The 138,201-nt window shown below is 47.6% G+C and overlaps 10 protein-coding genes and 1 pseudogene across 12 annotated transcripts; 10 read left to right on the top strand and 1 right to left on the bottom strand.

Annotated features, from left to right (window-relative positions):
- The first annotated feature begins 5,502 nt into the window (after nucleotides 1-5,502).
- LOC149353094 (polyadenylate-binding protein-interacting protein 1-like) lies at nucleotides 5,503-6,492 on the top strand. Its single transcript, XM_089575760.1, has one exon. The coding sequence runs from the start codon at nucleotides 5,503-5,505 to the stop codon at nucleotides 6,490-6,492; it is 990 nt and encodes a 329-aa protein (XP_089431886.1).
- A 6,454-nt stretch (nucleotides 6,493-12,946) lies between these two features.
- LOC149353093 (polyadenylate-binding protein-interacting protein 1-like) lies at nucleotides 12,947-14,213 on the top strand. Its single transcript, XM_089577283.1, has one exon. The coding sequence runs from the start codon at nucleotides 12,947-12,949 to the stop codon at nucleotides 14,138-14,140; it is 1,194 nt and encodes a 397-aa protein (XP_089433409.1). The 3' UTR covers nucleotides 14,141-14,213.
- Nucleotides 14,214-22,979: 8,766 nt separating this feature from the next.
- Nucleotides 22,980-24,185, top strand: LOC149353092 (polyadenylate-binding protein-interacting protein 1-like). Its single transcript, XM_089577282.1, has one exon. It carries the CDS (start codon nucleotides 22,980-22,982, stop codon nucleotides 24,171-24,173), a length of 1,194 nt encoding a protein of 397 aa, XP_089433408.1. The 3' UTR covers nucleotides 24,174-24,185.
- Nucleotides 24,186-32,610: 8,425 nt separating this feature from the next.
- On the top strand, nucleotides 32,611-33,937 carry LOC149353091 (polyadenylate-binding protein-interacting protein 1-like). The gene has a single exon (XM_089577281.1). It carries the CDS (start codon nucleotides 32,611-32,613, stop codon nucleotides 33,802-33,804), a length of 1,194 nt encoding a protein of 397 aa, XP_089433407.1. The 3' UTR covers nucleotides 33,805-33,937.
- An 8,320-nt stretch (nucleotides 33,938-42,257) lies between these two features.
- LOC149353090 (polyadenylate-binding protein-interacting protein 1-like) lies at nucleotides 42,258-43,607 on the top strand. The gene has a single exon (XM_089577280.1). The coding sequence runs from the start codon at nucleotides 42,258-42,260 to the stop codon at nucleotides 43,449-43,451; it is 1,194 nt and encodes a 397-aa protein (XP_089433406.1). The 3' UTR covers nucleotides 43,452-43,607.
- Nucleotides 43,608-51,891: 8,284 nt separating this feature from the next.
- On the top strand, nucleotides 51,892-53,107 carry LOC149353089 (polyadenylate-binding protein-interacting protein 1-like). Its single transcript, XM_089577279.1, has one exon. The coding sequence runs from the start codon at nucleotides 51,892-51,894 to the stop codon at nucleotides 53,083-53,085; it is 1,194 nt and encodes a 397-aa protein (XP_089433405.1). The 3' UTR covers nucleotides 53,086-53,107.
- An 8,417-nt stretch (nucleotides 53,108-61,524) lies between these two features.
- LOC149353088 (polyadenylate-binding protein-interacting protein 1-like) lies at nucleotides 61,525-62,718 on the top strand. The gene has a single exon (XM_089577278.1). The coding sequence runs from the start codon at nucleotides 61,525-61,527 to the stop codon at nucleotides 62,716-62,718; it is 1,194 nt and encodes a 397-aa protein (XP_089433404.1).
- An 8,392-nt stretch (nucleotides 62,719-71,110) lies between these two features.
- On the top strand, nucleotides 71,111-72,309 carry LOC149353087 (polyadenylate-binding protein-interacting protein 1-like). Its single transcript, XM_089577277.1, has one exon. The coding sequence runs from the start codon at nucleotides 71,131-71,133 to the stop codon at nucleotides 72,307-72,309; it is 1,179 nt and encodes a 392-aa protein (XP_089433403.1). The 5' UTR covers nucleotides 71,111-71,130.
- Nucleotides 72,310-81,687: 9,378 nt separating this feature from the next.
- Nucleotides 81,688-82,901, top strand: LOC149353086 (polyadenylate-binding protein-interacting protein 1-like; annotated as a pseudogene).
- A 15,746-nt stretch (nucleotides 82,902-98,647) lies between these two features.
- LOC149353085 (sterol carrier protein 2-like) lies at nucleotides 98,648-101,790 on the bottom strand. 3 transcript variants are annotated; one of them, XM_089582300.1, is made up of 2 exons: nucleotides 101,547-101,790; nucleotides 98,648-100,059 (listed from the first exon to the last, which is right to left on the bottom strand). In XM_089582300.1, exon 2 carries the CDS (start codon nucleotides 99,937-99,939, stop codon nucleotides 98,716-98,718), a length of 1,224 nt encoding a protein of 407 aa, XP_089438426.1. In that variant the 5' UTR covers nucleotides 99,940-100,059; nucleotides 101,547-101,790; the 3' UTR covers nucleotides 98,648-98,715. The 3 variants fall into 3 exon arrangements, with proteins under 3 accessions (XP_089438426.1, XP_089438425.1, XP_089438424.1); XM_089582299.1 differs by having other exon boundaries at nucleotides 98,648-100,010; nucleotides 101,547-101,789; XM_089582298.1 differs by having other exon boundaries at nucleotides 98,648-99,943; nucleotides 101,547-101,786.
- A 577-nt stretch (nucleotides 101,791-102,367) lies between these two features.
- Nucleotides 102,368-132,528, top strand: LOC149353084 (pseudouridylate synthase TRUB2, mitochondrial). The gene is made up of 7 exons (XM_089582301.1): nucleotides 102,368-102,635; nucleotides 103,060-103,176; nucleotides 103,274-103,354; nucleotides 121,504-121,647; nucleotides 123,616-123,688; nucleotides 128,493-128,629; nucleotides 132,212-132,528. The coding sequence occupies exons 1-7, from the start codon at nucleotides 102,497-102,499 to the stop codon at nucleotides 132,496-132,498; spliced, it is 978 nt and encodes a 325-aa protein (XP_089438427.1). The 5' UTR covers nucleotides 102,368-102,496; the 3' UTR covers nucleotides 132,499-132,528.
- The last annotated feature ends 5,673 nt before the right edge of the window (nucleotides 132,529-138,201 follow it).

The raw sequence follows: 138,201 nt of genomic DNA, 5'->3' as shown, positions 1-138,201 counted from the left end.
GTTGAGCGTCATGACTGGCACTATTATTCAAATTTAAATATTTGAGATAAATACATATGTTTTGTTAGTGTGTTTTATGGGAGTTTGACGTCACAAAGGGACTCGGGTTATGACGGACGTCGAAATAAAGGGCTCCGGAAATTTCAACCACCGGTGGTTATTTAACGAGCTCTGACATCGCAGAGTATACGGGCCGCTAGAATTTTTCTTAGATCAAAATTCGACCGCCGCGTAAATATATATGAATTATATAGGTTAATGGTTACGTGAGCAACATTCATATATAAATCATAAATAGATATGCATTACATATGAATATTGTTCACGTAACCGTTAGCATTAGAAGCGTGAGTAATGGTGTAACATCTTATCGTTCGCCATCAATTTTTCATCAACAAAGTGCAGGAAAATTGTTGTACAAGTACAGTGTAAATAAAAAATCGTTGTTTTTATTTATTTTTTTTGGTACACGGAGGTCCGCCCCACCCCCCCTTCCCCCCCTAAAGCCAATCGCTGGGACCGCCACTGACCATCCACAGACAAATGGCTTAGTGGAACGCCTTAACAGAACCCTGGCCGACATGCCCTCCATATATGTGGATGTGGAGAAAAAAAGGCCGGACCGTAACATTTCTGCTCGTAGTCCCGACACACCTGCGACCCGATATCGTGAGCGCTTGCCACACAAACCATCTGCCGGCCACCTGGGAACCAGTCGTACATTAGCAAGTATTCGACAGAGGTACTACTGGCCCAGATTACTTCTATCAGTGCGGACATACGTCAAAACCTGTCGCGACTGCCAACAAGACTCCATCCTTCAAACCCGCCGGATTTCTTCACCCCATAGCGCCTCCGAAGACACCTTTCCAACAAATAGGAATGGACCTACTCGGCCCTTTCCCGAAGTCATCCACTGGAAATTTGGATTGCTGTCGTGATCGGTTATTTGACGCGGTACGCTGAGACAACGGCACTTGCAAACGGAACTGCTGTCGAAGTAGCCACTTTTTTCTACACAACATCGTGCTGTGTCATGGCGCCGCTGCGGTTATCATTGCTGACCGTGGAGCTGCTTTCACGGCACGCTTGACTCAGGCAGTCCTAGATCTGACCTACAGCAGCCATAGGCGTACTACGGCGTACCACCCACAAAGGCGGTCCTAAGGGGCGACCGCCCCCCCCCCCCCTCCCCCGCCCCTTCTTAAAGCCTTTGCACATTTTCCCGATTTCCCGAACGTCCGTTTTCGGGCTTTCACAGGGCGAGATGTCATTTTTGACGTAGAAATGGAAAGCTTTTTCGTCTGTGATGCGTCAAGTAGTCCCCTAATTTGTACGTTCGCCGTGTTAGCCGCTGCCTTATTTCACTGAGTTCTACGTTCTACAGGTTTATTTATTTATTTATTTATTTATTTATTTATTTATTTATTTATTTATTTATTTTAGTACCTCAGAGACCCCAAACAACGGGCATTACATGAGGGGTGGAGTGTGCAGAAATATCAACAAAAAACGAACATATTCTGTGCCATGGCAACATCAAGGTTCAAAATACAAATAAAACTGGTAAACAGCTCAGAAAATCAAAATGCAGAACGCTCAAATGCTTTCGAAAAGAAAGGAAAAACAAGACATTAATAAAAGACAGGAAGAAGCGCTTCAATAACGGATTAGAGAACAGTAAAAACCGCATAGTAAAACAAAGTGCAATAGGTCAACGTTAGAGAGGAAAGGTACACGAAAACCTAAAATGTGTTTAATGATTTAAGCTTATCTTTGAATGCAAGCTTATCTATTATTAGAGCGGCATTGGGAAGGCCGCTCCAATCTTTTGCTGTTCGGATGAAGAACGACTGGGCAAATGGTTGTGTTTTTGGGCAAGGGTATGACACCTGTTGACTTTTTGTGAAGAGTTGAAAACAGGGAGTAGACGCTTAAGGGAAATGAATAGTAGAAACGATGAAAAAGGGCTAAACTGGCTAGTTTTTGATGGTGCTTTAAAGGTGCACTGAAGAGGAATATGAACTCGTCTTCTTGCCGCTGAAAATCGACCTACACGTTCCCAGCATTCTTAGAAACTTCGATTTATTTCCCTCTGTTGCCTATTTCCCTAATTAAATCGAATTAACGGCCGGCTCCCGCTTTTTTTTTAATACCCCGCATACGATGGAAGGAGTCGACCAACGCATGGAATGCCTTTCTGGCAGTCGCGTGGCGACCTTGATTTCGCTGTTATTTTGTTTCTTTTAGGTTTCCGTGAACAAATAGGTCTAGTCAGAGACTACATAGCTGCAAATTAGGCCCACGGAAATAAAAATATGCGTGGACTCTTCGCTTTCGCCGATCACTACGTATCAATCCGCCGATAGCAGAGCGGTGATATGTTTTGCCGGGCTAGTAGCGTGTCCCACCAGGCATCGGGTCCAGGAGCACCGCCGCAGTGCCGAAGGAGGAAGGAACGTGGGCCGGGTGCTCCAAGGTCGTTCACCGCTTCGTCGTCTTCCTCGGCTGAGGCTCCTGGGTACTCGGAAGTGGCCCGTCAGGCCAGGTGGATTCCATATCTTGTTTCGAGGAAATGCCAAGGGCGAACACCTGCAGCGTCGTCACCTCGCTTCGGCCGCTGAGGCCCTTGAATACTCGGAAGTGTCCAGAAGGGCATGTTGTCGGTCTAGTCGTTTCCGGCCAGGTGGATTCCATATCTTGTTCGAAGGATATGCCCCAAAGGCGGACACCTGCTGCGGCGTCACCCCGCGGTTGACAAAAGAGCGAGGCGCGGTTGAACGGCAGACGCTTGGCAGACGCTCGTCTCCGCAGGTGGCAGCAGGCGATGAGACATGTCACCCTGACAGATGCACACACACAAAGTCGCAGGGTCAATACTGCTGCCTTGGGTGCAGTTTAAGGGGAACTCCTGAAAACACGTTGTGGCAGTTAGGCAGAAGTGGTGGTACGTGGAATCCAAGAGTCGAATGCGTCCCTCGTGTTCGGTTCCACCGTCAGGAGGTTGCATGGGAGCGCGTGCATGAAGAAAGACCACTTTCGCAGAAACACGCACTGCATCTGGGCATGGCCTAAGTGGAGACAGGTGTGACGGGAACACACAAAGAGAGATGGGGTGGGGGGGGGGTAGAAACATAACAGCGGCAAGCCGCCACGGGACTGGCTGAAAGGTTGGTCGGCTCCTCCCACCGTTTGGTGGGAATTAAAAAAAAATTGGCAGAGGCTTAGCTTGATTAAGCCCGGAAGGTTGCGAAAGCAAATTACGAGCAAGTTTAGCGACTACAGTAGTGAAAGGCGAAAGCCTGAGTGCTGCACGGAACGCCGGAATTAGCTTAAAGTGCTATTGAGGTGTCCACTAAACCACAGAGTTGGTAAGGCGCCTTTCCTTTCCTCCAAATCAACGCAGTGTACAACTCTGTCTATGTCTGAGCGCATCAATGAACGCCACAACAGAGGTCAAGTTAAAGGTCAAACGTGGAACCGCCGGGACGACGCTGAAGGCTCAAAATCTAGCGCAGTATTGCTTTCGCAGTAAAAAGAAATGTAATGTCAAGCACCAGAGCATGTTCACCAAATGCACAACCGATGTTTTTTACTCGCTTCCACTGTCCTGTCGCAAGGCCTACATGGGTCAAACAGGTCAATGCGTCAACGACCGTATGAGGCAGCACCGCACTTCGCTACAGCCAGGCAACACAGCAAATCTGCCAAGACATTGCAGCCACTGCAAAGACTGCACCCTTCTGTTCCAAAATGTCAGAATCATCGGCCGCGGCAAAACGCAGACAGAACGAGAAATCTTGGAAGCCTTGAAAATGAAGCCGTTAGGTTCTGGATGCGTCAGCGACAGCTCTGTCAGGTTCACGGCAAAAGAGTACAGTTTCATGAATGGGACATAGGTTGCCACATGCTATCTTTCAACGCTTGATCAATTTTGTTCTTGTTGTTTTGATCTCGCGCATGTGCACCCTGTTCTGTTGTTGGCGATAAATGTAGAATATTTCAGTTGTGTTTTCAGCGTTGTCCTGTGTACTTCTCCTGCTTGTGAACGCGTCCTTTCCGCTGGTTTCCCACTTACAATGCACCAACTGGCCCAACAAGCTACGCTTCTTGAATACTTGGCTGATTGTTTGTCAGTTTTAGTCTCCCTTGAAACTTCACAAAAGATTTTTTGAGCCGTTTCCTGCGATTTTTTGTCTCATCTGCTTTAAAAGAGGTCCGTTTTGTTTGTTTTCCTGGCCTTGCAGGTATTCATTAAACGAGGTTGCTGATTACTTAGCAAGGTCAGCTCTTGGCGGGTCAGTGACACATCCCGTCCCGAATTTCAGTCTGCTGGTGATTTCCAGGTTTCAGTGCTTGTAAGGCTGTGTAAGGTATCAATGACGCGGTTGCGATGCACTATTCCCAGTTGAAATTTGTATCTGTGCAGTTGTGTGTGGTCACCAACAAACTTATGTGGCTGATGAGGGGACGTTGAATCTTAAGACCATTTCCTCCTATATTGTCAAATGTTCGCACTTCAGAGAAAGATTTACCTGGAGGTCCCTCTCTCTAGGTTTGGGCTCCTGTTATCGCTGCCAGTGTTATTATCGTTCGTTGTGAGCTCAAAAGGATTTGCTTGGGTGCAATTTGTGGGGTTCTCCATGATTACATAATTGCAACTGGTAGGTCTATTTGCTAACTCTTTCAAAATTCTTGAAGCTTTTCTTTTTTTTTCTTCAAAATATTTTTTGTTATTTAACTTTAAATAATCTTCTGTCGTTTTTCATCGATAATTTTTCAAAATTCCCGCTTGGCTCTGATATTTTTGTCGTAATCGCCTACGCAAATTTCCTTGTTTATTACACTACACCGTGGCCAATCTCCCCATGTGGGTATGTGCCACGTCTTGAAAGGAAGAAGAAGAAGAAGAGGATGTGCCATGGTTTAAGAGGAAGAAGAAAACTGCCTTTCGAGGTTAGGACTCCCTTTGTCTCTACCAGTTCTGCTCTAGTTTGGTGCGAGCGCCACGGGATTCTCGTTAAGCACTATTTGCGGCTACCTTCATGATTACATTATTGCAAGTGGTCGCTTACCGTGTTAACTCCATATAAAATTCCACCGCATGTCCCAAAAGCGTAATTTATTTTATTCTTCGCATATCTAATTTGTTTATTTTATTTTAAAATTTCACCAATTAATATATTTTCTAATTTCAGTCATTCTACCATTCTACTTAGTTTTTTTTTCCGCACATATACTACGTTGGCATTCACCACCGTACGTTGGCCAATCCCCCCGCGTGGGTATGTATCATGATTACTGTGGAGAAGAAGAAGAAGAAGAATGTGATTGTTTGCGTGTTCTTCCCTTTGCAGGGCTTTTGCCGTTGGTCTTGGGGCGGCTGTCGACGTCTTCTCCTGGTCAGGGGAACTCCCTGTGGTAGGCCAGCCTTCCCCTGGGCGCCTTTTTCCGAGGTGACATCGCAAGGCCCCCCCGCCAAGCTCCGAATCGCGGGTGAACATGGATTCAAGGAGGAACTCCGGTACCCCGAAGACAGCAAGCGGCGTCGTTCCCGGGCCAGCGGTCACACTGCTACGACAATCACCGAAAGGCGGGTCAGCGTCGGCAGACTGCTCTGACGATAAAAGCATGCCATCATTCGTGCTGAAAAGCACGCTTTCACCAGAGGCCCCGGTGTTCGTACCAAGGCATTTCAGAGTCCCTCTGCCACAGGAAGTTGCAGAGCCCTGCCCACCCTATCCACCTTCACCACAGTCACAGGACGCGAACCAGTATGCAATGCTGGAGCTCATGAGCTTCATTGACGACGTCACGCTGTGTCCTGCTGAGTTCGACTCCAAAATAGAAGACGTCACAAGCATATTGAGTGGCATTACCGACGCTGGCGGTCTCTGTCAGGTGGTCGACACTATCTTCCAACAGGGACTGAAAGAGGCTAACTTCAGGTATAGCGCGGCACGCCTGTGCAACCATCTTGGGAGCAACCTTCACATTCGAGGCGTGGAGGAGGACTTTACAAACATGCTTCTAGACCGGTGTCACAAAGAGTGCGTCAAGCGAAACGACTTGGGGTCCGGTGATTTTGACGACGCCTACCTGCGCGGGTTGCTGCTGTTCATTGCTGAACTGTTCTCTCAGATGGTGTTTCTGCGGAAGGCCCACTCCTACAAGGTGAAGCACCTGGCCGCCTCCATTCCCAACATGATGCACGCGCTTCTGCAGTCGCTCACCAAGGAGAACATCAAATGCACCATCCAGGTGCTGAAACTTACTGGCGCCTGCCTGGAGGACTATGAGAAGGTGGGCTCACCCGAAACCGACTGTTGTGCCCTCGACAGTGTGTTTGAGAAGCTCTGCGAGATCTCTCACAAGAAGGACATTGACCCGACCGCGGCGCTGATGGTCAAGAATGTCCTCGAACTTCGTGAGAGGAACTGGGGCCGCTCTTCGTCGTCTTCGAGCACCGCATCGGCTGGCCAGACCGAATGACATTCGATGCATCGAATGCCATTAGGTTCGAATGACATTAAATTTGCTAGTGTGACAGGGGTATTAGGGACGCTAAACCCCATAAACCAACCAACCAACCAGCACCTTATACCCCCTCTCCCTCGTTCTACAGCCTCCTCTCCACACTCCGCAGCTGGCGAGAGCGCGGCGAGGGCAGCGCCTCGCGCCGCCCTTCAAGATCAAACGTGCCTCGCGGCCGCCCCGACGCGAAGAGCTGAAACCGGTCGTAATATTGCTTTCGCAATAAAAATGTGGTAGTCCGACGTCAATCAAATTTAAATTAGGGAAATTGGTCGCACAGGGCAATAATTATAAGTTTCCAAGAACGCTCGATACGTGTAGATCGAGTAATAATGGCAAGCTGGATCGGTTCTTCCGATCGGTTACACTTCTGTAGGATGAATAATCGGAGTGAACATATCTAATGGCGGGATTTTGAATAGTTTCTATGCTTTCAGAGAGGTATTCCTCATGTGAGTCCCAAATGGCGGCTGCATATTCTAATTTGGGGCGCATTATGTGCTGTAGGCTAGTAATTTTACATGTGCTGGGGCAAACTTCATTGAGCGTTGAAGAGTGCCAAGGGATCGGCTGGATGCTGCAGTGGTGTGGTTGATGTGTGTTGACCACGTAAGAGCGTCAGACAGGTGTAATCTGAGATATTTCTAAGCTTTAGTAGCATGTAAACGAGAACCACAGATACAGTAGCTATCTGGTATTAAGTTGGAGCGTCTATGGAAGTGCATGAACTTACACTTAGCAATATTTTAAACACATTTACCATTTTACACACCATATTTCTACACCTAGTAAGTCACGTTGTAAGCTAATACTGTCTTACAACATTACCAGTTATACAACAGGTCGGTAGTTATTGGAGTGCAATTCGTACGTGATCATCGAGGTATCGTGGTCCTGCCGTGCCCCTACAGTTACTGTTGAGCGTCATGACTGGCACTATTATTCAAATTTAAATATTTGAGATAAATACATATGTTTTGTTAGTGTGTTTTATGGGAGTTTGACGTCACAAAGGGACTCGGGTTATGACGGACGTCGAAATAAAGGGCTCCGGAAATTTCAACCACCGGTGGTTATTTAACGAGCTCTGACATCGCAGAGTATACGGGCCGCTAGAATTTTTCTTAGATCAAAATTCGACCGCCGCGTAAATATATATGAATTATATAGGTTAATGGTTACGTGAGCAACATTCATATATAAATCATAAATAGATATGCATTACATATGAATATTGTTCACGTAACCGTTAGCATTAGAAGCGTGAGTAATGGTGTAACATCTTATCGTTCGCCATCAATTTTTCATCAACAAAGTGCAGGAAAATTGTTGTACAAGTACAGTGTAAATAAAAAATCGTTGTTTTTATTTATTTTTTTTGGTACACGGAGGTCCGCCCCACCCCCCCTTCCCCCCCTAAAGCCAATCGCTGGGACCGCCACTGACCATCCACAGACAAATGGCTTAGTGGAACGCCTTAACAGAACCCTGGCCGACATGCCCTCCATATATGTGGATGTGGAGAAAAAAAGGCCGGACCGTAACATTTCTGCTCGTAGTCCCGACACACCTGCGACCCGATATCGTGAGCGCTTGCCACACAAACCATCTGCCGGCCACCTGGGAACCAGTCGTACATTAGCAAGTATTCGACAGAGGTACTACTGGCCCAGATTACTTCTATCAGTGCGGACATACGTCAAAACCTGTCGCGACTGCCAACAAGACTCCATCCTTCAAACCCGCCGGATTTCTTCACCCCATAGCGCCTCCGAAGACACCTTTCCAACAAATAGGAATGGACCTACTCGGCCCTTTCCCGAAGTCATCCACTGGAAATTTGGATTGCTGTCGTGATCGGTTATTTGACGCGGTACGCTGAGACAACGGCACTTGCAAACGGAACTGCTGTCGAAGTAGCCACTTTTTTCTACACAACATCGTGCTGTGTCATGGCGCCGCTGCGGTTATCATTGCTGACCGTGGAGCTGCTTTCACGGCACGCTTGACTCAGGCAGTCCTAGATCTGACCTACAGCAGCCATAGGCGTACTACGGCGTACCACCCACAAAGGCGGTCCTAAGGGGCGACCGCCCCCCCCCCCCTCCCCCGCCCCTTCTTAAAGCCTTTGCACATTTTCCCGATTTCCCGAACGTCCGTTTTCGGGCTTTCACAGGGCGAGATGTCATTTTTGACGTAGAAATGGAAAGCTTTTTCGTCTGTGATCCGTCAAGTAGTCCCCTAATTTGAACGTTCGCCGTGTTAGCCGCTGCCTTATTTCACTGAGTTCTACGTTCTACAGGTTTGTTTATTTATTTATTTATTTATTTATTTATTTATTTATTTTAGTACCTCAGAGACCCCAAACAACGGGCATTACATGAGGGGTGGAGTGTGCAGAAATATCAACAAAAAACGAACATATTCTGTGCCATGGCAACATCAAGGTTCAAAATACAAATAAAACTGGTAAACAGCTCAGAAAATCAAAATGCAGAACGCTCAAATGCTTTCGAAAAGAAAGGAAAAACAAGACATTAATAAAAGACAGGAAGAAGCGCTTCAATAACGGATTAGAGAACAGTAAAAACCGCATAGTAAAACAAAGTGCAATAGGTCAACGTTAGAGAGGAAAGGTACACGAAAACCTAAAATGTGTTTAATGATTTAAGCTTATCTTTGAATGCAAGCTTATCTATTATTAGAGCGGCATTGGGAAGGCCGCTCCAATCTTTTGCTGTTCGGATGAAGAACGACTGGGCAAATGGTTGTGTTTTTGGGCAAGGGTATGACACCTGTTGACTTTTTGTGAAGAGTTGAAAACAGGGAGTAGACGCTTAACGGAAATGAATAGTAGAAACGATGAAAAAGGGCTAAACTGGCTAGTTTTTGATGGTGCTTTAAAGGTGCACTGAAGAGGAATATGAACTCGTCTTCTTGCCGCTGAAAATCGACCTACACGTTCCCAGCATTCTTAGAAACTTCGATTTATTTCCCTCTGTTGCCTATTTCCCTAATTAAATCGAATTAACGGCCGGCTCCCGCTTTTTTTTTAATACCCCGCATACGATGGAAGGAGTCGACCAACGCATGGAATGCCTTTCTGGCAGTCGCGTGGCGACCTTGATTTCGCTGTTATTTTGTTTCTTTTAGGTTTCCGTGAACAAATAGGTCTAGTCAGAGACTACATAGCTGCAAATTAGGCCCACGGAAATAAAAATATGCGTGGACTCTTCGCTTTCGCCGATCACTACGTATCACTCCGCCGATAGCAGAGCGGTGATATGTTTTGCCGGGCTAGTAGCGTGTCCCACCAGGCATCGGGTCCAGGAGCACCGCCGCAGTGCCGAAGGAGGAAGGAACGTGGGCCGGGTGCTCCAAGGTCGTTCACCGCTTCGTCGTCTTCCTCGGCTGAGGCCCCTGGGTACTCGGAAGTGGCCCGTCAGGCCAGGTGGATTCCATATCTTGTTTCGAGGAAACGCCAAGGGCGAACACCTGCAGCGTCGTCACCTCGCTTCAGCCGCTGAGGCCCTTGAATACTCGGAAGTGTCCAGAAGGGCATGTTGTCGGTCTAGTCGTTTCCGGCCAGGTGGATTCCATATCTTGTTCCAAGGAAATGCCCCAAAGGCGGACACCTGCTGCGGCATCACCCCGCGGTTGACAAAAGAGCGAGGCGCGGTTGAACGGCAGACGCTTGGCAGACGCTCGTCTCCGCAGGTGGCAGCAGGCGATGAGACATGTCACCCTGACAGATGCACACACACAAAGTCGCAGGGTCAATACTGCTGCCTTGGGTGCCGTTTAAGGGGAACTCCGGAAAACACGTCGTGGCAGTTAGGCAGAAGTGGTGGTACGTGGAATCCAAGAGTCGAATGCGTCCCTCGTGTTCGGTTCCACCTGTCAGGAGGTTGCATGGGAGCGCGTGCATGAAGAAAGACCACTTTCGCAGAAACACGCACTGCATCTGGGCATGGCCTAAGTGGAGACAGGTGTGACGGGAACACACAAAGAGAGTTGGGGTGGGGGGGGGGTAGAAACACAACAGCGGCAAGCCGCCACGGGACTGGCTGAAAGGTTGGTCGGCTCCTCCCACCGTTTGGTGGGAATTAAAAAAAAATTGGCAGAGGCTTAGCTTGGTTAAGCCCGGAAGGTTGCGAAAGCAAATTACGAGCAAGTTTAGCGACTACAGTAGTGAAAGGCGAAAGCCTGAGTGCTGCACGGAACGCCGGAATTAGCTTAAAGTGCTATTGAGGTGTCCACTAAACCACAGAGTTGGTAAGGCGCCTTTCCTTTCCTCCAAATCAACGCAGTGTACAACTCTGTCTATGTCTGAGCGCATCAATGAACGCCACAACAGAGGTCAAGTTAAAGGTCAAACGTGGAACCGCCGGGACGACGCTGAAGGCTCAAAATCTAGCGCAGTATTGCTTTCGCAGTAAAAATAAATGTAATGTCAAGCACCAGAGCATGTTCACCAAATGCACAACCGATGTTTTTTACTCGCTTCCACTGTCCTGTCGCAAGGCCTACATAGGTCAAACAGGTCAATGCGTCAACGACCGTATGAGGCAGCACCGCACTTCGCTACAGCCAGGCAACACAGCAAATCTGCCAAGACATTGCAGCCACTGCAAAGACTGCACCCTTCTGTTCCAAAATGTCAGAATCATCGGCCGCGGCAAAACGCAGACAGAACGAGAAATCTTGGAAGCCTTCAAAATGAAGCAGTTAGGTTCTGGATGCGTCAGCGACAGCTCTGTCAGGTTCACGGCAAAAGAGTACAGTTTCATGAATGGGACATAGGTTGCCACATGCTATCTTTCAACGCTTGATCAATTTTGTTCTTGTTGTTTTGATCTCGCGCATGTGCACCCTGTTCTGTTGTTGGCGATAAATGTAGAATATTTCAGTTGTGTTTTCAGCGTTGTCCTGTGTACTTCTCCTGCTTGTGAACGCGTCCTTTCCGCTGGTTTCCCACTTACAATGCACCAACTGGCCCAACAAGCTACGCTTCTTGAATACTTGGCTGATTGTTTGTCAGTTTTAGTCTCCCTTGAAACTTCACAAAAGATTTTTTGAGCCGTTTCCTGCGATTTTTTGTCTCATCTGCTTTAAAAGAGGTCCGTTTTGTTTGTTTTCCTGGCTTTGCAGGTATTCATTAAACGAGGTTGCTGATTACTTAGCAAGGTCAGCTCTTGGCGGGTCAGTGACACATCCCGTCCCGAATTTCAGTCTGCTGGTGATTTCCAGGTTTCAGTGCTTGTAAGGCTGTGTAAGGTATCAATGACGCGGTTGTGATGCACTATTCCCAGTTGAAATTTGTATCTGTGCAGTTGTGTGTGGTCACCAACAAACTTATGTGGCTGATGAGGGGACGTTGAATCTTAAGACCATTTCCTCCTATATTCTCAAATGTTCGCACTTCAGAGAAAGATTTACCTGGAGGTCCCTCTCTCTAGGTTTGGGCTCCTGTTATCGCTGCCAGTGTTATTATCGTTCGTTGCGAGCTCAAAAGGATTTGCTTGGGTGCAGTTTGTGGGGTTCTCCATGATTACATAATTGCTACTGGTAGGTCTATTTGCTAACTCTTTCAAAATTCTTGAAGCTTTTCTTTTTTTTCTTCAAAATATTTTTTGTTATTTAACTTTAAATAATCTTCTGTCGTTTTTCATCGATACATTTTTCAAAATTCCCGCTTGGCTCTGATATTTTTGTCGTAATCGCCTACGCAAATTTCCTTGTTTATTACACTACACCGTGGCCAATCTCCCCATGTGGGTATGTGCCACGTCTTGAAAGGAAGAAGAAGAAGAAGAGGATGTGCCATGGTTTAAGAGGAAGAAGAAGAAAACTGCCTTTCGAGGTTAGGACTCCCTTTGTCTCTACCAGTTCTGCTCTAGTTTGGTGCGAGCGCCACGGGATTCTCGTTAAGCACTATTTGCGGCTACCTTCATGATTACATTATTGCAAGTGGTCGCTTACCGTGTTAACTCCATATAAAATTCCACCGCATGTCCCAAAAGCGTAATTTATTTTATTCTTCGCATATCTAATTTGTTTATTTTATTTTAAAATTTCACCAATTAATATATTTTCTAATTTCAGTCATTCTACCATTCTACTTAGTTTCTTTTTCCGCACATATACTACGTTGGCATTCACCACCGTACGTTGGCCAATCCCCCCGCGTGGGTATGTATCATGATTACTGTGGAGAAGAAGAAGAAGAAGAAGAATGTGATTGTTTGCGTGTTCTTCCCTTTGCAGGGCTTTTGCCGTTGGTCTTGGGGCGGCTGTCGACGTCTTCTCCTGGTCAGGGGAACTCCCTGTGGTAGGCCAGCCTTCCCCTGGGCGCCTTTTTCCGAGGTGACATCGCAAGGCCCCCCCGCCAAGCTCCGAATCGCGGGTGAACATGGATTCAAGGAGGAACTCCGGTACCCCGAAGACAGCAAGCGGCGTCGTTCCCGGGCCAGCGGTCACACTGCTACGACAATCACCGAAAGGCGGGTCAGCGTCGGCAGACTGCTCTGACGATAAAAGCATGCCATCATTCGTGCTGAAAAGCACGCTTTCACCAGAGGCCCCGGTGTTCGTACCAAGGCATTTCAGAGTCCCTCTGCCACAGGAAGTTGCAGAGCCCTGCCCACCCTATCCACCTTCACCACAGTCACAGGACGCGAACCAGTATGCAATGCTGGAGCTCATGAGCTTCATTGACGACGTCACGCTGTGTCCTGCTGAGTTCGACTCCAAAATAGAAGACGTCACAAGCATATTGAGTGGCATTACCGACGCTGGCGGTCTCTGTCAGGTGGTCGACACTATCTTCCAACAGGGACTGAAAGAGGCTAACTTCAGGTATAGCGCGGCACGCCTGTGCAACCATCTTGGGAGCAACCTTCACATTCGAGGCGTGGAGGAGGACTTTACAAACATGCTTCTAGACCGGTGTCACAAAGAGTGCGTCCAGCGAAACGACTTGGGGTCCGGTGATTTTGACGACGCCTACCTGCGCGGGTTGCTGCTGTTCATTGCTGAACTGTTCTCTCAGATGGTGTTTCTGCGGAAGGCCCACTCCTACAAGGTGAAGCACCTGGCCGCCTCCATTCCCAACATGATGCACGCGCTTCTGCAGTCGCTCACCAAGGAGAACATCAAATGCACCATCCAGGTGCTGAAACTTACTGGCGCCTGCCTGGAGGACTATGAGAAGGTGGGCTCACCCGAAACCGACTGTTGTGCCCTCGACAGTGTGTTTGAGAAGCTCTGCGAGATCTCTCACAAGAAGGACATTGACCCGACCGCGGCGCCGATGGTCAAGAATGTCCTCGAACTTCGTGAGAGGAACTGGGGCCGCTCTTCGTCGTCCTCGAGCTCCGCATCGGCTGGCCAGGCGGATGACAGCCTTCCCATTACTTGTGGTCCCGACGGCGTGCCGGTCTCCAGTGAAGAGGAGACGTTTATCCAAGAGGTCCTCCTCACAGAACGGATGGGGAACATCGAAATGTCTGATGGAAGCGGTTACGCCAACAACTGCTGCAATGACGACATGGACGATGAGATTGCGGCAGCCTACGAAGAATTCCTCAAGGAATCGGGACAGTGAAGCTCTCTCCATCTCGGCAAGAGAGGGGACCAGAGTGGGTTGGCCGAGAGGTGCGAAGATGGGGAAGTGCAGGACAGTACCCAGTGTTTTCTTAACTGTATTTTTTTCCTCCCTATGTTTGTGTGAATTGGGGTTGGGGGGGAAAGTGTGGTGCCACTTTGTGCTTTTCCTTTTTTCTAAACAAGCTTTCTGCATCTATTTCGCTTTGTCCACGTGACTCTTTGCCCACAGCGCCGGGATTTGAAGGCGCAGGCTCCTTTCCCAAGCAATGCAACCCTGGGAAGCCGAGCACCAGGCCGGGGCATAGCTTGTACCCATTATGAGAAAACCGGTGGGTACCCGGCCGGCGGCGGGAGTCGAACCCACCACCTCCCGAAGCCGAGGCGGGTGCTCTGCCACGAGACCACGGCTGCGGTTCGTCCCTTCGGGTAGGGTCGTCACCAGGTTGAACAACCCGGATGCTGCCCAGACTGCGGTGCAGGCCATCTCACCTCTCTTCAAAATGATTTCTGACGTCCGGCAGTTCGGCTGAGGAGGCTTTGTGTGCAGATCGTCTGATCAAGCCTGTATTATAGATTTGCTGAGGTGTTCCTCCTTTGGAAATCACTCGGTGAGCGCTCCTATTTCCCCGCACTTGGCACGCTCTGAGTGTCTAGTGAGGGGTGTCGATTCCCGAGTTAGTCCTTCGGAGGCGTGCTTGAGAAAAGTTGCTAAGGTTTAGCTTTGGTTAAACATGGTAGGTTGCGTAAGCATCCATAGCGTTCCATTCGGGATCATCACCGGTTGTAGACGATTCGGTTTCGATAGAGGCGCGGTGCGCCCGTCTAGCAGCGTCTTGAGCGCGCCGCTTAGCAAGGCGCTGTTCGCGTTCTTCATCTGTGTCCGAAGCCCGTTGTCATTTCCTGGCTTCGGCAAGCCGACGTAGCCTCCCTTTCTGTTTTTCAGGCGGCATAACGATGGAGCCGGCAAGCGAGCGAACGCATCTTATACCCGCCGCCGCGGTGGCTCAGTGGCTATGGTGCTCGGCTGCTGGCCTGAAAGACGCGGGTTCGATCCCGGCCGCGGCGGCTGAATTTCTTTGGAGGAGAAATTCGAGGCCCGTGTACTGTGCGATGTCAGTGCACGTTAAAGAACCCCAGGTGGTCGAAATTTCCGGAGCCCTCCACTACGGCGTCTCTCATAGCCTTATAACCCTGTCACACTAGCAAATTTAATGTCATTCCAATCGATTGACATTAGCACCTAATGTCATTAATCGACTGCTACACGGAAACATGCAATGTCATTAGGTTCGAATGACATTCGCCATCGAATGAGTTAGGGGAACTCATTCGCATTCGATCTCGAACCGAATGCGAACTCTGGACACCAGATACGCAGCAGGAACAAGCGACGCGAAAAAATAATGTGCACACTGCCAAACCTAGAAAGTGCATTTATTTAGTTCTGCTAAAAAAAAGTTAATGTTGGTGTGAATCTGTTCACACCAGGCTGTCGTGGATAGCTATTACTCTCGATCTCAGCAGCCTACAGCAGCGGCCGAGCGCGAAGCAGCGTCTTTCCCGCGACCGTCGGTCATTTTGGGATGCGTGATTCTTGCTGGCTGGCGTGCCATGTTTGTTAAGCTCGAAGGTACTTAAAGACGTAACTGAGCAGTTCACCTTTTGGAAGTCATTTCCAAGCTCCGCGCGTGTCCGCGCGCCGCCATGTCAGCCATTTTGTTTGTTTACATTTATCGGATTTGTGGTTGACTTTGTACTTGGCTTGGCTTTTGATGGCTAAAGCGGTGCAGAATGGCCGCAAATAATAATAAATACGGCACACAAATGTTCTCACCCGCTTTTGAAACACTGCACAACAATTTCAAACATCTTTTATGCGCGCTGATGACGTTCGGTCGGACTATTGTTTTTTCTCTGATCGTCGATGCCATCATTTTCGAATGACATTACTTTTCTCCGTGTAGCACGGAAAGAGACCGAATGACATTCGATGCATCGAATGCCATTAGGTTCGAATGACATTAAATTTGCTAGTGTGACAGGGGTATTAGGGACGTTAAACCCCATAAACCAACCAACCAACCAGCACCTTATACCCCCTCTCCCTCGTTCTACAGCCTCCTCTCCACACTCCGCAGCTGGCGAGAGCGCGGCGAGGGCAGCGCCTCGCGCCGCCCTTCAACAGTGTCCTGCTGACAGCCCCGGCTGCCATGCAGTCCTTCCTGGCCCCTGGCTAGCCTTCCAGCTGGTCGGAGGCCATGCTGCTTGCCTCCAGCAAGCCCCCAACGTGCGCGCGCCACTCCCAGCGTGCTGCCGTTTATCTTCCCTTTCCTGGTGCGATCCTGTCGCTGCGGCGGGCCTGCCTACCTCTTGGATACGTGTGCCCTGGATTTCGGCAAGCTTGGAGACAGCGGCGACTACAAATCCCCCTCCCCTTACCCTTCCCAACTCCCACTTCCCTTCCCCCTGGTCCCCAAGAGTGATGCCGTGAACAAGGCCAACATACGTCGGGACCAGTATCCCCCCCCAAGAATATCCCATAATGATTCAAGTCAAGTCAAGTCAAACGTGCCTCGCGGCCGCCCCGACGCGAAGAGCTGAAACCGGTCGTAATATTGCTTTCGCAATAAAAATGTGGTAGTCCGACGTCAATCAAATTTAAATTAGGGAAATTGGTCGCACAGGGCAATAATTATAAGTTTCCAAGAACGCTCGATACGTGTAGATCGAGTAATAATGGCAAGCTGGATCGGTTCTTCCGATCGGTTACACTTCTGTAGGATGAATAATCGGAGTGAACATATCTAATGGCGGGATTTTGAATAGTTTCTATGCTTTCAGAGAGGTATTCCTCATGTGAGTCCCAAATGGCGGCTGCATATTCTAATTTGGGGCGCATTATGTGCTGTAGGCTAGTAATTTTACATGTGCTGGGGCAAACTTCATTGAGCGTTGAAGAGTGCCAAGGGATCGGCTGGATGCTGCAGTGGTGTGGTTGATGTGTGTTGACCACGTAAGAGCGTCAGACAGGTGTAATCTGAGATATTTCTAAGCTTTAGTAGCATGTAAACGAGAACCACAGATACAGTAGCTATCTGGTATTAAGTTGGAGCGTCTATGGAAGTGCATGAACTTACACTTAGCAATATTTTAAACACATTTACCATTTTACACACCATATTTCTACACCTAGTAAGTCACGTTGTAACCTAATACTGTCTTACAACATTACCAGTTATACAACAGGTTGGTAGCTATAGGAGTGCAATTCGTACGTGATCATCGAGGTATCGTGGTCCTGCCGTGCCCCTACAGTTACTTTTGAGCGTCATGACTGGCACTATTATTCAAATTTAAATATTTGAGATAAATACATATGTTTTGTTAGTGTGTTTTATGGGAGTTTCACGTCACAAAGGGACTCGGGTTATGACGGACGTCGAAATAAAGGGCTCCGGAAATTTCAACCACCGGTGGTTATTTAACGAGCTCTGACATCGCAGAATATACGGGCCGCTAGAATTTTTCTTAGATCAAAATTCGACCGCCGCGCAAATATATATGAAATATAGGTTAATGGTTACGTGAGCAACATTCATATATAAATCATAAATAGATATGCATTACATATGAATATTGTTCACGTAACCGTTAGCATTAGAAGCGGGAGTAATGGTGTAACATCTTATCGTTCGCCATCAATTTTTCATCAACAAAGTGCAGGAACATTGTTGTACAAGTACAGTGTAAATAAAAAATCGTGTTTTTTATTTATTTTTTTTGGTACACGGAGGTCCGCCCCCCCCCCCCCTTCCCCCCCTAAAGCCAATCGCTGGGACCGCCACTGACCACCCACAGACAAATGGCTTGGTGGAACGCCTTAACAGAACCCTGGCCGACATGCCCTCCATATATGTGGATGTGGAGAAAAAAAGGCCGGACCGTAACATTTCTGCTCGTAGTCCCGACACACCTGCGACCCGATATCGTGAGCGCTTGCCACACAAACCATCTGCCGGCCACCTGGGAACCAGTCGTACATTAGCAAGTATTCGACAGAGGTACTACTGGCCCAGATTACTTCTATCAGTGCGGACATACGTCAAAACCTGTCGCGACTGCCAACAAGACTCCATCCTTCATACCCGCCGGATTTCTTCACCCCATAGCGCCTCCGAAGACACCTTTCCAGCAAATAGGAATGGACCTACTCGGCCCTTTCCCGAAGTCATCCACTGGAAATTTGCATTGCTGTCGTGATCGGTTATTTGACGCGGTACGCTGAGACAACGGCACTTGCAAACCGAACTGCTGTCGAAGTAGCCACTTTTTTCTACACAACATCGTGCTGTGTCATGGCGCCGCTGCGGTTATCATTGCTGACCGTGGAGCTGCTTTCACGGCACGCTTGACTCAGGCAGTCCTAGATCTGACCTACAGCAGCCATAGGCGTACTACGGCGTACCACCCACAAAGGCGGTCCTAAGGGGCGACCGCCCCCCCCCCCCCCCTCCCCCGCCCCTTCTTAAAGCCTTTGCACATTTTCCCGATTTCCCGAACGTCCGTTTTCGGGCTTTCACAGGGCGAGATGTCATTTTTGACGTAGAAATGGAAAGCTTTTTCGTCTGTGATGCGTCAAGTAGTCCCCTAATTTGTACGTTCGCCGTGTTAGCCGCTGCCTTATTTCACTGAGTTCTACGTTCTACAGGTTTATTTATTTATTTATTTATTTATTTATTTATTTATTTATTTATTTATTTATTTATTTATTTATTTTAGTACCTCAGAGACCCCAAACAACGGGCATTACATGAGGGGTGGAGTGTGCAGAAATATCAACAAAAAACGAACATATTCTGTGCCATGGCAACATCAAGGTTCAAAATACAAATAAAACTGGTAAACAGCTCAGAAAATCAAAATGCAGAACGCTCAAATGCTTTCGAAAAGAAAGGAAAAACAAGACATTAATAAAAGACAGGAAGAAGCGCTTCAATAACGGATTAGAGAACAGTAAAAACCGCATAGTAAAACAAAGTGCAATAGGTCAACGTTAGAGAGGAAAGGTACACGAAAACCTAAAATGTGTTTAATGATTTAAGCTTATCTTTGAATGCAAGCTTATCTATTATTACAGCGGCATTGGGAAGGCCGCTCCAATCTTTTGCTGTTCGGATGAAGAACGACTGGGCAAATGGTTGTGTTTTTGGGCAAGGGTATGACACCTGTTGACTTTTTGTGAAGAGTTGAAAACAGGGAGTAGACGCTTAAGGGAAATGAATAGTAGAAACGATGAAAAAGGGCTAAACTGGCTAGTTTTTGATGGTGCTTTAAAGGTGCACTGAAGAGGAATATGAACTCGTCTTCTTGCCGCTGAAAATCTACCTACACGTTCCCAGCATTCTTAGAAACTTCGATTTATTTCCCTCTGTTGCCTATTTCCCTAATTAAATCGAATTAACGGCCGGCTCCCGCTTTTTTTTTAATACCCCGCATACGATGGAAGGAGTCGACCAACGCATGGAATGCCTTTCTGGCAGTCGCGTGGCGACCTTGATTTCGCTGTTATTTTGTTTCTTTTAGGTTTCCGTGAACAAATAGGTCTAGTACGAGACTACATAGCTGCAAATTAGGCCCACGGAAATAAAAATATGCGTGGACTCTTCGCTTTCGCCGATCACTACGTATCACTCCGCCGATAGCAGAGCGGTGATATGTTTTGCCGGGCTAGTAGCGTGTCCCACCAGGCATCGGGTCCAGGAGCACCGCCGCAGTGCCGAAGGAGGAAGGAACGTGGGCCGGGTGCTCCAAGGTCGTTCACCGCTTCGTCGTCTTCCTCGGCTGAGGCCCCTGGGTACTCGGAAGTGGCCCGTCAGGCCAGGTGGATTCCATATCTTGTTTCGAGGAAACGCCAAGAGCGAACACCTGCAGCGTCGTCACCTCGCTTCAGCCGCTGAGGCCCTTGAATACTCGGAAGTGTCCAGAAGGGCATGTTGTCGGTCTAGTCGTTTCCGGCCAGGTGGATTCCATATCTTGTTCCAAGGAAATGCCCCAAAGGCGGACACCTGCTGCGGCGTCACCCCGCGGTTGACAAAAGAGCGAGGCGCGGTTGAACGGCAGACGCTTGGCAGACGCTCGTCTCCGCAGGTGGCAGCAGGCGATGAGACATGTCACCCTGACAGATGCACACACACAAAGTCGCAGGGTCAATACTGCTGCCTTGGGTGCCGTTTAAGGGGAACTCCGGAAAACACGTCGTGGCAGTTAGGCAGAAGTGGTGGTACGTGGAATCCAAGAGTCGAATGCGTCCCTCGTGTTCGGTTCCACCTGTCAGGAGGTTGCATGGGAGCGCGTGCATGAAGAAAGACCAGTTTCGCAGAAACACGCACTGCATCTGGGCATGGCCTAAGTGGAGACAGGTGTGACGGGAACACAGAGAGAGAGTTGGGGTGGGGGGGGTAGAAACACAACAGCGGCAAGCCGCCACGGGACTGGCTGAAAGGTTGGTCGGCTCCTCCCACCGTTTGGTGGGAATTAAAAAAAATTGGCAGAGGCTTAGCTTGGTTAAGCCCGGAAGGTTGCGAAAGCAAATTACGAGCAAGTTTAGCGACTACAGTAGTGAAAGGCGAAAGCCTGAGTGCTGCACGGAACGCCGGAATTAGCTTAAAGTGCTATTGAGGTGTCCACTAAACCACAGAGTTGGTAAGGCGCCTTTCCTTTCCTCCAAATCAACGCAGTGTACAACTCTGTCTATGTCTGAGCGCATCAATGAACGCCACAACAGAGGTCAAGTTAAAGGTCAAACGTGGAACCGCCGGGACGACGCTGAAGGCTCAAAATCTAGCGCAGTATTGCTTTCGCAGTAAAAATAAATGTAATGTCAAGCACCAGAGCATGTTCACCAAATGCACAACCGATGTTTTTTACTCGCTTCCACTGTCCTGTCGCAAGGCCTACATAGGTCAAACAGGTCAATGCGTCAACGACCGTATGAGGCAGCACCGCACTTCGCTACAGCCAGGCAACACAGCAAATCTGCCAAGACATTGCAGCCACTGCAAAGACTGCACCCTTCTGTTCCAAAATGTCAGAATCATCGGCCGCGGCAAAACGCAGACAGAACGAGAAATCTTGGAAGCCTTCAAAATGAAGCAGTTAGGTTCTGGATGCGTCAGCGACAGCTCTGTCAGGTTCACGGAAAAAGAGTTTCATGATGGGACATAGGTTGCCACATGCTATCTTTCAACGCTTGATCAATTTTGTTCTTGTTGTTTTGATCTCGCGCATGTGCACCCTGTTCTGTTGTTGGCGATAAATTTAGAATATTTCAGTTGTGTTTTCAGCGTTGTCCTGTGTACTTCTCCTGCTTGTGAACGCGTCCTTTCCGCTGGTTTCCCACTTACAATGCACCAACTGGCCCAACAAGCTACGCTTCTTGAATACTTGGCTGATTGTTTGTCAGTTTTAGTCTCCCTTGAAACTTCACAAAAGATTTTTTGAGCCGTTTCCTGCGATTTTTTGTCTCATCTGCTTTAAAAGAGGTCCGTTTTGTTTGTTTTCCTGGCCTTGCAGGTATTCATTCAAACGAGGTTGCTGATTACTTAGCAAGGTCAGCTCTTGGCGGGTCAGTGACACATCCCTTCCCGAATTTCAGTCTGCTGGTGATTTCCAGGTTTCAGTGCTTGTAAGGCTGTGTAAGGTATCAATGACGCGGTTGCGATGCACTATTCCCAGTTGAAATTTGTATCTGTGCAGTTGTGTGTGGTCACCAACAAACTTATGTGGCTGATGAGGGGACGTTGAATCTTAAGACCATTTCCTCCTATATTGTGAAATGTTCGCACTTCAGAGAAAGATTTACCTGGAGGTCCCTCTCTCTAGGTTTGGGCTCCTGTTATCGCTGCCAGTGTTATTATCGTTCGTTGCGAGCTCAAAAGGATTTGCTTGGGTGCAATTTGTGGGGTTCTCCATGATTACATAATTGCAACTGGTAGGTCTATTTGCTAACTCTTTCAAAATTCTTGAAGCTTTTCTTTTTTTTTCTTCAAAATATTTTTTGTTATTTAACTTTAAATAATCTTCTGTCATTTTTCAGCGATACATTTTTCAAAATTCCCGCTTGGCTCTGATATTTTTGTCGTAATCGCCTACGCAAATTTCCTTGTTTATTACACTACACCGTGGCCAATCTCCCCATGTGGGTATGTGCCACGTCTTGAAAGGAAGAAGAAGAAGAAGAGGATGTGCCATGGTTTAAGAGGAAGAAGAAGAAAACTGCCTTTCGAGGTTAGGACTCCCTTTGTCTCTACCAGTTCTGCTCTAGTTTGGTGCGAGCGCCACGGGATTCTCGTTAAGCACTATTTGCGGCTACCTTCATGATTACATTATTGCAAGTGGTCGCTTACCGTGTTAACTCCATATAAAATTCCACCGCTTGTCCCAAAAGCGTAATTTATTTTATTCTTCGCATATCTAATTTGTTTATTTTATTTTAAAATTTCACCAATTAATATATTTTCTAATTTCAGTCATTCTACCATTCTACTTAGTTTTTTTTTTTCCGCACATATACTACGTTGGCATTCACCACCGTACGTAGGCCAATCCCCCCGCGTGGGTATGTATCATGATTACTGTGGAGAAGAAGAAGAAGAAGAAGAATGTGATTGTTTGCGTGTTCTTCCCTTTGCAGGGCTTTTGCCGTTGGTCTTGGGGCGGCTGTCGACGTCTTCTCCTGGTCAGGGGAACTGCCTGTGGTAGGCCAGCCTTCCCCTGGGCGCCTTTTTCCGAGGTGACATCGCAAGGCCCCCCCGCCAAGCTCCGAATCGCGGGTGAACATGGATTCAAGGAGGAACTCCGGTACCCCGAAGACAGCAAGCGGCGTCGTTCCCGGGCCAGCGGTCACACTGCTACGACAATCACCGAAAGGCGGGTCAGCGTCGGCAGACTGCTCTGACGATAAAAGCATGCCATCATTCGTGCTGAAAAGCACGCTTTCACCAGAGGCCCCGGTGTTCGTACCAAGGCATTTCAGAGTCCCTCTGCCACAGGAAGTTGCAGAGCCCTGCCCACCCTATCCACCTTCACCACAGTCACAGGACGCGAACCAGTATGCAATGCTGGAGCTCATGAGCTTCATTGACGACGTCACGCTGTGTCCTGCTGAGTTCGACTCCAAAATAGAAGACGTCACAAGCATATTGAGTGGCATTACCGACGCTGGCGGTCTCTGTCAGGTGGTCGACACTATCTTCCAACAGGGACTGAAAGAGGCTAACTTCAGGTATAGCGCGGCACGCCTGTGCAACCATCTTGGGAGCAACCTTCACATTCGAGGCGTGGAGGAGGACTTTACAAACATGCTTCTAGACCGGTGTCACAAAGAGTGCGTCAAGCGAAACGACTTGGGGTCCGGTGATTTTGACGACGCCTACCTGCGCGGGTTGCTGCTGTTCATTGCTGAACTGTTCTCTCAGATGGTGTTTCTGCGGAAGGCCCACTCCTACAAGGTGAAGCACCTGGCCGCCTCCATTCCCAACATGATGCACGCGCTTCTGCAGTCGCTCACCAAGGAGAACATCAAATGCACCATCCAGGTGCTGAAACTTACTGGCGCCTGCCTGGAGGACTATGAGAAGGTGGGCTCACCCGAAACCGACTGTTGTGCCCTCGACAGTGTGTTTGAGAAGCTCTGCGAGATCTCTCACAAGAAGGACATTGACCCGACCGCGGCGCCGATGGTCAAGAATGTCCTCGAACTTCGTGAGAGGAACTGGGGCCGCTCTTCGTCGTCCTCGAGCTCCGCATCGGCTGGCCAGGCGGATGACAGCCTTCCCATTACTTGTGGTCCCGACGGCGTGCCGGTCTCCAGTGAAGAGGAGACGTTTATCCAAGAGGTCCTCCTCACAGAACGGATGGGGAACATCGAAATGTCTGATGGAAGCGGTTACGCCAACAACTGCTGCAATGACGACATGGACGATGAGATTGCGGCAGCCTACGAAGAATTCCTCAAGGAATCGGGACAGTGAAGCTCTCTCCATCTCGGCAAGAGAGGGGACCAGAGTGGGTTGGCCGAGAGGTGCGAAGATGGGGAAGTGCAGGACAGTACTCAGTGTTTTCTTAACTGTATTTTTTTCCTCCCTATGTTTGTGTGAATTGGGGTTGGGGGGGAAAGTGTGGTGCCACTTTGTGCTTTTCCTTTTTTCTAAACAAGCTTTTTGCATCTCTTTCGCTTTGTCCACGTGACTCTTTGCCCACAGCGCCGGGATTTGAAGGCGCAGGCTCCTTTCCCAAGCAATGCAACCCTGCGAAGCCGAGCACCAGGCCGGGGCATAGCTTGTACCCATTATGAGAAAACCGGTGGGTACCCGGCCGGCGGCGGGAGTCGAACCCACCACCTCCCGAAGCCGAGGCGGGTGCTCTGCCACGAGACCACGGCTGCGGTTCGTCCCTTCGGGTAGGGTCGTCACCAGGTTGAACAACCCGGATGCTGCCCAGACTGCGGTGCAGGCCATCTCACCTCTCTTCAAAATGATTTCTGACGTCCGGCAGTTCGGCTGAGGAGGCTTTGTGTGCAGATCGTCTGATCAAGCCTGTATTATAGATTTGCTGAGGTGTTCCTCCTTTGGAAATCACTCGGTGAGCGCTCCTATTTCCCCGCACTTGGCACGCTCTGAGTGTCTAGTGAGGGGTGTCGATTCCCGAGTTAGTCCTTCGGAGGCGTGCTTGAGAAAAGTTGCTAACGTTTAGCTTTGGTTAAACATGGTAGGTTGCGTAAGCATCCATAGCGTTCCATTCGGGATCATCACCGGTTGTAGACGATTCGGTTTCGATAGAGGCGCGGTGCGCCCGTCTAGCAGCGTCTTGAGCGCGCCGCTTAGCAAGGCGCTGTTCGCGTTCTTCATCTGTGTCCGAAGCCCGTTGTCATTTCCTGGCTTCGGCAAGCCGACGTAGCCTCCCTTTCTGTTTTTCAGGCGGCATAACGATGGAGCCGGCAAGCGAGCGAACGCATCTTATACCCGCCGCCGCGGTGGCTCAGTGGCTATGGTGCTCGGCTGCTGGCCTGAAAGACGCGGGTTCGATCCCGGCCGCGGCGGCTGAATTTCTTTGGAGGAGAAATTCGAGGCCCGTGTACTGTGCGATGTCAGTGCACGTTAAAGAACCCCAGGTGGTCGAAATTTCCGGAGCCCTCCACTACGGCGTCTCTCATAGCCTTATAACCCTGTCACACTAGCAAATTTAATGTCATTCCAATCGATTGACATTAGCACCTAATGTCATTAATCGACTGCTACACGGAAACATGCAATGTCATTAGGTTCGAATGACATTCGCCATCGAATGAGTTAGGGGAACTCATTCGCATTCGATCTCGAACCGAATGCGAACTCTGGACACCAGATACGCAGCAGGAACAAGCGACGCGAAAAAATAATGTGCACACTGCCAAACCTAGAAAGTGCATTTATTTAGTTCTGCTAAAAAAAAGTTAATGTTGGTGTGAATCTGTTCACACCAGGCTGTCGTGGATAGCTATTACTCTCGATCTCAGCAGCCTGCAGCAGCGGCCGAGCGCGAAGCAGCGTCTTTCCCGCGACCGTCGGTCATTTTGGGATGCGTGATTCTTGCTGGCTGGCGTGCCATGTTTGTTAAGCTCGAATGTACTTAAAGACGTAACTGAGCAGTTCACCTTTTGGAAGTCATTTCCAAGCTCCGCGCGTGTCCGCGCGCCGCCATGTCAGCCATTTTGTTTGTTTACAATTATCGGATTTGTGGTTGACTTTGTACTTGGCTTGGCTTTTGATGGCTAAAGCGGTGCAGAATGGCCGCAAATAATAATAAATACGGCACACAAATGTTCTCACCCGCTTTTGAAACACTGCACAACAATTTCAAACATCTTTTATGCGCGCTGATGACGTTCGGTCGGACTATTGTTTTTTCTCTGATCGTCGATGCCATCATTTTCGAATGACATTACTTTTCTCCGTGTAGCACGGAAAGAGACCGAATGACATTCGATGCATCGAATGCCATTAGGTTCGAATGACATTAAATTTGCTAGTGTGACAGGGGTATTAGGGACGTTAAACCCCATAAACCAACCAACCAACCAGCACCTTATACCCCCTCTCCCTCGTTCTACAGCCTCCTCTCCACACTCCGCAGCTGGCGAGAGCGCGGCGAGGGCAGCGCCTCGCGCCGCCCTTCAAGATCAAACGTGCCTCGCGGCCGCCCCGACGCGAAGAGCTGAAACCGGTCGTAATATTGCTTTCGCAATAAAAATGTGGTAGTCCGACGTCAATCAAATTTAAATTAGGGAAATTGGTCGCACAGGGCAATAATTATAAGTTTCCAAGAACGCTCGATACGTGTAGATCGAGTAATAATGGCAAGCTGGATCGGTTCTTCCGATCGGTTACACTTCTGTAGGATGAATAATCGGAGTGAACATATCTAATGGCGGGATTTTGAATAGTTTCTATGCTTTCAGAGAGGTATTCCTCATGTGAGTCCCAAATGGCGGCTGCATATTCTAATTTGGGGCGCATTATGTGCTGTAGGCTAGTAATTTTACATGTGCTGGGGCAAACTTCATTGAGCGTTGAAGAGTGCCAAGGGATCGGCTGGATGCTGCAGTGGTGTGGTTGATGTGTGTTGACCACGTAAGAGCGTCAGACAGGTGTAATCTGAGATATTTCTAAGCTTTAGTAGCATGTAAACGAGAACCACAGATACAGTAGCTATCTGGTATTAAGTTGGAGCGTCTATGGAAGTGCATGAACTTACACTTAGCAATATTTTAAACACATTTACCATTTTACACACCATATTTCTACACCTAGTAAGTCACGTTGTAAGCTAATACTGTCTTACAACATTACCAGTTATACAACAGGTCGGTAGTTATTGGAGTGCAATTCGTACGTGATCATCGAGGTATCGTGGTCCTGCCGTGCCCCTACAGTTACTGTTGAGCGTCATGACTGGCACTATTATTCAAATTTAAATATTTGAGATAAATACATATGTTTTGTTAATGTGTTTTATGGGAGTTTGACGTCACAAAGGGACTCGGGTTATGACGGACGTCGAAATAAAGGGCTCCGGAAATTTCAACCACCGGTGGTTATTTAACGAGCTCTGACATCGCAGAGTATACGGGCCGCTAGAATTTTTCTTAGATCAAAATTCGACCGCCGCGTAAATATATATGAATTATATAGGTTAATGGTTACGTGAGCAACATTCATATATAAATCATAAATAGATATGCATTACATATGAATATTGTTCACGTAACCGTTAGCATTAGAAGCGTGAGTAATGGTGTAACATCTTATCGTTCGCCATCAATTTTTCATCAACAAAGTGCAGGAAAATTGTTGTACAAGTACAGTGTAAATAAAAAATCGTTGTTTTTATTTATTTTTTTTGGTACACGGAGGTCCGCCCCACCCCCCCTTCCCCCCCTAAAGCCAATCGCTGGGACCGCCACTGACCATCCACAGACAAATGGCTTAGTGGAACGCCTTAACAGAACCCTGGCCGACATGCCCTCCATATATGTGGATGTGGAGAAAAAAAGGCCGGACCGTAACATTTCTGCTCGTAGTCCCGACACACCTGCGACCCGATATCGTGAGCGCTTGCCACACAAACCATCTGCCGGCCACCTGGGAACCAGTCGTACATTAGCAAGTATTCGACAGAGGTACTACTGGCCCAGATTACTTCTATCAGTGCGGACATACGTCAAAACCTGTCGCGACTGCCAACAAGACTCCATCCTTCAAACCCGCCGGATTTCTTCACCCCATAGCGCCTCCGAAGACACCTTTCCAACAAATAGGAATGGACCTACTCGGCCCTTTCCCGAAGTCATCCACTGGAAATTTGGATTGCTGTCGTGATCGGTTATTTGACGCGGTACGCTGAGACAACGGCACTTGCAAACGGAACTGCTGTCGAAGTAGCCACTTTTTTCTACACAACATCGTGCTGTGTCATGGCGCCGCTGCGGTTATCATTGCTGACCGTGGAGCAGCTTTCACGGCACGCTTGACTCAGGCAGTCCTAGATCTGACCTACAGCAGCCATAGGCGTACTACGGCGTACCACCCACAAAGGCGGTCCTAAGGGGCGACCGCCCACCCCCCCCCCTCCCCCGCCCCTTCTTAAAGCCTTTGCACATTTTCCCGATTTCCCGAACGTCCGTTTTCGGGCTTTCACAGGGCGAGATGTCATTTTTGACGTAGAAATGGAAAGCTTTTTCGTCTGTGATGCGTCAAGTAGTCCCCTAATTTGTACGTTCGCCGTGTTAGCCGCTGCCTTATTTCACTGAGTTCTACGTTCTACAGGTTTATTTATTTATTTATTTATTTATTTATATATTTATTTTAGTACCTCAGAGACCCCAAACAACGGGCATTACATGAGGGGTGGAGTGTGCAGAAATATCAACAAAAAACGAACATATTCTGTGCCATGGCAACATCAAGGTTCAAAATACAAATAAAACTGGTAAACAGCTCAGAAAATCAAAATGCAGAACGCTCAAATGCTTTCGAAAAGAAAGGAAAAACAAGACATTAATAAAAGACAGGAAGAAGCGCTTCAATAACGGATTAGAGAACAGTAAAAACCGCATAGTAAAACAAAGTGCAATAGGTCAACGTTAGAGAGGAAAGGTACACGAAAACCTAAAATGTGTTTAATGATTTAAGCTTATCTTTGAATGCAAGCTTATCTATTATTAGAGCGGCATTGGGAAGGCCGCTCCAATCTTTTGCTGTTCGGATGAAGAACGACTGGGCAAATGGTTGTGTTTTTGGGCAAGGGTATGACACCTGTTGACTTTTTGTGAAGAGTTGAAAACAGGGAGTAGACGCTTAAGGGAAATGAATAGTAGAAACGATGAAAAAGGGCTAAACTGGCTAGTTTTTGATGGTGCTTTAAAGGTGCACTGAAGAGGAATATGAACTCGTCTTCTTGCCGCTGAAAATCGACCTACACGTTCCCAGCATTCTTAGAAACTTCGATTTATTTCCCTCTGTTGCCTATTTCCCTAATTAAATCGAATTAACGGCCGGCTCCCGCTTTTTTTTTAATACCCCGCATACGATGGAAGGAGTCGACCAACGCATGGAATGCCTTTCTGGCAGTCGCGTGGCGACCTTGATTTCGCTGTTATTTTGTTTCTTTTAGGTTTCCGTGAACAAATAGGTCTAGTCAGAGACTACATAGCTGCAAATTAGGCCCACGGAAATAAAAATATGCGTGGACTCTTCGCTTTCGCCGATCACTACGTATCAATCCGCCGATAGCAGAGCGGTGATATGTTTTGCCGGGCTAGTAGCGTGTCCCACCAGGCATCGGGTCCAGGAGCACCGCCGCAGTGCCGAAGGAGGAAGGAACGTGGGCCGGGTGCTCCAAGGTCGTTCACCGCTTCGTCGTCTTCCTCGGCTGAGGCTCCTGGGTACTCGGAAGTGGCCCGTCAGGCCAGGTGGATTCCATATCTTGTTTCGAGGAAATGCCAAGGGCGAACACCTGCAGCGTCGTCACCTCGCTTCGGCCGCTGAGGCCCTTGAATACTCGGAAGTGTCCAGAAGGGCATGTTGTCGGTCTAGTCGTTTCCGGCCAGGTGGATTCCATATCTTGTTCGAAGGATATGCCCCAAAGGCGGACACCTGCTGCGGCGTCACCCCGCGGTTGACAAAAGAGCGAGGCGCGGTTGAACGGCAGACGCTTGGCAGACGCTCGTCTCCGCAGGTGGCAGCAGGCGATGAGACATGTCACCCTGACAGATGCACACACACAAAGTCGCAGGGTCAATACTGCTGCCTTGGGTGCAGTTTAAGGGGAACTCCTGAAAACACGTTGTGGCAGTTAGGCAGAAGTGGTGGTACGTGGAATCCAAGAGTCGAATGCGTCCCTCGTGTTCGGTTCCACCGTCAGGAGGTTGCATGGGAGCGCGTGCATGAAGAAAGACCACTTTCGCAGAAACACGCACTGCATCTGGGCATGGCCTAAGTGGAGACAGGTGTGACGGGAACACACAAAGAGAGATGGGGTGGGGGGGGGGGGGGTAGAAACATAACAGCGGCAAGCCGCCACGGGACTGGCTGAAAGGTTGGTCGGCTCCTCCCACCGTTTGGTGGGAATTAAAAAAAAATTGGCAGAGGCTTAGCTTGATTAAGCCCGGAAGGTTGCGAAAGCAAATTACGAGCAAGTTTAGCGACTACAGTAGTGAAAGGCGAAAGCCTGAGTGCTGCACGGAACGCCGGAATTAGCTTAAAGTGCTATTGAGGTGTCCACTAAACCACAGAGTTGGTAAGGCGCCTTTCCTTTCCTCCAAATCAACGCAGTGTACAACTCTGTCTATGTCGGAGCGCATCAATGAACGCCACAACAGAGGTCAAGTTAAAGGTCAAACGTGGAACCGCCGGGACGACGCTGAAGGCTCAAAATCTAGCGCAGTATTGCTTTCGCAGTAAAAATAAATGTAATGTCAAGCACCAGAGCATGTTCACCAAATGCACAACCGATGTTTTTTACTCGCTTCCACTGTCCTGTCGCAAGGCCTACATGGGTCAAACAGGTCAATGCGTCAACGACCGTATGAGGCAGCACCGCACTTCGCTACAGCCAGGCAACACAGCAAATCTGCCAAGACATTGCAGCCACTGCAAAGACTGCACCCTTCTGTTCCAAAATGTCAGAATCATCGGCCGCGGCAAAACGCAGACAGAACGAGAAATCTTGGAAGCCTTCAAAATGAAGCCGTTAGGTTCTGGATGCGTCAGCGACAGCTCTGTCAGGTTCACGGCAAAAGAGTACAGTTTCATGAATGGGACATAGGTTGCCACATGCTATCTTTCAACGCTTGATCAATTTTGTTCTTGTTGTTTTGATCTCGCGCATGTGCACCCTGTTCTGTTGTTGGCGATAAATGTAGAATATTTCAGTTGTGTTTTCAGCGTTGTCCTGTGTACTTCTCCTGCTTGTGAACGCGTCCTTTCCGCTGGTTTCCCACTTACAATGCACCAACTGGCCCAACAAGCTACGCTTCTTGAATACTTGGCTGATTGTTTGTCAGTTTTAGTCTCCCTTGAAACTTCACAAAAGATTTTTTGAGCCGTTTCCTGCGATTTTTTGTCTCATCTGCTTTAAAAGAGGTCCGTTTTGTTTGTTTTCCTGGCCTTGCAGGTATTCATTAAACGAGGTTGCTGATTACTTAGCAAGGTCAGCTCTTGGCGGGTCAGTGACACATCCCGTCCCGAATTTCAGTCTGCTGGTGATTTCCAGGTTTCAGTGCTTGTAAGGCTGTGTAAGGTATCAATGACGCGGTTGCGATGCACTATTCCCAGTTGAAATTTGTATCTGTGCAGTTGTGTGTGGTCACCAACAAACTTATGTGGCTGATGAGGGGACGTTGAATCTTAAGACCATTTCCTCCTATATTGTCAAATGTTCGCACTTCAGAGAAAGATTTACCTGGAGGTCCCTCTCTCTAGGTTTGGGCTCCTGTTATCGCTGCCAGTGTTATTATCGTTCGTTGCGAGCTCAAAAGGATTTGCTTGGGTGCAATTTGTGGGGTTCTCCATGATTACATAATTGCAACTGGTAGGTCTATTTGCTAACTCTTTCAAAATTCTTGAAGCTTTTCTTTTTTTTCTTCAAAATATTTTTTGTTATTTAACTTTAAATAATCTTCTGTCGTTTTTCATCGATAATTTTTCAAAATTCCCGCTTGGCTCTGATATTTTTGTCGTAATCGCCTACGCAAATTTCCTTGTTTATTACACTACACCGTGGCCAATCTCCCCATGTGGGTATGTGCCACGTCTTGAAAGGAAGAAGAAGAAGAAGAGGATGTGCCATGGTTTAAGAGGAAGAAGAAAACTGCCTTTCGAGGTTAGGACTCCCTTTGTCTCTACCAGTTCTGCTCTAGTTTGGTGCGAGCGCCACGGGATTCTCGTTAAGCACTATTTGCGGCTACCTTCATGATTACATTATTGCAAGTGGTCGCTTACCGTGTTAACTCCATATAAAATTCCACCGCATGTCCCAAAAGCGTAATTTATTTTATTCTTCGCATATCTAATTTGTTTATTTTATTTTAAAATTTCACCAATTAATATATTTTCTAATTTCAGTCATTCTACCATTCTACTTAGTTTTTTTTTCCGCACATATACTACGTTGGCATTCACCACCGTACGTTGGCCAATCCCCCCGCGTGGGTATGTATCATGATTACTGTGGAGAAGAAGAAGAAGAAGAAGAATGTGATTGTTTGCGTGTTCTTCCCTTTGCAGGGCTTTTGCCGTTGGTCTTGGGGCGGCTGTCGACGTCTTCTCCTGGTCAGGGGAACTCCCTGTGGTAGGCCAGCCTTCCCCTGGGCGCCTTTTTCCGAGGTGACATCGCAAGGCCCCCCCGCCAAGCTCCGAATCGCGGGTGAACATGGATTCAAGGAGGAACTCCGGTACCCCGAAGACAGCAAGCGGCGTCGTTCCCGGGCCAGCGGTCACACTGCTACGACAATCACCGAAAGGCGGGTCAGCGTCGGCAGACTGCTCTGACGATAAAAGCATGCCATCATTCGTGCTGAAAAGCACGCTTTCACCAGAGGCCCCGGTGTTCGTACCAAGGCATTTCAGAGTCCCTCTGCCACAGGAAGTTGCAGAGCCCTGCCCACCCTATCCACCTTCACCACAGTCACAGGACGCGAACCAGTATGCAATGCTGGAGCTCATGAGCTTCATTGACGACGTCACGCTGTGTCCTGCTGAGTTCGACTCCAAAATAGAAGACGTCACAAGCATATTGAGTGGCATTACCGACGCTGGCGGTCTCTGTCAGGTGGTCGACACTATCTTCCAACAGGGACTGAAAGAGGCTAACTTCAGGTATAGCGCGGCACGCCTGTGCAACCATCTTGGGAGCAACCTTCACATTCGAGGCGTGGAGGAGGACTTTACAAACATGCTTCTAGACCGGTGTCACAAAGAGTGCGTCAAGCGAAACGACTTGGGGTCCGGTGATTTTGACGACGCCTACCTGCGCGGGTTGCTGCTGTTCATTGCTGAACTGTTCTCTCAGATGGTGTTTCTGCGGAAGGCCCACTCCTACAAGGTGAAGCACCTGGCCGCCTCCATTCCCAACATGATGCACGCGCTTCTGCAGTCGCTCACCAAGGAGAACATCAAATGCACCATCCAGGTGCTGAAACTTACTGGCGCCTGCCTGGAGGACTATGAGAAGGTGGGCTCACCCGAAACCGACTGTTGTGCCCTCGACAGTGTGTTTGAGAAGCTCTGCGAGATCTCTCACAAGAAGGACATTGACCCGACCGCGGCGCTGATGGTCAAGAATGTCCTCGAACTTCGTGAGAGGAACTGGGGCCGCTCTTCGTCGTCTTCGAGCACCGCATCGGCTGGCCAGGCGGATGACAGCCTTCCCATTACTTGTGGTCCCGACGGCGTGCCGGTCTCCAGTGAAGAGGAGAGGTTTATCCAAGAGGTCCTCCTCACAGAACGGATGGGGAACATCGAAATGTCTGATGGAAGCGGTTACGCCAACAACTGCTGCAATGACGACATGGACGATGAGATTGCGGCAGCCTACGAAGAATTCCTCAAGGAATCGGGACAGTGAAGCTCTCTCCATCTCGGCAAGAGAGGGGACCAGAGTGGGTTGGCCGAGAGGTGCGAAGATGGGGAAGTGCAGGACAGTACCCAGTGTTTTCTTAACTGTATTTTTTTCCTCCCTATGTTTGTGTGAATTGGGGTTGGGGGGGAAAGTGTGGTGCCACTTTGTGCTTTTCCTTTTTTCTAAACAAGCTTTCTGCATCTCTTTCGCTTTGTCCACGTGACTCTTTGCCCACAGCGCCGGGATTTGAAGGCGCAGGCTCCTTTCCCAAGCAATGCAACCCTGCGAAGCCGAGCACCAGGCCGGGGCATAGCTTGTACCCATTATGAGAAAACCGGTGGGTACCCGGCCGGCGGCGGGAGTCGAACCCACCACCTCCCGAAGCCGAGGCGGGTGCTCTGCCACGAGACCACGGCTGCGGTTCGTCCCTTCGGGTAGGGTCGTCACCAGGTTGAACAACCCGGATGCTGCCCAGACTGCGGTGCAGGCCATCTCACCTCTCTTCAAAATGATTTCTGACGTCCGGCAGTTCGGCTGAGGAGGCTTTGTGTGCAGATCGTCTGATCAAGCCTGTATTATAGATTTGCTGAGGTGTTCCTCCTTTGGAAATCACTCGGTGAGCGCTCCTATTTCCCCGCACTTGGCACGCTCTGAGTGTCTAGTGAGGGGTGTCGATTCCCGAGTTAGTCCTTCGGAGGCGTGCTTGAGAAAAGTTGCTAAGGTTTAGCTTTGGTTAAACATGGTAGGTTGCGTAAGCATCCATAGCGTTCCATTCGGGATCATCACCGGTTGTAGACGATTCGGTTTCGATAGAGGCGCGGTGCGCCCGTCTAGCAGCGTCTTGAGCGCGCCGCTTAGCAAGGCGCTGTTCGCGTTCTTCATCTGTGTCCGAAGCCCGTTGTCATTTCCTGGCTTCGGCAAGCCGACGTAGCCTCCCTTTCTGTTTTTCAGGCGGCATAACGATGGAGCCGGCAAGCGAGCGAACGCATCTTATACCCGCCGCCGCGGTGGCTCAGTGGCTATGGTGCTCGGCTGCTGGCCTGAAAGACGCGGGTTCGATCCCGGCCGCGGCGGCTGAATTTCTTTGCAGGAGAAATTCGAGGCCCGTGTACTGTGCGATGTCAGTGCACGTTAAAGAACCCCAGGTGGTCGAAATTTCCGGAGCCCTCCACTACGGCGTCTCTCATAGCCTTATAACCCTGTCACACTAGCAAATTTAATGTCATTCCAATCGATTGACATTAGCACCTAATGTCATTAATCGACTGCTACACGGGAACATGCAATGTCATTAGGTTCGAATGACATTCGCCATCGAATGAGTTAGGGGAACTCATTCGCATTCGATCTCGAACCGAATGCGAACTCTGGACACCAGATACGCAGCAGGAACAAGCGACGCGAAAAAATAATGTGCACACTGCCAAACCTAGAAAGTGCATTTATTTAGTTCTGCTAAAAAAAAGTTAATGTTGGTGTGAATCTGTTCACACCAGGCTGTCGTGGATAGCTATTACTCTCGATCTCAGCAGCCTACAGCAGCGGCCGAGCGCGAAGCAGCGTCTTTCCCGCGACCGTCGGTCATTTTGGGATGCGTGATTCTTGCTGGCTGGCGTGCCATGTTTGTTAAGCTCGAAGGTACTTAAAGACGTAACTGAGCAGTTCACCTTTTGGAAGTCATTTCCAAGCTCCGCGCGTGTCCGCGCGCCGCCATGTCAGCCATTTTGTTTGTTTACATTTATCGGATTTGTGGTTGACTTTGTACTTGGCTTGGCTTTTGATGGCTAAAGCGGTGCAGAATGGCCGCAAATAATAATAAATACGGCCCACAAATGTTCTCACCCGCTTTTGAAACACTGCACAACAATTTCAAACATCTTTTATGCGCGCTGATGACGTTCGGTCGGACTATTGTTTTTTCTCTGATCGTCGATGCCATCATTTTCGAATGACATTACTTTTCTCCGTGTAGCACGGAAAGAGACCGAATGACATTCGATGCATCGAATGCCATTAGGTTCGAATGACATTAAATTTGCTAGTGTGACAGGGGTATTAGGGACGCTAAACCCCATAAACCAACCAACCAACCAGCACCTTATACCCCCTCTCCCTCGTTCTACAGCCTCCTCTCCACACTCCGCAGCTGGCGAGAGCGCGGCGAGGGCAGCGCCTCGCGCCGCCCTTCAAGATCAAACGTGCCTCGCGGCCGCCCCGACGCGAAGAGCTGAAACCGGTCGTAATATTGCTTTCGCAATAAAAATGTGGTAGTCCGACGTCAATCAAATTTAAATTAGGGAAATTGGTCGCACAGGGCAATAATTATAAGTTTCCAAGAACGCTCGATACGTGTAGATCGAGTAATAATGGCAAGCTGGATCGGTTCTTCCGATCGGTTACACTTCTGTAGGATGAATAATCGGAGTGAACATATCTAATGGCGGGATTTTGAATAGTTTCTATGCTTTCAGAGAGGTATTCCTCATGTGAGTCCCAAATGGCGGCTGCATATTCTAATTTGGGGCGCATTATGTGCTGTAGGCTAGTAATTTTACATGTGCTGGGGCAAACTTCATTGAGCGTTGAAGAGTGCCAAGGGATCGGCTGGATGCTGCAGTGGTGTGGTTGATGTGTGTTGACCACGTAAGAGCGTCAGACAGGTGTAATCTGAGATATTTCTAAGCTTTAGTAGCATGTAAACGAGAACCACAGATACAGTAGCTATCTGGTATTAAGTTGGAGCGTCTATGGAAGTGCATGAACTTACACTTAGCAATATTTTAAACACATTTACCATTTTACACACCATATTTCTACACCTAGTAAGTCACGTTGTAAGCTAATACTGTCTTACAACATTACCAGTTATACAACAGGTCGGTAGTTATTGGAGTGCAATTCGTACGTGATCATCGAGGTATCGTGGTCCTGCCGTGCCCCTACAGTTACTGTTGAGCGTCATGACTGGCACTATTATTCAAATTTAAATATTTGAGATAAATACATATGTTTTGTTAGTGTGTTTTATGGGAGTTTGACGTCACAAAGGGACTCGGGTTATGACGGACGTCGAAATAAAGGGCTCCGGAAATTTCAACCACCGGTGGTTATTTAACGAGCTCTGACATCGCAGAGTATACGGGCCGCTAGAATTTTTCTTAGATCAAAATTCGACCGCCGCGTAAATATATATGAATTATATAGGTTAATGGTTACGTGAGCAACATTCATATATAAATCATAAATAGATATGCATTACATATGAATATTGTTCACGTAACCGTTAGCATTAGAAGCGTGAGTAATGGTGTAACATCTTATCGTTCGCCATCAATTTTTCATCAACAAAGTGCAGGAAAATTGTTGTACAAGTACAGTGTAAATAAAAAATCGTTGTTTTTATTTATTTTTTTGGTACACGGAGGTCCGCCCCACCCCCCCTTCCCCCCCTAAAGCCAATCGCTGGGACCGCCACTGACCATCCACAGACAAATGGCTTAGTGGAACGCCTTAACAGAACCCTGGCCGACATGCCCTCCATATATGTGGATGTGGAGAAAAAAAGGCCGGACCGTAACATTTCTGCTCGTAGTCCCGACACACCTGCGACCCGATATCGTGAGCGCTTGCCACACAAACCATCTGCCGGCCACCTGGGAACCAGTCGTACATTAGCAAGTATTCGACAGAGGTACTACTGGCCCAGATTACTTCTATCAGTGCGGACATACGTCAAAACCTGTCGCGACTGCCAACAAGACTCCATCCTTCAAACCCGCCGGATTTCTTCACCCCATAGCGCCTCCGAAGACACCTTTCCAACAAATAGGAATGGACCTACTCGGCCCTTTCCCGAAGTCATCCACTGGAAATTTGGATTGCTGTCGTGATCGGTTATTTGACGCGGTACGCTGAGACAACGGCACTTGCAAACGGAACTGCTGTCGAAGTAGCCACTTTTTTCTACACAACATCGTGCTGTGTCATGGCGCCGCTGCGGTTATCATTGCTGACCGTGGAGCTGCTTTCACGGCACGCTTGACTCAGGCAGTCCTAGATCTGACCTACAGCAGCCATAGGCGTACTACGGCGTACCACCCACAAAGGCGGTCCTAAGGGGCGACCGCCCCCCCCCCCCCCCTCCCCCGCCCCTTCTTAAAGCCTTTGCACATTTTCCCGATTTCCCGAACGTCCGTTTTCGGGCTTTCACAGGGCGAGATGTCATTTTTGACGTAGAAATGGAAAGCTTTTTCGTCTGTGATCCGTCAAGTAGTCCCCTAATTTGAACGTTCGCCGTGTTAGCCGCTGCCTTATTTCACTGAGTTCTACGTTCTACAGGTTTGTTTATTTATTTATTTATTTATTTATTTATTTATTTATTTATTTATTTATTTTAGTACCTCAGAGACCCCAAACAACGGGCATTACATGAGGGGTGGAGTGTGCAGAAATATCAACAAAAAACGAACATATTCTGTGCCATGGCAACATCAAGGTTCAAAATACAAATAAAACTGGTAAACAGCTCAGAAAATCAAAATGCAGAACGCTCAAATGCTTTCGAAAAGAAAGGAAAAACAAGACATTAATAAAAGACAGGAAGAAGCGCTTCAATAACGGATTAGAGAACAGTAAAAACCGCATAGTAAAACAAAGTGCAATAGGTCAACGTTAGAGAGGAAAGGTACACGAAAACCTAAAATGTGTTTAATGATTTAAGCTTATCTTTGAATGCAAGCTTATCTATTATTAGAGCGGCATTGGGAAGGCCGCTCCAATCTTTTGCTGTTCGGATGAAGAACGACTGGGCAAATGGTTGTGTTTTTGGGCAAGGGTATGACACCTGTTGACTTTTTGTGAAGAGTTGAAAACAGGGAGTAGACGCTTAAGGGAAATGAATAGTAGAAACGATGAAAAAGGGCTAAACTGGCTAGTTTTTGATGGTGCTTTAAAGGTGCACTGAAGAGGAATATGAACTCGTCTTCTTGCCGCTGAAAATCGACCTACACGTTCCCAGCATTCTTAGAAACTTCGATTTATTTCCCTCTGTTGCCTATTTCCCTAATTAAATCGAATTAACGGCCGGCTCCCGCTTTTTTTTTAATACCCCGCATACGATGGAAGGAGTCGACCAACGCATGGAATGCCTTTCTGGCAGTCGCGTGGCGACCTTGATTTCGCTGTTATTTTGTTTCTTTTAGGTTTCCGTGAACAAATAGGTCTAGTCAGAGACTACATAGCTGCAAATTAGGCCCACGGAAATAAAAATATGCGTGGACTCTTCGCTTTCGCCGATCACTACGTATCACTCCGCCGATAGCAGAGCGGTGATATGTTTTGCCGGGCTAGTAGCGTGTCCCACCAGGCATCGGGTCCAGGAGCACCGCCGCAGTGCCGAAGGAGGAAGGAACGTGGGCCGGGTGCTCCAAGGTCGTTCACCGCTTCGTCGTCTTCCTCGGCTGAGGCCCCTGGGTACTCGGAAGTGGCCCGTCAGGCCAGGTGGATTCCATATCTTGTTTCGAGGAAACGCCAAGGGCGAACACCTGCAGCGTCGTCACCTCGCTTCAGCCGCTGAGGCCCTTGAATACTCGGAAGTGTCCAGAAGGGCATGTTGTCGGTCTAGTCGTTTCCGGCCAGGTGGATTCCATATCTTGTTCCAAGGAAATGCCCCAAAGGCGGACACCTGCTGCGGCATCACCCCGCGGTTGACAAAAGAGCGAGGCGCGGTTGAACGGCAGACGCTTGGCAGACGCTCGTCTCCGCAGGTGGCAGCAGGCGATGAGACATGTCACCCTGACAGATGCACACACACAAAGTCGCAGGGTCAATACTGCTGCCTTGGGTGCCGTTTAAGGGGAACTCCGGAAAACACGTCGTGGCAGTTAGGCAGAAGTGGTGGTACGTGGAATCCAAGAGTCGAATGCGTCCCTCGTGTTCGGTTCCACCTGTCAGGAGGTTGCATGGGAGCGCGTGCATGAAGAAAGACCACTTTCGCAGAAACACGCACTGCATCTGGGCATGGCCTAAGTGGAGACAGGTGTGACGGGAACACACAAAGAGAGTTGGGGTGGGGGGGGGTAGAAACACAACAGCGGCAAGCCGCCACGGGACTGGCTGAAAGGTTGGTCGGCTCCTCCCACCGTTTGGTGGGAATTAAAAAAAAATTGGCAGAGGCTTAGCTTGGTTAAGCCCGGAAGGTTGCGAAAGCAAATTACGAGCAAGTTTAGCGACTACAGTAGTGAAAGGCGAAAGCCTGAGTGCTGCACGGAACGCCGGAATTAGCTTAAAGTGCTATTGAGGTGTCCACTAAACCACAGAGTTGGTAAGGCGCCTTTCCTTTCCTCCAAATCAACGCAGTGTACAACTCTGTCTATGTCTGAGCGCATCAATGAACGCCACAACAGAGGTCAAGTTAAAGGTCAAACGTGGAACCGCCGGGACGACGCTGAAGGCTCAAAATCTAGCGCAGTATTGCTTTCGCAGTAAAAATAAATGTAATGTCAAGCACCAGAGCATGTTCACCAAATGCACAACCGATGTTTTTTACTCGCTTCCACTGTCCTGTCGCAAGGCCTACATAGGTCAAACAGGTCAATGCGTCAACGACCGTATGAGGCAGCACCGCACTTCGCTACAGCCAGGCAACACAGCAAATCTGCCAAGACATTGCAGCCACTGCAAAGACTGCACCCTTCTGTTCCAAAATGTCAGAATCATCGGCCGCGGCAAAACGCAGACAGAACGAGAAATCTTGGAAGCCTTCAAAATGAAGCAGTTAGGTTCTGGATGCGTCAGCGACAGCTCTGTCAGGTTCACGGCAAAAGAGTACAGTTTCATGAATGGGACATAGGTTGCCACATGCTATCTTTCAACGCTTGATCAATTTTGTTCTTGTTGTTTTGATCTCGCGCATGTGCACCCTGTTCTGTTGTTGGCGATAAATGTAGAATATTTCAGTTGTGTTTTCAGCGTTGTCCTGTGTACTTCTCCTGCTTGTGAACGCGTCCTTTCCGCTGGTTTCCCACTTACAATGCACCAACTGGCCCAACAAGCTACGCTTCTTGAATACTTGGCTGATTGTTTGTCAGTTTTAGTCTCCCTTGAAACTTCACAAAAGATTTTTTGAGCCGTTTCCTGCGATTTTTTGTCTCATCTGCTTTAAAAGAGGTCCGTTTTGTTTGTTTTCCTGGCTTTGCAGGTATTCATTAAACGAGGTTGCTGATTACTTAGCAAGGTCAGCTCTTGGCGGGTCAGTGACACATCCCGTCCCGAATTTCAGTCTGCTGGTGATTTCCAGGTTTCAGTGCTTGTAAGGCTGTGTAAGGTATCAATGACGCGGTTGTGATGCACTATTCCCAGTTGAAATTTGTATCTGTGCAGTTGTGTGTGGTCACCAACAAACTTATGTGGCTGATGAGGGGACGTTGAATCTTAAGACCATTTCCTCCTATATTCTCAAATGTTCGCACTTCAGAGAAAGATTTACCTGGAGGTCCCTCTCTCTAGGTTTGGGCTCCTGTTATCGCTGCCAGTGTTATTATCGTTCGTTGCGAGCTCAAAAGGATTTGCTTGGGTGCAGTTTGTGGGGTTCTCCATGATTACATAATTGCTACTGGTAGGTCTATTTGCTAACTCTTTCAAAATTCTTGAAGCTTTTCTTTTTTTTCTTCAAAATATTTTTTGTTATTTAACTTTAAATAATCTTCTGTCGTTTTTCATCGATACATTTTTCAAAATTCCCGCTTGGCTCTGATATTTTTGTCGTAATCGCCTACGCAAATTTCCTTGTTTATTACACTACACCGTGGCCAATCTCCCCATGTGGGTATGTGCCACGTCTTGAAAGGAAGAAGAAGAAGAAGAGGATGTGCCATGGTTTAAGAGGAAGAAGAAGAAAACTGCCTTTCGAGGTTAGGACTCCCTTTGTCTCTACCAGTTCTGCTCTAGTTTGGTGCGAGCGCCACGGGATTCTCGTTAAGCACTATTTGCGGCTACCTTCATGATTACATTATTGCAAGTGGTCGCTTACCGTGTTAACTCCATATAAAATTCCACCGCATGTCCCAAAAGCGTAATTTATTTTATTCTTCGCATATCTAATTTGTTTATTTTATTTTAAAATTTCACCAATTAATATATTTTCTAATTTCAGTCATTCTACCATTCTACTTAGTTTTTTTTTCCGCACATATACTACGTTGGCATTCACCACCGTACGTTGGCCAATCCCCCCGCGTGGGTATGTATCATGATTACTGTGGAGAAGAAGAAGAAGAAGAAGAATGTGATTGTTTGCGTGTTCTTCCCTTTGCAGGGCTTTTGCCGTTGGTCTTGGGGCGGCTGTCGACGTCTTCTCCTGGTCAGGGGAACTCCCTGTGGTAGGCCAGCCTTCCCCTGGGCGCCTTTTTCCGAGGTGACATCGCAAGGCCCCCCCGCCAAGCTCCGAATCGCGGGTGAACATGGATTCAAGGAGGAACTCCGGTACCCCGAAGACAGCAAGCGGCGTCGTTCCCGGGCCAGCGGTCACACTGCTACGACAATCACCGAAAGGCGGGTCAGCGTCGGCAGACTGCTCTGACGATAAAAGCATGCCATCATTCGTGCTGAAAAGCACGCTTTCACCAGAGGCCCCGGTGTTCGTACCAAGGCATTTCAGAGTCCCTCTGCCACAGGAAGTTGCAGAGCCCTGCCCACCCTATCCACCTTCACCACAGTCACAGGACGCGAACCAGTATGCAATGCTGGAGCTCATGAGCTTCATTGACGACGTCACGCTGTGTCCTGCTGAGTTCGACTCCAAAATAGAAGACGTCACAAGCATATTGAGTGGCATTACCGACGCTGGCGGTCTCTGTCAGGTGGTCGACACTATCTTCCAACAGGGACTGAAAGAGGCTAACTTCAGGTATAGCGCGGCACGCCTGTGCAACCATCTTGGGAGCAACCTTCACATTCGAGGCGTGGAGGAGGACTTTACAAACATGCTTCTAGACCGGTGTCACAAAGAGTGCGTCAAGCGAAACGACTTGGGGTCCGGTGATTTTGACGACGCCTACCTGCGCGGGTTGCTGCTGTTCATTGCTGAACTGTTCTCTCAGATGGTGTTTCTGCGGAAGGCCCACTCCTACAAGGTGAAGCACCTGGCCGCCTCCATTCCCAACATGATGCACGCGCTTCTGCAGTCGCTCACCAAGGAGAACATCAAATGCACCATCCAGGTGCTGAAACTTACTGGCGCCTGCCTGGAGGACTATGAGAAGGTGGGCTCACCCGAAACCGACTGTTGTGCCCTCGACAGTGTGTTTGAGAAGCTCTGCGAGATCTCTCACAAGAAGGACATTGACCCGACCGCGGCGCTGATGGTCAAGAATGTCCTCGAACTTCGTGAGAGGAACTGGGGCCGCTCTTCGTCGTCTTCGAGCACCGCATCGGCTGGCCAGGCGGATGACAGCCTTCCCATTACTTGTGGTCCCGACGGCGTGCCGGTCTCCAGTGAAGAGGAGAGGTTTATCCAAGAGGTCCTCCTCACAGAACGGATGGGGAACATCGAAATGTCTGATGGAAGCGGTTACGCCAACAACTGCTGCAATGACGACATGGACGATGAGATTGCGGCAGCCTACGAAGAATTCCTCAAGGAATCGGGACAGTGAAGCTCTCTCCATCTCGGCAAGAGAGGGGACCAGAGTGGGTTGGCCGAGAGGTGCGAAGATGGGGAAGTGCAGGACAGTACCCAGTGTTTTCTTAACTGTATTTTTTTCCTCCCTATGTTTGTGTGAATTGGGGTTGGGGGGGAAAGTGTGGTGCCACTTTGTGCTTTTCCTTTTTTCTAAACAAGCTTTCTGCATCTCTTTCGCTTTGTCCACGTCACTCTTTGCCCTCAGCGCCGGGATTTGAAGGCGCAGGCTCCTTTCCCAAGCAATGCAACCCTGCGAAGCCGAGCACCAGGCCGGGGCATAGCTTGTACCCATTATGAGAAAACCGGTGGGTACCCGGCCGGCGGCGGGAGTCGAACCCACCACCTCCCGAAGCCGAGGCGGGTGCTCTGCCACGAGACCACGGCTGCGGTTCGTCCCTTCGGGTAGGGTCGTCACCAGGTTGAACAACCCGGATGCTGCCCAGACTGCGGTGCAGGCCATCTCACCTCTCTTCAAAATGATTTCTGACGTCCGGCAGTTCGGCTGAGGAGGCTTTGTGTGCAGATCGTCTGATCAAGCCTGTATTATAGATTTGCTGAGGTGTTCCTCCTTTGGAAATCACTCGGTGAGCGCTCCTATTTCCCCGCACTTGGCACGCTCTGAGTGTCTAGTGAGGGGTGTCGATTCCCGAGTTAGTCCTTCGGAGGCGTGCTTGAGAAAAGTTGCTAACGTTTAGCTTTGGTTAAACATGGTAGGTTGCGTAAGCATCCATAGCGTTCCATTCGGGATCATCACCGGTTGTAGACGATTCGGTTTCGATAGAGGCGCGGTGCGCCCGTCTAGCAGCGTCTTGAGCGCGCCGCTTAGCAAGGCGCTGTTCGCGTTCTTCATCTGTGTCCGAAGCCCGTTGTCATTTCCTGGCTTCGGCAAGCCGACGTAGCCTCCCTTTCTGTTTTTCAGGCGGCATAACGATGGAGCCGGCAAGCGAGCGAACGCATCTTATACCCGCCGCCGCGGTGGCTCAGTGGCTATGGTGCTCGGCTGCTGGCCTGAAAGACGCGGGTTCGATCCCGGCCGCGGCGGCTGAATTTCTTTGCAGGAGAAATTCGAGGCCCGTGTACTGTGCGATGTCAGTGCACGTTAAAGAACCCCAGGTGGTCGAAATTTCCGGAGCCCTCCACTACGGCGTCTCTCATAGCCTTATAACCCTGTCACACTAGCAAATTTAATGTCATTCCAATCGATTGACATTAGCACCTAATGTCATTAATCGACTGCTACACGGGAACATGCAATGTCATTAGGTTCGAATGACATTCGCCATCGAATGAGTTAGGGGAACTCATTCGCATTCGATCTCGAACCGAATGCGAACTCTGGACACCAGATACGCAGCAGGAACAAGCGACGCGAAAAAATAATGTGCACACTGCCAAACCTAGTAAGTGCATTTATTTAGTTCTGCTAAAAAAAAGTTAATGTTGGTGTGAATCTGTTCACACCAGGCTGTCGTGGATAGCTATTACTCTCGATCTCAGCAGCCTACAGCAGCGGCCGAGCGCGAAGCAGCGTCTTTCCCGCGACCGTCGGTCATTTTGGGATGCGTGATTCTTGCTGGCTGGCGTGCCATGTTTGTTAAGCTCGAAGGTACTTAAAGACGTAACTGAGCAGTTCACCTTTTGGAAGTCATTTCCAAGCTCCGCGCGTGTCCGCGCGCCGCCATGTCAGCCATTTTGTTTGTTTACAATTATCGGATTTGTGGTTGACTTTGTACTTGGCTTGGCTTTTGATGGCTAAAGCGGTGCAGAATGGCCGCAAATAATAATAAATACGGCACACAAATGTTCTCACCCGCTTTTGAAACACTGCACAACAATTTCAAACATCTTTTATGCGCGCTGATGACGTTCGGTCGGACTATTGTTTTTTCTCTGATCGTCGATGCCATCATTTTCGAATGACATTACTTTTCTCCGTGTAGCACGGAAAGAGACCGAATGACATTCGATGCATCGAATGCCATTAGGTTCGAATGACATTAAATTTGCTAGTGTGACAGGGGTATTAGGGACGCTAAACCCCATAAACCAACCAACCAACCAGCACCTTATACCCCCTCTCCCTCGTTCTACAGCCTCCTCTCCACACTCCGCAGCTGGCGAGAGCGCGGCGAGGGCAGCGCCTCGCGCCGCCCTTCAAGATCAAACGTGCCTCGCGGCCGCCCCGACGCGAAGAGCTGAAACCGGTCGTAATATTGCTTTCGCAATAAAAATGTGGTAGTCCGACGTCAATCAAATTTAAATTAGGGAAATTGGTCGCACAGGGCAATAATTATAAGTTTCCAAGAACGCTCGATACGTGTAGATCGAGTAATAATGGCAAGCTGGATCGGTTCTTCCGATCGGTTACACTTCTGTAGGTTGAATAATCGGAGTGAACATATCTAATGGCGGGATTTTGAATAGTTTCTATGCTTTCAGAGAGGTATTCCTCATGTGAGTCCCAAATGGCGGCTGCATATTCTAATTTGGGGCGCATTATGTGCTGTAGGCTAGTAATTTTACATGTGCTGGGGCAAACTTCATTGAGCGTTGAAGAGTGCCAAGGGATCGGCTGGATGCTGCAGTGGTGTGGTTGATGTGTGTTGACCACGTAAGAGCGTCAGACAGGTGTAATCTGAGATATTTCTAAGCTTTAGTAGCATGTAAACGAGAACCACAGATACAGTAGCTATCTGGTATTAAGTTGGAGCGTCTATGGAAGTGCATGAACTTACACTTAGCAATATTTTAAACACATTTACCATTTTACACACCATATTTCTACACCTAGTAAGTCACGTTGTAAGCTAATACTGTCTTACAACATTACCAGTTATACAACAGGTCGGTAGTTATTGGAGTGTAATTCGTACGTGATCATCGAGGTATCGTGGTCCTGCCGTGCCCCTACAGTTACTGTTGAGCGTCATGACTGGCACTATTATTCAAATTTAAATATTTGAGATAAATACATATGTTTTGTTAGTGTGTTTTATGGGAGTTTGACGTCACAAAGGGACTCGGGTTATGACGGACGTCGAAATAAAGGGCTCCGGAAATTTCAACCACCGGTGGTTATTTAACGAGCTCTGACATCGCAGAATATACGGGCCGCTAGAATTTTTCTTAGATCAAAATTCGACCGCCGCGTAAATATATATGAATTATATAGGTTAATGGTTACGTGAGCAACATTCATATATAAATCATAAATAGATATGCATTACATATGAATATGGTTCACGTAACCGTTAGCATTAGAAGCGTGAGTAATGGTGTAACATCTTATCGTTCGCCATCAATTTTTCATCAACAAAGTGCAGGAAAATTGTTGTACAAGTACAGTGTAAATAAAAAATCGTTGTTTTTATTTATTTTTTTTGGTACACGGAGGTCCGCCCCACCCCCCCTTCCCCCCCTAAAGCCAATCGCTGGGACCGCCACTGACCATCCACAGACAAATGGCTTAGTGGAACGCCTTAACAGAACCCTGGCCGACATGCCCTCCATATATGTGGATGTGGAGAAAAAAAGGCCGGACCGTAACATTTCTGCTCGTAGTCCCGACACACCTGCGACCCGATATCGTGAGCGCTTGCCACACAAACCATCTGCCGGCCACCTGGGAACCAGTCGTACATTAGCAAGTATTCGACAGAGGTACTACTGGCCCAGATTACTTCTATCAGTGCGGACATACGTCAAAACCTGTCGCGACTGCCAACAAGACTCCATCCTTCAAACCCGCCGGATTTCTTCACCCCATAGCGCCTCCGAAGACACCTTTCCAACAAATAGGAATGGACCTACTCGGCCCTTTCCCGAAGTCATCCACTGGAAATTTGGATTGCTGTCGTGATCGGTTATTTGACGCGGTACGCTGAGACAACGGCACTTGCAAACGGAACTGCTGTCGAAGTAGCCACTTTTTTCTACACAACATCGTGCTGTGTCATGGCGCCGCTGCGGTTATCATTGCTGACCGTGGAGCAGCTTTCACGGCACGCTTGACTCAGGCAGTCCTAGATCTGACCTACAGCAGCCATAGGCGTACTACGGCGTACCACCCACAAAGGCGGTCCTAAGGGGCGACCGCCCACCCCCCCCCTCCCCCGCCCCTTCTTAAAGCCTTTGCACATTTTCCCGATTTCCCGAACGTCCGTTTTCGGGCTTTCACAGGGCGAGATGTCATTTTTGACGTAGAAATGGAAAGCTTTTTCGTCTGTGATGCGTCAAGTAGTCCCCTAATTTGTACGTTCGCCGTGTTAGCCGCTGCCTTATTTCACTGAGTTCTACGTTCTACAGGTTTATTTATTTATTTATTTATTTATTTATTTATTTATTTATTTATTTTAGTACCTCAGAGACCCCAAACAACGGGCATTACATGAGGGGTGGAGTGTGCAGAAATATCAACAAAAAACGAACATATTCTGTGCCATGGCAACATCAAGGTTCAAAATACAAATAAAACTGGTAAACAGCTCAGAAAATCAAAATGCAGAACGCTCAAATGCTTTCGAAAAGAAAGGAAAAACAAGACATTAATAAAAGACAGGAAGAAGCGCTTCAATAACGGATTAGAGAACAGTAAAAACCGCATAGTAAAACAAAGTGCAATAGGTCAACGTTAGAGAGGAAAGGTACACGAAAACCTAAAATGTGTTTAATGATTTAAGCTTATCTTTGAATGCAAGCTTATCTATTATTAGAGCGGCATTGGGAAGGCCGCTCCAATCTTTTGCTGTTCGGATGAAGAACGACTGGGCAAATGGTTGTGTTTCTGGGCAAGGGTATGACACCTGTTGACTTTTTGTGAAGAGTTGAAAACAGGGAGTAGACGCTTAAGGGAAATGAATAGTAGAAACGATGAAAAAGGGCTAAACTGGCTAGTTTTTGATGGTGCTTTAAAGGTGCACTGAAGAGGAATATGAACTCGTCTTCTTGCCGCTGAAAATCGACCTACACGTTCCCAGCATTCTTAGAAACTTCGATTTATTTCCCTCTGTTGCCTATTTCCCTAATTAAATCGAATTAACGGCCGGCTCCCGCTTTTTTTTTAATACCCCGCATACGATGGAAGGAGTCGACCAACGCATGGAATGCCTTTCTGGCAGTCGCGTGGCGACCTTGATTTCGCTGTTATTTTGTTTCTTTTAGGTTTCCGTGAACAAATAGGTCTAGTCAGAGACTACATAGCTGCAAATTAGGCCCACGGAAATAAAAATATGCGTGGACTCTTCGCTTTCGCCGATCACTACGTATCAATCCGCCGATAGCAGAGCGGTGATATGTTTTGCCGGGCTAGTAGCGTGTCCCACCAGGCATCGGGTCCAGGAGCACCGCCGCAGTGCCGAAGGAGGAAGGAACGTGGGCCGGGTGCTCCAAGGTCGTTCACCGCTTCGTCGTCTTCCTCGGCTGAGGCTCCTGGGTACTCGGAAGTGGCCCGTCAGGCCAGGTGGATTCCATATCTTGTTTCGAGGAAATGCCAAGGGCGAACACCTGCAGCGTCGTCACCTCGCTTCGGCCGCTGAGGCCCTTGAATACTCGGAAGTGTCCAGAAGGGCATGTTGTCGGTCTAGTCGTTTCCGGCCAGGTGGATTCCATATCTTGTTCGAAGGATATGCCCCAAAGGCGGACACCTGCTGCGGCGTCACCCCGCGGTTGACAAAAGAGCGAGGCGCGGTTGAACGGCAGACGCTTGGCAGACGCTCGTCTCCGCAGGTGGCAGCAGGCGATGAGACATGTCACCCTGACAGATGCACACACACAAAGTCGCAGGGTCAATACTGCTGCCTTGGGTGCAGTTTAAGGGGAACTCCTGAAAACACGTTGTGGCAGTTAGGCAGAAGTGGTGGTACGTGGAATCCAAGAGTCGAATGCGTCCCTCGTGTTCGGTTCCACCGTCAGGAGGTTGCATGGGAGCGCGTGCATGAAGAAAGACCACTTTCGCAGAAACACGCACTGCATCTGGGCATGGCCTAAGTGGAGACAGGTGTGACGGGAACACACAAAGAGAGATGGGGTGGGGGGGGGGGGGTAGAAACATAACAGCGGCAAGCCGCCACGGGACTGGCTGAAAGGTTGGTCGGCTCCTCCCACCGTTTGGTGGGAATTAAAAAAAAATTGGCAGAGGCTTAGCTTGATTAAGCCCGGAAGGTTGCGAAAGCAAATTACGAGCAAGTTTAGCGACTACAGTAGTGAAAGGCGAAAGCCTGAGTGCTGCACGGAACGCCGGAATTAGCTTAAAGTGCTATTGAGGTGTCCACTAAACCACAGAGTTGGTAAGGCGCCTTTCCTTTCCTCCAAATCAACGCAGTGTACAACTCTGTCTATGTCTGAGCGCATCAATGAACGCCACAACAGAGGTCAAGTTAAAGGTCAAACGTGGAACCGCCGGGACGACGCTGAAGGCTCAAAATCTAGCGCAGTATTGCTTTCGCAGTAAAAATAAATGTAATGTCAAGCACCAGAGCATGTTCACCAAATGCACAACCGATGTTTTTTACTCGCTTCCACTGTCCTGTCGCAAGGCCTACATGGGTCAAACAGGTCAATGCGTCAACGACCGTATGAGGCAGCACCGCACTTCGCTACAGCCAGGCAACACAGCAAATCTGCCAAGACATTGCAGCCACTGCAAAGACTGCACCCTTCTGTTCCAAAATGTCAGAATCATCGGCCGCGGCAAAACGCAGACAGAACGAGAAATCTTGGAAGCCTTCAAAATGAAGCCGTTAGGTTCTGGATGCGTCAGCGACAGCTCTGTCAGGTTCACGGCAAAAGAGTACAGTTTCATGAATGGGACATAGGTTGCCACATGCTATCTTTCAACGCTTGATCAATTTTGTTCTTGTTGTTTTGATCTCGCGCATGTGCACCCTGTTCTGTTGTTGGCGATAAATGTAGAATATTTCAGTTGTGTTTTCAGCGTTGTCCTGTGTACTTCTCCTGCTTGTGAACGCGTCCTTTCCGCTGGTTTCCCACTTACAATGCACCAACTGGCCCAACAAGCTACGCTTCTTGAATACTTGGCTGATTGTTTGTCAGTTTTAGTCTCCCTTGAAACTTCACAAAAGATTTTTTGAGCCGTTTCCTGCGATTTTTTGTCTCATCTGCTTTAAAAGAGGTCCGTTTTGTTTGTTTTCCTGGCCTTGCAGGTATTCATTAAACGAGGTTGCTGATTACTTAGCAAGGTCAGCTCTTGGCGGGTCAGTGACACATCCCGTCCCGAATTTCAGTCTGCTGGTGATTTCCAGGTTTCAGTGCTTGTAAGGCTGTGTAAGGTATCAATGACGCGGTTGCGATGCACTATTCCCAGTTGAAATTTGTATCTGTGCAGTTGTGTGTGGTCACCAACAAACTTATGTGGCTGATGAGGGGACGTTGAATCTTAAGACCATTTCCTCCTATATTGTCAAATGTTCGCACTTCAGAGAAAGATTTACCTGGAGGTCCCTCTCTCTAGGTTTGGGCTCCTGTTATCGCTGCCAGTGTTATTATCGTTCGTTGCGAGCTCAAAAGGATTTGCTTGGGTGCAATTTGTGGGGTTCTCCATGATTACATAATTGCAACTGGTAGGTCTATTTGCTAACTCTTTCAAAATTCTTGAAGCTTTTCTTTTTTTTCTTCAAAATATTTTTTGTTATTTAACTTTAAATAATCTTCTGTCGTTTTTCATCGATAATTTTTCAAAATTCCCGCTTGGCTCTGATATTTTTGTCGTAATCGCCTACGCAAATTTCCTTGTTTATTACACTACACCGTGGCCAATCTCCCCATGTGGGTATGTGCCACGTCTTGAAAGGAAGAAGAAGAAGAAGAGGATGTGCCATGGTTTAAGAGGAAGAAGAAAACTGCCTTTCGAGGTTAGGACTCCCTTTGTCTCTACCAGTTCTGCTCTAGTTTGGTGCGAGCGCCACGGGATTCTCGTTAAGCACTATTTGCGGCTACCTTCATGATTACATTATTGCAAGTGGTCGCTTACCGTGTTAACTCCATATAAAATTCCACCGCATGTCCCAAAAGCGTAATTTATTTTATTCTTCGCATATCTAATTTGTTTATTTTATTTTAAAATTTCACCAATTAATATATTTTCTAATTTCAGTCATTCTACCATTCTACTTAGTTTTTTTTTCCGCACATATACTACGTTGGCATTCACCACCGTACGTTGGCCAATCCCCCCGCGTGGGTATGTATCATGATTACTGTGGAGAAGAAGAAGAAGAAGAATGTGATTGTTTGCGTGTTCTTCCCTTTGCAGGGCTTTTGCCGTTGGTCTTGGGGCGGCTGTCGACGTCTTCTCCTGGTCAGGGGAACTCCCTGTGGTAGGCCAGCCTTCCCCTGGGCGCCTTTTTCCGAGGTGACATCGCAAGGCCCCCCCGCCAAGCTCCGAATCGCGGGTGAACATGGATTCAAGGAGGAACTCCGGTACCCCGAAGACAGCAAGCGGCGTCGTTCCCGGGCCAGCGGTCACACTGCTACGACAATCACCGAAAGGCGGGTCAGCGTCGGCAGACTGCTCTGACGATAAAAGCATGCCATCATTCGTGCTGAAAAGCACGCTTTCACCAGAGGCCCCGGTGTTCGTACCAAGGCATTTCAGAGTCCCTCTGCCACAGGAAGTTGCAGAGCCCTGCCCACCCTATCCACCTTCACCACAGTCACAGGACGCGAACCAGTATGCAATGCTGGAGCTCATGAGCTTCATTGACGACGTCACGCTGTGTCCTGCTGAGTTCGACTCCAAAATAGAAGACGTCACAAGCATATTGAGTGGCATTACCGACGCTGGCGGTCTCTGTCAGGTGGTCGACACTATCTTCCAACAGGGACTGAAAGAGGCTAACTTCAGGTATAGCGCGGCACGCCTGTGCAACCATCTTGGGAGCAACCTTCACATTCGAGGCGTGGAGGAGGACTTTACAAACATGCTTCTAGACCGGTGTCACAAAGAGTGCGTCAAGCGAAACGACTTGGGGTCCGGTGATTTTGACGACGCCTACCTGCGCGGGTTGCTGCTGTTCATTGCTGAACTGTTCTCTCAGATGGTGTTTCTGCGGAAGGCCCACTCCTACAAGGTGAAGCACCTGGCCGCCTCCATTCCCAACATGATGCACGCGCTTCTGCAGTCGCTCACCAAGGAGAACATCAAATGCACCATCCAGGTGCTGAAACTTACTGGCGCCTGCCTGGAGGACTATGAGAAGGTGGGCTCACCCGAAACCGACTGTTGTGCCCTCGACAGTGTGTTTGAGAAGCTCTGCGAGATCTCTCACAAGAAGGACATTGACCCGACCGCGGCGCTGATGGTCAAGAATGTCCTCGAACTTCGTGAGAGGAACTGGGGCCGCTCTTCGTCGTCTTCGAGCACCGCATCGGCTGGCCAGGCGGATGACAGCCTTCCCATTACTTGTGGTCCCGACGGCGTGCCGGTCTCCAGTGAAGAGGAGAGGTTTATCCAAGAGGTCCTCCTCACAGAACGGATGGGGAACATCGAAATGTCTGATGGAAGCGGTTACGCCAACAACTGCTGCAATGACGACATGGACGATGAGATTGCGGCAGCCTACGAAGAATTCCTCAAGGAATCGGGACAGTGAAGCTCTCTCCATCTCGGCAAGAGAGGGGACCAGAGTGGGTTGGCCGAGAGGTGCGAAGAGGGGAAAGTGCAGGACAGTACCCAGTGTTTTCTTAACTGTATTTTTTTCCTCCCTATGTTTGTGTGAATTGGGGTTGGGGGGGAAAGTGTGGTGCCACTTTGTGCTTTTCCTTTTTTCTAAACAAGCTTTCTGCATCTCTTTCGCTTTGTCCACGTGACTCTTTGCCCACAGCGCCGGGATTTGAAGGCGCAGGCTCCTTTCCCAAGCAATGCAACCCTGCGAAGCCGAGCACCAGGCCGGGGCATAGCTTGTACCCATTATGAGAAAACCGGTGGGTACCCGGCCGGCGGCGGGAGTCGAACCCACCACCTCCCGAAGCCGAGGCGGGTGCTCTGCCACGAGACCACGGCTGCGGTTCGTCCCTTCGGGTAGGGTCGTCACCAGGTTGAACAACCCGGATGCTGCCCAGACTGCGGTGCAGGCCATCTCACCTCTCTTCAAAATGATTTCTGACGTCCGGCAGTTCGGCTGAGGAGGCTTTGTGTGCAGATCGTCTGATCAAGCCTGTATTATAGATTTGCTGAGGTGTTCCTCCTTTGGAAATCACTCGGTGAGCGCTCCTATTTCCCCGCACTTGGCACGCTCTGAGTGTCTAGTGAGGGGTGTCGATTCCCGAGTTAGTCCTTCGGAGGCGTGCTTGAGAAAAGTTGCTAAGGTTTAGCTTTGGTTAAACATGGTAGGTTGCGTAAGCATCCATAGCGTTCCATTCGGGATCATCACCGGTTGTAGACGATTCGGTTTCGATAGAGGCGCGGTGCGCCCGTCTAGCAGCGTCTTGAGCGCGCCGCTTAGCAAGGCGCTGTTCGCGTTCTTCATCTGTGTCCGAAGCCCGTTGTCATTTCCTGGCTTCGGCAAGCCGACGTAGCCTCCCTTTCTGTTTTTCAGGCGGCATAACGATGGAGCCGGCAAGCGAGCGAACGCATCTTATACCCGCCGCCGCGGTGGCTCAGTGGCTATGGTGCTCGGCTGCTGGCCTGAAAGACGCGGGTTCGATCCCGGCCGCGGCGGCTGAATTTCTTTGCAGGAGAAATTCGAGGCCCGTGTACTGTGCGATGTCAGTGCACGTTAAAGAACCCCAGGTGGTCGAAATTTCCGGAGCCCTCCACTACGGCGTCTCTCATAGCCTTATAACCCTGTCACACTAGCAAATTTAATGTCATTCCAATCGATTGACATTAGCACCTAATGTCATTAATCGACTGCTACACGGGAACATGCAATGTCATTAGGTTCGAATGACATTCGCCATCGAATGAGTTAGGGGAACTCATTCGCATTCGATCTCGAACCGAATGCGAACTCTGGACACCAGATACGCAGCAGGAACAAGCGACGCGAAAAAATAATGTGCACACTGCCAAACCTAGAAAGTGCATTTATTTAGTTCTGCTAAAAAAAAGTTAATGTTGGTGTGAATCTGTTCACACCAGGCTGTCGTGGATAGCTATTACTCTCGATCTCAGCAGCCTACAGCAGCGGCCGAGCGCGAAGCAGCGTCTTTCCCGCGACCGTCGGTCATTTTGGGATGCGTGATTCTTGCTGGCTGGCGTGCCATGTTTGTTAAGCTCGAAGGTACTTAAAGACGTAACTGAGCAGTTCACCTTTTGGAAGTCATTTCCAAGCTCCGCGCGTGTCCGCGCGCCGCCATGTCAGCCATTTTGTTTGTTTACATTTATCGGATTTGTGGTTGACTTTGTACTTGGCTTGGCTTTTGATGGCTAAAGCGGTGCAGAATGGCCGCAAATAATAATAAATACGGCCCACAAATGTTCTCACCCGCTTTTGAAACACTGCACAACAATTTCAAACATCTTTTATGCGCGCTGATGACGTTCGGTCGGACTATTGTTTTTTCTCTGATCGTCGATGCCATCATTTTCGAATGACATTACTTTTCTCCGTGTAGCACCGAAAGAGACCGAATGACATTCGATGCATCGAATGCCATTAGGTTCGAATGACATTAAATTTGCTAGTGTGACAGGGGTATTAGGGACGCTAAACCCCATAAACCAACCAACCAACCAGCACCTTATACCCCCTCTCCCTCGTTCTACAGCCTCCTCTCCACACTCCGCAGCTGGCGAGAGCGCGGCGAGGGCAGCGCCTCGCGCCGCCCTTCAAGATCAAACGTGCCTCGCGGCCGCCCCGACGCGAAGAGCTGAAACCGGTCGTAATATTGCTTTCGCAATAAAAATGTGGTAGTCCGACGTCAATCAAATTTAAATTAGGGAAATTGGTCGCACAGGGCAATAATTATAAGTTTCCAAGAACGCTCGATACGTGTAGATCGAGTAATAATGGCAAGCTGGATCGGTTCTTCCGATCGGTTACACTTCTGTAGGATGAATAATCGGAGTGAACATATCTAATGGCGGGATTTTGAATAGTTTCTATGCTTTCAGAGAGGTATTCCTCATGTGAGTCCCAAATGGCGGCTGCATATTCTAATTTGGGGCGCATTATGTGCTGTAGGCTAGTAATTTTACATGTGCTGGGGCAAACTTCATTGAGCGTTGAAGAGTGCCAAGGGATCGGCTGGATGCTGCAGTGGTGTGGTTGATGTGTGTTGACCACGTAAGAGCGTCAGACAGGTGTAATCTGAGATATTTCTAAGCTTTAGTAGCATGTAAACGAGAACCACAGATACAGTAGCTATCTGGTATTAAGTTGGAGCGTCTATGGAAGTGCATGAACTTACACTTAGCAATATTTTAAACACATTTACCATTTTACACACCATATTTCTACACCTAGTAAGTCACGTTGTAAGCTAATACTGTCTTACAACATTACCAGTTATACAACAGGTCGGTAGTTATTGGAGTGCAATTCGTACGTGATCATCGAGGTATCGTGGTCCTGCCGTGCCCCTACAGTTACTGTTGAGCGTCATGACTGGCACTATTATTCAAATTTAAATATTTGAGATAAATACATATGTTTTGTTAGTGTGTTTTATGGGAGTTTGACGTCACAAAGGGACTCGGGTTATGACGGACGTCGAAATAAAGGGCTCCGGAAATTTCAACCACCGGTGGTTATTTAACGAGCTCTGACATCGCAGAGTATACGGGCCGCTAGAATTTTTCTTAGATCAAAATTCGACCGCCGCGTAAATATATATGAATTATATAGGTTAATGGTTACGTGAGCAACATTCATATATAAATCATAAATAGATATGCATTACATATGAATATTGTTCACGTAACCGTTAGCATTAGAAGCGTGAGTAATGGTGTAACATCTTATCGTTCGCCATCAATTTTTCATCAACAAAGTGCAGGAAAATTGTTGTACAAGTACAGTGTAAATAAAAAATCGTTGTTTTTATTTATTTTTTTTGGTACACGGAGGTCCGCCCCACCCCCCCTTCCCCCCCTAAAGCCAATCGCTGGGACCGCCACTGACCATCCACAGACAAATGGCTTAGTGGAACGCCTTAACAGAACCCTGGCCGACATGCCCTCCATATATGTGGATGTGGAGAAAAAAAGGCCGGACCGTAACATTTCTGCTCGTAGTCCCGACACACCTGCGACCCGATATCGTGAGCGCTTGCCACACAAACCATCTGCCGGCCACCTGGGAACCAGTCGTACATTAGCAAGTATTCGACAGAGGTACTACTGGCCCAGATTACTTCTATCAGTGCGGACATACGTCAAAACCTGTCGCGACTGCCAACAAGACTCCATCCTTCAAACCCGCCGGATTTCTTCACCCCATAGCGCCTCCGAAGACACCTTTCCAACAAATAGGAATGGACCTACTCGGCCCTTTCCCGAAGTCATCCACTGGAAATTTGGATTGCTGTCGTGATCGGTTATTTGACGCGGTACGCTGAGACAACGGCACTTGCAAACGGAACTGCTGTCGAAGTAGCCACTTTTTTCTACACAACATCGTGCTGTGTCATGGCGCCGCTGCGGTTATCATTGCTGACCGTGGAGCTGCTTTCACGGCACGCTTGACTCAGGCAGTCCTAGATCTGACCTACAGCAGCCATAGGCGTACTACGGCGTACCACCCACAAAGGCGGTCCTAAGGGGCGACCGCCCCCCCCCCCCTCCCCCGCCCCTTCTTAAAGCCTTTGCACATTTTCCCGATTTCCCGAACGTCCGTTTTCGGGCTTTCACAGGGCGAGATGTCATTTTTGACGTAGAAATGGAAAGCTTTTTCGTCTGTGATCCGTCAAGTAGTCCCCTAATTTGAACGTTCGCCGTGTTAGCCGCTGCCTTATTTCACTGAGTTCTACGTTCTACAGGTTTGTTTATTTATTTATTTATTTATTTATTTATTTATTTATTTTAGTACCTCAGAGACCCCAAACAACGGGCATTACATGAGGGGTGGAGTGTGCAGAAATATCAACAAAAAACGAACATATTCTGTGCCATGGCAACATCAAGGTTCAAAATACAAATAAAACTGGTAAACAGCTCAGAAAATCAAAATGCAGAACGCTCAAATGCTTTCGAAAAGAAAGGAAAAACAAGACATTAATAAAAGACAGGAAGAAGCGCTTCAATAACGGATTAGAGAACAGTAAAAACCGCATAGTAAAACAAAGTGCAATAGGTCAACGTTAGAGAGGAAAGGTACACGAAAACCTAAAATGTGTTTAATGATTTAAGCTTATCTTTGAATGCAAGCTTATCTATTATTAGAGCGGCATTGGGAAGGCCGCTCCAATCTTTTGCTGTTCGGATGAAGAACGACTGGGCAAATGGTTGTGTTTTTGGGCAAGGGTATGACACCTGTTGACTTTTTGTGAAGAGTTGAAAACAGGGAGTAGACGCTTAAGGGAAATGAATAGTAGAAACGATGAAAAAGGGCTAAACTGGCTAGTTTTTGATGGTGCTTTAAAGGTGCACTGAAGAGGAATATGAACTCGTCTTCTTGCCGCTGAAAATCGACCTACACGTTCCCAGCATTCTTAGAAACTTCGATTTATTTCCCTCTGTTGCCTATTTCCCTAATTAAATCGAATTAACGGCCGGCTCCCGCTTTTTTTTTAATACCCCGCATACGATGGAAGGAGTCGACCAACGCATGGAATGCCTTTCTGGCAGTCGCGTGGCGACCTTGATTTCGCTGTTATTTTGTTTCTTTTAGGTTTCCGTGAACAAATAGGTCTAGTCAGAGACTACATAGCTGCAAATTAGGCCCACGGAAATAAAAATATGCGTGGACTCTTCGCTTTCGCCGATCACTACGTATCACTCCGCCGATAGCAGAGCGGTGATATGTTTTGCCGGGCTAGTAGCGTGTCCCACCAGGCATCGGGTCCAGGAGCACCGCCGCAGTGCCGAAGGAGGAAGGAACGTGGGCCGGGTGCTCCAAGGTCGTTCACCGCTTCGTCGTCTTCCTCGGCTGAGGCCCCTGGGTACTCGGAAGTGGCCCGTCAGGCCAGGTGGATTCCATATCTTGTTTCGAGGAAACGCCAAGGGCGAACACCTGCAGCGTCGTCACCTCGCTTCAGCCGCTGAGGCCCTTGAATACTCGGAAGTGTCCAGAAGGGCATGTTGTCGGTCTAGTCGTTTCCGGCCAGGTGGATTCCATATCTTGTTCCAAGGAAATGCCCCAAAGGCGGACACCTGCTGCGGCATCACCCCGCGGTTGACAAAAGAGCGAGGCGCGGTTGAACGGCAGACGCTTGGCAGACGCTCGTCTCCGCAGGTGGCAGCAGGCGATGAGACATGTCACCCTGACAGATGCACACACACAAAGTCGCAGGGTCAATACTGCTGCCTTGGGTGCCGTTTAAGGGGAACTCCGGAAAACACGTCGTGGCAGTTAGGCAGAAGTGGTGGTACGTGGAATCCAAGAGTCGAATGCGTCCCTCGTGTTCGGTTCCACCTGTCAGGAGGTTGCATGGGAGCGCGTGCATGAAGAAAGACCACTTTCGCAGAAACACGCACTGCATCTGGGCATGGCCTAAGTGGAGACAGGTGTGACGGGAACACACAAAGAGAGTTGGGGTGGGGGGGGGTAGAAACACAACAGCGGCAAGCCGCCACGGGACTGGCTGAAAGGTTGGTCGGCTCCTCCCACCGTTTGGTGGGAATTAAAAAAAAATTGGCAGAGGCTTAGCTTGGTTAAGCCCGGAAGGTTGCGAAAGCAAATTACGAGCAAGTTTAGCGACTACAGTAGTGAAAGGCGAAAGCCTGAGTGCTGCACGGAACGCCGGAATTAGCTTAAAGTGCTATTGAGGTGTCCACTAAACCACAGAGTTGGTAAGGCGCCTTTCCTTTCCTCCAAATCAACGCAGTGTACAACTCTGTCTATGTCTGAGCGCATCAATGAACGCCACAACAGAGGTCAAGTTAAAGGTCAAACGTGGAACCGCCGGGACGACGCTGAAGGCTCAAAATCTAGCGCAGTATTGCTTTCGCAGTAAAAATAAATGTAATGTCAAGCACCAGAGCATGTTCACCAAATGCACAACCGATGTTTTTTACTCGCTTCCACTGTCCTGTCGCAAGGCCTACATAGGTCAAACAGGTCAATGCGTCAACGACCGTATGAGGCAGCACCGCACTTCGCTACAGCCAGGCAACACAGCAAATCTGCCAAGACATTGCAGCCACTGCAAAGACTGCACCCTTCTGTTCCAAAATGTCAGAATCATCGGCCGCGGCAAAACGCAGACAGAACGAGAAATCTTGGAAGCCTTCAAAATGAAGCAGTTAGGTTCTGGATGCGTCAGCGACAGCTCTGTCAGGTTCACGGCAAAAGAGTACAGTTTCATGAATGGGACATAGGTTGCCACATGCTATCTTTCAACGCTTGATCAATTTTGTTCTTGTTGTTTTGATCTCGCGCATGTGCACCCTGTTCTGTTGTTGGCGATAAATGTAGAATATTTCAGTTGTGTTTTCAGCGTTGTCCTGTGTACTTCTCCTGCTTGTGAACGCGTCCTTTCCGCTGGTTTCCCACTTACAATGCACCAACTGGCCCAACAAGCTACGCTTCTTGAATACTTGGCTGATTGTTTGTCAGTTTTAGTCTCCCTTGAAACTTCACAAAAGATTTTTTGAGCCGTTTCCTGCGATTTTTTGTCTCATCTGCTTTAAAAGAGGTCCGTTTTGTTTGTTTTCCTGGCTTTGCAGGTATTCATTAAACGAGGTTGCTGATTACTTAGCAAGGTCAGCTCTTGGCGGGTCAGTGACACATCCCGTCCCGAATTTCAGTCTGCTGGTGATTTCCAGGTTTCAGTGCTTGTAAGGCTGTGTAAGGTATCAATGACGCGGTTGTGATGCACTATTCCCAGTTGAAATTTGTATCTGTGCAGTTGTGTGTGGTCACCAACAAACTTATGTGGCTGATGAGGGGACGTTGAATCTTAAGACCATTTCCTCCTATATTCTCAAATGTTCGCACTTCAGAGAAAGATTTACCTGGAGGTCCCTCTCTCTAGGTTTGGGCTCCTGTTATCGCTGCCAGTGTTATTATCGTTCGTTGCGAGCTCAAAAGGATTTGCTTGGGTGCAGTTTGTGGGGTTCTCCATGATTACATAATTGCTACTGGTAGGTCTATTTGCTAACTCTTTCAAAATTCTTGAAGCTTTTCTTTTTTTTCTTCAAAATATTTTTTGTTATTTAACTTTAAATAATCTTCTGTCGTTTTTCATCGATACATTTTTCAAAATTCCCGCTTGGCTCTGATATTTTTGTCGTAATCGCCTACGCAAATTTCCTTGTTTATTACACTACACCGTGGCCAATCTCCCCATGTGGGTATGTGCCACGTCTTGAAAGGAAGAAGAAGAAGAAGAGGATGTGCCATGGTTTAAGAGGAAGAAGAAGAAAACTGCCTTTCGAGGTTAGGACTCCCTTTGTCTCTACCAGTTCTGCTCTAGTTTGGTGCGAGCGCCACGGGATTCTCGTTAAGCACTATTTGCGGCTACCTTCATGATTACATTATTGCAAGTGGTCGCTTACCGTGTTAACTCCATATAAAATTCCACCGCATGTCCCAAAAGCGTAATTTATTTTATTCTTCGCATATCTAATTTGTTTATTTTATTTTAAAATTTCACCAATTAATATATTTTCTAATTTCAGTCATTCTACCATTCTACTTAGTTTTTTTTTCCGCACATATACTACGTTGGCATTCACCACCGTACGTTGGCCAATCCCCCCGCGTGGGTATGTATCATGATTACTGTGGAGAAGAAGAAGAAGAAGAAGAATGTGATTGTTTGCGTGTTCTTCCCTTTGCAGGGCTTTTGCCGTTGGTCTTCGGGCGGCTGTCGACGTCTTCTCCTGGTCAGGGGAACTCCCTGTGGTAGGCCAGCCTTCCCCTGGGCGCCTTTTTCCGAGGTGACATCGCAAGGCCCCCCCGCCAAGCTCCGAATCGCGGGTGAACATGGATTCAAGGAGGAACTCCGGTACCCCGAAGACAGCAAGCGGCGTCGTTCCCGGGCCAGCGGTCACACTGCTACGACAATCACCGAAAGGCGGGTCAGCGTCGGCAGACTGCTCTGACGATAAAAGCATGCCATCATTCGTGCTGAAAAGCACGCTTTCACCAGAGGCCCCGGTGTTCGTACCAAGGCATTTCAGAGTCCCTCTGCCACAGGAAGTTGCAGAGCCCTGCCCACCCTATCCACCTTCACCACAGTCACAGGACGCGAACCAGTATGCAATGCTGGAGCTCATGAGCTTCATTGACGACGTCACGCTGTGTCCTGCTGAGTTCGACTCCAAAATAGAAGACGTCACAAGCATATTGAGTGGCATTACCGACGCTGGCGGTCTCTGTCAGGTGGTCGACACTATCTTCCAACAGGGACTGAAAGAGGCTAACTTCAGGTATAGCGCGGCACGCCTGTGCAACCATCTTGGGAGCAACCTTCACATTCGAGGCGTGGAGGAGGACTTTACAAACATGCTTCTAGACCGGTGTCACAAAGAGTGCGTCAAGCGAAACGACTTGGGGTCCGGTGATTTTGACGACGCCTACCTGCGCGGGTTGCTGCTGTTCATTGCTGAACTGTTCTCTCAGATGGTGTTTCTGCGGAAGGCCCACTCCTACAAGGTGAAGCACCTGGCCGCCTCCATTCCCAACATGATGCACGCGCTTCTGCAGTCGCTCACCAAGGAGAACATCAAATGCACCATCCAGGTGCTGAAACTTACTGGCGCCTGCCTGGAGGACTATGAGAAGGTGGGCTCACCCGAAACCGACTGTTGTGCCCTCGACAGTGTGTTTGAGAAGCTCTGCGAGATCTCTCACAAGAAGGACATTGACCCGACCGCGGCGCTGATGGTCAAGAATGTCCTCGAACTTCGTGAGAGGAACTGGGGCCGCTCTTCGTCGTCTTCGAGCACCGCATCGGCTGGCCAGGCGGATGACAGCCTTCCCATTACTTGTGGTCCCGACGGCGTGCCGGTCTCCAGTGAAGAGGAGAGGTTTATCCAAGAGGTCCTCCTCACAGAACGGATGGGGAACATCGAAATGTCTGATGGAAGCGGTTACGCCAACAACTGCTGCAATGACGACATGGACGATGAGATTGCGGCAGCCTACGAAGAATTCCTCAAGAAATCGGGACAGTGAAGCTCTCTCCATCTCGGCAAGAGAGGGGACCAGAGTGGGTTGGCCGAGAGGTGCGAAGATGGGGAAGTGCAGGACAGTACCCAGTGTTTTCTTAACTGTATTTTTTTCCTCCCTATGTTTGTGTGAATTGGGGTTGGGGGGGAAAGTGTGGTGCCACTTTGTGCTTTTCCTTTTTTCTAAACAAGCTTTCTGCATCTCTTTCGCTTTGTCCACGTGACTCTTTGCCCTCAGCGCCGGGATTTGAAGGCGCAGGCTCCTTTCCCAAGCAATGCAACCCTGCGAAGCCGAGCACCAGGCCGGGGCATAGCTTGTACCCATTATGAGAAAACCGGTGGGTACCCGGCCGGCGGCGGGAGTCGAACCCACCACCTCCCGAAGCCGAGGCGGGTGCTCTGCCACGAGACCACGGCTGCGGTTCGTCCCTTCGGGTAGGGTCGTCACCAGGTTGAACAACCCGGATGCTGCCCAGACTGCGGTGCAGGCCATCTCACCTCTCTTCAAAATGATTTCTGACGTCCGGCAGTTCGGCTGAGGAGGCTTTGTGTGCAGATCGTCTGATCAAGCCTGTATTATAGATTTGCTGAGGTGTTCCTCCTTTGGAAATCACTCGGTGAGCGCTCCTATTTCCCCGCACTTGGCACGCTCTGAGTGTCTAGTGAGGGGTGTCGATTCCCGAGTTAGTCCTTCGGAGGCGTGCTTGAGAAAAGTTGCTAACGTTTAGCTTTGGTTAAACATGGTAGGTTGCGTAAGCATCCATAGCGTTCCATTCGGGATCATCACCGGTTGTAGACGATTCGGTTTCGATAGAGGCGCGGTGCGCCCGTCTAGCAGCGTCTTGAGCGCGCCGCTTAGCAAGGCGCTGTTCGCGTTCTTCATCTGTGTCCGAAGCCCGTTGTCATTTCCTGGCTTCGGCAAGCCGACGTAGCCTCCCTTTCTGTTTTTCAGGCGGCATAACGATGGAGCCGGCAAGCGAGCGAACGCATCTTATACCCGCCGCCGCGGTGGCTCAGTGGCTATGGTGCTCGGCTGCTGGCCTGAAAGACGCGGGTTCGATCCCGGCCGCGGCGGCTGAATTTCTTTGCAGGAGAAATTCGAGGCCCGTGTACTGTGCGATGTCAGTGCACGTTAAAGAACCCCAGGTGGTCGAAATTTCCGGAGCCCTCCACTACGGCGTCTCTCATAGCCTTATAACCCTGTCACACTAGCAAATTTAATGTCATTCCAATCGATTGACATTAGCACCTAATGTCATTAATCGACTGCTACACGGGAACATGCAATGTCATTAGGTTCGAATGACATTCGCCATCGAATGAGTTAGGGGAACTCATTCGCATTCGATCTCGAACCGAATGCGAACTCTGGACACCAGATACGCAGCAGGAACAAGCGACGCGAAAAAATAATGTGCACACTGCCAAACCTAGTAAGTGCATTTATTTAGTTCTGCTAAAAAAAAGTTAATGTTGGTGTGAATCTGTTCACACCAGGCTGTCGTGGATAGCTATTACTCTCGATCTCAGCAGCCTACAGCAGCGGCCGAGCGCGAAGCAGCGTCTTTCCCGCGACCGTCGGTCATTTTGGGATGCGTGATTCTTGCTGGCTGGCGTGCCATGTTTGTTAAGCTCGAAGGTACTTAAAGACGTAACTGAGCAGTTCACCTTTTGGAAGTCATTTCCAAGCTCCGCGCGTGTCCGCGCGCCGCCATGTCAGCCATTTTGTTTGTTTACAATTATCGGATTTGTGGTTGACTTTGTACTTGGCTTGGCTTTTGATGGCTAAAGCGGTGCAGAATGGCCGCAAATAATAATAAATACGGCACACAAATGTTCTCACCCGCTTTTGAAACACTGCACAACAATTTCAAACATCTTTTATGCGCGCTGATGACGTTCGGTCGGACTATTGTTTTTTCTCTGATCGTCGATGCCATCATTTTCGAATGACATTACTTTTCTCCGTGTAGCACGGAAAGAGACCGAATGACATTCGATGCATCGAATGCCATTAGGTTCGAATGACATTAAATTTGCTAGTGTGACAGGGGTATTAGGGACGCTAAACCCCATAAACCAACCAACCAACCAGCACCTTATACCCCCTCTCCCTCGTTCTACAGCCTCCTCTCCACACTCCGCAGCTGGCGAGAGCGCGGCGAGGGCAGCGCCTCGCGCCGCCCTTCAAGATCAAACGTGCCTCGCGGCCGCCCCGACGCGAAGAGCTGAAACCGGTCGTAATATTGCTTTCGCAATAAAAATGTGGTAGTCCGACGTCAATCAAATTTAAATTAGGGAAATTGGTCGCACAGGGCAATAATTATAAGTTTCCAAGAACGCTCGATACGTGTAGATCGAGTAATAATGGCAAGCTGGATCGGTTCTTCCGATCGGTTACACTTCTGTAGGTTGAATAATCGGAGTGAACATATCTAATGGCGGGATTTTGAATAGTTTCTATGCTTTCAGAGAGGTATTCCTCATGTGAGTCCCAAATGGCGGCTGCATATTCTAATTTGGGGCGCATTATGTGCTGTAGGCTAGTAATTTTACATGTGCTGGGGCAAACTTCATTGAGCGTTGAAGAGTGCCAAGGGATCGGCTGGATGCTGCAGTGGTGTGGTTGATGTGTGTTGACCACGTAAGAGCGTCAGACAGGTGTAATCTGAGATATTTCTAAGCTTTAGTAGCATGTAAACGAGAACCACAGATACAGTAGCTATCTGGTATTAAGTTGGAGCGTCTATGGAAGTGCATGAACTTACACTTAGCAATATTTTAAACACATTTACCATTTTACACACCATATTTCTACACCTAGTAAGTCACGTTGTAAGCTAATACTGTCTTACAACATTACCAGTTATACAACAGGTCGGTAGTTATTGGAGTGTAATTCGTACGTGATCATCGAGGTATCGTGGTCCTGCCGTGCCCCTACAGTTACTGTTGAGCGTCATGACTGGCACTATTATTCAAATTTAAATATTTGAGATAAATACATATGTTTTGTTAGTGTGTTTTATGGGAGTTTGACGTCACAAAGGGACTCGGGTTATGACGGACGTCGAAATAAAGGGCTCCGGAAATTTCAACCACCGGTGGTTATTTAACGAGCTCTGACATCGCAGAATATACGGGCCGCTAGAATTTTTCTTAGATCAAAATTCGACCGCCGCGTAAATATATATGAATTATATAGGTTAATGGTTACGTGAGCAACATTCATATATAAATCATAAATAGATATGCATTACATATGAATATGGTTCACGTAACCGTTAGCATTAGAAGCGTGAGTAATGGTGTAACATCTTATCGTTCGCCATCAATTTTTCATCAACAAAGTGCAGGAAAATTGTTGTACAGTGTAAATAAAAAATCGTTGTTTTTATTTATTTTTTTTGGTACACGGAGGTCCGCCCCACCCCCCCTTCCCCCCCTAAAGCCAATCGCTGGGACCGCCACTGACCACCCACAGACAAATGGCTTAGTGGAACGCCTTAACAGAACCCTGGCCGACATGCCCTCCATATATGTGGATGTGGAGAAAAAAAGGCCGGACCGTAACATTTCTGCTCGTAGTCCCGACACACCTGCGACCCGATATCGTGAGCGCTTGCCACACAAACCATCTGCCGGCCACCTGGGAACCAGTCGTACATTAGCAAGTATTCGACAGAGGTACTACTGGCCCAGATTACTTCTATCAGTGCGGACATACGTCAAAACCTGTCGCGACTGCCAACAAGACTCCATCCTTCAAACCCGCCGGATTTCTTCACCCCATAGCGCCTCCGAAGACACCTTTCTAACAAATAGGAATGGACCTACTCGGCCCATTCCCGAAGTCATCCACTGGAAATTTGGATTGCTGTCGTGATCGGTTATTTGACGCGGTACGCTGAGACAACGGCACTTGCAAACGGAACTGCTGTCGAAGTAGCCACTTTTTTCTACAAAACATCGTGCTGTGTCATGGCGCCGCTGCGGTTATCATTGCTGACCGTGGAGCTGCTTTCACGGCACGCTTGACTCAGGCAGTCCTAGATCTGACCTACAGCAGCCATAGGCGTACTACGGCGTACCACCCACAAAGGCGGTCCTAAGGGGCGACCGCCCACCCCCCCCTCCCCCGCCCCTTCTTAAAGCCTTTGCACATTTTCCCGATTTCCCGAACGTCCGTTTTCGGGCTTTCACAGGGCGAGATGTCATTTTTGACGTAGAAATGGAAAGCTTTTTCGTCTGTGATGCGTCAAGTAGTCCCCTAATTTGTACGTTCGCCGTGTTAGCCGCTGCCTTATTTCACTGAGTTCTACGTTCTACAGGTTTATTTATTTATTTATTTATTTTAGTACCTCAGAGACCCCAAGCAACGGGCATTACATGAGGGGTGGAGTGTGCAGAAATATCAACAAAAAACGAACATATTCTGTGCCATGGCAACATCAAGGTTCAAAATACAAATAAAACTGGTAAACAGCTCAGAAAATCAAAATGCAGAACGCTCAAATGCTTTCGAAAAGAAAGGAAAAACAAGACATTAATAAAAGACAGGAAGAAGCGCTTCAATAACGGATTAGAGAACAGTAAAAACCGCATAGTAAAACAAAGTGCAATAGGTCAACGTTAGAGAGGAAAGGTACACGAAAACCTAAAATGTGTTTAATGATTTAAGCTTATCTTTGAATGCAAGCTTATCTATTATTACAGCGGCATTGGGAAGGCCGCTCCAATCTTTTGCTGTTCGGATGAAGAACGACTGGGCAAATGGTTGTGTTTTTGGGCAAGGGTATGACACCTGTTGACTTTTTGTGAAGAGTTGAAAACAGGGAGTAGACGCTTAAGGGAAATGAATAGTAGAAACGATGAAAAAGGGCTAAACTGGCTAGTTTTTGATGGTGCTTTAAAGGTGCACTGAAGAGGAATATGAACTCGTCTTCTTGCCGCTGAAAATCGACCTACACGTTCCCAGCATTCTTAGAAACTTCGATTTATTTCCCTCTGTTGCCTATTTCCCTAATTAAATCGAATTAACGGCCGGCTCCCGCTTTTTTTTTAATACCCCGCATACGATGGAAGGAGTCGACCAACGCATGGAATGCCTTTCTGGCAGTCGCGTGGCGACCATGATTTCGCTGTTATTTTGTTTCTTTTAGGTTTCCGTGAACAAATAGGTCTAGTACGAGACTACATAGCTGCAAATTAGGCCCACGGAAATAAAAATATGCGTGGACTCTTCGCTTTCGCCGATCACTACGTATCACTCCGCCGATAGCAGAGCGGTGATATGTTTTGCCGGGCTAGTAGCGTGTCCCACCAGGCATCGGGTCCAGGAGCACCGCCGCAGTGCCGAAGGAGGAAGGAACGTGGGCCGGGTGCTCCAAGGTCGTTCACCGCTTCGTCGTCTTCCTCGGCTGAGGCCCATGGGTACTCGGAAGTGGCCCGTCAGGCCAGGTGGATTCCATATCTTGTTTCGAGGAAACGCCAAGGGCGAACACCTGCAGCGTCGTCACCTCGCTTCAGCCGCTGAGGCCCTTGAATACTCGGAAGTGTCCAGAAGGGCATGTTGTCGGTCTAGTTGTTTCCGGCCAGGTGGATTCCATATCTTGTTCCAAGGAAATGCCCCAAAGGCGGACACCTGCTGCGGCGTCACCCCGCGGTTGACAAAAGAGCGAGGCGCGGTTGAACGGCAGACGCTTGGCAGACGCTCGTCTCCGCAGGTGGCAGCAGGCGATGAGACATGTCACCCTGACAGATGCACACACACAAAGTCGCAGGGTCAATACTGCTGCCTTGGGTGCCGTTTAAGGGGAACTCCGGAAAACACGTCGTGGCAGTTAGGCAGAAGTGGTGGTACGTGGAATCCAAGAGTCGAATGCGTCCCTCGTGTTCGGTTCCACCTGTCAGGAGGTTGCATGGGAGCGCGTGCATGAAGAAAGACCACTTTCGCAGAAACACGCACTGCATCTGGGCATGGCCTAAGTGGAGACAGGTGTGACGGGAACACACAAAGAGAGTTGGGGTGGGGGGGGGGGTAGAAACACAACAGCGGCAAGCCGCCACGGGACTGGCTGAAAGGTTGGTCGGCTCCTCCCACCGTTTGATGGGAATTAAAAAAAAATTGGCAGAGGCTTAGCTTGGTTAAGCCCGGAAGGTTGCGAAAGCAAATTACGAGCAAGTTTAGCGACTACAGTAGTGAAAGGCGAAAGCCTGAGTGCTGCACGGAACGCCGGAATTAGCTTAAAGTGCTATTGAGGTGTCCACTAAACCACAGAGTTGGTAAGGCGCCTTTCCTTTCCTCCAAATCAACGCAGTGTACAACTCTGTCTATGTCAGAGCGCATCAATGAACGCCACAACAGAGGTCAAGTTAAAGGTCAAACGTGGAACCGCCGGGACGACGCTGAAGGCTCAAAACCTAGTGCAGTATTGCTTTCGCAGTAAAAAGAAATGTAATGTCAAGCACCAGAGCATGTTCACCAAATGCACAACCGATGTTTTTTACTCGCTTCCACTGTCCTGTCGCAAGGCCTACATAGGTCAAACAGGTCAATGCGTCAACGACCGTATGAGGCAGCACCGCACTTCGCTACAGCCAGGCAACACAGCAAATCTGCCAAGACATTGCAGCCACTGCAAAGACTGCACCCTTCTGTTCCAAAATGTCAGAATCATCGGCCGCGGCAAAACGCAGACAGAACGAGAAATCTTGGAAGCCTTCAAAATGAAGCAGTTAGGTTCTGGATGCGTCAGCGACAGCTCTGTCAGGTTCACGGCAAAAGAGTACAGTTTCATGAATGGGACATAGGTTGCCACATGCTATCTTTCAACGCTTGATCAATTTTGTTCTTGTTTTGATCTCGCGCATGTGCACCCTGTTCTGTTGTTGGCGATAAATGTAGAATATTTCAGTTGTGTTTCCAGCGTTGTCCTGTGTACTTCTCCTGCTTGTGAACGCGTCCTTTCCGCTGGTTTCGCACTTACAATGCACCAACTGGCCCAACAAGCTACGCTTCTTGAATACTTGGCTGATTGTTTGTCAGTTTTAGTCTCCCTTGAAACTTCACAAACGATTTTTTGAGCATTTTCCTGCGATTTTTTGTCTCATCTGCTTTAAAAGAGGTTCGTTTTGTTTGTTTTCCTGGCCATGCAGGTATTCATTCAAACGAGGTTGCTGATTACTTAGCAAGGTCAGCTCTTGGCGGGTCAGTGACACATCCCGTCCCGGATTTCAGTCTGCTGGTGATTTCCAGGTTTCAGTGCTTGTAAGGCTGTGTAAGGTATCAATGACGCGGTTGCGATGCAGTATTCCCAGTTGAAATTTGTATCTGTGCAGTTGTGTGTGGTCACCAACAAACCTATGTGGCTGATGAGGGGACGTTGAATCTTCAGACCATTTCCTCCTATATTGTCAAATGTTCGCACTTCAGAGAAAGATTTACCTGGAGGTCCCTCTCTCTAGGTTTGGGCTCCTGTTATCGCTGCCAGTGTTATTATCGTTCGTTGCGAGCTCAAAAGGATTTGCTTGGGTGCAATTTGTGGGGTTCTCCTTGATTACATAATTGCAACTGGTAGGTCTATTTGCTAACTCTTTCAAAATTCTTGAAGCTTTTCTTTTTTTTCTTCAAAATATTTTTTGTTATTTAACTTTAAATAATCTTCTGTCGTTTTTCATCGATACATTTTTCAAAATTCCCGCTTGGCTCTGATATTTTTGTCGTAATCGCCTACGCAAATTTCCTTGTTTATTACACTACACCGTGGCCAATCTCCCCATGTGGGTATGTGCCACGTCTTGAAAGGAAGAAGAAGAAGAGGATGTGCCATGGTTTAAGAGGAAGAAGAAGAAAACTGCCTTTCGAGGTTAGGACTCCCTTTGTCTCTACCAGTTCTGCTCTAGTTTGGTGCGAGCGCCACGGGATTCTCGTTAAGCACTATTTGCGGCTACCTTCATGATTACATTATTGTAAATGGTCGCTTACCGTGTTAACTCGATATAAAATTCCACCGCATGTCCCAAAAGCGTAATTTATTTTATTCTTCGCATATCTAGTTTGTTTACTTTATTTAAAAATTTCACCAATTAATATATTTTCTAATTTCAGTCATTCTACCATTCTACTTAGTTTTTTTTTTGCCGCAAATATACTACGTTGGCATTCACCACCGTACCTTGGCCAATCCCCCCGCGTGGGTATGTATCATGATTACTGTGGAGAAGAAGAAGAAGAAGAAGAATGTGATTGTTTGCGTGTTCTTCCCTTTGCAGGGCTTTTGCCGTTGGTCTTGGGGCGGCTGTCGACGTCTTCTCCTGGTCAGGGGAACTCCCTGTGGTAGGCCAGCCTTCCCCTGGGCGCCTTTTTCCGAGGTGACATCGCAAGGCCCCCCCGCCAAGCTCCGAAGCGCGGGTGAACATGGATTCAAGGAGGAACTCCGGTACCCCGAAGACAGCAAGCGGCGTCGTTCCCGGGCCAGCGGTCACGCTGCTACGACAATCACCGAAAGGCGGGCCAGCGTCGGCAGACTGCTCTGAAGATAAAAGCATGCCATCATTCGTGCTGAAAAGCACGCTTTCACCAGAGGCCCCGGTGTTCGTACCAAGGCATTTCAGAGTCCCTCTGCCACAAGAAGTTGCAGAGCCCTGCCCACCCTATCCACCTTCACCACAGTCACAGGACGCGAACCAGTATGCAATGCTGGAACTCATCAGCTTCATTGACGACGTCACGCTGTGTCCTGCTGAGTTCGACTCCAAAATAGAAGACGTCACAAGCATATTGAGTGGCATTACCGACGCTGGCGGTCTCTGTCAGGTGGTCGACACTATCTTCCAACAGGGACTGAAAGAGGCTAACTTCAGGTATAGCGCGGCACGCCTGTGCAAACATCTTGGGAGCAACCTTCACATTCGAGGCGTGGAGGAGGACTTTGACCGGTGTCACAAAGAGTGCGTCAAGCGAAACGACTTGGGGTCCGGTGATTTTGACGACGCCTACCTGCGCGGGTTGCTGCTGTTCATTGCTGAACTGTTCTCTCAGATGGTGTTTCTGCGGAAGGCCCACTCCTACAAGGTGAAGCACCTGGCCGCCTGCATTCCCAACATGATGCCCGCGCTTCTGCAGTCGCTCACCAAGGAGAACATCAAATGCACCATCCAGGTGCTGAAACTTACTGGCGCCTGCCTGGAGGACTATGAGAAGGTGGGCTCACCCGAAACCGACTGTTGTGCCCTCTACAGTGTGTTTGAGAAGCTCTGCGAGATCTTTCACAAGAAGGACATTGACCCGACCGCGGCGCTGATGGTCAAGAATGTCCTCGAACTTCGTGAGAGGAACTGGGGCCGCTCTTCGTCGTCTTCGAGCTCCGCATCGGCTGGCCAGGCGGATGACAGCCTTCCGATTACTTGTGGTCCCGACGGCGTGCCGGTCTCCAGTGAAGAGGAGAGGTTTATCCAAGAGGTCCTCCTCACAGAACGGATGGGGAACATCGAAATGTCTGATGGAAGCGGTTACGCCACCAACTGCTGCAATGACGACATGGACGATGAGATTGCGGCAGCCTACGAAGAATTCCTCAAGGAATCGGAACAGTGAAGCTCTCTCCATCTCGGCAAGAGAGGGGACCAGAGTGGGTTGGCCGAGAGGTGCGAAGATGGGGAAGTGCAGGACAGTACCCAGTGTTTTCTTAACTGTATTTTTTCCTCCCTGTTTGTGTGAATTGGGGTTGGGGGGGAAAGTGTGGTGCCACTTTGTGCTTTTCCTTTTTTCTAAACAAGCTTTCTGCATCTCTTTCGCTTTGTCCACGTGACTCTTTGCCCTCAGCGCCGGGATTTGAAGGCGCAGGCTCCTTTCCCAAGCAATGCAACCCTGGGAAGCCGAGCACCAGGCCGGGGCATAGCTTGTACCCATTATGAGAAAACCGGTGGGTACCCGGCCGGCGGCGGGAGTCGAACCCACCACCTCCCGAAGCCGAGGCGGGTGCTCTGCCACGAGACCACGGCTGCGGTTCGTCCCTTCGGGTAGGGTCGTCACCAGGTTGAACAACCCGGATGCTGCCCAGACTGCGTTGCAGGCCATCTCACCTCTCTTCAAAATGATTTCTGACGTCCGGCAGTTCGGCTGAGGAGGCTTTGTGTGCAGATCGTCTGATCAAGCCTGTATTATAGATTTGCTGAGGTGTTCCTCCTCTGGAAATCACTCCGTGAGCGCTCCTATTTTCCCGCACTTGGCACGCTCTGAGGGTCTAGTGAGGGGTGTCGATTCCCGAGTTAGTCCTTCGGAGGCGTGCTTGAAAAAAGTTGCTAAGGTTTAGCTTTGGTTAAACATGGTAGGTTGCGTAAGCATCCATAGCGTTCCATTCGGGGTCATCACCGGTTGTAGACGATTCGGTTTCGATAGAGGCGCGGTGCGCCCGTCTAGCAGCGTCTTGAGCGCGCCGCTTAGCAAGGCGCTGTTCGCGTTCTTCATCTGTCTCCGAAGCCCGTTGTCATTTCCTGGTTTCGGCAAGCCGACGTAGCCTCCCTTTCTCTTTTCAGGCGGCATAACGATGGAGCCGGCAAGCGAGCGAACGCATCTTATACCCGCGACCGCGGTGGCTCAGTGGCTATGGTGCTCGGCTGGTGGCCTGAAAGACGCGGGTTCGATCCCGGCCGCGGCGGCTGAATTTCTTTGGAGGAGAAATTCGAGGCCCGTGTACTGTGCGATGTCAGTGCACGTTAAAGAACCCCAGGTGGTCGAAATTTCCGGAGCCCTCCACTACGGCGTCTCTCATAGCTTTATAACCCTGTCACACTAGCAAATTTAATGTCATTCGAATCGATTGACATTAGCACCTAATGTCATTAATCGACTGCTACACGGGAACATGCAATGTCATTAGGTTCGAATGACATTCGCCATCGAATGAGTTAGGGGAACTCATTCGCATTCGATCTCGAACCGAATGCGAACTCTGGACACCAGATACGCAGCAGGAACAGCGACGCGAAAAAATAATGTGCACACTGCCAAACCTAGAAAGTGCATTTATTTAGTTCTGCTAAAAAAAAAGTTAATGTTGGTGTGAATCTGTTCACACCAGGCTGTCGTGGATAGCTATTACTCTCGATCTCAGCAGCCTACAGCAGCGGCCGAGCGCGAAGCAGCGTCTTTCCCGCGACCGTCGGTCATTTTGGGATGCGTGATTCTTGCTGGCTGGCGTGCCATGTTTGTTAAGCTCGAAGGTACTTAAAGACGTAACTGAGCAGTTCACCTTTTGGAAGTCATTTCCAAGCTCCGCGCGTGTCTGCGCGCCGCCATGTCAGCCATTTTGTTTGTTTACATTTATCCGATTTGTGGTTGACTTTGTACTTGGCTTGGCTTTTGATGGCTAAAAGTGGTGCAGAATGGCCGCAAATAATAATAAATACGGCACACAAATGTTCTCACCCGCTTTTGAAACACTGCACAACAATTTCAAACATCTTTTATGCGCGCTGATGACGTTCGGTCGGACTATTGTTTTTTCTCTGATCGTCGATGCCATCATTTTCGAATGACATTACTTTTCTCCGTGTAGCACGGAAAGAGACCGAATGACATTCGATGCATCGAAAGCCATTAGGTTCGAATGACATTAAATTTGCTAGTGTGACAGGGGTATTAGTCGGTTTGGGACGTTAATCCCCATAAACCAACCAACCAGCACCTTATACCCCGTCTCCCTCGTTCTACAGCCTCCTCTCCACACTCCGCAGCTGGCGAGAGCGCGGCGAGGGCAGCGCCTCGCGCCGCCCTTCAAGATTGTGGGTTTCTAAGTGGACACAGGCCACCACCCACCGCGGGTTCGAGCTTCGCGCGAGCCAAGGGCCCCGATCAGCCGTCACCACCCACACACTGGGACACCGATGCAGTGAACTCAACCTCCGTTGGGAGGAGAGCGATTCGCCGCAAAGAAATAGGCCTCCAAGTTCACAAAGGAGACGTTTATTCACGTCGTCCTTCAGCAGTACACACACACTCAATCGTCACCCCGTCCCGGGGGCGCGCGAGGAGCAAGGCTCCGCTGCGCGCACGAAGCGACTCGAGCAATGCGCGCCGCTAGCACGCCGCTGCGGGAGAATGTCCCCGCGGCAGTGCTGTGATCTCTCTCTCGTGTCGACCGTTGGGCCGGTTGCGAGAGAGAGTGGGCAATAAACGCAAGGTACGCCTGTCGGAGGTCGCTGGACCCCGCTGGACAGGCTCGAGCCGCTGCAGGTCAAAGGACACGTGCGGGCGAGCTCGAGTAAGCACTGGTCCGAACGGCAAAGGCCGGCACGGACAAACAGTAACGTACGCACCTTACGCTGTCTCGGAGGGATCTCTCTCTAGGCCCCCGCTCGGACGGTCGCGCGGTGCGCGGCCGCCCAGAGCGGGTCCCGGATTCCCGCCAAAAGGCGCCAATGGCAAAGGCCCTTGGGGAGCCGGGGCGGAGCTGTTGCTAAATGACAGTGATTAGTCACCCAGCCGCCTCTCCACCGCCTGAGGCGGGAGCAAGGGAAAGAGGAGAAACAACGCGGGAAGCCGGAACAGCCGAGCAACGGACGGCGGAAAGCCAGGATTCCCACAAGATCAAACGTGCCTCGCGGCCGCCCCGACGCGAAGAGCTGAAACCGGTCGTAATATTGCTTTCGCAATAAAAATGTGGTAGTCCGACGTCAATCAAATTTAAATTAGGGAAATTGGTCGCACAGGGCAATAATTCGAAGTTTCCAAGAACGCTCGAAACGTGTAGATCGAGTAATAATGGCAAGCTGGATCGGTTTTTCCGATCGGTTACCCTTCTGTAGGATGAATAATCGGAGTGAACATATCTAATGGCGGGATTTTGAATAGTTTCTATGCTTTCAGAGAGGTATTCCTCATGTGAGTCCCAAATGGCGGCTGCATATTCTAATTTGGGGCGCATTATGTGCTGTAGGCTAGTAATTTTACATGTGCTGGGGCAAATTTCATTGAGCGTTGAAGAGTGCCAAGGGATCGGCTGGATGCTGCAGTGGTGTGGTTGATGTGTGTTGACCACGTAAGAGCGTCAGACAGGTGTAATCTGAGATATTTCTAAGCTTTAGTAGCATGTAAACGAGAACCACAGATACAGTAGCTATGTGGTATTAAGTTGGAGCGTCTATGGAAGTGCATGAACTTACACTGAGCAATATTTTAAACACAATTACCATTTTACATACCATATTTCTACCCCTAGTAAGTCACGTTGTAAGCTAATACTGTCTTACAACATTACCAGTTATACAACAGGTCGGTAGTTATAGGAGTGCAATTCGTACGTGATCATCGAGGTATCGTGGTCCTGCCGTGCCCCTACAGTTACTTTTGAGCGTCATGACTGGCACTATTATTCAAATTTAAATATTTGAGATAAATACATATGTTTTGTTAGTGTGTTTTATGGGAGTTTGACGTCACAAAGGGACTCGGGTTATGACGGACGTCGAAATAAAGGGCTCCGGAAATTTCAACCACCGGTGGTTCTTTAACGTGCACTGACATCGCAGAGTATACGGGCCGCTAGAATTTTTCTTAGATCAAAATTCGACCGCCGCGTAAATATATATGAATTATATAGGTTAATGTTTACGTGAGCAACATTCATATATAAATCATAAATAGATATGCATTACATATGAATATTGTTCACGTAACCGTTAGCATTAGAAGCGTGAGTAATGGTGTAACATCTTATCGTTCGCCAACGATTGTTCATCAACAAAGTGCAGGAAAATTTTTGTACAAGTAGAGTGTAAATAAAAAATCGTTGTTTTTATTTTATTTATTTTTTGGTACACGGAGGTCCGCCCCCCCCCCCCACCTTCCCCCCCTAAAGCCAATCGCTGGGACCGCCACTGACCACCCACAGACAAATGGCTTGGTGGAACGCCTTAACAGAACCCTGGCCGACATGCCCTCCATATATGTGGATGTGGAGAAAAAAAGGCCGGACCGTAACATTTCTGCTCGTAGTCCCGACACACCTGCGACCCGATATCGTGAGCGCTTGCCACACAAACCATCTGCCGGCCACCTGGGAACCAGTCGTACATTAGCAAGTATTCGACAGAGGTACTACTGGCCCAGATTACTTCTATCAGTGCGGACATACGTGAAAACCTGTCGCGACTGCCAACAAGACTCCATCCTTCAAACCCGCCGGATTTCTTCACCCCATAGCGCCTCCGAAGACGCCTTTGCAACAAATAGGAATGGACCTACTCGGCCCTTTCCCGAAGTCATCCACTGGAAATTTGGATTGCTGTCGTGATCGGTTATTTGACGCGGTACGCTGAGACAACGGCACTTGCAAACCGAACTGCTGTCGAAGTAGCCACTTTTTTCTACACAACATCGTGCTGTGTCATGGCGCCGCTGCGGTTATCATTGCTGACCGTGGAGCTGCTTTCACGGCACGCTTGACTCAGGCAGTCCTAGATCTGACCTACAGCAGCCATAGGCGTACTACGGCGTACCACCCACAAAGGCGGTCCTAAGGGGCGACCGCCCACCACCCCCTCTCCCCCGCCCCTTCTTAAAGCCTTTGCACATTTTCCCGATTTCCCGAACGTCCGTTTTCGGGCTTTCACAGGGCGAGATGTCATTTTTGACGTAGAAATGGAAAGCTTTTTCGTCTGTGATGCGTCAAGTAGTCCCCTAATTTGTACGTTCGCCGTGTTAGCCGCTGCCTTATTTCACTGAGTTCTACGTTCTACATGTTTAATTATTTATTTATTTATTTATTTATTTATTTATTTATTTATTTATTTATTTTAGTACCTCAGAGACCCCAAACAACGGGCATTACATGAGGGGTGGAGTGTGCAGAAATATCAACAAAAAACGAACATATTCTGTGCCATGGCAACATCAAGGTTCAAAATACAAATAAAACTGGTAAACAGCTCAGAAAATCAAAATGCAGAACGCTCAAATGCTTTCGAAAAGAAAGGAAAAACAAGACATTAATAAAAGACAGGAAGAAGCGCTTCAATAACGGATTAGAGAACAGTAAAAACCGCATAGTAAAACAAAGTGCAATAGGTCAACGTTAGAGAGGAAAGGTACACGAAAACCTAAAATGTGTTTAATGATTTAAGCTTATCTTTGAATGCAAGCTTATCTATTATTAGAGCGGCATTGGGAAGGCCGCTACAATCTTTTGCTGTTCGGATGAAGAACGACTGGGCAAATGGTTGTGTTTTTGGGCAAGGGTATGACACCTGTTGACTTTTTGTGAAGAGTTGAAAACAGGGAGTAGACGCTTAAGGGAAATGAATAGTAGAAACGATGAAAAAGGGCTAACTGGCTAGTTTTTGATGGTGCTTTAAAGGTGCACTGAAGAGGAATATGAACTCGTCTTCTTGCCGCTGAAAATCGACCTACACGTTCCCAGTATTCTTAGAAACTTCGATTTATTGCCCTCTGTGGGCTTTTCCCCTAATTAAATCGAATTAACGGCCGGCTCCCGCTTTTTTTTTAATACCCCGCATACGATGGAAGGAGTCGACCAACGCATGGAATGCCTTTCTGGCAGTCGCGTGGCGACCTTGATTTCGCTATTATTTTGTTTCTTTTAGGTTCCCGTGAACAATAGGTCTAGTCAGAGACTACATAGCTGCATATTAGGCCCACGGAAATAAAAATATGCGTGGACTCTTCGTTTTCGCCGATCACTACGTATCACTCCGCCGATAGCAGAGCGGTGATATGTTTTGCCGGGCTAGTAGCGTGTCCCACCAGGCATCGGGTCCAGGAGCACCGCCGCAGTGCCGAAGGAGGAAGGAACGTGGGCCGGGTGCTCCAAGGTCGTTCACCGCTTCGTCGTCTTCCTCGGCTGAGGCCCCTGGGTACTCGGAAGTGGCCCGTCAGGCCAGGTGGATTCCATATCTTGTTTCGAGGAAACGCCAAGGGCGAACACCTGCAGCGTCGTCACCTCGCTTCAACCGCTGAGGCCCTTGAATACTCGGAAGTGTCCAGAAGCGCATGTTGTCGGTCTAGTCGTTTCCGGCCAGGTGGATTCCATATCTTGTTCCAAGGAAATACCCCAAAGGCGGACACCTGCTGCGGCGTCACCCCGCGGTTGACAAAAGAGCGAGGCGCGGTTGAATGGCAGACGCTTGGCAGACGCTCGTCTCCGCAGGTGGCAGCAGGCGATGAGACATGTCACCCTGACAGATGCACACACACAAAGTCGCAGGGTCAATACTGCTGCCTTGGGTGCCGTTTAAGGGGAACTCCGGAAAACACGTCGTGGCAGTTAGGCAGAAGTGGTGGTACGTGGAATCCAAGAGTCGAATGCGTCCCTCGTGTTCGGTTCCACCTGTCAGGAGGTTGCATGGGAGCGCGTGCATGAAGAAAGACCACTTTCGCAGAAACACGCACTGCATCTGGGCATGGCCTAAGTGGAGACAGGTGTGACGGGAACACACAAAGAGAGTTGGGGGGGGGGGGGGGGGGTTAGAAACACAACAGCGGCAAGCCGCCACGGGACTGGCTGAAAGGTTGGTCGGCTCCTCCCACCGTTTGGTGGGAATTAAAAAAAAATTGGCAGAGGCTTAGCTTGGTTAAGCCCGGAAGGTTGCGAAAGCAAATTACGAGCAAGTTTAGCGACTACAGTAGTGAAAGGCGAAAGCCTGAGTGCTGCACGGAACGCCGGAATTAGCTTAAAGTGCTATTGAGGTGTCCACTAAACCACAGAGTTGGTAAGGCGCCTTTCCTTTCCTCCAAATCAACGCGGTCTACAACGCTGTCTATGTCAGAGCGCATCAATGAACGCCGGAATTAGCTTAAAGCGCTATTGAGGTGTCCAGTAAACCACAGAGTTGGTAAGGCGCCTTTCTTTCCTCCAAATCAACGCAGTGTACAACTCTGTCTATGTCAGAGCGCATCAATGAACGCCACAACAGAGGTCAAGCTAAAGGTCAAACGTGGAACCGCCGGGACGACGCTGAAGGCTCAAAACCTAGCGCAGTATTGCTTTCGCAGTAAAAAGAAATGTAATGTCAAGCACCAGAGCATGTTCACCAAATGCACAACCGATGTTTTTTACTCGCTTCCACTGTCCTGTCGCAAGGCCTACATAGGTCAAACAGGTCAATGCGTCAACGACCGTATGAGGCAGCACCGCACTTCGCTACAGCCAGGCAACACAGCAAATCTGTCAAGACATTGCTGCCACTGCAAAGACTGCACCCTTCTGTTCCAAAATGTCAGAATCATCGGCCGCGGCAAAACGCAGACAGAACGAGAAATCTTGGAAGCCTTCAAAATGAAGCAGTTAGGTTCTGGATGCGTCAGCGACAGCTCTGTCAGGTTCACGGCAAAAGAGTACAGTTTCATGAATGGGACATAGGTGCCACATGCTATCTTTCAACGCTTGATCAATTTTGTTCTTGTTGTTTTGATCTCGCGCATGTGCACCCTGTGCTGTTGTTGGCGATAAATGTAGAATATTTCAGTTGTGTTTCCAGCGTTGTCCTGTGTACTTCTCCTGCCTGTGAACGCGTCCTTTCCGCTGGTTTCCCACTTACAATGCACCAACTGGCCCAACAAGCTACGCTTCTTGAATACTTGGCTGATTGTTTGTCAGTTTTAGTCTCCCTTGAAACTTCACAAAAGATTTTTTGAGCCGTTTCCTGCGATTTTTTGTCTCATCTGCTTTAAAAGAGGTCCGTTTTGTTTGTTTTCCTGGCCATGCAGGTATTCATTCAAACGAGGTTGCTGATTACTTAGCAAGGTCAGCTCTTGGCGGGTCAGTGACACATCCCGTCCTGAATTTCAGTCTGCTGGTGATTTCCAGGTTTCAGTGCTTGTAAGGCTGTGTAAGGTATCAATGACGCGGTTGTGATGCAGTATTCCCAGTTGAAATTTGTATCTGTGCAGTTGTGTGTGGTCACCAACAAACCTATGTGGCTGATGAGGGGACGTTGAATCTTCAGACCATTTCCTCCTATATTGTCAAATGTTCGCACTTCAGAGAAAGATTTACCTGGAGGTCCCTCTCTCTAGGTTTGGGCTCCTGTTATCGCTGCCAGTGTTATTATCGTTCGTTGCGAGCTCAAAAGGATTTGCTTGGGTGCAATTTGTGGGGTTCTCCATGATTACATAATTGCAACTGGTAGGTCTATTTGCTAACTCTTTCAAAATTCTTGAAGCTTTTCTTTTTTTTTCTTCAAAATATTTTTTGTTATTTAACTTTAAATAATCTTCTGTCGTTTTTCATCGATACATTTTTCAAAATTCCCGCTTGGCTCTGATATTTTTGTCGTAATCGCCTACGCAAATTTCCTTGTTTATTACACTACACCGTGGCCAATCTCCCCATGTGGGTAAGTGCCACGTCTTGAAAGGAAGAAGAAGAAGAAGAGGATGTGCCATGGTTTAAGAGGAAGAAGAAGAAAACTGCCTTTCGAGGTTAGGACTCCCTTTGTCTCTACCAGTTCTGCTCTAGTTTGGTGCGAGCGCCACGGGATTCTCGTTAAGCACTATTTGCGGCTACCTTCATGATTACATTATTGCAAGTGGTCGCTTACCGTGTTAACTTCATATAAAATTCCACCGCATGTACCAAAAGCGTAATTTATTTTATTCTTCGCATATCTAATTTGTTTATTTTATTTAAAATTTCACCAATTAATATATTTTCTAATTTCAGTCATTCTACCATTCTACTTAGTTTTTTTTTCCGCACATATACTACGTTGGCATTCACCACCGTACCTTGGCCAATCCCCCCGCGTGGGTATGTATCATGATTACTGTGGAGAAGAAGAAGAAGAAGAAGAAGAATGTGATTGTTTGCGTGTTCTTCCCTTTGCAGGGCTTTTGCCGTTGGTCTTGGGGCGGCTGTCGACGTCTTCTCCTGGTCAGGGGAACTCCCTGTGGTAGGCCAGCCTTCCCCTGGGCGCCTTTTTCCGAGGTGACATATCGCAAGGCCCCCCCCGCCAAGCTCCGAAGCGCGGGTGAACATGGATTCAAGGAGGAACTCCGGTACCCCGAAGACAGCAAGCGGCGTCGTTCCCGGGCCAGCGGTCACGCTGCTACGACAATCACCGAAAGGCGGGCCAGCGTCGGCAGACTGATCTGACGATAAAAGCATGCCATCATTCGTGCTGAAAAGCACGCTTTCACCAGAGGCCCCGGTGTTCGTACCAAGGCATTTCAGAGTCCCTCTGCCACAGGAAGCTGCAGAGCCCTGCCCACCCTATCCACCTTCACCACAGTCACAGGACGCGAACCAGTATGCAATGCTGGAACTCATCAGCTTCATTGACGACGTCACGCTGTGTCCTGCTGAGTTCGACTCCAAAATAGAAGACGTCACAAGCATATTGAGCGGCATTACCGACGCTGGCGGTCTCTGTCAGGCGGTCGACACTATCTTCCAACAGGGACTGAAAGAGGCTAACTTCAGGTATAGCGCGGCACGCCTGTGCAACCATCTTGGGAGCAACCTTCACATTCGAGGCGTGGAGGAGGACTTTACAAACATGCTTCTAGACCGGTGTCACAAAGAGTGCGTCAAGCGAAACGACTTGGGGTCCGGTGATTTTGACGACGCCTACCTGCGCGGGTTGCTGCTGTTCATTGCTGAACTGTTCTCTCAGATGGTGTTTCTGCGGAAGGCCCACTCCTACAAGGTGAAGCACCTGGCCGCCTCCATTCCCAACATGATGCACGCGCTTCTGCAGTCGCTCACCAAGGAGAACATCAAATGCACCATCCAGGTGCTGAAACTTACTGGCGCCTGCCTGGAGGACTATGAGAAGGTGGGCTCACCCGAAACCGACTGTTGTGCCCTCGACAGTGTGTTTGAGAAGCTCTGCGAGATCTCTCACAAGAAGGACATTGACCCGACCGCGGCGCTGATGGTCAAGAATGTCGTCGAACTTCGTGAGAGGAACTGGGGCCGCTCTTCGTCGTCTTCGAGCTCTGCATCGGCTGGCGAGGCGGATGACAGCCTTCCCATTACTTGTGGTCCCGACGGCGTGCCGGTCTCCAGTGAAGAGGAGAGGTTTATCCAAGAGGTCCTCCTCACAGAATGGATGGGGAACATCGAAATGTCTGATGGAAGCGGTTACGCCACCAACTGCTGCAATGACGACATGGACGATGAGATTGCGGCAGCCTGCGAAGAATTCCTCAAGGAGTCGGGACAGTGAAGCTCTCTCCATCTCGGCAAGCGAGGGGACCAGAGTGGAGTGGGTTGGCCGAGAGGTGCGAAGATGGGGAAGTGCAGGACAGTACCCAGTGTTTTCTTAACTGTATTTTTTTCCTCCCTATGTTTGTGTGAATTGGGGTTGGGGGGGAAAGTGTGGTGCCACTTTGTGCTTTTCCTTTTTTCTAAACAAGCTTTCTGCATCTCTTTCGCTTTGTCCACGTGACTCTTTGCCCACAGTGCCGGGATTTGAAGGCGCAGGCTCCTTTCCCAAGCAATGCAACCCTGGGAAGCCGAGCACCAGGCCGGGGCATAGCTTGTACCCATTATGAGAAAACCGGTGGGTACCCGGCCGGCGGCGGGAGTCGAACCCACCACCTCCCGAAGCCGAGGCGGGTGCTCTGCCACGAGACCACGGCTGCGGTTCGTCCCTTCGGGTAGGGTCGTCACCAGGTTGAACAACCCGGATGCTGCCCAGACTGCGTTGCAGGCCATCTCACCTCTCTTCAAAATGATTTCTGACGTCCGGCAGTTCGGCTGAGGAGGCTTTGTGTGCAGATCGTCTGATCAAGCCTGTATTATAGATTTGCTGAGGTGTTCCTCCTCTGGAAATCACTCGGTGAGCGCTCCTATTTCCCCGCACTTGGCACGCTCTGAGTGTCTAGTGAGGGGTGTCGATTCCCGAGTTAGTCCTTCGGAGGCGTGCTTGAAAAAAGTTGCTAAGGTTTAGCTTTGGTTAAACATGGTAGGTTGCGTAAGCATCCATAGCGTTCCATTCGGGATCATCACCGGTTGTAGACGATTCGGTTTCGATAGAGGCGCGGTGCGCCCGTCTAGCAGCGTCTTGAGCGCGCCGCTTAGCAAGGCGCTGTTCGCGTTCTTCATCTGTCTCCGAAGCCCGTTGTCATTTCCTCGCTTCGGCAAGCCGACGTAGCCTCCCTTTCTGTTTTTCAGGCGGCATAACGATGGAGCCGGCAAGCGAGCGAACGCATCTTATACCCGCCGCCGCGGTGGCTCAGTGGCTATGGTGCTCGGCTGCTGGCCTGAAAGACGCGGGTGCGATCCCGGCCGCGGCGGCTGAATTTCTTTGGAGGAGAAATTCGAGGCCCGTGTACTGTGCGATGTCAGTGCACGTTAAAGAACCCCAGGTGGTCGAAATTTCCGGAGCCCTCCACTACGGCGTCTCTCATAGCCTTATAACCCTGTCACACTAGCAAATTTAATGTCATTCGAATCGATTGACATTAGCACCTAATGTCATTAATCGACTGCTACACGGGAACATGCAATGTCATTAGGTTCGAATGACATTCGCCATCGAATGAGTTAGGGGAACTCATTCGCATTCGATCTCGAACCGAATGCGAACTCTGGACACCAGATACGCAGCAGGAACAAGCGACGCGAAAAAATAATGTGCACACTGCCAAACCTAGAAAGTGCATTTATTTAGTTCTGCTAAAAAAAAAGTTAATGTTGGTGTGAATCTGTTCACACTAGAGGCTGTCGTGGATAGCTATTACTCTCGATCTCAGCAGCCTACAGCAGCGGCCGAGCGCGAAGCAGCGTCTTTCCCGCGACCGTCGGTCATTTTGGGATGCGTGATTCTTGCTGGCTGGCGTGCCATGTTTGTTAAGCTCGAAGGTATTTAAAGACGTAACTGAGCAGTTCACCTTTCGGAAGTCATTTCCAAGCTCGGCGCGTGTCCGCGCGCCGCCATGTCAGCCATTTTGTTTGTTTACATTTATCGAATTTGTGGTTGACTTTGTACTTGGCTTGGCTTTTGATGGCTAAAGTGGTGCAGAATGGCCGCAAATAATAATAAATACGGCACACAAATGTTCTCACCCGCTTTTGAAACACTGCACAACAATTTCAAACATCTTTTATGCGCGCTGATGACGTTCGGATGGACTATTTTTTTTCTCTGATCGTCGATGCCATCATTTTCGAATGACATTACTTTTCTCCGTGTAGCACGGAAAGAGACCGAATGACATTCGATGCATCGAATGCCATTAGGTTCGAATGGCATTAAATTTGCTTGTGTGACAGGGGTATTAGTCGGTTTGGGACGTTAAACCCCATAAACCAACCAACCAACCAGCACCTTATACCCCCTCTCCCTCGTTCTACAGCCTCCTCTCTACACTCCGCAGCTGGCGAGAGCGCGGCGAGGGCAGCGCCTCGCGCCGCCCTTCAAGATCAAACGTGCCTCGCGGCCGCCCCGACGCGAAGAGCTGAAACCGGTCGTAATATTGCTTTCGCAATAAAAATGTGGTAGTCCGACGTCAATCAAATTTAAATTAGGGAAATTGGTCGCACAGGGCAATAATTCGAAGTTTCCAAGAACGCTCGAAACGTGTAGATCGAGTAATAATGGCAAGCTGGATCGGTTTTTCCGATCGGTTACACTTCTGTAGGATGCATAATCGGAGTGAACATATCTAATGGCGGGATTTTGAATAGTTTCTATGCTTTCAGAAAGGTATTCCTCATGTGAGTCCCAAATGGCGGCTGCATATTCTAATTTGGGGCGCATTATGTGCTGTAGGCTAGTAATTTTACATGTGCTGGGGCAAACTTCATTGAGCGTTGAAGATTGCCAAGGGATCGGCTGGATGCTGCAGTGGTGTGGTTGATGTGTGTTGACCACGTAAGAGCGTCAGACAGGTGTAATCTGAGATATTTCTAAGCTTTAGTAGCATGTAAACGAGAACCACAGATACAGTAGCTATGTGGTATTAAGTTGGAGCGTCTATGGAAGTGCATGAACTTACACTTAGCAATATTTTAAACACAATTACCATTTTACACACCATATTTCCACACCTAGTAAGTCACGTTGTAAGCTAATACTGTCTTACAACATTACCAGTTATACAACAGGTCGGTAGTTATAGGAGTGCAATTCGTACGTGATCATCGAGGTATCGTGGTCCTGCTGTGCCCCTACAGTTACTTGTGAGCGTCATGACTGGCACTATTATTCAAATTTAAATATTTGAGATAAATACATATGTTTTGTTAGTGTGTTTTATGGGAGTTTGACGTCACAAAGGGACTCGGGTTATGACGGACGTCGAAATAAAGGGCTCCGGAAATTTCAACCACCGGTGGTTCTTTAACGTGCACTGACATCGCAGAGTATACGGGCCGCTAGAATTTTTCTTAGATCAAAATTCGACCGCCGCGTAAATATATATGAATTATATAGGTTAATGGTTACGTGAGCAACATTCATATATAAATCATAAATAGATATGCATTACATATGAATATTGTTCACGTAACCGTTAGCATTAGAAGCGTGAGTAATGGTGTAACATCTTATCGTTCGCCATCGATTTTTCATCAACAAAGTGCAGGAAAATTGTTGTACAAGTAGAGTGTAAATAAAAAATCGTTGTTTTCATTTTATTTATTTTTTTGGTAGACGGAGGTCCGCCCCCCCCCCCCTTCCCCCCCTAAAGCCAATCGCTGGGACCGCCACTGACCACCCACAGACAAATGGCTTGATGGAACGCCTTAACAGAACCCTGGCCGACATGCCCTCCATATATGTGGATGTGGAGCAAAAAACGTGGGACCAAATTCTGCCATACGTAACATTCGCTTACAATACGGCCCTGCAGGAGACAACGCGGCTCACGCCCTTCCAGATTGTCTTTGGTCGTCCAGTTATTACTTATTCGGATGCCATGTTGCCCGTCGACCCTCAGTGTGACCGAGAGCCTGATCTTGACGTCGCCACTTTCGTTCACCGCGCTCAAGAAGCACGTCAACTGGTCAGGCAGCGAATACACCGTCAACAGCACGTCGACGCTTACCGCTACAATCTCGGACGGCGATTTGTTACGTACGAGCCAGGCGACCATGTGTGGGTTGTCTGAAAAATTACTGCGCCGATACTTCGGCCCTTACCGTGTTCTCCGCCGCATTAGCGACGTGACGTACGAAGTTTCACCGGCAAGCCCAGCCCGCTCATCGCGCAGACCACCGCGTCCGGATGTTGTGCACGTCGTTCGTATGAAGCCGTACCACGACCGTCCTGCTGATTGTATACTTGAGGCTGAGTGCCGCCGGTTCTGTGTCGTGATAACTGTGTTTAACCTTGCGCGTCTAACCCCTTCTTTTCCCACTGTGAAAGCAGGCTGCATCGAGGCGATGCAGCAGAGGAGGGAGCAATGATACAGCTCAGAAGTGGAGAAAGTAAAAGTGCTTCGCCATCTTGCTTGCGGCCGCTCGGCAGCCGGAGCAGTTCTCTCCCCGATTGTGTGGCGCGTAATATTCGTGACAATTAGATGATTATCATTGGTTGCTACTGTGTAAAAAGTCTGACACTGTCGTCCCATCCAGCTTTTTGTTTACTACTGTATATCGCAGAAAAGTCACTCGCCGCTTCCTCTTCCATAAATTCCTGTTGCCCAAAGCTAATACGAAGTATTCGAGTAGCAAGTGAATGTGCGCTTTTATTGGCTGGAGAAATTGTAAACAGAACTTCTCTTACTTCGCCACGCAAAATTTTACGTGATAACGTGTGTACTGTAGCCATTTACCATAGGAGATAATAAAGTTTATAACTCTTACGAACAAATTTATGGAGCTCCAACTTTGCATTTATTTTTTCTTCTGTATATAAGAGCCTTTGCGACTAGGACTAGACAGTCATCTTATATCAGTAAACACTATGATCATGCAGCCTGTGATCTTAGAGGTCAGATTCATGTATTTGCCATAATGCCTTACAGGCCCATTGTTCAACAAACTCTGACGCTCTAGAATGCGAAATTAAAATGTGCATTATAATGAAATGCATGTGCTCTGCGTTATTCGATATTAAACTATTCCCATTCGATTCGTTTTCGAAAAATCTTACATCAGCGCACCTGTAGAGACAATGCATACTCGCCGTAACAAAACGCGGATAACAGGTGAGACTAGCAGAATATGTCTCCATCACATCTCGCCAGCGTTTTGCCTGGCTAAACTTGCCGGGAAGATGACACTAGTCTAGAAGAGCACTCAAAGCAATGAGTATACGTATACTGCGTTTACGCACCACGTACGAGGGCTGTTACAATGAAATATGGCCGACTCTTTCACTCGCGAGAAACACGGAAGTGGCACCCTTTCTTGTTCTTCCGAGCTGATTTCAGCCTGCACAGCTTATCACAGCCCAGGACCAGGCTTGTTGTCTACGTGCACTTGGCACTCATTCGCTGTCTGCAATGGAACTGGAAAGAGGGCGCGCTGTCGCGCGACGATTATATACGATTTTAAATTACTTTAAACGGGTATAAGAGGCTCACGCATTTGAAGCAGGATTTCTGGGGCCTTGCTCTTTCCCGTCGACAATTTTTTGAGAGCTCTAGAGTCCGATTTCTTGGATGAGGATTAAGTTCAATTACCCGAGGGCGTCTAGGGAAACTACCCCTCGCAGGAAAGCTGACTGGCGACTCGCAAGCGTTAACATAAGCCAGACAGCGGGTTCCGAACCTGACCGACGGATTCAACCTGAAAAACGTCAGTCGACAGAATGAATTTTTTCACGACGGATCCCTACCAATGAAAGCCAAGCGCCCCGGAAGCGGATTTCCGTCGACAAAAGAGGTCATGGCGGAACTGTTTATGCGGAGAAAGAAACGTTACTGAAACGTTATAGAGAGGGAAAGCTCTGCCTGGCTTGCCGTCGGAAAAAGTGAGACGAATAAAATGCTTGGCACTTCAGCCCATTTTCTTAGAGGCGCAATACTGAGAGGATAAAATCCTACCTTTCTTTTGTTCCTTTTTTTTTTACCATTGGCGCGCGCCGGGGAGCCCATACGCTTATTGCGCTTTTTTTAAATGCGAGAGCATTACGTGGCTCATTGTGCGACAACCCCGCCGCCGCCAGAGACCCATGGCAGAAACGCGGCACGCAAATGACGTCATCACCCCTCCTGGAACAACAGGCTTCCGGCATCCCCACCGCCACGTGTACCCCAAAACGCAACTGAGGCGTCCACTGACCCAGGGAGCCAGTTACACTTTCTCTCGTCAGCAGCGAGAAAGGGCAGCAGCTTACGCCAACAGAGTCCCGGACTAAGGACACCACCCTCTACCTGTACTACAATAAATAGTTTCATAATTGCATTTACGCATCATAAAAATTGTTTAGGTGCCCCGTAATTTTTTTTCTCCCTCATTACCTTACGCTTTGGCGGTAACGTCCCCCTTTATTGCTAATCTTCCTACAAGCGGCCACACGGCTCCGTAACTTCCCCTGTCTTGTACAGTTCACGAGCCGCAGACCGCGTAGCACACCCGCACTTGTTGTTTGTATACCCGCCTGCGTTTAGAGCCCGCCAAGGATGGCAGAGGTTGCACTTGCGCGCAACTTCTGCCATCCTCGCGCAACCCGCTTGCACGCGACTCGTCGGCAGCCAGCGCTGCAGACGGACCAATTTTTTTTTGGTCCCGTCCGCAGACAGGATCGTACAAGGAAACGATGGCGCCCCTTGCTGTTATTGCCCACTGAAGGACTTCGCCTTGCTTCAGCTGCGGCGGCGTCAGTGCGCGCGTTGCCACTTGTATTTTCTGGAAGGGAAAAAAATATAAACAAACAGCTGAGCGTGGAGAAACGCACGCATGTTGGCGCGCGCCGGTCCATTGTTTTCCTCGAACGTCGCCCAGGATGGAACATGGACCAGAACGCAACGCACCGGGCTCTCCGTGCCTTCTTGCTGCCAGTGCATGCTTTTTTTTATTAGCGCTCAGCATGAGAAACAAGTACCGTGCAAGTAGTTTATCAGTCCCCAACTCGGCCGCCGACGGAATGTTTCCCTCGCTGGCGAGTCGCTGCTGCCAAGACGGCAAAAAGACGAGGATATATTCGCTGCTGCGCAGCGCAGCAGACCACACGATGCGTCACTCCGCCGGCGACTAATTCTGGGGGCAATAGAGCCCCCCCCCCCCCCCCCCCCCCCCCCTTACCGATGCGTGATCACGTGCGACCGCTTATTGCTCTCAGACGCGACCGGCTTGCACCATTACATTTTTCCTCGTCGGGCTCGCTTAGGACTCCGTCCCGCAGGGAAAACAGGCGTGACGCCAAGATTTCTTCTTTCCTCGTGATTTTCTTTCCATCACGTCACCAGTGTATACCGCAAATTTCGCTATTCAAGTGTCACCCATGTTCCTCACTTTATCCCATTCTTCTGCGTCGCGGCCGTCATGGCTCATCACAGACCCGACGCTATATAGCTATCTGCAAATAAACTTCCAAAATCCGAAGGCAAGGAGACGTTGACGCGAGAAAATTAGCACAAAGAAAAAACGGGACTAGAGAAGAGGAGACCAAATACGAGCGCTCGTGTTGTCTCATCTTTAAATCCCGTTCTTTGCTCTAATTCCGTAGCCATGGAAAGCCCACTAGCCCAACTCCATGCGCCGACGAAGTAAGCATTCGTTACCAGGTTTCATTTCCACTTCTTTTTTCTTCATTTCAAAGGGGGGGGGGGGGGGGGGGGGATAAAAGCATAACGCTGCTATTCATTTGATAGTCTAGAACAACGGATTTTGCCTTAAGAACAAACAGCAGGTACGTCACATAAAAACGTGCCCCTAAGAATCCTTTACTTTTCAGAGCCTCGTCCGGTTTTCTCATGAAAACGCTCACACTGCTCAGGTACCGCTCTCAAGAACTGACACCGCGAGATGCATGAGTATTCTTGCATGCAACCGTACTTTGGTCGATAAAGTGCCCATGTGTGAGGTATTGTCCTCTCCGCAACCCCATTTTTCTCCTTTGTCAGTGATGAAAGAGCCCTAGCGGTCTTCTCAGGCAAAGTGTGCGCGCTGCGGTACTTGTGAATGATTATGAGGGATATGAGCTAACGAACACCGATCCGTGCGCCGCGGAAAAAGAGAGTGCTTTATTACCCCTTAATCGCCCAGTGTCGCGAATTCGCGACGTCACGTTTCCACGCCCTGCACTCATTACTACATGGAGTCTGCACACAATGTTTTATTTTAACGTGTTCTCGATAGTCAGCGCTTTCTGACCAAATTTTTTGCAGTCACAGTGAGGTGTGAAGGATTTGCGACTTCAAGCCAGTGTCTAATGATTCCTCGTCTGACGACTATTGCGGGAAAAATAGGACAACAGCTGCTGCATAAAAAAAAAAAAAGTTTACCGTCTCTGGTTGGCCTTTCACACAACTCGGACTAGCAGCACAAAAGGGGCCGCAAAGTCAGGAGCACACACTGAACCAATTGTAGTTAGTAATTAATTACTTCAAAGTAAATCAGCTCACAATGCGTGACACTAAGCAAAACTAGTTTTCCGAACTACATTGGAGCGCATAAGTACTAAATTCTTTAGCCTTGTAGGGTGTAACGTCAAGCCCATTGTCCATGCTACGGCGTATGTGCGCCCGGTTACGTGACTAGCGCTTGAAAACGGAAAGAGGCCACGAGCGGTGTTTTTGAAGGCCGCGATCAAGGCTATATAGAGAAAGGTAATTTGCCGCTTACAAACAGACGCGAGCACTCAGCGGTGCCTGCACTCATTATGCCCGCACCTGTACTACGAAGGAGCCAGGAAAAGAATCCGCATTTTAAGGTGAAATGGACGAGAAATAAGCACTGTTTAATAAAGCGCATGTCCACATTGTTAACAGGTGGGCACACCTGAGTCAGTAGAAGAAACCCGCGTGTTTTGGCTGCCACTGATTAGAATTAGAACTAATGCTTCACTGCATTAGCATTATACCCCTGAACCATCAGGTTTCCTAACAGTCAACTTATTGTCTATGGTGATTTTGATACGCTTCATATCAGGTGGAATTCCTTGGTCGCAACTTGCCGCTACAAGACTCCGTAATACACCGATTAATCTGGCTGTCCCATTTGATTTAATTCAAGTTGTTAAGGTGAGGTGACACTTTGTTTGTCAAAAAAATTGCGGACGATTACGTTACTTCCTAATGCGAAATTTGAGCGCAGCACATCAGCTGTTTCAGCTTTTCGATACACTGAGGCAAAGAATTCGAGCAAAACATGTGTGTACAATTAAAGACAACTTGTTATTTTTCGCACATATTCCTTCCTCAAGAAACACTCCGCTAACAGTTCTTGATTGTCATGAAGGAAGCTTTGTGGTCCGAGAAATAGATGGATATATGCTCGACTTGCTGCACCAATGACTGGTTCTCAAAGACGAGGTCTATGCAAGTATTTCGCGAGGTTGTCACAGCGCGTGGGAGGCGTTACGAGCGAGAGGAACGGGATGTTCTCACGCATAAGTGGTAAGAAATTCTTGTTTGTTTGTCTTTATATCTACATTGAAGTCCCCACCCACCCTGCCACCCTGGCAGGTGGCAGTTAAAAAGTTCGCTCACCGTTGTCAGCGCTCGCATACAGCCCACATCTCTCTCTCATCACCCTACGTACCTATAAGCGCGATTCAGGCGTCCACTGCTGGTTACAACGGACAACGGCGCCGGCGACGCCGCGAAACGCAGAAACGGGAGCCAAAGAGCTGCGCTCTAAGAAAACTAGATTTGCTGATAGAGCATTTCTTTAACTGGGTATGCGCGACTTCAGAGGCGCTTTTTTAATCCTTTTTCGCGGTCGCGCCGAGCGGGAAATTGCGAGTTGTCGGATGCTTTAGCTGCATTTTTCTCAAAACAGCATTTCTGGAAGTTTATGCTACTTTTTCTCGGCAACTATTAGGAGTAAGCAAAGAAAATTTTCCACAGATTCCAACCAATGCCTTATATATGACTGGTACCATAATTAGAAGCCCAAGTTTATTTTTATTTTATGAGTAAAAGAAAACATTCCTGGGTGGAAATGTTATTGCACCTAGAAAAAAAAAAGACATAATAAATCTATTTTTTCGCACCAGTCACGTAGAACAACAGATTCTACTCTCTTGGAAAATTTCAGCACTCCGTATTCAGCACATTTTACTAAAAAGGTACATTATAGAAAAAATAAAATTGGAGGGGCCGGACACTTAAGCTTCGCCTTAAGGGTATGACGCGATAGCTCAATGAGTTAATTCCCATAGATATATGCAGAAGGTCATTCTCTGCTCTACATTCATAGATCCCTGGGAGTCATCATACCCTTCCTGGCGTAGTGGCCACTGCGATTCCTGATGCTCCCAGCGGTGAGCCTTGTGCGGCCCAGGTTACTCTTCCCCAGCGACCAATCATTAATTTAACTGCCACCTGCCACGGTGATCAGTTTGCTCACAATCCGGTGGGCAGGTTGTGAAGACGCCGCAAGGCCACGTGACTAAGGTGGTGCACCTGTCTCCTAGGTTGCTTTTTTGGAAGCACCTGCCAGAGCCATGTCCGTGGTTTCTATAGCTCACAACGAAGACGTCGACAACGTCGACACCGATTTTTCTGGAGAACGGAACCTTTAACGCTATCGCGTAAAAAAAAAAAAAATATTAGACAAAATGTTAATCCAGTTTTTAGCGTTAATGCAAGCTGCATTATTTAGAAGATTGCGAGCAAATTGCATAGCCATACCTTTCATTAGTATTGTTCTACAGTCAACTTTCGAAAACCATTTTCGAAGTCTCGCCCCACCTTAATAGCGCTACCAGAGTGTTCCATCGTGGATCATGCCTTGGTCACAGCCGATTTGATGCGCGCAAGCTTTGGACGTGAAGTTGTAGAAGGCTTGTCCAATTATAATGCTGTCTGTTAATCTTTATGTTGCCCGAGATTCTGCACCTGTGACCCACTAAGACTGATTTTTTTTTAATTGGAGGTTTTCTTGATTGCCATAATTTATTTTTTCCGCGCACAGTTGAGATGTAGAATGAACTTGGTGGTTCTTTGCGACAGCTACCTGCCCAGTTTGTAAAGCAAGTATGTATTCTTTGCTCGTTCTACGTAGCTACTCCAGCAATGTATCAGACCTGAGACAGCAGTATTTGTAAATAAATAATAAATAGTTAAATGCGCGTCCCCCATTCTCATCATTGCAAGCATGTTTTAGTAAACCTGGTTCGGTTCTTCGGTTCTTGCCCGCAGCTTTTACGGTCTTTCTAAAATGTTTTTGTGAGATAGTTGTTTCCTTCTGCGCTCCATTGGGATTGCGACTGCTTTCGTGATGAGGGCAATTTTATCTTTGAAAGGGACAGAACCGACTTGGACGTACCACTGTGCTTGTAGGCTTTGCACTGTCCGCTTGTTTCCCAGGGCTATAACAGTAACCGAGCAGAAAGCTACACTCTTTCCTTCTTACTTATATTTTTGAAGTTCTGAGTACAGCTGAATCATGGCGACCTCCCTAAGTGACCCCGCTCCACTGCTCTCGGCTACAGAGGCTAACTATGTAAAAAAACTAGCAGTAGCTATATACACTCAACTCAAACAGAATGCATCATCGTTCACAGAGAAATATCTTCATAAAGAACACATGTACAATCTCCGGCATACCATTTATAACAGAGACAGGATTCGTACAAACTACGGAACACAAAAGTTAACATATCAGATTCCTGACTTCTTGAATAAGCACGCCATGGTTATGAATATCATTACTGACAGTTCTTCAGCTCTAGCCTTTAAAAAAAAACATTAAGACATTTTTTTTTTGAGCACACAATTTTGACTATTTCCTTTTTTTTCTGCGTTCCAAGTAGACACCAGATGGTTTTTGCTGTGAATGTTTTATTGTTCCCGCTTGTTTATTTTCTCCGCATATTACTGCATGCGATTTATTTTGGCTGTTTGTTTCCTCGCAGTATGACTTAGCCCTGTATGCTATGCTGTATTAATGTGTTCCTTTTATGTTGATCGAGACTTTGTTCAACGATGTGACTGTACCTGCTGTTGAGTGATGTGTTTGGGAAGGGGGGAAGGGGGCCGACACTGAGTCAGGCATTAATTTGCCTTTATGTCTGCCTCCTAGGCACCTATTACTGCTGCCTGAATAAAATGACTTTGACTTTGACTTTGAAATAACCCTCGCAGGTCTTTTTTCTAGAAAAAAAAAACGTAATTCTTGACTGTCACGTTAACATATCATGCCTTAACTGTGCGTTGTAAATCGTCAAGCGCCATTTTATTTCACTATTTCCGAGATGCTCCTGGCTTGGCGCTTCGGGAATAGCAAGAAGCTGGTACCAGGCAGGGCCCGTGCCGAGGAGCCCAACTCATCAGGTTCACTCGAGGAAAAAATTCCGATTCAGGATAAATTTCCTCCTCGGCTTGGCACGCCGATTTTAAGCCAGGCTACCGCGGGCAGTTGCATCGCATGATACTGTCGCAACGGGGAAGAGTGAGGTGCACTGGGAGAGCCCCTTGATGCGCAACCATTTGGAGGGGGAGCGAGAAAGAAATTAAGTTTTACTCCACGCCCAAAGCACGGATCGCGAATTAAGTGCGCGGGATTATCAGTTCGATACGGCATGAAGTGGTTGCAACACGCACAAAAAGCGGCCGCAGACTTGGACGAATTGTTGTAGTTCCTCTAGGAGGACGGGACGTAGTGGGGGTTAAGGAGGTTTCAAGGTAGGTATAGTGTGGAAACATCTGACTGCATCAGCATGCCCAGCTGCACGTCATTGTGGGGTAATTAAGTCCCCAGACACCCTGGCACAGAGCGGAACGAACGGGCTCATTATGCCCTCGCTCGCGACACGTCCCCGAACAACTCTCTCCTCTGACCGGATGAGTATGACCTCAAGGACTAGTGGGCCATGCGCCGCTAACACAGAAAACAGACTCTCGTCGTCCCCACTTCCACTTCCCATTCCACACTCGTCATTCATCGCGTATCTCCGACAAGCGCAAACTTATTCGTTTCCTTAAGACCAACCTCACATACTCGACCATTCACCACCCCCGCTGCCAAGCATGCAATGCCTATACTGACATACATTTTGGTCTTATCCACGCACCGCGCATTTGGAGCGCGTTCACAGTGCAGCGGGTCATATTTTTCAAATGCTGTACGTCGCCCAGCAGTAGATTTGGTATAAGGCGGTCCGACTGAGGGCGGCCAGATGAGACGACCCCGACGCAGCTCGGGAACAAAGAACCCTTGTGTCGCCCATAGTTATCAAGGTCACGCGATGAAATCGGCGCTGTGTGGTGGGGCGATGCGCCGTTGCTAGTCTGCTGGCCAGCGTGGCAACGCGGAGTTCCAGAGGCAGCGCGAAGGCCGCCGCTTGCGCCACGTCGCCGGTCGGACCCTGCGCAGCGGACCGATCGCCGGCGTCGATCGGCACACCAGGAAGCGTTTCCCCCCCGAAGGCCGAGCGCGAGAGGAGGAAAGAAAAAATCGCGGGCGGCTGGCTGCCTCGGGGCACCAGTGACCGGCCCTGACGACCAGCTCGTGCGAGGTCGTCACCGCGCGCTGTTTTCTCGTCGGTGCCATCACTGAATTACTGCAGCGAGACTTGTGCCGATGTGCGCACAGGCGCCGATCAGAACGCAGTGCATTGCTAGGGTCCGTGCGACTCTGCTGTTGCGTACACAGCCAGCCCCTTGGCTACCATCTCGGTCACGGCAGTCACGGCGGCCCGCGCGAGAATGCATTCTGCGCGTCACCTCTCTCGGCGACACTTCGTTTCCACGATGAGGGCTATCGCTTGTTTCGCGTTATGGGTGACTAGTTAGAAGAATAGACAACTGGGCAAGGTGGTAAGATGTCATTTGAAATTTACCAGCGCGAAAGACAAGTACAATAAGTACACGCCAAGTGCTGTTCGTGTCTACGTCTTATCCTTGTCTTTCGCGCTGGTAACTATAAAGAGACTAGTTAGTACAGCTTGTCTGGAGAAAACCTAACGGCCCGGTACGTTTTTAATGAGCAAATCTCAAAGAAAATTACTTATCGAAGCAACTCCGAAATGGAAGGCTATTTCAAATGTTCTAGATGGAGTCGAGTGATCGCATCCTCAAACAACGAAATCGCAGTAATGAAAATTTAGGAAATCTTGACCGTGGCTTCTATTGCAGCTGTTCATCGCTGCTGCCCGTCGCGTATTAATTGCGATTCTCCCCTAGTAACGACAGCATGGCGTCACGAGGCTCGAACTAGCCTTTTCCACAGCGTATGGTGATGCTACTACAGTACGATACCAATTTAAAAAAAAAAAAAAAACAAGTTGTTAACACTGGGTCAGGCTCCGAGCCATCCTGTGTTACTCCGCTAGCCAATCACAAAAGTAAACGAAATGAGCTTTTTAATGTTTGACTTTATTAAACAAGCCAGGTATCAGAATTCTAGAGCTTGTAATTTTTTCTTCTCGTGATTAGCTTCGTGTTAGGTAACAAGAAAAGTTTTAATAACGGACTACTTTTTTGTCGTGGAGGGATTCTGTGCGGCGGTCCCGAATGCAGGCGGGCGGAGCTTCACTGCAGATAGCAAATCTTCGCGGGTCATTTCGTTTCCGTTAAAAAAGGACTCAAATTCCGCACGGCGCCAGTAGGCTTGTAATTACCTCAATTTTAATGCAAAGATCATCACGCGGTAGTGAGATGCACTCTAGCAGTCTTCTCTATAAAATTCTACCTAAAAGTCACTTCCTGCTTTAGATATTATGCTTTTCATTTTCCACTGCAAACAGCCTTCACATTCTGCCGGTGCCGTACAACACAATGCAACTGCTCCAGCGCATATGAAAAAAAAAAGGATATAAACAAACCTGTCCAGGCGGTTACCGTGTAAAAATCGACACGCCTACAGAACTATCCTGACGAATTCCAAAATTCACAGAGCCTAAAATGCAAGCAAACGGTTAGTTGAAAGAAGTTCGTTTGCATAAAAGAACAATTCCACTTGTCATTCCACAACTGAAACGCGGCTAGATCCCATTGTATAGCTCTGCTACAGTAAGATCTAGATGCGAGTCGAAGACATGCACTTGTATACAGGTAGTCGCCGACCATCACACAAAACAGAATGCATCTGCGGTCCATAGCGAGAAAGGGAGTCTAAGGTATGGAGGATGTCATATCTTGCACTCCAAGTCAGTAAACGTGGCAAATTTTCGCCCGAAATATAAAAGCCATAACAGTGAGCATGGCCCCTCAGCACATTTCTAACTAAAAGCCCACAGCTCCTATTAGCGTCGCCATAAGAACATCTGAACTATGGGCTTCAATTAACACTGCAAAACACTGCAGATTCCACGAGAATGGGGCAGCATTCACGAAGTCCTTGGTCTGCAAGATCGCCTCGTGATTGGCCCTTGCCAATGACGAATCGAACTAGCATACGAGCTTAGTCAATCAGGCCCGAGCGTGTCGCGGGCCACGGTTAGCTGCGCACTTAATGAACCGTGGCCGGCAGCCGCGTAGCATGCATTACCATTCAACTAGGGTCCCTAATTCAACAGTGTACCAGGATGGAGCACGGCCGGTCTCGACGCGCGCGCTGAGAGAGCGAGAGAGCGCGCGCGTCGAGACCGGCCGTGGATGGAGCTATATTGCGCGTGTCGGAGCTGATACACCCCTCTTTTTTAGTAGCTAGCAAGTGGCACAAGGGCCAATCACTGCATCGAGCTGTGGCTATTCGTGAGGCTCGATGCCGTACGAAGAGTATATCGAGGCGCTCCACGCTTCGGCCGGCGTGCCGACGTCCTTTGGGAAATCTTACAATCTGCTACCCTCCGTGGACCACGAGAGCTAAGTGCACGCTGACCCGCCGTGTTTCCCGTCCGGCAGTACAAGCTGACCATTCTTCGAATGCCAAATTCGGCAAATAAAAGGTTTCGCAAGAGATGGCAGCAACAGTGTTAAAGCCTCCTTTATTAAACACATATGTCATGCAGTCGAGCCGCGCGCGCGTATGTACATTCAGAGGGCGGCCCTGGGGAAACCAAGTCGGTAGAGGGCGACCACAACGGCGCCACCCAGGCCAATGTTGTGCTGGAGCGCGACGCGGGCGCCGGGCACTTGGCGCGGGCCGGCCAGGCCGCGCAGCTGCCAGCTGAGCTCGGCGCACTGGGCCAGGCCCGTGGCGCCCAGCGGGTGGCCCTTGGAGATGAGTCCGCCGCTCGGGTTGATCACGTACTTGCCGCCGTAGGTGTTGTCGCCGCGGTCGACCAGCTCGGCCGCCTTGCCGATGGGGCACAGGCCGAGCGCCTCGTAGGCCAGCAGCTCGTTGGCCGAGAAGCAGTCATGCAGCTCCACCACCTGCACGTCGTCGGGCGTGAGGCCCGCGCGCCGGAACGCCTGCTGGGCTGCCTTGCGCGTCATGCTGAAGCCGACCATCTCGATGCACGAGTTGTCGGCGAAGGCCGATGGCAGGTCGGTCGCCATCTCCATGCTGAGCACCTCGACGGCCTGCGCCTCGAGATGCAGCCGCCGCACGACGGCCTCGCTGACCACCACGGCGGCCGCGGCGCCGTCCGACGTCGGGCAGCACTGCAGCTTGGTGAGTGGCCCGAACACCACGGGCGACTCGAGAATTTCCTCGAGCGTGTGCTCGTCGCGGAACTGCGAGTTTGGATTGTGCACCGAGTGGCGGTGGTTCTTCTGCGCGATCTTGGCCAGGTGCTCGCGCGTGCTGCCGTACTTGGCCATGTGCTCGAGGCCCGCGGCGCCGAACATCTGCGCGGCCATGGGGGCCGGCGCCAGGCCGTGCGTGGCGGCCAACACCTTGGCGTGCTTCTCGACCGGGTTGGCGCGGTCGCGGTACTTGGAGGTGAGCGAGCCGCGGTCCATCTTCTCGAAGCCCAGCGCCAGCACCACGTCGGCGAGGCCGCCCTCGACCAGCTGCTTGGCCAGCAGCAGCGCCGTCGAGCCCGTCGAGCAGTTGTTGTTGACGTTGTACACCGGGATGCCGGTCATGCCCAGCTCGTACACACAGCGCTGGCCGCACGTGGAGTCGCCATACACGTAGCCGCAGCAGGCCTGCTCCACGTCGCTGTACTCCATGCGACAGTCCTGCAGCGCGGCGGTCGCCGCCTCCTTGGCCAGCACCGGGTAGTCGCGCTTCTTGTCGCCCGGCTTGACGAACTTGGTCATGCCCACGCCCACCACGAACACCCGGCGGCCGCCGCGCTCCGCTGCTGCCATGGTCCTGCACGGGATGACGACCGCGCGTCTACATCGCGTTCGCGGTGCTGTTCATCATGCTGCCTGGACAGCTGAAAAGACGGAGAAAACGGCCTGCAATCTAGGCCAGAGCGTGCCGACCTAGATGCGGACCCGCCGGTCGGGTCTGTGCGCGGCGGCTCACATCGGCTTCCTAGTTTCTCAGTCGTCGCGGAAACGAGGACTCTTTCGTCACTTTCAGTTTCTGCGTTGAAATTTGCATTAGCCCCTTTGACGCGCCCTGGCTCTGCTCGGAAGGAGGAACAGGTCGTTGCTTTCTTTCCGATGCTCCTTTCAGCACGAGAAAACGACCTGGTGAAAGCACCACGCTAGACAAACATTTGCCTTTCAGAAGAGGTCCTCAAACAGCGGCGCAAGCTTAGATTGCTCGCTCACCTTTCTCAGGCCCCTTCAGCAAACACGTGCGGTTAGTGGCTTTGCTGATCGAATTATTGTTTTAGAAGCAAGCAGAAACTGAAACCACATGCACGCATAGAGGACTGCGAAAAAACATCACAAAAGTTTGCTCCGTGGCTCAGTGGATTTCCACGGTGGCTCTCAAACGCAGCGCCGTCAGCAATAAATAGGGTTTGTCCATAACGCCTGAAAACTCCTCTTTACGTTATTTCTTTTATTAGCAAATGCCGGTGAGCACATACTGCTACGGCTGGGAGCAAGTTTGAGAAGCCCATGCAAAAAATCATTGGCACCATGCTGCAGCCCGTCATGAATGATAACGAATAACGCCATCATATGAATAAATCATGGGCACAAAGCAGTTAACGACTAGTCAGTGGCGATGAACGGCCAGCATCGTTTTTAATTCTACGCACAGCACGCCACCTGCACACTCACCCTTTCGCCCCAAGCATAACGACCACAAAGAAAAACAACCCACGGTAGAGATGTCGCAGCATTATTTGCGTGTTTTCCTCAACAGACTCTTCCTCTGGACGCTCGCTTTGCCTTTCGCCTCGCTGACCAACTTGTTCTGGGCTAGGGGGCAGCAGTTCGCTTTAAAAGTGATACCCACTGTGACAACATACAGCTGTTGAGTGCTCATGCCACTGAACTGAAAACTGTCAAATGACAGCCCGAAGTTACACTATTTTGCTTTCATACAACCCCAGCCAAGACCTGTGCGCGTACGAGACGCCGGTGTGAATGCCGTCGGGCACATGCAAAGTGATCCCGATCGCACGATCGCTGGCAGTGGCGCTCTAGGGCAAAATTAGCAGGTAGTGCATGTGTTTACAAGCGGCAAACAAACGCTGATTCAAGTGCAATGCGCTGCCTGTTTTTTGAAGTTATCTAGCTTTACGTGTACTGCACAGCGCGAGACAACCGCATGAGCCACTTTCCTTCAGGTCGACGTCCTCGCAACTACAGGCAAAACGCAGCGCAACTGAGCACAATTAGCCACGCAGACGAAATCCTGCAAGGAAAAACCCAAGCAGCGATGGTACTACCAATACAAGCACTCTGAACCCGCGATCAAAGTTTCCGCTGGTTGTATTTTTCTCATATGCAATGGAAACGAAACAAGTTTCATCGCGATAACAATGCCCTCCGTGAAGCTTCGCACTCACCTTACACGGCTGCTTGGCCGCAGGCTATAACGATATGACTACTTTAACGCAATGTAAAATGTCAAGGTAGTTGTCCAACGCGCAGCCCCGCTGCTACACGTACCCGCGACGACTGTGTCGTGAACTGCAGCGGGCTCGTAAATGAGGTTAGCGATAGAGGCAGGCTCGAGCAAAGCGAAAGGGCGGAAGAGTGGATGCAGGGATCGGCAGGAAAGGGGGAGCACCGCTGGAAGCCTGGAAGCAACATAATAAGCAAGTGTGCAATATGGCGAAAAAAAGATATATTATTTAGCTATCTTTAATCTTGATAGTCAAGTTAAATACTAAGACAGTATGCCTTGACGTTTAGCGTGGTTTAGCTCATAGGTTTAATGCGCAACTAACGCTGAAACCGATATATCAACTACTACCATCATGGAGCTCCTTCATGAGTTTCTTTCTCCATGACTTGTGCGGCGCGAAATGACACAAATGATTAAAAACTCGCAACCATCAGTACTATTTGCAAAAAAATAAAACGTAAACGTTATTTAGAGCTAATTTTGCATACTTTAAACAGTAAAAATTGGAGTATTTTTTACTTGCTACAAATAAACTTTGCTAAACGTTGAGTGCACTTCGTTTCAAGTCAGTATATTAACTATGTTTTAAGGTAGAATGTTAACATCTCACTATGTATTTCACACTTTTTTTGTTGTTAGGAAGCAAACTTCGTTATTTCATTAGGTTGACTGACTACGTGTATGCGGCTAGCGCGGCTATGATGCGCTAAAATGGCAGCGCGCACATTTTGCGATTTCTTAGCAGCTAGCGCAGTATGAGTCTTCTCTGCTTTACCTTGTAACTGTGGTTATTGTTTTTCGTTCCTGCTGTGTACCCCAGATTTATCGTGCTATACCGGCTCTTTTTTTCGCTTATGAAACGAGGGCAAGTCCGCGTATAAAGCTGCCATGGCCAGTGTGTCATTACAGACGGTGACGAACGCTCCGAAAGCTTTCGACCTTTTGCGAGGCATTTTTTGCGTGTACAAGCCTGCCAATGTCTCTTGCGCAGCAGTACGGCGTACCATCATAGGGAATTTGTGTCGTGGTGCGTATTAGTTTAATTTTTCTTGCAGTTAGGAGAAATTTGTGTTCAGTTGGAAATGTTGGTGACAGGAAGAGCGTTAGCAAGCGTACTGGTGGAAGTGGAAGGTCACTGCACTGTAAGCACCCGGCGCCAGGTCGGCCAGATTCGGGACCACTAGATTCGATATTCTTCACAATGTGAATAATGTCGCATTTAGATCCGGCTCGGTTGAGTTCGGACGCGGACACGGGTTATTGCAGTGTAAGAGCACACGTGCTAAATCTAAATAATTGGTGCGGAACATTGTGAACTCCAGTGTATGCTTTGTTACTTATTTGCTGTCCAGCCTTAATTGCCTCTGAACCATTCTCGCGCACTGCTCTCGGAGCTGCGTCTTTTGTTTGAATCGGCAGGTAACTCAATCTCTAATGCTATTGGTTTCCAGACCTCAATGAGCTGGATGTCCGGCCTCCAGTTGACTTTGTTACAATTGAGGGGCCTGTGTCAAGTGGTAAAGAGCTAACTGTAAAGACTTCTCCAAGTTATGCAGACCATCCTCTTGGTAAGAAATTACCATGTCAGAATTCTGCAGTTTTTTTTTCGCCTGCTTTTACCTGTTTGCAGTGTGTTCATTTCTGCTTCTCTTTTTATTCATGTAGTTGTAGGCTCTAGATACCAGCCTGAAGACTTCAGAATGGCTTGTGGTATAAACCTTGGAAAGTATACATCTGGTGTGTTGCGTGAGTAACCGTATTTTGTTTCCTTTTGCCTTTTTTCTATTGAGAATTGTATGATTCAATGATGGAGTGTTGTGCAAAGAATTTGGCATAAATGATTTCTGCTTGTGAACAGTTTGTGATAAGAAAATGAAAGTTAATTTTTTTAACGCCATGAAATTGGTATTCTCCTTGAAGCTGAGTGTTCATCATCAAGCATCTAGCTCTTTATAGATGGTTTGCAAATGATGTCAGGGTTGATTGATTGTGGACCACAAATAGCTTCCAGCAGGTGGCAATATTTGGATTGAATGAACAAGCTTTTGCCGTGCTTCTCGTCCACCAGCATGGCCACCAGAGTGATGTCAGTGCAAGCCATCTATTGCAAAGGCAGCAGGGGCTTGCCTGATTTATGAGTTTCTTGTTATGGCTTGGTTTTTGGTTGTTGTTCATGCACAATTATTTGCTGCTTGGTGAATGCAGGTACCTTGGACACTTTTAGTCCTGCATTCATTTCATATCTGCATATTGCAGATAGCAAACGAAAGGGGTAAATGTTCACTCTTTTCGTTTGTTATTGCTGTACACTCTCTTCACAAATTGGTCACAAATGGGTTTTATCGCATATAGCGGATTTTAAGCTTCGACGCGTTAAAGGGGGGTAGGCCAGTCACCCTTTTCTAAAACAATTTACCCCTGAAGAGCCAAGAACCAGGCTGCGGGAAGGCTTGTGCCCATTATAAAACTGATGGGTTCCCGGCGGGACTGGGGATTGAACCCTGCACCGCCCACATGTGAGGTGAATGCTTTTGGCAAGTGCTTCTTAGCCAAGATTGCTGATGTTTGTTTTTTGGGGGGCTTTCATGCACCTAGAAGTATTTAATTAACTGATCAATTATATACTGCAAAACCTTCTTTTAGTTTATGCTTGTCAAAATCATGTTCTTATACTTTCTTTCGGGAAAACCCCGTGTAGCAGTCCTCGTGGATAATAATTTTTAAAAAAAATGTTAGAGGAAGCCTATACCAGCAATGCTTAGCCAGGCATAGAGCCATAAAAGTGAAAGAAGCCGAAAATTGAAGGAGGAAAATTTATGGAGAAGGAAACATTTGGAAACTTGGAAAAGGGGGAAGAGAGAGAAAGGAAGAGATGCTAGCCCTGGAACAAAACCAACCACTGAAAGTTTGTGAAAGCAAAGGGAAGACTGTCAGCAGAATCCAAAGTGAATAACATGGAGCAGAAGTAGAGAGGAGAATGGAGCAAAGGGTAGGATCAAGAGGAGCTTGTCTGAAAAATATAAACATAAAAACAAGCTGAAGCTGAGAACGAGACAACATAAGCAAATGCACATGAAGATAAGGTGAAATGGTGTTAGAAATTTTGAACTAGACATGAAAACAGATGAGAAATGTGTTGGGAAATAAAGAGCGGATAAAGATATTAGCATATGTGTAAAATGGAGAATAGAAACACAATAACAATACATGAAAGCATTATCCAAAGAAGGGCAACAGGAATGCAATAGCAAGAAAATATTGGCCTTCGATTTACCTGGTTAAGCTAAATGTGACTTGGTGCGCTAGCACATTTGCCCTTGTTTAGCTTTGTTTATCTTTGTTTAGCTTTTTATAAGCTTGCAAAAATTCGAGTTGCACCCCAGTGTCGTCCCTCAGCTTTCCTGTAACGTTAAGCTGCCTGAGTCTTCGTTCCCTCTGTTCGGCAGTCTCTGAAGCCTCCTCTCCTATCTTCTGCATGTTCCTCCGGCGACTTGATCATTCACCTCTTCTTTCTCGCTCTTCACCTGTTTTCCACATCCTGTTTAGCAAGGTTTACTGTCTTAGCCGCTCTACTTCGGCTTGCCACCTCTCTATATTTACTAGATTGGTTGATTCACGTTGGCACTCTCAACTTTTGCGTTGCTCTTCAGTTTGCCGTGCTGGTTGTTCAGCTTCAGAATCTCTCAAAGGACCGGCTTCATCCTGGATTTGTCCCCGCAGGGAGGCGTCTGCAGCATGCAGACGTTGGTGAGTGGCGACACCACGGGGTTAACCCGAGCATCCGCAGGGACATCCCCGCAGGGGGATGATGGTGAACAATGCGTCACCACGGACACGAGCATCCGCGCTTAGCCGTGCGTGGCATCGCCGTGTCCGGGGAAAAGGGGATCCTGGTGGTTGAGCCGATGCCGAGCGTTTGGACCCTTAAGGCCCCTCGGCGGAGGCAACACACCACTTTGGCCCCAGCTTCCTGTAGACGGCACCTCCGGCCTGACCCGACCGGGGGAAATCGGCAGTCGCCTTTTCCTATCCTCCCCACTATCTTTCACTTTCCTATTTCCTTTCTTACAACTCTCCTGTCTCCTCCTCTTTTCTTCGTTTTTTTTCTCTTTTTCCTGGCGGCGAGGGTTAACCGTGTGTGACCAACTACCCTGAGTTGAGTCATATTAGGTTATAGTTAAGGTGTACAGCTGGCGTGGGCAGGACTTGCCTTCAAGTTCCTGTCGCGTCCCCTTGTTGGACTCCATGGTGGGTGGCTGCCACCATGACCGAAAAACCAAATTTTTTTATGGCTCCCCCCCTTTCAAAACTAGATCGCTCTCTCAAAAGAGTGCGGAACGAAGCATCAGACTTTTTCATGAAAAAGAAACCAACTTTCACAAAGTTTCACGTAATACACAGCAACTGTGAAGAAAAACAAGCCCGAATCATATCCCCCTTTCTTGTCACCAAATGCTTAACAGATGCCTTAGGGCCTGGCTACAAGGTATCAAAAATGGCCAGCGGCGACCTACTTCTTGAACTACGCGAGAGCATCCAGTGCTCAAAACTCTCAAACATCGATTCCATAGGGGACATCTCTGTCTCCGTAACTCCCCACCGATCCCTCAACACAGTCAAAGGCGTAATCTCAGAGGCTGACTTCATCCACCTAACAGAAACCGAAATGCTTGAAGGACTTTCTGATCAAAATGTAATTGACGTGCACAGAATCAAAATCCGCAAAGACAACAAAGAAATAGACACCAAACACATGGTCCTCACGTTTAACACCAGCAGTTTGCCCGAAACGATCGATGTTGGATACCTGAAAATCACCGTCAGACACTACATACCGAATCCCCGCCGCTGTTTCAACTGTCAGAAGTTTGGCCACGGCTCACAAAGTTGCCGCGGCCGCAAAACCTGCGCGAAATGCGCTTCGAAGGACCACCCTTCTGAGGAATGCGACGCAGCCCTACGCTGCGCGAATTGTGAAGGAGATCACGCTGCATACTCCAGGGCGTGTCCGTCCTGGAAAAAAGAGAAAGAAATAATCACCATTAAGACTAAAGAAAACATTTCATTCAAAGAAGCGAGGAGGCGTTTTGCGCTTACCAACACATTCTCCTTCACAGCGAAACCTAACTTCGCTGATGTGGTGCGCGGGGGCGTAGCATTACACAGCGCTCCGGCACCTGCCGCGGCCACTTCCACCGCGCCTGTGGCAGTGCCATCCACGCCCCAGGCCGAGACAGCGAAAGCTGCTCTGCCAACTACAAGCCAGGGAGTGCCGGCCCACAGGTCAGCATCCCGCAGGACTTCCCCCCGTCGGGGGAGGCCTGACACCCACACACCCGCGGCTTCTTCGCGGTCGTCCAGCACCTCTTCCGAGGTGATGGACCAAACTCCCAGCCCGTCTGCTTTACAGCGGCGGAACAGCTCTCTTGAGCGAAAAAAAGGCAGGGCTACCATAACGGCCCCAGAACATAAGTAAACCTCTCGTTGCTCCTACCCCAAAACATAAACATGGCTTTTCTAGTTCAGTGGAACTGTAGAGGAATATTGAGAAATTACGATGACATAAAAAACATTTTAGGGTCAATCTCACCCGTAGCCTTATGTCTCCAGGAAACCAATCTAGGTCCACAACATATGAACATCCTGAAGCATTATAAAACTTTTAGACGCGATCGTGAGCAGGCAAATAGACTCTCTGGAGGCGTCGCGATTATCGTACAAAGCGGCGTTCCTGCTCGAGAAATAAAACTCAAAACAAAACTTGAAGCCGTTGCGGTCAGTGTCGTCAGCCATAAAACAATTTCTCTCTGTTCTGTATATATTCCTCCACATTCTACATTAACAGTCCACGATTTACAAGAACTTATCAATGAACTTCCAGAACCGTATCTAGTAGTTGGGGACTTTAACGCTCACTCCCCTTTTTGGGGAAGCGAGCACTGTGACTCTAGGGGTCAAATAATCGAAGATTTTATCCTCACAAACAATGTATGTCTTTTAAATACAGGAAAAGCCACCTACTGCTCCCCTGCCTCGGGGAAAATGACCTTTTTAGATTTGTCTTTTAGCTCACCTTCTGTTTTTAATGATTTCAAATGGGATGTCATTGACAACCCATATGGCAGCGATCACCTCCCTGTACTAATCACTTTAACATCCCCACCGGAAATAATCCCCACAAGGCCACGGCGCTGGAAGCTTCACCTCGCCGACTGGTCACTTTTTAGAGCAAAGGCAACTTTAGAAAATATAGTTTTAGAAAATCTTACTATCGACCAGATAAACGAAAAGTTTACTAATTGTATCATAACTGCCGCACTCACAGCTATTCCTCAGTCGTCAGGAGTGACGCGACAAAACCATAAAGTATGGTGGACAAAAGAATGTAAAGAAGCTAAAAAACAACAAAACAGAGCTTGGGGTAAATTCCGTAGGTATCCGACACATGAAAATCTCTTAATTTTTAAAAAAGCAAAAGCTAAAGCTCGGTACGTCCGTCGCAATGCCGAGAAAGCTTCATGGCAGAAGTATGTTTCATCTATCAACAGTCAGATCCCATCTAAAAAAATGTGGGAGCAGGTTCGAAAATTAAACGGTAGCTTTTCACCATTCACAATTCCGCTTTTAACAACACCCGGCACACAAACAAGCATAGAAGAACAGGCAGACATACTAGGGGAACATTTCGCTGCAGTTTCAAGTTCATCTCACTATACACAGTCTTTTTTAAAATACAAAAACACAGCTGAAAAACAGAGGCTCCCAACAAGTGGAGGCACAAATGAAAAATACAATTGTCTAATTACCCTCCAAGAAATCAATAAAGTACTATCTGCCGGCAAAAAAACTGCTCCAGGACCCGACGAAATACACTATGAAATGCTTGCGCATCTTTCCGAGCCAGCCGTGGACGCACTTTTAAGATTCTTTAACACAATATTCATGACTGGCAAAATACCGGAAGCCTGGAAGAAAGCTATTATTGTACCGCTTCTTAAGCCTAGTAAACCCCCAACTTCTCCTAGCAGTTATAGACCCATAGCCCTGACCAGTTGCCTTGCCAAATCCTTCGAAAGTGTCCTAAATATAAGACTAACCTTTGTTCTTCAATCTGGTGAACTTCTTGATATCCATCAGTGTGGATTTAAAAAGGGATGCTGCACTACAGACCACCTAGTCCACCTTGAAAATACGGTCAGAGAAGCTTTTATACACAAGCAACACTGTCTTAGCGTCTTTTTTGATTTAGAAAAAGCATATGATACTACCTGGAGGTTCGGGATCCTCCAGGACTTAGCTGAGCTTGGCATCCGTGGCAGAATACTGAACTCAATTAAAGACTTTTTGACTAACCGTTCATTTAAAGTTCGTCTAGGCTCAACCCTTTCAAGGGATTTTATTCAGGAAAATGGTGTGCCTCAAGGGTGTATTTTAAGCACAACTCTTTTTATTGTAAAAATGAATTCTCTTAACAAAATTATACCAAGGTCCATAACACATTCAGTCTATGTCGACGATCTTCAGATAGCGTGCACATCTTCCAATATATCTACATGTGAAAGACAAGTACAACTTACAATCAACAAACTGGCAACATGGGCAGACAAGAATGGTTTCCAGTTCTCACCACAGAAAACAGTAGCCTTACTTTTTTCACTCAAACGAGGCTTGCACACAGATCCCACATTACACCTAAACCAAACCAAACTGCCTTTAAAAAAAGAACACAAATTTCTAGGCATCACCTTCGATAAAAAGCTTACTTTCCTGCCTCACATAAACGCACTAAAGAAGAAAGCGTCGCTATCACTGAACATACTTAAAGTCCTTTCACGCAAACACTGGGGTTCTGATCGGGTATGCCTTATACAGATTTATCGCTCTGTAGTACGTTCCGTTTTAGATTATGGCTGCATAGTGTATGGATCAGCAAGGCCGTCGTACTTGAAGCGACTGGACCCTGTGCACAATATGGGTTTGCGTCTTTCAACTGGTGCTTACAGGACATCACCCATAAAAAGCCTTTACGTAGAAACTAATGAACCACCACTTGCAGACAGACGAACAATGCTCACATGCTCATACATCTTAAAGATCCGTTCCCAGCCTAAACACATCTGTTACCCACTCGTTACAAAGTGTCCATCTCGAACACTATTTACCAACAAACCTCTAGCAATCAGACCACTTCTTCTCCGCTTCGAAGAGAAATGCCAAGAACTAGACATAATGAACATATTACCTAATATTGCCCGCAAACCTGATCCACTCCCGCCTTGGTACTGCCTACCATCTGTGTGCGACTTCACATTAACACAATTTCAGAAAAAACATACACCACATGAACAGATATTACAAGAATATTTAGCACTCAAAGAAAAATACGGAGAATACGAAGCATTTTATACCGATGGATCAAAATCGGCGCACTACTTGGGAAGTGCTGTAGTTCAGAATAATTGGGAAAAAATAGTACGGCTACCTGAGTGTGCATCCATTTTCACCGCCGAGTGTTACGCAGTCTTACTGGCATTAGAAAAAATAATAAATGAGAACATTCAGAGCAGTATCATTTACACTGATTCTCTGAGCATACTAACCTCACTTCACCATAGAAATGCAGTGACACCACTAATCGGGGATATCATACATAACATAACGAGCGCCACAATACAGGGACAAGACATAAAATTTTGCTGGGTTCCCAGCCACATTGGAATCGCTGGCAATGAGAAAGCAGATGAATGTGCTGGAAAAGCTCGCAACAAAGAAATAAAGAAAGTGAACATTCCCTACAAAGATGGCATGAAGTTAGTACAGTTTAAGCTCAGAGATAAATGGCAGTCTGAATGGAATATTGAAGGTAATAATAAGCTCCACTTAGTAAAACCATTTATAGAAGAATGGAAGTCATGCTCCCACCAAGAACGTTTCATCGAAGTTATTTTATGCCGCCTCCGTATTGGACACACACATCTCACACACAACTTCCTACTTACAAAAGAAGACCAACCTCTTTGTGAAAAGTGCGGAGATGATCTAACAATAAACCACATATTATTCTCATGTACAGAACTTGAATCACTAAGGAAAAAACATTTCACTACCTTTTACAAAGAACACATTCCTTTTCATCCAGCATTGATTTTAGGCAAAGATGCACTTGTCAGTATACCCTGTGTTTTTAGCTTTTTAAGGGAAGCCAGTATTCTTCATCAACTCTAATTTACTCACCCTGTTCTTCACTGCATACAGTTATACACCTCAGCCACTTTCTCAATCATGAGAAGGAAGCTGAGGTCTTTTTCTGAGTTGTTGGGAGCCTCGAAATCCTTGCCGAGCCAAGGATGTCTGCGGAGGTAACCCAACCTTTAAAAGTTTCTGCTATCAGACATTTTTAAAATTCTTGTCTTTCATCAGCTAGTTAGTAAAATAACTTTTAGGCCCTTTACACCAACGTTTTTATCCACTTTGTTTTCAAACTCTGCTCAAGCATATTTTTTCCATACCTTGTTCTTGGCGCATGATAGCCTTAGCTGCTTATGCGCCAATAAACCCAACACAACACAACACTCATCCTGGATTTGCCATTTGCTGCACTGCATGTTCCTTTCGCAAAGACATCCTTCACCTCTTCTTTCTGGCATCTGCACGTGCACGCACCCGTGTTTCTAGCTCTTATCTTTACATCCTCTCCACTCGGCTGCAGTGGGCATGATGCTCTCCTCCTATTGGCTGCAGCTGGCGCTACACTCCTCCAAGCTTACCCGAGCTTCCTCCCATTGGCTGCAGCTTGCATGGTACTCCTCTGAGCTTACCTGATTTACTGCAAGCTTCGCCTGGATATAACAGCTTCTTCGTTAGTGGCCCATCTAGTGCTAGCGCACTTAAAAACTAGTTGGAAGGAAAGGAAAAAGCAGATGGAGAAAAATGAAGAGGTGAAGTAAAAACTCTGGAAGTAAAGAAAAAGGGTGTGAGGTTAGATGAAAAACGGTAGAAATAGAAAGTGATGATGGATGGACAGGGGACAAGTGTTCATATGCTGGTTTGAAGAAAACAAGGGAGAGAAAGGAGGATTTTCAGTATTTTTTTTTTCTTTTTATACTGCTGGGGCATAGTTGTATAATAAAAGAAGCAAATGATAACACTGAGAAAGAAGGTAAGCCATTAAGGGAAAATCCAACAGGGTCAAAGGAAGTAAAGAAAATGGCTAGAAGGACCACCAGGGAATGGGCGGGAGTGAGGGGGGGGGGACTGAACAATGGAAGGAAGTGAATAACAGAAATTATAATTTCCTACAACTAAAGATTCACTTACAGTTGGGGAGGTTAAGAGGGAAGGCAAAAGGAAATTTTAAAGAAAGGAAATGAAATTGAGGAAGTAAAAGAACTATGTGAAAAGTAGGGGTGTGCGAATATTCGAAGTTTTCGAATACATTTCGAATATTACATTTTTAGTATTCGAATTCGATTCGAAATCCAAGTATTCATGTTGTTTCGAATATTCGATCCGGCGCGAATATTCGGATTTGGCCGATATTCTATTGCGAGCACCGGTGTTCATTTCGGCCCGCAAGTCTTATCGACATAGACATGGCGGCACCCAGAGCTATGTGTAACGTTGGGCCATGCCGTAGCTGACTGTGTTAGTGAGCGTCCTTGTGGCTTTGCCTGCGAAGCTGGTATAGTCAAAGCTGTGCACGAAATACCTCGCAATACGTGCCACTTCAGTGCCAAGAGAGACGGCATTTTCTGTGGCTGGAGAAATCGTTTCAGCTCGAAGGGAACGACTTCGGCCTGACCATGTCGAGCAGCTGGTTTTCCTTCACGACAACCTTTAATGTTCATCCCAGCGGCACGCTTTTGTGCTTATGGCAAGCTAGCCTTAAAGGGACCATGAAAAGAATTAAAAGCCGCTTGCAAATGTTAGAAGTGATGCTCAGAAGCATTGACACCAAGTATGAGTCTTCGGAACTCAGCCGGCAATTTATTATGAATTTTTAAAAACCGTGTTTTTCAAAATTCGCGGGCCGCTTGGTGTTTTCGTAGGGAGCAATTCTGAAACCAAAACCGGGAAGATAGACGTCACTAGTCCCATGACGTCGGCAGGCCACCACACGCTGTCATTCGCTAGAGCCGCCGCAGCTTCGACGTCACGGGCACACTTCCGGTAGCGGTTAAAATCGTCTGCTCGAGCTGCCGCGCGACCCCCTGGGGCAAGCGCGAGCGAGGGCATTGCCTTCGCGCATATGGTTTTAATTTACCTCTGCCGCCTCTTTCTGTCGCGAGTTCGGGAGCCACTAGCAGTGCCTTTTTCGACCGCCCAAGATGAATACGCCTTGCTGTGTCGTCGGCTGCAAACCCAGTGACTGGCGAGGTGTTGAACTCAGGCATGTTACTCCTAGAGACGTGCGTGAGCGAGCAGCCTGGATGGAGCGCATCGGACTGCCAGCGTCGCACGCACGCCGAAGACTCCGCGTTTGCGGTCGACACTTCGCACCTGACGCTTACTACTATAACCCAGCGCTCGTTCGATAGTCAGGCATGAATGTCAAGCAGCTGAAGCTTCGACCGAAGTCGCTGCCGACACTGTTTCTTCCCGCCGGGAAGATGAGTTTCCAGCTTACAGCGATCGGTATGGACGTTTACACGATATGATCCGCGATGGAAGACAATTTTATCTACGAGAACTTAAAAAAAGGTGCCGCATTTACTTAGGGCACAGGACGAATTCGAAGCGTTAGCTGTCGCGGAGGGTCTTGGCCTGACGGCTACGTACTGCTGCTGTTCACATTCGGCTGCTGCTTCGACATGCAGACTCGGTCCCGACCTTCTTTGACTCTCCCGTCCGTTTTACGACCGTAATACCGTATGTTCCTTGTGTTCTAAGTCGGGCGGCGCGATTTTGCGATCCCGCAGCCGGGTGTCCAACATCATTCGAGAGCTAGGCTCAGTATATGCACGGTGTTTCACACCAAGACTTGGCAGCATCGGTGTGACGGCCGAACCAGCGCACAAAAAAATAAAACATTGTGTGAGCCGGGAACAGGTCCGGGTCCATTCTGCCAACTAGCAAAGAAACCCGACGCGCGCCGCAATCCAAGAAAGCGCCGAGACCGGAGAGACTCTGCCGACGCACGCTGCTCCTCGCGAGTGCGACAACCGGAAGTTGTAAACCGAACGTCAGCTAATGACGTTTTCATGGGCGGAGCCCAGTCCCGGAGCTGTTTTCTTTATTTTTTTTATGGTGCCCCGCGCGTACGAGTTGAGGGGGGAGAGGAGGAGGGTGATTTTTAATCGCCTATAACTTCGTTGTTATTGATGCTAGCTCAAAAATTCTTGCGCTGGAGTGACGAGTGATGGATTGCCTATCTTTACATAATCTCAATAAATTTGTTTCATAGTCCCTTTAATCAATGCTGTGTACTAGCCATTTTCTGTGATACTTCCACTCTTCTAAGAATAATGTTCTAGACTTTGATACTTTCTGTGCAGCCACACAGACCTTTTGTGTTAATTTATTCATTAATCGTTGAACTGTGATGTTCTTGGATGCTCAAATAAATTGTTAGCAGTGGTTATTCGATTCGATATTCGGAGCTAAGTATTCGTATTCGATTCATATTCGAAAAATTTGATATTCGCACACCCCTAGTGAAAAGGAAAGACTAAGCAAAAGTGCAGAAAGAACGATGAAACTTAAAGAAGGGGGCAATAAATAATGGAGAGGGATATGAAGGCTCATCAATAATAGTACCATTGAAAAACATATCCTGTACTAAATACCTCAGAGTGTACAGCCTTTGTCAAAAGTTTAGAGCTCAGGGGGTTTGCTTCTGGGCCATACTGCTTTGCTCGTAATGCGTCCTCACCGTCCCAAATCTCCTGAAGGTAAGAATATTTTTGGTCCTGCTCCCTCCGATGCGTAGGACTTCCACGAGTGCTACAGGAGCGCCACAATAGCGCTTAGAAGCAAACCCCCTGGGCTCTAAACTTTTGACAAAGGCTGTACCTAACGTCGGACTTAACATGGAACACCCACATTCTGTACATTATTGATAAAGCATCTAGAACTCTTGGTTTCCTTAAAAGAACTCTCCACCAAGCTAACACCTAAACTAAACTTCTCGCTTGTAAGATCTCAACTGCAGTATGCATCCATCATTTGGCATCCGCATCAAACTTATTTAACTGATTCCATTGAATTGCTGCAAAACAGAGTGATTAAATTCATTGCCCACAACTACCCATTTCTGTGTAATGTCACAAGCATGAAGCACCGTTTAAATTTATTACCCTTCATACCAGACAATGTAATGCATCGCTCTCTTTTGTATGTAAACTATATCATGGTTCCTCTTCCTTTTGTGAAACTTTTCTTTGCCCAGCTTACCATATATCATCACACGTGGATCGTCCTTTCATGGTAAACGCTATCATTGCACATATCAACAAGTTTAAATATTCACCACTACTTCTTGCTATTTCAGACTGGAACAGCTTGCCCAGTTACGTAGCTATGATCTCTGACTGTTTGTCCTTCGTTAACGCCATTGAAACATTGCCATATTAAGAATTGTTTATTTGTTGTGAGAAATATTTATTTTCAGTGTTATCACATGAAGAATGTTGACTGCGGAACAATGGTTTTCTTCTTATGCTACCATATGCATGTAAGCTGGCTGTTAACTGCGGTGGGATATGTCTGCTCAGATTGCGTGTTCCAGTTTCCATGATTCCATTCCGTTTCTCCCCCTGCTATGTAATGCCCGTTGAGGGCCTTTAGGGTATGTGAATAAAAAATAAAATCGGAAGGGTCTGGCAACCAGTGAGTATTGGAGGATGCCGATCTGTCGTGTACAAAAAAAAAAAAATGACGGACATTTAGTGTAGTTAGGTCATATGCAAATTAGGTGCACTCGCACTTCGGTTTTCACTGCTGTTTGGGTTTTGAGGCTCGGTTTAAGAGGGCAATGTGATAGCAGTGTGTTCTGGATTCATTGTGCACGGATGGAAATTGACGAGACCACGACATCCAAAGCACAGTGCCTGGCCTAGCTGTGGTGGCCGCATTTTGATGGAGGCAGGCAGAACACAAAAGACACCTGTGTGCTGTGCGATGTCAGTGCACATTAAAGGCCACCAGGTGGTCAAAATTATTTAGGACCCCCTCCACTATGTTGCCTCTTTCTCTCTTCCTTCTTTCATCATCATTACCATCACCAGCCTAGCCACGGCCCACTCTTGGACAAAGGCTTCTCCCATATACCTCCAAGTAACCCTGTCCTGTGCCAGCTGCAACCGCCTTATCTCTGCTAACTTCCTCCTGTCATTCACCCACTCTGACACCTTTTTTTATGCTTGTCCTGTTTTGGAATCTACTCCTTTACTTCAAGAAACCACCGGTTATCTTGTCTTCACATGACATGCCCTTCCGACGCCCATTTCTTCTTGATTTCAACTAGGATGTCATTAACTTTCGTTCTTTCTCTGGTCCTCTCTGCTCTCTTTAGGTTTCTTAATGTTAAGCCTATCATTATTCTTCCCATATGTCTGTATGTTGTCCTCAATTTAAGTTCAACCCTTTTCGATAGTATTGGTAAGATACAGCTGTTATACGCTTTCCTCATGAAGGATATGGGTTAACTGCTATTCATCACCCAAGAGTGCCTGCCAAATGCACTCTGCCCCATTCTTATTATTCTAGTTATTTCACTCTTGTGGTCCTGATCTGCGGTCACTGCCTGCTCTAAGTTTTGTTTAGTTCTGTTTATAGGATTTAATGGCCCCGCCGCGGTGGCACAGTGGTTATGGTGCTCGGCTGCTGACCCGAAAGACGCGGGTTCGATCCCGGCCGCGGCGGCTGAATTTCAATGGAGGCGAAATTCTAGAGGCCTGTGTACTGTGCGATGTCAGTGCACGTTAAAGAACCCCAGGTGTTCGAAATTTCCGGAGCCCTTCACTATGGCGTCCTTCATAGCCTGAGTCGCTTTGGGACGTTAAACCCAAATAAACCAAACCAAACCAAACATAGGATTTAACGTCCCAAAGAGGCTCAAGCCGTAGTGGAGGGCTCTAGATAATTTCGACCACCTGAGGGTTCTTAACCCCCTAGTGGACTTGGGCCAGCCAGGCTCATCATAAGCAGACCGTCAATTCTGGCTCCTGACGAGTCCAGCTTGTCGTGTGTTTTCTGGCACTCAGTGTTCAGAGTAGGCCTCGTCCAAAGCATTTTCTTGGTTTACCAACACATTGCAGCACGGATACTAAATGAAAATTTTTGGTACCATTTTCGGAAAACAAATGTGTCCATTAGGAGGTTAATGTGCACTGACATCGCACAGTACACAGGCACCTTGTTTTTCGCCTCCATCGAAATGCAGCGGTCGCTGTCTGGATCGAACCTGGGTCCCCAGGCTTAGTAGTAGAGCACCCTAACTGCTGAGCCACCACGGTGGGAGACCTGCCCTAAATAGATGTATTGCTTGACACCTTACAATGCTTTGTTGCCTATCGTAAACTGTTGTGCCCTTCTGAGACTATTAAACATTACTTTAGATTTCTTCATGTTAACTTTGAGACCTGCCCGTTCTGTTTTGCCTGTCTAGGTCCTCAGTCATGCTTTGCAGTTCAGCCCCTGAGCCACTTAGGAAGGCAATGTTACCAGCTAATCAGAGATGTGATCACGATTACTAAAGTATTCTCCATAAGCTTTTATCCCCAACTGTTCCCAGTCTAGTTTTCTGCGTACCTCCTGTAAACCCAATGTGTATAGTTCTGGAGAGATTGTGTCTCCTTACCTGATGCCCTTCCTTATTGACATTTTATCATTTCCCCTAGGACTATGGTTGCCGTGCAACCGCTATAGATATTTTCCAACGCCTTTACATAACCCTCTTCTACATCCTGGTCACGCAGTGCCTGCATGACTACTGAGGTTTCAAGCAAGTGAGATGCTTTGTGATAATCTGTGAAGGCTGTATATAGATTGTGTTCAGGAAAGAAAAAACAGCGCTAAATTCTACACAAACCACACAGAAAGACGGACAGGACGGGCGCTGACTCCAACTAAGTTTATTGAAAGCCACATGTAGCATATATATAGCCCGAAGAACACAATATCACACCAACTAGCGCAGCAAAAGGTACTGTTAAACGAGCTGTATATAGAGGTTGGTTATATTCTACGTATTTCTGTATCACCTAATTAATGGTGTGATTATGGTCTGTTTTTGAGTAGCCTTTCCATAAGCCTACCTAGTCCTTTGGTGGACTTATGTCTAAGGTCGACCTAATTCGATTAGCGATTACCTTATAAAATACCTTGTAAACAACAGATAGTGAGCTGATCGGTCCTTAGTATTTAAAGTCCGTGGTGAATCCCTGACGGCCCTTTTCTTGGGATTAAGGTGATGTCAGCATTGTTCCAAGACTCTGGTACTCACAAGATCATAAGGCACTGCATGTACAGAGTGGCAAGTTTTTCTAGCGCAATGTCTTCCCCACCATTCTTCAATAAATCTGCAGTTACCTGATAGGAGCTGTAAATGTACTTATGAATTATGTGCAGGTGTTGCTGTACAGTGTTTTTTGAAACTGCCATATTTTTTTGTGTGCAGTAGTGAACAAAAAGTGATGGTATTTTCAATTTTTTTGTATAAATTCAAAATATCTCTGATATGAAGAACTATTTGCTATTTGTGAGTATATTTTGATGCACTAATGCCCTCTTTTTCTGCCATGAATTTTTGGGGCCGTAACTGTTTGCCTCCAATTCGTTTTTCATTTTTGTCCTTTCGTGGGTGCTTCCCATTGCATTCATTTTCCGTCTCGTTAAAAATATTATTAACTTGCTGTCATTTTTAAAATGACATATTCTGCGGTTGCATGTATTACTGCATATTTTTATAATCAGTGGGCAGAGTGTGAGGTTAACACGTCATCAAGACTGCTCAAATTGCTATTATCCTCGGCCACAACTATGGGATGAAACACCATCAGCTTCCTCTGGATTTCCCAATAGTGCAGTTTACGCCTTCTCAAGTTTTGAAGGGATATAGGTTCATAAGTGGTTTGGGTTTTCGATATTTGCAGGAGACACGTCAGAACAACCAACCAAGTTGTGGAGAAAGACGTGGCTCGCTCGAGCTAAAAAACTCTAGACTGACTGTTATCCACATTTCCGAAGATCTGGCCCTCTTGTCAGGCTGTACAGTAACTCCATGGACTGTGAACGAAACATCATGTGCAATGTGTTAAACTAAACAACAGCAACCCAGCTCAAACCCCGCACATCTCTGAAAAAAATTGGATTTCCAGGATGATCTAGGTAAAGTCACAGATGAAAAAGAGTGATTTCATTAGACGAATCAAAGTTCTCATCGTGCGGGAATGGTGACATTCGTTGTATACATTGCCCAAGAGGCAACTTATACGGACTGCGCTATCAACTTCCCACTTTTCTACGCTTGTGAAAGATTGGATAAGGAAGACGGTGGACCTTATGGAGTGGTCAAGCCATCCTACCGAGATTATTTCAATTGAATATGTTTGGATTGGGTGAGTGTCGTGCGTCGTCTGAGTGGCAAAAAAGCCAGCAGCACCAAGCGTAGATTCGAGAAGCTGCTGCAAGAGTGGGGACCTTGGGCTAGACATTCACTGACAGCTTCGTGCTCTCCATGCTTCGGCGGGATCAAACCGGGATTGCTGGAAAAGGCTTGCATGTGATTGTACTGGCGCATTAGGTTATTGTGAAAAGTCATTCTTGAAATTGTTGCCTCATTTTATAAAAAAAAAAAAAGACGCTGATCGCTTCGTGCAGTGCAGAAAGCAGTTCTTCAATAAATTTGCTGTGGGAACAAATTGTCGTTTAATATGATAATAAATATTGCTTGCTGTTGTGTAAAAAGTGACATGGTCGTTCCACCAACATCGTGCACAAATTTTAGTGCAGTAAAAAATGTTAAATTCAAAATACAGAAATATCATTTATTTTTGTGCACTATTGTATGTGTCGCAGTCCTTGTACTGAGATTTGGGTACGTGATAGGGAACCTGGGTTCCGCCACTACAGTGTGCCTCATAGCCTGCAGTTTTGCTTTGGCTCATAAAATTTCATAAAGTGTAAACCTAATATAGAGATCAATTTATGTGCAGTATTTTTCAGGAAAAAGGACAGTTTAAGAGGCATGACTTATAGACCTAGTAATATGGTTAGTTAAATGTGAAGGGCCTTGTTTTTGAACAATAAGTTATCTTTTAATTCTGGCTTTGTGTTGGTGACAGTATCAGTAAGTGTTTTGTTGCCTGAAATGGACAAAAGTAAAAAATATATATTGCTGGATCAACTTGAACAGCTCGGAACCTTGACGGTTTTTTTTTCTACACCATGCAGATAAGCAACTTGCTAATGGACTTATTGCTGGATTATGACTGGTGAACTACAAGAACATGCATTGAAAATAAAGTAAAACACAATAACAGAAACTGGGAAACAGGTGTACCAAGACAGCGCATTCCAAACCAAATGTTAGCTTCTGCAGATATTTTGAGCCAGTGTGCCGCATTTGAAGGGCCACATTTTTTGTAAGCTGTGTGGGTGCTGCATGCAGTTGTGGATGAGGCTTAGCTCGAATGTGCATGTGCCTACTAATGCTTTTGCAGTTCACACCCAGTGTTGTATAGTGGAAAAAGTACTCTTGTCTGCGCTCTGTTTTTGAAGCCACAGCTCAGATGGCAAATACTCTGTATATGTATATTCAACTAGTATGTATGATTTCAAATAGCAGCTATTTGAGTCAAGACCTTAATCAAAAACATTTTAGATTTGTCATGAAGTCAAACAGTTGTGCACTTGTAATTTTCTGATACTTTTATGTGTGTAGTCTTAAGCTGCATTGACTTTTCTGTCTAGCTTTGTCCAACTGTTAACTCTTTCCCTACTTTGCAAAAAAGCTCTATTTTGTGTTGTTTCTTTAGATTTTTTGGTCAAGGAGCTAGGACGTTTAGAATTTATTCCAGTACATCAAAATGATGCTGATTGAATGCAATTTTTAATTATATGAGCTTCATTAGCACGTCTCATGTTTTATTATCAAATTTTATTGCAAAGTTAGTGTTTTTAGACAAAGTTTGAACAAAACTTTCAAAGGTGTACTTGTATCCAAAAAGAAAAAAAAAAAGAAACTTTGGAATATACAAAATGTCTGCCTATCCAATAGGAAATACTTATGAAAAAATCTAATTTCTAGTTTGTACAATTCTCCGGCTAGAAAACAATAACTTCGGGCCCTGTAGTTCAGAATGCTACTGGGCAAAACAGTCGGACGAACCCTTTGCAACGCAGGTGGTATCTAATCCTGCCCAGATGATTTAGGAACCCTACAATTGAAACTAATGGCATTGGTGATGTAAATGCTCTGGACAAAATGGCCGCTAAGTCGAGCGAAACGGGCCCAAATAAGAAACTAACCGAAGCTCTGCCACCGATGTTCTGGGCTGGTTCCTTGGGTCTTCTTTGCCCTCTGAAATAAAGCCAGATGATAAGCCAGCATCCTCGAGAATCATTTGTATCTAGATCAACAACAAAACCATCACGAGATTTGCCATGTTTTGGGTGCATGCCAAGCTGGCGAAGGCAGCCATTCTCAACTTCTACGTTCAGCTGTTTTCACAGGTGTTCAGAAATTGCCGTCACATTAAAAAAAAGATAAACTAAAGAGGAAATAAAACTATAGTTTTCTAACATCAAGGCCTATGGCGTAGCATGTTCAAGAACAGTTGCGGAAGTGTTTAAAATTGGCGTTAGCAACCATCATTAGCGGCCAGTTGATGGTCATTGAGCACGGTAGGAAAAGAGTTAAGGTAAAAAAAATCTCCTTCTCTTTTCTTTTTCAGTAATGCGGGTGAATGGAGGCTACCAGAAACTAAAAACGATTTGTCATTCCAACCAACTTCGAACTTATCAGCTACGAGGAGAGTTTGGAAAAGCATCTGACACACATACACCACTTTCGAAGATTGTTGAGAAAGCAACATTCCGTAAGTTCTGATAACCTGTTTATCTTTGTGTATTGAGTATCAGTTGTAAATTGATTAGAATACGGTGTGAGTTTGTTTTTGGGTGTCCTGTAAGGTGCACACCTTGCTGTAGAACCTCTTGTCAAATAACCTTCAGTAAGGATTCTTACACGTTGTTAATAGAAATGCAGTGTGAAAATATGCAAGCTTATTTGCTAGTAGCAGTGTTGCTACATCCTGTGAAAATAACATTGCTTGTTGAATGTGCCGCCTCTACCAGCACATTTGCATACTAATGATGAACTTGTAAGTCAGTTTAATATTATGCTACAATTAGGCAATGCCTTCTGCTCACACCACATGCAGGTAGGAGAATTCAGCTGAGTGCTTCGAGTGATGAAGGGCAGTTGCTGCGAGATTTAGCTGCTCTTGGGTAAGGCTGATGTAAAAGCAGTAATGATTTAAGATAATGAAGCAGTTTTTTGTTGCAGTTTTTTTTTTTCGTGCCTCATGTGTCCGAAACTAAACCTGAAAGAAGAGAAAAATGGCTGTGGCTCAACTGGGCTGAGCCAGGCTATACGGAGCGAAAAGCAACCGAACCAGTGGCCAGTGTCGACGCGGAGACGTTGGTAGCGTCTGCTGCCCTTTTCCAGACACTCTTGTTGAGTGTGCCGCTGCTTCTCCAGACGTACCTCCCGTTCTTCATCGGTTTCATCAACTCGACGAGCCCACTTTTTCAACTTATCTCTAGCCAACACAGCTTTGTGACGCTCTCTGTCGTAGGGATCGCTAGAAGCAGCCCGGCACCTCCAATGCTCAAAGAACTCGTCCCGGTGACTGGTTCTGGCTCCGTGTCTCTGTGGTATCTAGGTGGCGAGCGCTGGCCTTTATTCAGCAAGAGCGAATCACGTGGTTAGTCACGTGACACAACTGGTGAGAGCGAAAGGTCGGAGCGGCGGTCGGCGCAGTGGCAGAACAAGCGGTAACAGCTGCGACAAGTTGTGGTATGATGTCGCAGCCACACGTGCAGCGAGCCTCCAGTTAGAGGTCAAATCAAAGCATCATTTCACCTTCAGCCTTGCATGCGACAAGTGGAGCTTTTCGTTCCAAAATTGGGGGGGACATTTAAGCGCGACAGCGGGAGTGGGTTAATGCCCATATATGGGTCATTCTCTACTTCACATTCATAGATCCCTGGGAGCCCTCATACCACTCCTGGCGCAGTGGTGCCGCAGTAAAGTGATGCGCCACTGCCCTGCGATGGCAGGTGCTGCCACCGGTGGGGTTTGTGCAGCCCAGGTCAATCTTCCCGAGCAGCCTCTCGTGACCAATCATTAATTTAACTGCCACCTGCCACGGTGGGCAGTTTGCTCACAATCAGGTGGGGCAGGTTGTGATGACGCCACAAGCTCACATCACCTAGGTGGCCCACCTAGTCTCTTGGGGATTTTTCCTCTGCTTCTCCTCGTGCTTCTCTGGGGATTTTTCATGGAGTTTTTTGCTCATGGCCAATTACGCTTATGGCGACACCAGTTTTACTGCAACGCTTTACGTTTAGAAAATTCAGTTATAAATTAATTACCAGGCATAGCCAAATTCTGCCTGGTGATCCATGTATATTAACTGTCTTAAGACCATTCTAAAGGAAAAAATATGTTACCAAAATTCGGTGTCCACACTGCTTTAGTGTATGTGCTACCATTTCTTGTAAATAGAAATAACAAGTATATTGTCTCAGTCTTTTGAGCATCATGCTGTATCTAAACTTCATCAAAATTATTATAAGTTATTGGGATTAGCAAACTAGTCTTTCATCCTGTCTAGCAAGTGGTCACTGGAGTCGGTGGTACAACTCTATTGAAATGAAGATTATGCAATACTATTGAAATGAAGATTATGCAATACTATTAGTTATCTGTTGCAGCCTTGAATATAAAGCATATTTACTTAACAGATTTGTGACATGTAATTTTTTGTTCTCTTTATCAGATCATATCACAGTTGCTAAACTAGAGCGGCTGTTGGGCTCCATTCAGTCGGCTTATCAAGTTCAAGCATTCAAGTGTGTATACATTTTTTATTTGTATGTTCTAATTTTTCTTGGGGTACTGTGGGTGGAACTATCCAAGGTGTTCATGCAAGGGATTTTATATTCAGGGATTTGTGTTGAAGGGGAAGCCCACTGCTGGAACATTTACCGTATCAGCCTAGCAAATTCAGGAGCTTGTATGAGAGGGATTGTGTGTTGTACCATTTTCTATATACATTCTAGCTTGTCTTGAATCTTAGAAGTATGGTCTAAAAATAGCACCTGCTGATGCTTGTCTTGTGAAGTGTAGGTACTTTTCTGCTCATTGGTAACTTACCTACTGTGCTGATAGTATAAGTCATATTATCTTAACAAACATTCTGGATTCTTTATCTACAAAGCTATGCACATATGTGCATTGTCGTAACATGAAGTGAAGTGCAGTATGGTCTATTGTGTATGGAGTACAATAACCTTGCATTTTGTAATAGGGAAAAATATTGATCAGTGCAAATTTGCATTGAAATAGCAGTATTAATTTGGGAAAGGAAGGAAAAAAACCCACTGGAGAAATGGCGCTAGTATCAATCTTGTGCCAGAAGTAGAATCACATGACTCTTTACTATGGCAGCAGTGGGTGCTTGACAAAATTTGTGTTTTAGAAGAGTCAGGGCACGTTATCTTTTTATTTTTCCGTGTTAGGTGTGCCTGCATTGCACATTTTGATCATTTGTCATTACGGTAACAGCGGCAGGTTATTGATGCTTAAGCCACAGTGTTTTTTGCTTAATACCTTAATGCCAGACGTACATGACAAAGCCGGTGTGAGGTCTGAAACTTCGAGAATCATTGTAAGTTAAGCAAAGAATTGGCAAAGAAGCGAGTCCACAGTGTGTGTGTGCAGCAAGCATTTCAAGGGGAAATATTGTGGTTATGGAGTTGGCACTGAACTGTTCTGTAAGTAGCAGCCGAAGGACCTTGCTGCAACTCATCTCTACAGAGCTTAAGCATTTAAAGGTTACTCCACGTCGTCCTCACCGCCATGCACACCTAGTCTAAAGTAGTTAAATGCCAAGTTGATTGGCACCGCACCCTCTGGCACTAACCGAAACCGACTGGCTTGCATCAGTATTGCTGCTTCAATATGTGTTAGCATTCTGCATGGCTGTGCACCTGCACATAGAAATTAATTTTTTTTAATGGGCTTCAGTGAAGGCTCACCTCTGTCTGGTCATGTTGCAGTAGCAGCTTCAGTGTTGTCCAAAACAGCAACAAAGCATGTGGTGAATGATGGCTGGGGAGTGTTGGCTGCTGTGCCGCTCTAGCGGCAGGTAAAACTCACCAGGTTGTTTCGAGACAGTTCTCTCACTCAGTGAGGTGTTTTGCTGCAGAAGTCACTTTAGTACCTCAAATGCAGCAAAGCCATAAACCTGAAAACTAACTGACCTTATAAGCATCGCAAATTAATAGAGCAACAAACGTGATCCTACTTTAAGCATCAAGCGGTTGCTGCTGAGAGGTGGCACCATAATACGTCCTTGCACCCAGTAGGGTGCAAGACTAAAAGTTTATTTAAAGAAGGGTGTAAGGAACAGTGACTGTGATTCATGCAACACTTGGTATGAGTGAGAATATGAACAGTTGTGCGTCGTTAATATGGGTACTTTGGTTCTCTAGCAAATCTGTTCATAAAACGAGTCATCTGCCTCCTATGGGGCCCCAGACTAGGCACTCCATTCAGGGGACCAATTAACTAACAGAGAATTGCGTGAAGTTTATTATACTACTAGCAGCATGCAGCCAAGTGGAAATTAAAGCCTTGGGGCCTCAAAATACATTATGTATTGCAGTCGCCATTATCTAAAAAGAAAAAATGGCAGTTTAGCTTGAAGTGCGTAGCTGGTGTCTCATGGTGTGCTAACATGTCTCAAACTACGACTGTTTACATCCTGTGAACCGGTAGTATATTAACCATAGATCTTGTCTCAACAAAAAAGTTGTGGAGTTTTAACATAGCTAAACCAAGTAGACATACGAAAGCATCTGTTTAGCCTGGTTGGCTCATGGTTTTGCTTTGCTGGGTCATTGGCAGGTCTGGTGGGAATATTAGACTCAGGTTAAGCTCAGGACATGAACTTCAAAGCGTGATCAATAAGTTAGACAGGCAGAGCAGAATGGTGGGGCTAAAAATTAACATGCAGAAAACCAAAGTAATGTTCAACAGTCTAGCAAGGGAACAGCAGTTCGCAATTGGTAGCGAGGTGCTGGAAGTATACTTGGGCAGGTAGTGACCGCTGATCCGGATCATGAGAGGGAAATAACTCGAAGGATTAGAATGGGGTGGAGCGCATTTGGCAGGTTCTCTCAGATTATGAATGGCAGTTTACCAATGCCCCTCAAGAGAAAAGTCTACAACAGCTGTATCTTACCGGTACTCACCTATGGGGCAGAAACGTGGAGGCTAACAAAGAGGGTTCAGCTTAAGTTAAGGAAAATGCAGCGATCTATAGAAAGAAAAATGATAGGTGTAACGTTAAGAGATCGGAAGCGGGAGGAGTGGGTAAGGGAACTAACGTGGATTTGTGACATCCTAGTCGAAATCAAGAGGAAGAAATGGGCTTGGCAGGGCATGTAATGCGAAGGCAAGATAACCGCTGGTCCTTAAGGGTAACGGAGTGGATTCCAAGAGAAGGCAAGCGTAGCAGGGGGCGGCAGAAAGTTAAGTGGGCGGATGAGATTAAGAAGTCTGCGGGGATACAGTGGCCGCAGCTGGCACAGGACAGGGTTAATTGGAGAGACATGAGAGAGGCCTTTGCCCTGCAGTGGGTGTAGTCAGGCTGATGATGATGACGATGACGCTCTGATAGAGGTTAAGCTAATCTGATCTGTTCATGCTGCATATGGAAATTGATGGAGACGATGATGTGCAGTGCACAGCATGAGAGTGTGTTGCAGTTTAACACGAGGCGCGATCGGCTGCTGCGATAACATAGTGTCTTCGTGCAGTGGCCTGCGAAGCTGATCTGTTCGCGCTTCCGCGGGGTTTGGAATTCAGTCGCGGCGGTATTAATTTAATTTCTGCATGAGCTGTTGCGATGCTAGGTTTTGCCAAGGCCGCCTTCAAACTTCACCTAAACTCGGGGTGAGCCGCTTGGACCTGGTGAAGTAGTGCTTTCGCATTAAAAATTGCAAAGCTTTTGAGAGATAGAAAAAACTTGATTGTCTCATCAAAAACTGAGGAAGAGGCTGAGTTGCAGGTGGTAAGAGGTCCCTTATAAGAAATTTTTTTCAAATATGAACCTTTGACACACGGTTGGAACTAAAAATTTAATCTCATGGAAAATCAATGGGGTGAGCGGGTGAATTATTTCTCAGTAGCTTTGAAAAGATCTCTTCTTGATCTCCATCCGCTGCATCCATCTGCCTCCCACCACTCGCGTCACGTGACAAGAAGGAACATACATTTGCTGGGCATAAACACTTTCATTTTTATGTGGCCTAATAACTCACTGTGTTGCTAACCAACCTGCTGTTCCATATTTCAGTTCTGTAGTGGCTATCCTGACACAGAACACACCTGCTGGAAATCTTGCTTTTTCTCTTGAACATACAATTTGAATATAGAGAACTGAAAAGCGACCTCTGCATCTTGCATAGTGCGCCTCCCAAGTGTGGGGTTAGGAGGTGTATGTGCACTGCACAAGTGTGTTGTACATATCCTTATGTTGCTTCCTTGAATCTATTTGTATGTGCCTTTTTTGTTTTCCCCTCCCTTTTTTTTTTTTTGCCAGTGACTGTCTGTCGAGTGCACTTCAGGGGTGGTATTCTGTCGGTGTCGCCTTTTGCGACATGTCGCATATGGGCGGGGCCTAAAAAAGTGCTTACAGATGCTCGAAGAAACGGAAAAAGCCGCCGGCACTTTCGTCTGCGGTGCATTCATTCACTCCGAGAAGTGACAAATTACCACTGCTGATTCACTAGCAGCAGTAGTTTCGTATCTTTTATAGCAAGAATATTTGTCATCACATGACGTCTAATGTTCAAAAAAACATTTGCAAATTTAATATAAACTCACTTTACTTCATTTAAGTCTATAAAACACCGCGAAAAGGCTCCAAATCTATTTTTCTTTCGTTCCGGACGGTTGTGCTAGGTATCGGCTGCGTTTCGGGCAGTTGCAGACGGTAGCAGTGTAGCTGGAGGTCCCATTAGGCTTGCGCGCTCCAGTATCGAGAGCGTATCTAAAAAACTAGGCTGAATTGCAGCTTAAACTTTATCGTCGAAGCAAGGTAAGTCATAGCGAAAAGTAACAACACCAGTAGTTGCCGGTAAACATGCCAACCGGAATCGCAAGGACTGCTGAATTGGCTGAAGCGGGCGGCTCTCGCTTGAAAGGACGTCGCCATGTTTTCACGCCAAGGGCGCAAGAGCCGCAACTACCGATTGCGTTCGTACGCTAACGGTAGCCCGTCGCCCGCGCGAATCGCTTCAGCGCATTCCATTGTTCGACTAAGCGTAGTAAATTGGGGCGACGTCACGATGACGTAGCAGGAAGGCGGGTCCGTGTCGTCACGCCGCCGTCACCGCGGCTCGAGCCAATCAGCGAAGAGCGAATGCGACATGTCGCAAAAGGCGACACCGGGAGAATACCACCCCAGATGTGTCTGTTGATGTCCCGTTTCATTCTGCTGCTCACTGGTCCATCAAAATGTTGAGTTTGATAAAAAAAAAAAGACGCCAATTTCCATTTGTAGCCTACCACTCCAGTCAGATGTGCCTTTCAGAGAGGTTTGGGTTTAATTTAAAATAAAGGTTTCCATTCATTTATTGTTTTCAGATATGCAGGTGTGCCTCTGAACAGCCAGGCAGCCTTTGAAATGGCAGCTACGGGTACAGTGCGACCCGTTGAAAAGTCACCTACTCTTGTATACAACATCCGTTGCGTGGAACTGAATCTGCCTTACTTCACCCTAGGTGAGAAGGTTTACCTGTTGCTCTAAGCAGGTGTTATGTTTCTGAGTGCTTGTATGTGGCCTGCACTTTTGTATTATATTCCTTGGTTCATTGGGTTTGGCTGAGCCTTTTCATAAGCAATAGCAGGGTTGCTGTCTAGATAAAGAGTGGAACATCAAATTTTCACTTTGGAAACTGTGAGTGAGAGCTTTGAAAGAATCTTTTTACAGATCGTCTATCACCAAAGGCCTTTTGCAGTAATTTAAGCACTTTCATGATGGTGCTAGAGCACCTTCTGCTTTCTGTGCTAGTCAGATTCTTAATCTTAACTCTTAAGTTTACGTCATTGGAGCTCGAAGATCACAGCGTTGGTATTGAAAGGACTCTGAGGACAAATTTAGGTTGGCCTGCATCGATAGATTACGGTGTTGTTATGACAAAAGACACAACTTTCACTGAAAACAGAACTGTTATAAGTTAGCAAAGCTAAAAATGAAATGCAGGCGTTGCCACCCCTGGCCATTTTTGGTAGGAAATTGCAGTATGTCGACACAGATTTTTACATATGGATGGAGTCCTTTTTGTTACGGACGTTAAAAGTTGGAATTGAGTGGCGGGAAAATTTTTAAATCCAATTTTGTCAGCAATAAATGCATAATTTGCTATCAAACATTAGCATGGCCAGAAAAGAGCTAGAGAATCTGTTCTTAACAAGAACAAAAGTTGGATGCTGTTGTTCTCAGTGTCTGTTTAAGTTATGTGCAGGCACAAAAAATAGCGCACCTCTTTATTGTGAGCAAAGCTATGTGCAATAGACATAATGCAGAAAGTGCTGTAGGGTATTTTGTGAACAAAAAATGTGTTCGTAAGCCATACCTTCTGTGTAATATACTATGTATCCACCTACGATAAGTCCAGGGCTAACATGCACACACAGCAAATGTTTCAGCGAAAACTTTCACTAATACTGAACTGTGTTGTGATAGCAGATAGTAATAGAAAACAGACATGTGTTGATTAGTGAGCCAGTTAATAAAATGTAATGGTCAACCTTCCAACTAATACTTCTAATTATAGTCAGATTTGTAATGGGTCGTTAACAAGTGCTGCATCAGTTTCTAAATTCCTGAAAACACAATTGTTCCAGGCATTAAAGCTTGCTCACTGTTCTCCTGCCCATAGTTCTTTGGACTGTAACCCACCATCCAAGATTTCACATGGCACCAGGAGTTCTCTGCATTTTAACACCTCCCTTTTTACACACACAAAAAAAAGTGGCTCACATGAGCCACGATAATAGCATTGTCAATTGCAATTAAATTATGTGTTGTGTAGGATAGGCCCTCATGTTGATGTTTGGCCCAAGAGAAGCCCTTCGACTGTACGGTGGGGAAAATAAAAGGCACCTTTTCTATTAGCATGGAAGAACACCTAGTGATGTCAGTGCTGTAGTCAGCAGCAATGCAAGGGCCTATCCTCAGCAGTATAAAGACTCCAAAGCAGGCCTCATTTTATCGGATCAGGGTTGATAACGCTATCATTGTGGCACACTTGAGCTCGCCTGACATACTTTCCTAGCCATTTTTTGTAAATTTCGTGGGCTTTCTCTTTTTTTTTTGGCTAAGAGGTGTATGCGAGAATAACTAGTTGGAAAAACCTAGGTCGTGCGTTTCTCATGATGCTCAACAACTTTCCTATTGTCGCCAGAGTGTTTAAAGCAGTGTCTAAAGGTACCGGCAGCTAGTACTACACAAAAAGTTTGACAACATTCACTTGGTTGCATTTCTGAGGATAGCTTTTTTTTTCTTTCTCAAAACTTGGTGTTTGTCAGCTGGGACACCATGTACGTAAACTATGTGCATGCATGCATGCAAGATACAAGGGCGATTAAAAAAAAAAAAGTAGGTAACAAGTGCTCTCACAGATGCTGTGCTTCACCTTCTGTTGAAGCCGCCATGGGGGCGCGGTGGTTATGGTGCTCGGCTGCTGACGTGAAAGACTCTGGTTTGATCCCAGGTGTAGTGATCGCATTTTGATAGTGGCAAAATGCTAGAGGCCTGTGTACTGTGCGATGTCAGTGCACATTCAAGAACCCCAGGTGGTCGGAATTTCCGGAGCCCTTCACTACGGCGTCCCTCATAACCTGAGTCACTTTGGGAAGTTAAACCCCATAAACCAATCATCTTTTGTTGAAATTTTGTGGTGGAGGTTCAACAAAAGGTGACAGCTTTACCACAGAGTCTTTAGACTGTTTATCTGTTGCGTCAGACCTTTGCAGTATTGGTTGTAAGATGGCTGCACTCACATAAACATGGTCAAATGTGGAAGGTTTGGTGCATAGTAAGCAGTGAGTTCGATGTAAGGACAACCTTGTGAACAACAGTCTGGTAAGCCAAGCACATGCTCAGTAGATAAAAAGTTGTGCCATATTTTAAATGTCTAATTGAGAATGATCATCACAGTCAACTTGGCGATACTGGTAAGGAACTCTACATCTGTGTGAGCTGTGTAAACAGTATTGTTCATGACACACTGGTCTACAGAAAAAACGTTTTCACTTTGAGTGCCTAGACAACCCGTGGAAGGTCACAGACTTGACACAGCTGTTTCCTACGCCGGCACAGATTCCCTGTTTACAGCTGGAGCAAATGTCTGGACAGGTATGGCGACTGTGCTGAGAAGTAATATGTATCAATGACACATTAGTGTGTATCAGTATCTGCTTATGGAATATAGTTTATCCGCACAAGCTCGTTACCTTACTTTCTGAATTACCCTCATCGAAATCACTTTATGGTTATACCTTAAAGTCAGCGTCTCATGTTTGTTAGTTTTTTGCATAGCCCTATTTTTTTGTTTCACAGGTTGGGGCCAGCGCATCAAACCTTCTGTGTATCTTTAAAGGTGCGCTGAAGAGGAATCTGAACTCGTATTTTTACCGCTGGAACTCGATCTACACATTCCGAGTGTTCTTAGAAACTTTGAATTATTGCCCTGTGCGGCCGATTTCCCTAACTTAAATCCGATTAAACATCCCGGCTCACGCCTTCTTTTTTTTAACTTCACAGACGGTGGGAGGAGTCGACCAACCTTTCAACCAGTCCCGTGGCGGCTTGCTGCTCTGTGATCAGCGAAAGCAGAGCCCACGCATATTTTTATTTCCGTGGGCCTAATTTGCAGCTATGTAGTCTCTAGCTAGATCTATTTATTCACGGAATCCTAAAAAACAAAATAAAAGCGAAACCAAAGCCCCCACGCGACTGCCTGAAAGGCACTCCATGCGTTGATCGACTCCTCCCACCGTCAGCGGGGAATTAAAAAAAAAAACAAAGGCGGTAGCCGGATGTTAACCCGATTTAAATTAGGGAAATCGAACACACAGGTCAATAATTTAAAGTTTCTAAGAAGGCTCAGAACGTGTAGATCGAGTTCCCGCGGCAAAAAGATGAGTTCAGATTCCTCTTCAGTGCACCTTTAAGGTCACTGGCCAGCTTTGTATGCATGCAATGAAAATGCATATTTTCAGTATTAGTTCACATCATCAAAGAATATCATAGTTTCCATGAAAGATTAAGTGGTGTATTCTTTTCCTGTGCCTTTCAGAAGTAAGCTGCATCCATGAAACCGAGGGCTACCTTCTCCAGCTGGTTCACGAAATTGGACTGCGCCTTCATTCATGTGCTATTTGTAATGGCATACGGTTGACACGTTACGGTCTCTTCAATACCGACTTGGCCTTGCTGCGAAAGCACTGGACTTTGGAATACATATTGAGAAACCTTCAAGACTGCCGGCCACTCGTGTCACAGAAGCTGCTTGAACCTCAGTCACCGCATTTGGTTGATGTCAATGATATTAATCAAACAGGTTGTGGTCAACCAAGTTTCTAGGCCAGCAAATAAACAAATGCTATCACGTAACGGCCTCCTTTTTACAGGCAGTGACCTCTTTGTGGGCAAGGTTTAATTAATGCATGCCCGCAGTCAGAAGTTAATGGGAAGGAGCATTAGCAAAAAATTTAGCTTCACTGCCGTCTTTCCATGTTTCCTGAAACAAATATATGCAGCCTAATTGTTAATGAGCCCTGCCGCGGTGGCTCAGTGGTTACGGCGCTCAGCTGCTGGCCCGAAAGACGTGGGTTCGATCCCGGCCGCAGCGGCTGAATTTCGATGGAGGCGAAATTCTAGAGGCCCGTGTGCTGTACGATGTCAGTGCACGTTAAAGAACCCCAGGTGGTCGAAATTTCCGGAGCCCTCCACTACGGCGTCTCTCATAGCCTTAGTCGCTTTGGGTCGTAAAACCCTCATGAACCAAACCAAACCAACCAATTGTTAATGTGCGACTTACACACAGTGCACTTTTATATCTCGAGCAATACGACTTGGATCCAAGGAAACAATTTTTAGACACTGTTGCTTTTCTTGAATTTTGATGGCAGCTGTACGTATTGATGTTATATAGCTAGTGGACGATTTGGTATTGCATCTTGAATGAACAAAACAGCGCAACTAAAACGGAAGGTCCAGGGAAAGGAAAGACATGCACAAGCACTTGTGCACGTTTTCCCTTCCCCTGGTCCTTCGTTTTAGTTGCCCCATTTTATTCGTTCAATACGTACCTATTGTCATAAGGCCTCTTCTCTGCACGGCAACCTGTGATTAGTAAGTCATGTGAGCATCTTCCTATATTCTGAAGCAGTCAAACCTCGCTGTAACGGAACTTTATGACGACTGAATGGCAATTCCCCTTGGAAGCACCCATAGAAGCCAATGTATTTGGTGCCTTGTTTTCACAAAGCTAAATTTTTCTACAAACGGATATAATGAACTTCAAGCAAACCTCACTCGCTATTTCACGCCTAGTACATTGCTTTGTAACGACGCTCGAAACCCCCGTATACATGTTTGACTTGGCTAACTAAAATTGCTGCACATAACCTGTTTTGTGGGGTACCACACTAAAAATGCAGAAAACTTTGTGCGTTAGTCGGTTATTCACATGCCTAATAGCCGTGCCACGTGCACACAAGATATGACAATAAATGCTTAACACCTTAAGGGCCATTTAAATAAAATTATGTTCAAAGTTGCCATTTTTTTATGACATGAAATACGTACTTCAGTTAACATGCTTAAAGCATAAAAATATTTACAGAACCAACTTACAGCAGATAATAATCCTTTATTGGTCATTACTTTCCGCAATACTCCATACCTAAGGCCTTTCAGGCGCATTCTGAAATAAAAAATTCTTGAAATTACAGAAAGTAACAGTTTGCTTAGAATTGCCATAAAAAAAAAATGCACCACTGTTTCATAGTTGCCTTCAAACTAGATAAGATCACCATCCGTGTGGCGGCGTTCAAAGCACGACACGTACAACATGCAATATTTGTTCAGAAGCTCCCGACACACTGGCCAGGTTTTTCGGAGATGAGGTTGAAGGTGTCCTTCCAAGTTCTCATTGGTTGCATTGTCTACAACGGAAAAGGTAGGTGGGTAGCAGGATGGCTGTCCCCACAATTTAGACATGGGTGTGGTACAATTTCACATTTCTCAGAGTTGTGTTCATGGGATGCACATTTGGCGCATGTTAATTGGCCCAGGCAGCTCTGAGAGCTGTGGCCGTACCTTTGGCACTTGAAGCAGCGTCATGGATTTGGTGCATATTGTGTTGAGTTGGTGTTTCATGTAGCTTGTTTCTACGGAGTCTGGGAGGATGTTTGATGCGAAAGTAAGGACAGTGTGCCTTGCGGGCATTTTCTTATTGTCTCGCCTCATTTTTATCCTGTATACATTGGTCACGTTTTGTTCCTTCAAGCCTTCCAGAAGTTCTTCATCGGTTACATATTTGAGGTCATCATCCAAGATAACTCCTCAAACTGTGTTCAACGAACGGTGTGGACTGATTGTGATTTCTCCAAAGGATTTCACTTCTGACAAGTTTTCCTTGTTGATGGTTGTATGAAATTTCTAAGAGAAGGTCGCCGTTTGCTAGCTTTTTGATTTTATACCCTTCTCCGATAGCATTTGTCAAGGTCCTGGTAACAATGAATGGAGATAAAAGTCGAGCAGTCTTGTCCTCATCTTCGCTGTGAACAACGTGGGAATGTGGTTGCATTTTTTGCGAAGAATTTCAAAGTCTCGGTGTGCCCTCTTTTGCGAGGGAGATGGGTGTTAAAAAAATGAGAAGCCATAAAAAAAGTTTGGTGTTCAGCAACAGTGCCAGCCTCCCATCATGGAGCCCAACATGGGGACAGGTCAGGAACTATAAAAAAAGCTCTGCCCATGCCAGTTATACACTGCAGCTATAACCTAATATGATGAGACAGGTTTGTCAGCTACACAAGGTTAACCCTAGCTGCCATGAAAAAGGGAAAACTAAAAAGAGAGGAGGAGACAGGAAAGTTGTGAGAAAGGAATAGGAAAGTGAAAGAGGGGAGGACAGGAAAAGGCGACTGCTGATTTCCCCCGGTTGGGTGGCCTGACCCAACTAGGGGAAATCGGCAGTCGCTTTTTCCGTCTACAGGAAGCTAGGGACAAAGTGGTGTGTTGCCTCCGCCGAGGGGCCTTAAAGGTCCAAACGCTCGGCATTGGCTCAACCACCAGGATTCCTTTTTCCCTGGACACGGCGATGCCATGCACAGCTAAGCGCAGGTGCTCGGGTCCGTGGTGACGCACTGCTCACCATCACCCCCCTGCGGGGATGTCCCTGCGGATGCTCAGGAACTCATGGTGTCGCAACTCACCAACATCTGCATGTAGCAGATGCCCCTGCGGGGGTTTTGGAGTTGGTGCTACATGTACAAATTTAATGTCACTATATGCACGTCATGACGATAACGCGTGCAAGCCAGTCAAAAATTTTACCTGACAAGGCGAAAAGTAGCCACAAACGCGTGTCAGCGCACAAGTCAAGAGTGTCAGCCAGAAGTGCCGGTAACAATGGCGCAATGAAAATGCAGTAGCAGTTCCTCATGACTGGAAGTTATACTTCATCTCAAAAGTTGTTTGCAGCATTGTGAAGGCTATGGTGATCTCAGCCAATCAGAACAGTGTGCACCGCAAAAAGTGTTTCTCCACACCCCTCGCCCCCATGACTGGTGGCTCCTTCCTTGGGAAGAAAAGAGCACCAGTGTCCAGCTGCTGCGCGCAGGAGACTTGGCCAACTCAGCAGATGCTATGTTTACACGGATGGAGGCGTACCACTTCGCAGCAAGCCTCTGCAGTGATGTGTTCGTGCGGACTTTCTCTGCTAATTTAACCAGTGAATGAAGCGCTATACTTTCAAAACACCATCCTGAACTACCTTTTCAACTGCTCCAATAACTGTTTGAAAAATAGTCGCAACACTGCTCATATTTTTGAGGAACTATTTGTTGTCATCCTTGGCCCTGATTGGATGAGAAAGCTCTACCTTTCACTGTTCTGCAAACAGCTTAAGAGATGAAGTATAGGTATAACACATTTTTTGTCTTGATAGGGGGTTGCTTCCAAAGATGCTGCATGCTTTTCAGCGTAAGGAATGGGGATGAGTACTTGTGCGAATGAGTTGCGCCAAACTCAGTAAGCTTCAAATGGCAGCAAGGCTAATGACATTAAATCTGCACGTGCGACACCATGTGAATGCAATTAATACTTCAGGCAATAAGCACTGAATGGCATTGCATTTGCCCATGTGGCATGGGTATGAGAAAACCACTCTACGCCCACTAACATCCTTCATCACACTCTGAATGTTGCGTCTAGCAAGCTATTTACAACGCACAGCTAATCAATCCACCTGTCACAAAATCATTACCACTGGATAGGCCTTCACTATTGCCAATCATTACCAGGGTAGTTGATTGCTCAAATTTGCTTCATATTGTAGCTTCTACTCCTAACATATGCAAGGACTCTGGAACAGGAGGGGAGTGAGGGGGTGCTCCCCCCCCCCCCCCCCCCCCCCAACATATCTCTGGAGGAAGCAGCCCCCACCCCTCTACAAATCTTTATGCTCAGATCAGATTTCTGAAGAACTGTGTAATTCTAGGACATTGTTTACGTAAAGCACAATGCGGCTGAGCTAATTGGTCTGTAGCGTAGTCTAACAGCTATTTTTGTGTGAGTAACCTAAACCAATCATGTCCCAACAAAATTCATTGAGTGACCCCTGTTCATGGGCATGATTAGCAGAACTGATACAGTCTATGCGGAAGCTTTATAACGCACTTGATCTCTCCTTGCGTGTATGTGCAGTCAGCGTCAAGCGAACAAAACAGTGAAAATGGAAACACAAAACAAGACGATTTTAGCTGAAGGAGAATGAATACTAGCGCATTTAATTTCCACTAGGATGATGTGATGACGTTAGTATTTCAATGAACCCAGCCTGTCATCCTTCTGCAGAACCCAATATTTTTGTGTTCTTACGTTCACGTTTCAGTTATGCTCTTCACATTTCATTTGATGCTGATGGTACATTTTATATCATTAAACAAATATACCTTTAAACAGTGCAGAATAAGAATAATGCAAACAAAAGAACAATTAAATAAATATACTTAAAAAAAACATTCAATGACAAAAATGAAGCCTTGCTCCCTCCCCTGCCGCTCAAAATAAAATTTCTGGAGTCCCTCAACATATCATAAATTGTGCCTGTTCAAGAACTTGTACACTTTGACAGTAAAAATTTTTTTAGCAGCAAAGGTTGTACCGGATTATGCAGTTGAACACCCATTTTAGTTCAACAGCACTTATAGGCACTCAAGGCGGAAAGCTGGGCTAGTTGGTTTGACATAGTTAATTAAAAGACTAGCGCATAAAACTAGGACAAAGACAGAGAAGGAGCCTAAATTTTGTAATGAAGTTAATGAGACCCCGCTTGGTCTCCTTACCATGGTTAGGAAAGTAGGGCAATGTGCAGACGTGGAAGAGAAAGCTAGATGTATTTCCGAAGGTGTCGACTGCTTGTTAAGTAAAAAACCATGTCCACGTGTGGAAACGCTAGCAGTGAGCAATACAGTTCATTACCTCAAAAGGAATAATCTTTCTTTATTGACTGCAGATAAAGAGGGGGGATTCGTCGTGTTGCCGAAAACAATGTTTCATGAAAAGGCTATGCAGGCTATTGACAAGAACTTTGTTCTCCTAAAAAGATCTGGCAGGAAAGTAAAGGCTGACGCATTAAAGGTTTGCGAACAGATCAATTTGACAGGACTTCATAAGTCAGTTAAAGCAGCGAATGAGCAGGGGCTGAACGTTTTCTTTTCTGCGAAGACACACAAAGAGGGCATGCCTCTCAGAGCTATTGTATCAGAGAAAGAAGCCTGGCAAGGCCTGGTGTCAAAATACCTACTAGAGCACCTTAGCCAACTAGACGTAGAAGACCCTTTTCGAGTGCGCAACTCAAAAGATGTGATAGAATTTTTGGCAGCGCAAGGTGGTGCTTCAGGAGCTAATTTCGCGTTTTCAGTTGATGTTTAGCGCTCGTCCTGTCTCCTTCTCTGTCTTTGTCCTAGTTTTATGCGCTAGTCTTTTAATTAACTATGTCAAACCAACTAGCCCAGCTTTCCGCCTTGATTGCATTGATTTCTCGTACATCGGGCC

The sequence above is a fragment of the Amblyomma mixtum genome, chromosome 3 (genome assembly GCF_055824585.1).
Source record: "Amblyomma mixtum isolate Tamu chromosome 3, ASM5582458v1, whole genome shotgun sequence".
Classification (NCBI taxonomy): Eukaryota; Metazoa; Arthropoda; class Arachnida; order Ixodida; family Ixodidae; genus Amblyomma; species Amblyomma mixtum.
This window is presented reverse-complemented; position numbering and strand designations above follow the sequence as displayed.

What these genes read in the sequence shown, in the direction of transcription:
- LOC149353094 (XM_089575760.1), top strand. Translation starts at nt 5,503, where the DNA reads ATGGATTCAAGGAGGAACTCCGGTACCCCGAAGACAGCAAGCGGCGTC.
- LOC149353089 (XM_089577279.1), top strand. Translation starts at nt 51,892, where the DNA reads ATGGATTCAAGGAGGAACTCCGGTACCCCGAAGACAGCAAGCGGCGTC.
- LOC149353087 (XM_089577277.1), top strand. Translation starts at nt 71,131, where the DNA reads ATGGATTCAAGGAGGAACTCCGGTACCCCGAAGACAGCAAGCGGCGTC.
- LOC149353093 (XM_089577283.1), top strand. Translation starts at nt 12,947, where the DNA reads ATGGATTCAAGGAGGAACTCCGGTACCCCGAAGACAGCAAGCGGCGTC.
- LOC149353090 (XM_089577280.1), top strand. Translation starts at nt 42,258, where the DNA reads ATGGATTCAAGGAGGAACTCCGGTACCCCGAAGACAGCAAGCGGCGTC.
- LOC149353084 (XM_089582301.1), top strand. Translation starts at nt 102,497, where the DNA reads ATGGCCAGTGTGTCATTACAGACGGTGACGAACGCTCCGAAAGCTTTC. An exon ending in CATAGGGAATTTGTGTCGTG is followed by an intron (nt 102,636 to 103,059) that starts GTGCGTATTAGT and finishes ATTGGTTTCCAG; the next exon opens with ACCTCAATGAGCTGGATGTC. An exon ending in TCTGCCTTACTTCACCCTAG is followed by an intron (nt 128,630 to 132,211) that starts GTGAGAAGGTTT and finishes TGTGCCTTTCAG; the next exon opens with AAGTAAGCTGCATCCATGAA.
- LOC149353092 (XM_089577282.1), top strand. Translation starts at nt 22,980, where the DNA reads ATGGATTCAAGGAGGAACTCCGGTACCCCGAAGACAGCAAGCGGCGTC.
- LOC149353091 (XM_089577281.1), top strand. Translation starts at nt 32,611, where the DNA reads ATGGATTCAAGGAGGAACTCCGGTACCCCGAAGACAGCAAGCGGCGTC.
- LOC149353088 (XM_089577278.1), top strand. Translation starts at nt 61,525, where the DNA reads ATGGATTCAAGGAGGAACTCCGGTACCCCGAAGACAGCAAGCGGCGTC.
- LOC149353085 (XM_089582300.1), bottom strand. Translation starts at nt 99,939, where the DNA reads ATGGCAGCAGCGGAGCGCGGCGGCCGCCGGGTGTTCGTGGTGGGCGTG.